The sequence below is a fragment of the Schistocerca gregaria genome, chromosome 3 (assembly GCF_023897955.1).
Source record: "Schistocerca gregaria isolate iqSchGreg1 chromosome 3, iqSchGreg1.2, whole genome shotgun sequence".
Taxonomy (NCBI): Eukaryota; Metazoa; Arthropoda; class Insecta; order Orthoptera; family Acrididae; genus Schistocerca; species Schistocerca gregaria.
In genome coordinates this window covers 653,256,476-653,400,654 of record NC_064922.1, presented here as the reverse complement: position 1 = coordinate 653,400,654, position 144,179 = coordinate 653,256,476, and the positions used below count along the sequence as shown (strand labels likewise).

General features: G+C 40.4%; 1 protein-coding gene across 1 annotated transcript; it reads left to right on the top strand.

The window, feature by feature from the left end:
• Positions 1–22,893: 22,893 nt before the first annotated feature.
• Positions 22,894–142,289, top strand: LOC126356111 (UV-stimulated scaffold protein A-like). Its single transcript, XM_050006812.1, has 12 exons — positions 22,894–23,665; positions 51,113–51,223; positions 51,422–51,641; positions 51,895–52,015; positions 71,945–72,229; positions 90,988–91,116; positions 91,200–91,483; positions 93,465–93,778; positions 100,173–100,365; positions 104,754–104,900; positions 141,286–141,434; positions 142,137–142,289. The coding sequence occupies exons 1-12, from the start codon at positions 23,544–23,546 to the stop codon at positions 142,237–142,239; spliced, it is 2,178 nt and encodes a 725-aa protein (XP_049862769.1). The 5' UTR covers positions 22,894–23,543; the 3' UTR covers positions 142,240–142,289.
• Positions 142,290–144,179: the final 1,890 nt, after the last annotated feature.

The following is a 144,179-nucleotide window of genomic DNA, read 5'->3' as shown; positions in this document are numbered from 1 at the left end:
CCAGAAGGTGTTGCCCCTCTACCAACATTCTTTATCCATCACAAACAAGCGAAGTCAGTCAATCATTATGTGGTAACCTACAGTGTACCAGTGGGAGGATGGGGTGGAAAACACACCGTCGATGTACTGTAATAGTAAGCAACACAGTTGTTAGTGCCAACAATTGTAGCAATTTTACAGAAATTTCATCACCGACCAATGAAATAACAGCATTCTTCCCAGCTTCAGTATCATCACTAAACAGCCTCCCTCCTCTACTTTGCAAGTATTATTCCGAATATAGTTAGACGACTGTGCAATACATCCATTCATTGTTAATTATCGAACGCATACATCATCAAATTATACCAGACAACGATCTACATATTTCTAGCTCCTCGAGCACGGTGCTTAATTTACGATCTTCCTCTATGCAGACAGGAGTCACAAGGCATTCTCGCATACTTAGGATAAAGTTAGAAACTGAAAGACCCCCTCGCACTGTCTTTGATCAACCCACCCTGCAGCACCATTACTGATTTAATCTGCAGCTGACAAGAAGTAGACTGCTACATTCCGTGTCTCGTGAACGAATGGAGCTTGCTGCACACATCCAATTGCACAAGATTTCTCCACATGCGTGCATACCGAGGAGGTTAGCACCCGTTACCTGTGTGTTGTAGTAGTTTTGAAAGTGTTGTGATGTAATGGCAGAGAGTTAAGAAGAACAAGGAACGGGTGGTTTTTATGCATGATGGAGCTCCAAGCAGATAGAGTTCAAAGCATTTTACATAAATCAACTACGCTATCAATTCTAAAGTATTGTTCTAGTGTCTGGGATCAGTAGTGGGAAGGTATTGGTAAGAGAGGACATAAAGACATGCACTATTAAGACTATACAATTCTGCACTTAAAACTAGCTATAATGTTTGATCGTTCTAGGTGCGCAGTACGGAACCGTGCGACTGCTACGGTCGCAGGTTCGAGTCTTGCCTCGGGCATGGATGTGTGTGATGTCCTTAGGTTAGTTAGGTTTAAGTAGTTCTAAGTTCTAGGGGACTGATGATCACAGCAGTTGAGTTCCATAGTGCTCAGAGCCATTTGAACCATTTTGTTTGATCGCTTCAGTTTCCGGCCTATTAGCCATATGAATGTAACGCTGTTAATATTCCAAAAGTACATGACGTACACCCTTCTTGCAGGTGTCTCTCCGATAAATTAAGGTAACAAACTGTAAAATGAAAAACCTACTTCCTTAAAATATAAATTCTGTGTGATACAGGTACAATGTAGCTTTCCAGAGGTGTATAGCGTCCACTGTTCACATCCAACCACGATTCAGAAATTATACTATGCTCACAACAGTCTTTTATAAAATGATCGTTAGTAATGGAGAATACCTCTTACGAGGAACAGATAAACGCATAGCAGAGGCGTTTGACATGTGAAAGTACACATCACGCCGCCACTAACTCTGTAAACAGGACATCTGTCAAGCAGATGTATACACGGTGATTGCAGAGGCTTACAAACACCTGCTAAGTTAGAGTCACCTTAGTTATGAAATTGAAGTCTCGATTTTATACCCAAGTTGCGATAGGGGAATGGAGTACGTCACATAAATCGACGTTCGTTCGTGTAGAGGAATGTGTCGAAACAGGATGGCCACGTTTCACCAGACATGAGATGGGAGGCCTCTGATGACCGAACGTTTGCTGTTACCAATCGCAAGTAGACAATACTCCAAGTCACAAACAGAATACACGGTTGTTTATATGACTATGTCACACGACTGATCCTGACAGAACAACGGAAAAAATGGCCAAACAACCTGCAGCAACATCTCCCTCCCTCTCCAGATTCCATCATCAGTTTGCCATTAAATCGTATCTCGTTACAGCTCCATCTCAACCGATCGCTCCATCCACTCTCTGTCATCCTTTAACAGAAAAATTTGGGAATTTTGTAGTAAGGTCTTATGGGACCAAACTGCTGAGGTCATCGGTCCCTAAGCTTACATACTATTTAATCTAAGTTAAACTAACTTACGCTAAGGACGACACACGCACCCATCCCCGAGATAGGACTCGCACCTCCGACGGGGGAGCGGCGCGGACCGTGACAAGACGCCCAAGACCGCACAAGCTACACTGCGCGGCATCCTTTAACGCAGATGCATGTAAGTTTAGAGGCAGATGTTTCTGTGGTTTCCCGGAAGCGTCAAATGCAGTAGTCAACTGGCGTGTATTACTGTTAACTGAACAGAAATGCAACAGAATGCTGCCTCGACGGAAAAAAGTACTGTTTCCCTGTTCCCGGTGCTTCCACGTCAATGTTTTCTCGGATTCCTCTTGCTGTCGCATACTTGTTCCCATGTACAAGAATTGTTCTGCACCAACCAGAAGACACGCAAGTATTTCCTCAATTTCCCCGCTTTTCGGTGTATTTTTCCTCAACTTATACATATTTTCCGTCATTTTTCGTAATTCAATTTTAATGTCATCTCTACCAATGCGATCATGACATGACACTTCGTTCCATGATCTAAAATTTCTTGAAAATGTAGTACAGCTGCCAACACCTAGGGCAAATGCATTATTTTTCTGATCGGTCGAATCCTTTCCTGCGCTTAGGCTATCAAGTGATAACAAAAATCGTCGTATCTCATAAGCGGTTCAAGATATCGATACGACGTTTTTGTGGAAATAAAAGCACGCAGAAAAAACTATATTATCATATGATTAACACACTATACGTTTTTGCAAACACGTGAGCAAAGCGAAAACAATACCCCGTATAAATTGAACCATGAAATTTTGTCTGTATTTTCAAAGCCAAACAAAAGGAGAGAAACTGGCAAATGGGGTACCAAAGTTACCAACGTGACGTCTACTTTTGCACGAAAATATTTAACTGCTTGAAAGTAATCAGGGTAATTGAGGAAACCTTAATTACTGAGTCGAGGAAAAATTGAAATATTCCACGTAAAGCTGCTGCCAAGCTATGTAAATGAAACGTCGTAAAGTTCATCTGTTCGAGGCCTAGCTATTTTGCATATAAAGAGATGCATTGGTGAAGTGTTTAAATGTGAAAAAGGCTTTCTTCGAATCAAGTACCAAAGATAGGATTTTCGAGAAAAGAAGACATTAGGAAGGCAAATGAGGTGTCAGTACGATCATGCTTTCTCAATAAAACTTCAAAATAAAAAAAATGAAAGAAATCGGCCTAATCTTTTGTGAAATGGTTTGTGTAAAAGAAATAAATAGTTCAGAGAAACATTTTAAGTGCCTTTGAATGGTGCTCGAAATGCCTCTACTTACGAATACGAATGAACTGTGATGGTAGTAGACAATGAAAAGTAATGAACTATCTCAGCGAAGTGTATATGCAGAGTGATGATTCGTTGAACAGCGTTGTCAAATAGATTACAAAAAACTGTACCAACGCCGTTCGAGGGAGCTATATAATCGAACAGTATGGAAGAAAATCTATAGATTCTTGATATCTAAAGTGAAGCAGAAATTATAGTCTCTGTGAAATATTTGCGCTTTGTTTTTGTTCTAAAAAAGTGAACAGCTCTCACTGACATATTTTTTTATCACTTACTTCCTGCTGTCTCCCTTGGCTACATCTAAAGCAGAAGGTGAAAGCATTGGTCGATGCGCAACTTAGATTAATTACACGTAATTCAAAACTTGATATACTTGGTTGAACAATACTATTATTCCTGCCCTGAAGTTGTTTCTTGATGTATTTTACAGGGTTGCAACCAGGGAGCGAAAAAGACCTTGGTGTTACTTTTCAGTGACACTGTTGATCGGCTGCCGTTGCTGCAACCTGAAATGCATAGTCCATGGTCAATAAAAGGAACCTACCTTTTTCCAAAATATGGTTTTCGAAGACCCATTCATTTACAGAAACATTATTGTACATATTGTACAGTTAGCAGATGGCAGTTATAAGAGTCGAGGGACATGAAAGGGAAGCAGCGGTTGGGAAGGGAGTGAGACAGGGTTGTAGCCTGTCCCCGATGTTATTCAATCTGTATATTAAGCAAGCAGTAATGGAAACAAAAGAAAAATTCTGAGTAGGTATTAAAATCCATGGAGAAGAAATAAAAACTTTGAGGTTCACCGATGACATTGTAATTCTGTCAGAGACAGCAAAGCACTTGTAAGAGCAGTTGAACGCAATGGACAGTTTCTTGAAAGGAGGTTATAAGTTGAACATCAACAAAAGCAAAACAAGGATAATGGAACGTAGTCGAATTAAGTCGGGTGATGCTGGGGGAATTAGATTAGGAAATGAGACACTTAAAGTAGTAAAGGAGTTTTGCTATTTGGGGAGCAAAATAACTGATGATGGTCGAAGTAGAGAGGATATAAAACGTAGACTGGCGATGGCAAGGAAAGCGTTTCTGAAGAAGAGAAATTTGTTAACATCGAGTATAGATTTAAGTGTCAGGAAGTCATTTCTGAAAGTATTTGTATGAAGTGTAGCCATGTATGGAAGTGGAACATGGACGATAAATAGTTTGGACAAGAAGAGAATAGAAGCTTTTGAAATGTGGTGCTACAGAAGAATGCTGAAGATTAGATGGGTAGATCACATAACTAATGAAGAGGTATTGAACAGAATTGGGGAGAAGAGGAGTTTGTGGCACAACTCGACAAGAAGAAGGGACTGGTTGGTAGGACATGATCCGAGGCATCAAGGGATCACAAATTTAGCATTGGAAGGCAGCGTGGAGCGTAAAAATCGTAGAGGGAGACAAGAGATGAATAAACTAAGCAGATTCAGAAGGATGTAGGTAGCAGTAAGTACTGGGAGATGAAGAAACTTGCACAGGATAGAGTAGCATGGAGAGCTGCATCACACCAGTCTCAGGACTAAAGACAACAACAACAACAACATGTTATAGACCTCCTAGCAACAAACGGAGCTGAACTTATCGAATCAGTTAAAGTAGAGGAAGGTAACAGTGATTATAAGGTAGTGATAGTATGAATATGGGTTTTAAAAGGAATGTTAAGAAACGTAGGAAGATATATTTGGTTAGCAAGAGTGACAGGATGGAAACCTGCAGTGTATTTGAGTAGTCAACATCAAATATTCAGCGACGTGGACGAAGGTGAGGAGCACAAATGGAAAACATTCAAAAGCATCGTTCAATATGCCTTAGAGAGGTGTGCTCTGAACATGGTCTCAACGTTTGGAATAGAGCCACCGTGGTTTAACAGCCATGTTAGAAAACTGCTATGTAAAAAAAGAGAACTTCAGCACATATTCAAGAGAAGTCAAAACCTAGCTGACAAACAAAAACTGAATGCAGCAAAAATGATCGTGTGGAGAGGAATGAAAGACTTTTCAATGGCTTTCAAAATGAAATTTTGTCAACCGATCTCGGTACAAGTCCTAAGAGTTTTGGTCTTCTGCAAAACCAGTAAGCGGGTCGAAATCTGTGATCATATCGGCACCGAAACGGAAGATAACAGAAAGAAGGTTGAAATAATGAATTCGATCTTCCGAAATTGCTTCACCACGGAAGTCGTTACACGGTTCTTCCTTTCAACCATTGCACGATCACGAAATAGAAAAGCAACTACACTCGTTTAGTGGTTGAAATGCATCAGGACCAAGGTGATATACCTGTAAGATTTTACATAGCATTTGCGAAAGAACTTGTTTCCTTCTGGCAGCAGTTTATCATAGATTAGTCGAGCAATGAAGGGTAGGTATGTATGTATATACTAAACTGGGGACCTAGAAACGACGGAGAGGCTTCGTCGCCGCCGGGGCAGATGAAAAACCACCTTAAAAGCCACCCACAGGGTAGCAGGCGCACCGAACCTCGACACTAATCTGCCGGGCGAATTGGAGCCGGGGACTGACACGCCTTCCCGTTCGGGAAGCACTGCGTTAGACTGCACAGCTAGCCAGCCGGGCACCAGTGAAGGGTAGCTAGCGACTGGAAGAAAGCACAAGTCATTCCCGTTTCCAAGAAGGACTGTAGGCTAGATGCACGTAATTATAGGACTATATCGCTGACGTCTATCTGTTGTAGAATTATGGATCAAGTTTGAAGCTAAAAAATTATGACGTTTTTGGAAAAATCTCGTCTTTAAAAATCAACATGGATTCCGCAAACAGAGAACTTGCGAAACTCAGCTCGCTATGTTCCTCCATGAGATCCATAGCGATGTAGACAACGGCATTCTGGCTAATTCCGTTTTCCTTGACTTCAATAAAGCATTTGACACCATACCGCTCTGCAGATTAGTGAAAGAAATGTACGCTCATCAAGTACTGGGCCAGAGTTGCGAGTGGATTCAAGACTTCCTTGCAGATAGAACTCAACACGCCATCCTTAACGGATCGTCAGATGTAAAGTCAATTTGCCAAGTGTCCCAAGGAAGTGTGACAGGACCGTTAATGTTTACTGTAAATGTAAATGACCTAGTGGAAAGCGTTGGAAGCTTTTTAAGACTGTTCGTAGATGATGTGGGTCTGTATAAGAAATTACCAACGCTAGAAAACAGTACCAGTTTGTGGATGACCTGCAGAGGACTGATGAGGTGTATACTGTAGCAGCTGACCTTGAATGTGAACATATGAAACATACGAGTATTGCGAATACATAGAAAAAAGAAGCCCAATATTGTATAACTACCCTATGGACGATGAACTGATGGAAATAATATCTACCGTAAAATATCTAGAAGTAACTATTTAGAGCGATGTTAAGTGGAATTACCACATAAAACGAACAGTAGGGAAAGTAGATGCCAGACTGAGATTCATAGGAAGAATCTTAAGGAAATCCACGAAGTAAGCTGCTTATAAGGCATTTGTTCGGCCTCTTATTGAATACTGTTGATTAATATTGGGTCCTTAGCAGATAAGACTAATATGAAGAGCTGGAAGGGATCCAACGACGAAAGGTGCGTTTCATCACGTGATCGTTTAGTCCACAGTTATTGGAACACATGGTATGAGTCATGTGCCGGTGGGATGTGAGCTGTAATCTCACTGGTGAACCCTCCCACCATGCCTAACTGAACTGAAGCTTATAGGCACATGACGCACACATTTATAACTGATACGCAAGTATGAGTGTATCGAGATTTTCCAGGTTATAGTATATTATTATTGTTAAGCTTTATGTTAGTCATACTACTTTTTGTATGATCTTTTTCAAATGTTGTTAATGACTTCGTAGCCTTTGCAGTATCTTCAGATGACCACTTAGTACACTGTTATTTCATAACCACTTTTTATTGACAGTCAGAAAAAGAGCCATGAACCACTTCTCGAACATGTTTTAATTTCATGTAACTCAGCGCCGCATCGAGATAGAGAGACGATCCTGTAAATATGCGTTCTTTTGCCCCAGGTATTTTGTTTCTGGTGCCATAATTTCTAACTGTCAGCATTAAGCACGCATTATCGCGTTTACAGCAGTGTTTGTTTTCACGGTTAATGTTTTGCCTAGTAGTAATTTCTTCGTTAGGTGGTTATGTATTCACTTATTAAATATCTTCTACTTCTTTATGGTAGCTTCGTTTTTGTGTCCAAATATTTCTTTCATTATTAGGCCCATTACTAAGCCCTAAATCAGCACCAGGAGGATGCTAGATTTAGAGTTAGAACAGCACGAGTTTTCAACTTACGTTTAGAAGGAATATTCAGCTGTTCACTTTCCAAATCCCTTTCATAATCTGAATCAGTAAAATATACTGGGCAGACACAACCATTTTCAACAGAAAGCGAATCTGCACATTTACTAGCATTTATCCATTTTCGTTTCGTCTCACTGTTTTTAGCGAATATATGAAACTTAGTTCCAAATTAGTTGCCTGCTGTGGTTAGTACAACTGTTAATCACACACCAAACCATTATTTTTCACTTAAAGCTTACTGTAAAAAAAATCCCCTAGTACACTGATAATTTCGACATTACTCTTAATTCAATCGCTGGTCACTAATAAAATTTCATACTGCCGTAAACAACCTTCTTTCCACCCGTAAACGCAATTACAGCACAATACGTTATCACAACCGAGGGCTACTGAATAATGGTTGGGTGCATTCTATCGACAGCGCCGCGTCTTGCTACTGCACATGCGCCTTGTGACCATTACATTTTGTTCTATTAACCGTCATTTAGTCGGCGCGACAGCATTACAGAGATGCTCAACGAACTCCAGTGGTAGACGTTACAAGAGAGACGTTGTGCGCCACAGAGAGGTTTGCTGCTGAAATTTCGAGAGAACACTTTCCGGGAAGACTCGGACGACTTAGTACTTTCTCCCACATGCATTTCGCGACATGATGACGATGAGAAAATTCTAGAAATTAGAGCTAATACAGAGGCTTACTGATGTAAATATGTAGTCGCCATTCGCAATTGGAGTAGGGTAGGGGGTATCAGTTAGTGGAACCCAAAGTACCCTCCTCCAAAAACCGTTTAGTGGCTTGCGGCGTATGATGTAGATGTCAATTATACTGATACATCTCATTACTGTAATCATATTATTCAAATATAAAGGAAAGATTTTGAATTGGAAAACATGAAGATTGCCTCAGAACAATTACTTTTATTCATGTAATCGAAATGACATGGTTTAATGATTGAAAAGGCAGAAAGAGGTGGCTTATCAAAGTGTTATAATAGTTACCTTGAAGCAAATAATAAGTATTTCAAAGATTGTAATCATAACAAAGAATCAAGTTATTTGATGTATCTTGATGCAACTGATTTATATGGTTGGGCTGTATCACAGGCTCTAACTTCCTCTGACTTCAAATGGCAAGAAAGTTTAAATATTGATGTAACAAAGCTACCTGATGATCCACATATTATATATACATTTGAAGCATCGAGCATCTAAAAGAGCTACACGAAAAAAATAAGGATGTAACATTAGCAACATAGAATTATCACAAACTACTATTCACAGCAAGGTGTCAGTTGAGCAATTTAGTATACTCATGAGATGCTACTAATTCTATCGCAGGTGACACATAGTTATAAAAACCTCCCCATAAGAACACACAAATGAAAAGAAAACAAGGTTGTACAATGGATAACAGCTTATGTAATTAAATTACAAGGGGTAGCCCAATTAAGCTCAAAAGTATGGGTTCCACACCTCACACAGACATACTGATAATGGGATGCATCAAACTATGGAAGGAAAGTAAACATCGCCATTACAGTCTGATTTATTAGTAAAAAAAGTAAAAATGTGTTATCCATTGACTCAAGAATATAGTCATTTATTAAGAGAACAAGGGACTGAAACATGTATGACAGCCTTGAAACAGTTGGGTGGCTACATGATAGAAACAACATAAAACTGTCACGAATATGATCAATGTTGTGGAGTAAGTTCATGAATTAAAGAAAGATCTTGGCAAACCATGAACAACCACCTGTACTCACGTCTAAATGTGTGGTGGGTGCAGGTACATGCAGGTACATGGCTGTGAAAAATAGAGTAGCAAAACGAAAACCTGATGCAAGATAAATGACTTTCTGCTGGCCTCGTGTTCTATGATGTTCCAGAATCAAGTGTGTTCTTACTCTCTTCTACAAAATTTAGCTGGTTCTCCCAGCATCAGAATGTCTCCACCCAATTTACTTCGAGCCAATCTCAGATTTCCTTACAAAATTTTGAACAAACATTCCAGCTGCCCTCCTCTGGGCCTAATAGCTGGTCTAACACTCAGAGCATCATATTTTCTCCCATCCTTTAGGTTTTTATCTTTTCTAAAATAGATTCTTTTCACTTCATGCACAATGAAGCCTTATGATGTCCCGGATACCCTCGCCAGTCGCTCCTGTTGTGCTCACTTGCAGAGCATTGTTCCCTGAAATTACCTGCCTGAGACTCTGTCTTTCAGCAGAAACATCTTTACAACTCACATGGTTCCCCCTAGTGACTCTTCCCTTTCACCAACTAGCTAAAAGCTTGAAGATATACCAAATTAAAATGGCAATAACTGGCAGTTATTATTACTGCTTTTAGTTCTCATGCATCAGTGATTCGATTTGCTAGTCAGTTATGCATGGCAGTAATGGAAAAAAGTTGCCACATAACATAACATCACTCCTTCTCTGTATCCAAAATGTATGCTAATATAATTGTGTTGAGACTAATCTGTACTACAGGCACATCAAACACTTATTGTTGAGGTACAGGTACAATTTTTCATTTTATTTTGCATAATCATCGACTGATGTGCTTCACACCAAATGTTATGGGTGGAAATGGTTGACCTGGAGCCAAGGTGGCAAACAATGAAATTCACATACACACTTAACCACACTCATTTATGTTTGCTGGTGTACAGATAAATTTATTTGGATTACTTTTAAGTAAGAGGAGCATTGGCTAAGAAAATTCCACACACTTACTAAATCTTTTTATAATATTCATAAGAGAAGGCAGTGCCTTGAATCCTCACACAGATGTGGATCGCTTGTTGCTCAAATACACTCATACTTAGAGTCAACTGGACAGTTACTTTTTACACATTCACACATATGTTATTACAATTGCAAATCAGTTACCCTTTTGGAAAATTATCCTAACGACATGGTTCATGACAAATACACTGAACATTTAGCTACTTATAAATACACTGACCTATATAAGCACATATAGATGAAATTCAAAAGGTGGAAGATAAGTCTGTACAATAGTTGTAACATTATGTGACCAGATGGAAGTATAAATTTGTAAATTGTTATATGTGTTTAATCATACAGTCATGGCTTCATTTGAATATGTATCTACTTAGACAACAATGTTGAATTTGAGGACACCAGAAAAATACTCATGTAACTTGGTGAACAGTTTCAGGGTCAAAATTGTGAGTCAGTATCAAAGTTGTTACATTAAACTGAACAAGATATGACATATTAGATCATGCATAACTGACTGTCATAAAAATACAACACTGCTAATGGTGCATGCCAATATCATTATGTTAATTATATCTGAATTGGCCTACAGGACATTCACTGAAAAAAAGGAACAGTTATTGAGAAAAGCATACATTTTACATATCACAGCAATAACTATGTCCCTGTAAAAGCAGGAATAAAAACATGAAAGAAAATTAATACACTTTACTGTTCTCAGACAAACAGAACGTTCATGACATGAATTGTTTAGATCAATAGTTCAACACATGAAATGACATATTTGCAGAATTATTAATATTCCCAGAAGTTTTACAGTTCTTCTTGCAGGTGTGCAGCGCCATTCATGAGCTAAAAGTAAAAAAGTGTTGCTTCGATTCACTTGTGGCACACCTCGATTTTAGTCAACAGGCTGGCTAGCATAAATGTTCATGTCCATAGCCTTCTCGCTATCAACAATTGGACCAGTCTCACCTCTACTACTTTCAGTGATTGTCAGCATGAAGCTCATAACTCCCAGGTCTAACTAATGACCAGTGTCCCAATAGTTTAGTGAGTAACATGAAAAGTCTGTATGCTCAATTCACAAAAAATTGTTATTGAGGTGAATGGCATTGTGATGTTCAACCTCACACATAAGCGATGTCATATGCTAATTCATTGGGGTTATATTTGTATTACTTGTTTCATGGGCTATGTGTACAGCCTGGTAGGAGTACAAAGGAAGTGTTACAAGTGATGAATAATGTTCATTGGTGCAACATGTATTTTTGTGAGCAACAATAATAAATTCCGTTCCAGTTTTAGTGCAGACCCCACACAGGTTCACTGATGTCCCAGGTCTACTCAAAGCCTCCCTAGTACTTAATTTTGTGGACATGGATAAGTTGACCTCCGAACCACAGCTTCTTGTCGTTGTCAGCCATCAACATGGCTGTTCAAAATGGGGTTAGCAGATAGTAATCTCTGTTGTGATGTTGGCAAATGATTGACTGTGAGTCACCTAGCAGTAGGAATTGGTCATTTTTATAACTACATTCGAATCTTTTACTTTCCTGGAATTCTGAATGCAAGTTGGTCATTCTAATTCTCAGATCATTCCTCTGGAACAACAAGATATACGAGAATAACACGTGATAGACAATGCAAAGGAACACAGAACACTCTATTATGATATTCAATACAACAACTTTATATTTTGTAAATTTGTTTCCATACCTGAGTTCACAACCTTCCCTCTATTTTGAAGTTTTACTATTCATTACTAATCTGTTTCCTCCATGGGCTGTACTTCTCTTTTTCTGTGATATTCAGTATTATAATGAAGGATTTCCTCCAGATGAAAGTCGCATCCGCTATGAACAGTACAATCAAAACACAGAAGAGTCCTGAACACACTGAATTTTGTATATATGCACTTTTTCCTGAATTATCACATCTACCATCTTGATAATAACAGTTCCTAGCTTGGCATGACTTCACATCTGGGTAACTCTCCTAATCACTAACCATTCTTAATAGTTTCCTCGTTTCTAGTAACTTCATTAGTATATGGAGAGATCTTGTGACTAGGAAATCATTCTGACCTATGGTTATGACACAGAGAGCCTCTGCTATAGGCCACATTTACATAACATTTCTTGTTTATGGCACTACCTTGTGTCCGACAAATCACGAAAAAGAAAGAAACAAATCTTCCTTGCACAGTGCGACCTCTCAACTGTTACTTATAACACAAATTTCGACTGGTGGAGTGCTTCCTCACATCTGTATTTCACATTTCTCAGTGCAGTGCAACCTTGGCACAGTCACTTTGTCGAACTTTTTGATGTGCAAAAATTGTAACTTTCTTCAGTACATCACCCGATCTTGTGTTTTAATTAGATGTTAGACTGTCTATAATTCCACAAAGGCAAAGTATGCAGAACCTCGCTTCATCACCAATCTACTTCATCAAACCCCACATTCCTTGTACAGAAACCTTTATACAGCACATGCAGCTTGTACATCTAATACCCAAGCTAATACATTCAATACATGTATTATGATATCACTCCCAACTAACAAATATTCCAAATGTCTCATAAATTTATCACCAACTTGTCGCTTCCATCATACATTTGTCTGCTTCAGATACTCTAAACACTTAGTAATTCGTGTGTGGAAGGTCACATCTTCTCCTTCACATCTCGAGTCCTAATTTCCCCAATAGTCTGTGAAATACACATACGTCATACACGCCTATGCCAGCTAATATGATTTCTCTTATCACTCGATACGGCTGTTTCACAAATGGGGGTGGATAATATCCCTTGCGATAAACGATTCGTAAACGGTGTCGTTCCTCAAAATCATACTTTTTAAATACTTTCCTAGACTGTTACATTCGTTGTTTAGGTACTTTAGTAGCAATGGTAGGTCCCTTATCCCTGCTCTTCCTGCAGCCAGTATTCTTCCAAGTACTCCTAACGAAATTCATGATAAATACAGCATGCATTTGACCTAATTCTCATAGCTGTAGCTGATTCTCCATTAAGCTGTTCACATATGTAACTCATTTTTTGAGCATGCTACTATGATGATGGCAATATGCTGTCAAAGTGGCTGATCCAAATTTTTACGTAAAGGTTACCGGACTGCTCTGAAAAATAACTTATTTTCTATATGTTTATATATTATTTGCATACAGTTTCCTCTTTGATATTTTCTTTGTTGCAGTCATTTGTCTTGAGTGTCTGTGTAGTGCAATGACTACCATCATTTTTATCATGGCTCTCGCATGTATTTTCTACCTAGTCCTTCTTATGTTTCTGTCAAATTTGATAGCATATAATCCAGAATACATGCCACATCTTTCTACTTCTTGCGACTACTCGATCAACTTCAGATTTAGTCTGATTTCATCTATTATATTCAACAGAATCTCAGTTTCACTCATTGTGATGTGCACTTCACTTGCAGATCTGTGTCAGTGCTGTGGTGCTCTTCTATTACCGAGTCTACCTTCTGCATCTATTCACGTAGCCTTCTAAATAGTCTCTCTTCAACCTGACAGCGTCACCCCTTACTTTCCTTTTAGAGGTCAATGACAAATCCTTCATGTTGCTTCCCATGTTCCTCCAAAACTTCCTGCGTTTTCTTAAACTGTTCCATGGTTTGTATTTCCAATTTGGTGTTATGTTTTTCCTTTCTAGTAGAGTTCTCTGCACTTCCATTTCCCTCAACACTTCATCATTCTTGGTGTTTTGTGTCTTGTGTTGAATCGCCAGGTTTAACTATAGTTCTTCATTCTTCTGGTGGATTTCCACAAGGTAGGGAGCTTGTTACCCAGTTGCCACTCATAGCATGACTCATTCAGCTTTTGGTTTTAGTCCTCCACTACTGAACACTTCAACCTTCTTTTCACCTATCAAATATTGCGTCACACTTACACTACCCTGATATGAGAGATGAATGAACAACAATACCCCATATCTAATGATGACAACGACGCAAACGATGCACAGGACCATAAACTGAAAAATGTCCTTGAAAAATTCAGTGTCTAATGCTGGTATTGGCATCTTGTACACGCAATACAGGTTACCACAAAATTTACTTACCAATAATTTACATATTTGCATCTATGTCTACATATAAAGTCCACAAACCACCATATGGTGTTTGACGGAGAATATCTTGTACCATTACTACTCACTTACTCGTCTGCTCCACTCGGAAATAGAGCTAGGGCAAAAAGTCTCTATATGAGTCTGAGCTTCTTGTCTCTTATCTTCATGGTTTGTATGCAAAATATACGTTGATGGCAGCAGAATCGTTCTGAAATTGGCCTCAAATGCCTGTTCTCTAAATTTTCGCACTAGTGTTCCATGAAAAGAGCGTCGCCTTCCCTCCAGGATTCCCATCTCAGTTACAGAAGCATCTCTGTAACATTTGCATATTGTTTGAACCTAATGGTAACAAATCTAGCAGTCTCTCTCTGCATTACTTCGATGTCTTCCTTCAATTTGACTCGGTGGAGACCCAAACAATCGGACAGTACTCAAGAATAGATCGCACTAACGATCTATGATGCTACGATGTATTGCTATAATACACTCCTGGAAATTGAAATAAGAACACCGTGAATTCATTGTCCCAGGAAGGGGAAACTTTATTGACACATTCCTGGGGTCAGATACATCACATGATCACACTGACAGAACCACAGGCACATAGACACAGGCAACAGAGCATGCACAATGTTGGCACTAGTACAGTGTATATCCACCTTTCGCAGCAATGCAGGCTGCTATTCTCCCATGGAGACGATCGTAGAGATGCTGGATGTAGTCCTGTGGAACGGCTTGCCATGCCATTTCCACCTGGCGCTTCAGTTGGACCAGCGTTCGTGCTGGACGTGCAGACCGCGTGAGACGACACTTCATCCAGTCCCAAACATGCCCAATGGGGGTCAGATCCGGAGATCTTGCTGGCCAGGGTAGTTGACTTACACCTTCTAGAGCACGTTGGGTGGCACGGGATACATGCGGACGTGCATTGTCCTGTTGGAACACCAAGTTCCCTTGCCGGTCTAGGAATGGTAGAACGATGGGTTCGATGACGGTTTGGATGTGCCGTGCACTATTCAGTATCCCCTCGACGATCACCAGAGGTGTACGGCCAGTGTAGGAGATCGCTCCCCGCACCATGATGCCGGGTGTTGGCCCTGTGTGCCTCGGTCGTATGCAGTCCTGATTGTGGCGCTCACCTGCACGGCGCCAAACACGCATACGACCATCATTGGCACCAAGGCAGAAGCGACTCTCATCACTGAAGACGACACGTCTCCATTCGTCCCTCCATTCACACCTGTCGCGTCACCACTGGAGGCGGGCTGCACGATGTTGAGGCGTGAGCGGAAGACGGCCTAACAGTGGGGGGGACCGTAGACCAACTTAATGGAGACGGTTGGGAATGGTCCTCGCCGATACCCCAGGAGCAACAGTGTCCCTAATTTGCTGGGAAGTGGCGGTGCGGTCCCCTACGGCACTGCGTAGGATCCTACAGTCTTGGCGTGCATCCGTGCATCGCTGCGGTCCGGTCCCAGGTCGACGGGCACGTGCACCTTCCGCCGACCACTGGCGACAACATCGATGTACTGTGGAGACCTCGCGCCCCACATGTTGAGCAATTCGGCGGTACATCCACCCGGCCTCCCGCATGGCCACTATAGGCCCTTGCTCAAAGTCCGTCAACTGTACATACGGTTCACGTCCACGCTGTCGCGGCATGCTACCAGTGTTAAAGACTGCGATGGAGCTCCGTATGCCACGGCAAACTGGCTGACACTGACGGCGGCGGTGCACAAATGCTGCTCAGCTAGCGCCATTCGACGGCCAACACCGCAGTTCCTGGTGTGTCCGCTGTGCCGTTCGTGTGATCATTGCTTGCACAGCCCTCCCGCAGTGTCCGGAGCAAGTATGGTGGGTCTGACACACCGGTGTCAATGTGTTCTTTTTTCCATTTCCAGGAGTGTATAATGGGACTGATGCTGTCTCAGAGGAAGTATGCATGTGCACAAGATAAACGACCAATAACTGTGAAGCGTGAAGTCTTTTCAGTAGAATGTGGCATCTCTGGGATCTGTAGGCAAATCAATGTGCTCATGGCTTTTGTTTGTGTTAGAGCATTTTTTTTTGGCAGAAAAATGACAAATGCAATAACAAAGCGACGAACTGACACGAAGTTTCACGTGGAACTTGGAAAGACTGCTACTGAAACATATCTTTTACTAAAAGAAGTTATGGCAAAGCAGTTTATTACTTACAGAAGTTTTTTACTAGTTCGAGTGTTTCCTAAATGGCATAGAAGACATTGAAGGCGACTCACTCTCGAGACGAGCTTCAGCATCAAAAACGGATGAAAATATTGTAAAAGTAGGTAATCTGATTCGATTTGACAGTCAATTGAGTATTTGATAGATTGCTGAAACTGTAGGAAATGACGAAGAATGTGTAAGGCAAGTTTCGCTTAAACAATGCTAATTAAATTCATTGTTCTATATAATTTACTGTTATCGAACAAACAAGTTTTATAATCATGAAATATATACAGTAGAATTAAACAAGATACCTTTAAGTAAATTATAGTTTACTATGGGTGGATTGGAATCACTTTTGGTACGTTAATTGTACTTCTCTTGCTAGAAGTAGAATTAATCGACTCTATATTCATATTTTACTGTATTTAATGTACTTTGGATACATCAGTATGTCGTATTATGTAGGCATTATCATCAATATGTCATCATAATTAATATGTTATATTTTACTTAGGATTCATCTATATGTTAATAACCCCACATCTTCATTAACATGTCACTGCCATCAATGTAACTATTGTAGGTAACATCATTTTCAGTATATTAATTAGGCATAATAGGTATGTTAGTTTCATTCAACAATATGTTGATTCTATGGGTGTCTAATTATTATTGCCAGTCAGTATATTAATTAGGCATAATAGGTATCTTAGATTCATTCAACTATATGTTGATTATCTGGGTTTCTAATTATTATTGTCAGTCTAATCATTTTGATCTCCAATCAGATGCCAGTGCATCAAAATCAGGTTGCACCTAAAGTGGTCGTTCTTGTCAGGTGCTACTGTTTTGAAAAGCAAATGCACTGATATATTTCGATGATTAATTCCTATAAATTTCCCAGAATCGTATAGAAAATGGCTCACTTTGGATGTTGGCATAGAATAAACAATACACACCTACTGCTGGCTTAGCTGTTCTTCAAATATCTACGAGTAAACGATAATGTCATCCAGATGACAGAAATATGTAGTCCATTTACATAAGATGTCGAAGTATGTTGTCCATCATACTTATGAAAGTGGCTGGAGCATTACAGTCTCCATACAACATGACTTTAAACTCATAGTGGACATAAGGAGTTATGAAGCCTTTTCCCCTTGATACTCATCAGCCTCAATTTGCCAGTAACCTGTTTCCTATTCCATAGTTGAGAAATACTTTGCTCATTTCAAGGAGTGTTATCAGTGCATCGCACTGGATGGACATCTTTCTTCATGACTTTGTCCAATCGATGCAAAACGCCAAATTCCGCCCTTCTTCGTCACAAGAACTACAGGAGAGGACCAAAAACTCTGAAAGTTCAATAATGTTATCTTGCAGCATTTTTTCCAGTTCCTCTCGAATTATCCATTGTTCAGCAGCTGGCACTCTATGAGCCCTGGCTAATTGGTGGATGATCCCATTGTTGATACAGCGTTTTATCATGGGCCACTTGGTCTCTCTTTTCTCCACTCTGGATTTGAAAGCATCTGAATGATGATGTAGAATGGCTATCACTCGCCAATTTTGTTACTCAGTCAGTCCACGTTCTGTTGGCAGTAATGATAGTAGCTTCCTCTCCTGCAATGTGTGTAGTTGTAGTGGAGCTAGAGTCTTCATTGATGTCAATAAACTGCCCTTTCTGGAATGGTTTCACTGTACCTACACACAGACTTTAAGTAATGACATGTAGTTGGTTACAGCAGATTCTTCTTGACGACCTACAGCGCGTATGATCGTCATTGCCATATAGATTTCTTTTGTAAATCTGACTAGCTTTTACAGTCTAGAAAAGCTTCACAATTGAACTGAGCATCTTGACTGATGATGGAACTCATTTTGATGATGATGGCTGAGTAACATCTTCAATGGCAAACGACTGGACAGAGCAGTCTTTGTGTTTGTTATATGTGCTTGTTGGAATAGTTTTGTCGGTCTGGAATTCTGATTTTCCACAGTCTATGATTGCTTGCAATGCCTGCAAGAAGTCCAATCCGAGATTAAGATTGTGATTACATTCTGTTAAAATGACAAATTCCAAGGGCTGTGTTCCATCATCCATAGTAATTCTTACAATATATATTACTGTCAGCTGGATGTATTTCCCATTTGAATCTTTAGGCACAATCGCTTTCACATCGTGGAACATAGTCTTCTTTAGCTGATAATGATCTGTCATTACAGAAAAGAAAGCCCATGAGTTAACCAGCATTCAGACAGGTTTTCCTTCAACGATACCCTCAATAAAATTTCTTGAAACCTTGGTGACTGCCCAAGGAGGATTTGCCCCTGTGCTGGTCTCACTACCATAGATGGTCATCTCATTTAGTCTTCCTGAAGTCAGCAGCCAGACAGGCGATGTACCTTTGTGTAATGATGGGGAACAGTTGTGACCTGTTGGAGAGCGACCTGGTCCAGGGTATGGTGAGGACCTTCGTCCTGCTAAGTCGACTGTAATAGTCTGTAGTTGAGTAGCATGAATAGAAGTGTTGTCATGGCTGACGATTGGCGGTGTAGTAGTCGTCGAACGATCGCCTTCTTTCCGTGCATTAGGGTACATCATGCCCAGGTCGTTCATAATGGAATCAAACTACCATATTGTTCTCCATCTTCTGAATGTCTGTTCTTCAACAAGGCATTACACTTAGTTTAAGAATTGGTTGCATGTTCATGGGATGGGTGCTAGGTTGTCATTTGGTGGCTCTAGCATTCATTCAGAGTCTGTTCTTCCTGACTTATTAGTTGGTGAAGGACATTGGTGTTAGAGACCAATTTATCTTTTCTTGAACATTCTCTAGTCCCTCTTGACATATCAGGTTGAAATTCATGGCTACTGTCTCCTGCTTCCTGAGCCTGACACTCCTGGTTGCCATAAAGTGCTGTATCACTTCTCTCACTACCTTGTGTATGAAGAAGATGAGGTCATGGGGTCTTCCATAAATGCCATAGAGACGATTTCGGCATTCGATCATTCAAATTTCATCGATTCTTTTCTGTGCTGGAACTGCTTGATGAATTCCTTGATTTTTTGACGTCCTTTACCCAAACAGATTGATACGTTTTCCGAACCTCATTTGATCAAATGCGAGATTTTGTCAACTTTTGTCATATCTGGATTCACAATGTGACATAGGTACAAAATTTTCTGTATGTTTATCAACAGCATCACCAAGTTACATGAAATGTATAAAAAGAAGCCCAATATAGAATTTTAGATACAAAACTATATAAAGATTACAGTATATCAAGTATAAAAATAAGAAATACATATCATTATTTTAAACTAAGCTAAACATTTTCTGTGCAGAAATGGGCGATGTCAATTGCATTTGGCTTCGCTGCCATGAGGTTCTCTATGTGAATTTAGTGGGGCACAGTGGACAGGTGTACATATGAAGTGTGGTTTCTAGTACTCTGCATTCACAGAAGTTGGAGTCTATGTTATGGCGCTCATATGTAGTCTGTTTAGTGCTTTCCAGCTACTGCAGTTTTCATCGCATCATGGTGATAGTTCCGCTTTCGGCTCTATCAGGTCTTGATTTGAGTTCTTCCTTCAAAGATTCACTCTTGCCTTAGGTTCTTTGTAATCTTCTGTCGATCTCAGGACACTTTGCCTTGATTTTAATTGCATATGAGCTGGTTGGAGACTATATAGGAGATGCCATTGCAGCTCTGCTGATTTCAATCGTTCTTTAAATGCTGCTGTCTCTCTACATAGGAAGGGCTGATGCTAGTTAGGTGCTGGATATTGTCCAGAGTGTGAGCTTCAGGCATCCAGTGATGATTATTCTGCTCGTGTTGTTGAGGACGACATCAACTTGCTTTACATGAGCAGGCACAAATATTCACTGACAGAGTTACAGAGGGCGACTGCTCAGGTTTTGTGGACTATATGTTTGGCTCCCCATTTAGAGCTTATTAGCTTGTTAATGATGTTATTTCTTCTGCTAACTTTTAGTTTGGTGTTAAGGTAGCCTTTTTATGTTAGGGCCTTGTCTAGTGCTATGCCCATGAATTTGGGTTTGGGGAATGCTGTAATAGCTTCGCCTCCCATTCGATGTGTAGTTTTCTGTCAGTCTGCTTGTACCAAAGGTGGTAGGCACATGTTCGTGTTTTCTCTGGCTTTGGCTTCAACTGATTGTTTTGATAATGCAGATCTAGCTGTACTAGGGCCTTAATAAGACATTGTTCCACCTCCTTGAACCTTTTCCCTCGTGCTGTAATTGCCCTGTCATCTGTATGGATGTAGCTATTTGTACCTACAGGGAGGGGCCTATAATCGGTGTAGATGTTGAAGAGCAGTGAGGCTAACACAGTTCCCTGTGGCAGGCCAAACCTGTGGTTTCTCTATCTGCTTCATTTTACCTGTAACTCCACTAGGCACCTCCGACTGTGGAGCAGGTTTCTAATGATGTTTTTAAGATTAATATCTTTAGTTGTAGCATATACTTTCTACATCAGGAATTGGAGATTGATGGTGTCGTATGCAGACATAAGGTCATGAAAATGACATTCATTACAAAGCCCCCTTCGAAACCACCTTCAGTTTGCTGAGTTAGATAGAGCGCTTGTGCAGTAAAACTTTTTTCAGGATGGAATCCAGCCTGCTATCGCATAAGGATAGATTCCATGTTCAGTGTGAGGCAGTTTTATATCAGTCTTCCGAAAATTTTACATGTATGTGATAACAAGGAGACTGGGCAATAGCTCTTTCGGTTGTTGGCTTCTTTACCCAGTTTAAGAAAAGCTATGATATTGGCTTTTTGCCAGATGTTAGGAATTTTTCACTGTTGTAGGCAGGTGTTAAGGATGTCCATTAACTGCTGATTAGCTTTCAGGGTGAAATGTTTGGTCTGCTCAGTCAGGATGTCATCTAGTTCAGCACCCCTCTGTGGTTTGAATTTCTTTATAATATTATTCAGCTCTTATATGGTGAAAGGGGAGGACACTTGGTCGTTTCAATGCTCTCTATTCGGTTAATATTGGTTCCATTTCTAGGGGGCATTTAATCTGGCTTGCCATTCTTTATGAGTTGCGATTCGGTCTGCCGATACATTGACATTGGCTCTTGAGTGAGTTGGATCACTATTTAGGTGTTTCAATAGTCTCCATATTTCATAGTCTCCATTTTGCTTATATCGATTTCCTCCATTAGTTTGATCCAGTTCTCTCTTGGGCTCTATTATACAAGTGATCAGTTGATTCCCTGCCTCTATTGTGCCTTCTCCCTGGGGACTGATCTTGAAGAGAGTTAGGTAGTTTTGCAGTTGACGTTTCATTGTTGTTGTCAGACCTTCGATATGGTGTTGCAGCCTCTGGGATGGACAGTCGTGAGTATTTTTTAAGCAATTTCCACAAATCTGTCGTATGAGCTTGGGTTGGTTATAAGTGCATCCAAAGTATTATCTAGTAATTTCTGAAACCTGAACTAGTCAGCATGTTCAAAGTCGTATTCGCATCTGCAGGAGATTGCTATTGGGTCTGGTTACAACAGTAACTTGACGCGTAACTGAGCAGTGTTGGATGTTTGGGATAGGTTGACATGCTCACTTCACAAATTGGTGGTTTATCTGGTTACTCACAAATATCAGATCTTGGTTATAACCTCTGTGCTGCCCCCTAGCACTGTTGAAGGGGGCTGATAATTTATTATCAAGAACTGTGAATGTAGAGTCCAGCGATTTATGCAGACACTGAATATATAGAATGCTGTATTTATCCAAAAATCCAATATTCCAGAATATACAAACATTATAAACATGTTTTACGAACCTCCCAGAAATGATAAATTCTAAATAACAAATAAATGCAGGTGGTTGGGCTTGATCTGGCGAGCCACAGCATGTCAACGACGTTAGCCACTAAGAAACATTGCGTCCACCACATGCCTGAAAGCGACAAACAATTTAGGTTTTACACTAACAGAACACAAATTAGTGAGACAATTTTCGTCAAATAACGTGTTTAGGTGAAAAGTCACCTCCACTGCAGTGTAAAAGTGTTGTTTGTGACAATTTTCTATGTATGGAAAAATAATGGGTAGGGTAAAAAATTAGATGTCTGTATTTTCTTATAAATATTGTTTGACGTATAAGAAAGTGCAAATGACGATGTTTTGAAATGTTTCACTTCTCGGCAGTTGATCGTGCAAAACTGATGAAGAGCATCATTTCTATGGTCTATCAATAAACTATATCATTGCTAGTTCCATAACTGTGATATATTCTGACGTTTTGTTGACATATTTCTAGTGTGAATACGCTACTTTAGGCTTTGACGGTGACGGGATCGACCTCAAGATATGTTATGGTTTTTTTTCACGTAGCAAATGACAACAGTATATTTCCTGGCTATCAAAACATCAACTGATTCGTTGTTTGTTATGTATCTATAAAGGACATTCTTGTTAATTCCATGCTCAATAGTGGGCGAAACTGATCGTTGGTTCTTAGTCATTCTATGTTGTTTATGGCTGTTTCGCATTTTGAGAAGGTGACGAATAATTGCAGTTTCATTCCACCATAGAGTCAAGTTTTCTGTATTTGAGATGTGTATAAAAACGGTCAACTACAACATTGCCGTTGCATATGTGCACGAAATTACCGGATGAAATACTGAGTACACCCTCAAGAGTGCTCGATTTTTCAGATCAGTGTGATTTGGTTTGATTACATCACAGATAAGAAAAATCGAGTGGAACCTGCGTAAAAGAAAACCATGACCAAGCAGTCAGATAGTTAGAAGTAAAAGCGCTTAACATTAATAGTTGTTAACAAAATTATATGTGCAATGGCCGAACGCTTGGACAGCGATATGTGTGGACAGTTGGCCGAGAATGTTGAAATATTAACCCACAGTGGTCAGAAAACATTAGACGAATCAAGGCTTAAGAAAATTAAACAGATATGCAAGTGAGTATTGTCAAGTTTTATGTCAATCATTTGTTTATTTAAGATTAGGGAATGTATGGCGACAATATCACCAGGCGTGTTATTAAGAGGTAACAATATTAGGTCTTCGCACACAAAATGTAAAGAATGGGCTACACATTCGTGCTATTTTGACGTGCGCCCTCATAGTGTGTTCAAATGTAGTAGCTGCTTAAGATTTATTTTTGCATCGATGCACAGCAAAAGACTTGTAGTTAGACGTAACACTTTTTCCGTACAAGGCTGTAATAATCCATGTTCCAGCTGTGTGAATTAGTTTTTGACCTCTTGTTAGAAGTGCGGTTTACGTCTTGCATAGAGATAGTTTTTCTTCAGCTGATTTTATAGGTTTCTTGTAGCTTTCTTTTTTCTGTTTTATAACAGGTAGCTTCATGTTAGGCACTGTGTGGGAGTGAATATAATAGGACAAATTGTTTCGACTTTGCATATTATACCACTCAATATTTCGGGGATGGAGGGAGCTTTTTTGATGCACCAAGAGCGTTATTAAGTTTCACATGCTCTCGGCAATACATTATTCCGAGCATATCTGGGTGTTCAGTTGCCTGTGGCAGGGTTAAAGTTCCTTGAAGTTTGTAGTTTCTCAACTAGGTTTGGGAAGTCTTCTGTAATTGTAGTATTTATGTGTTTCAACAACCACTTTTTTAACTGTGGTGGGATATTTAGTGTTTGAGAGAATAGGAGTCTTTGCAAACCTCAGCATCAAGATTGTTGGCACACCATTGAGTTTGATAACTTGCTGATAGTGAGCAATCTCGGTGACGCCTGGAAATTGCTTATATTTCCAGACTTGCTTCTTGGGACAGTACTGGGCACACTCACCAAAATAACATTGATTGGAGAGAGTTGACCACTTGTGTGTTGGGCGTACAATACATGATGGGTTATGAGGACAAGAAAGACTGGTATCCAGCACTGTCCACAAAAACTACAGACTGTTGTAACATAATTCAAAGGTGCTCTGATAGAATGACTTATTTTTCATCATCAAGGGAAATGAATTGGCAACGTGTAGAAAATGTGGGTTAGCTGGAAGTGTCAGAATCCTCGTTTCTGGTTTGGATGACGTGCTTTGGCAACTGGTCTTTTGTGAAGAAGCAAAAGTGGTGTGTAAAGTAATATACACCATAGTATTTGCTATATATTTCCCATATATCTTTTAAAAAATTAATTTTTTTACTTTATTTATTTTGTTTTGATCATTCATCACAATAGCACTTGGACGTGTCAGATACATTACGCCTACATGTATATTGTACACACGTACTGCTGAGCCAGAATATTATGACCCCTGATTAATAGTGTGTTGGACCTCCTTTGGAACATAATAAATCAGTGATTTGGTATGACATGGATTCAACAAGTTTTTGGTAGTATTCTGGAGGTATGTGATGCCATATGTCATTTAATTCCAATAAATCACGGTATATTGACATAGGCCTACAGTCCAATCTTGATGATCTCATGCCCATTGCAAACTTAATTGATATTTTCATTGGGTCAACAAGGGCATACATAGGGGATTGTCTACTTCAGAACCTCATGTTTCACTGTGTGCACTGAATTGTGTGAATTCTGATTGTGCCTGCATTGAGCATTGTACCTTGGTATCAGATCAATGCCTCTCTTGCTACAGAGTGGGCCAGCTGACTTCTGCATGCTGTGATGAGTTGTGAAGATCCATCACTTTACCATGTACTTCTGATTTCATCAATGTTTAACCTGTTTAGAGAAATGGTCACAGCAGTATCATGTGAAGAGGTGTCCATCTTCACTGTTTCAAAGATATTCTAAAGTGCTCGGCCATAATAGTTTACCCTTTTCCGAAAGTCGTGTATGTCATTGAATTTCGTTGTTTGCGACCATATTGTCACTAGACTGCTTCTCTATTCGTCTCTACTCCTCTTATATATTTTACTTAGTGTGTCACCTGCCACTATGTGACATTCACACTTGTAGTAGGCAGTTGCTATAATGTTTTGGCTCATTGGTATATACAAAACTTGTACAAACTTGTATTGGATTAGTTGAGGATGGGACAGAAAGTCAGCTGTGGTCTTTTCATTGACAGCTTTCCAGAGTCCACCTAAGCCATTTCAGGGATCCATTGAAAACCCAAGTTGGGATAGCTAAATGGGAGTTTGAAGCTCACTCCCCTGAATGAGACTCCAGTCACAGAACACTACACCACCTTGCTCTGTATTTTATTTGGAGATCAAACGTTCAATTTAACTACAAACATTAGAGTCTACAGTTAGCGTACCTCATGCAAGGAGAAGAAGTAATGTTACTGAGATACGCAACTTTGTTGCAAAAAAGATAAACACATGAACACATAGCGACATTACTTCCTTTTCAGAGTGAGATTTTCACTCTGCAGCAGAGTGTGCGCTTATATGAAACTTCCTGGCAGATTAAAACTGTGTGCCAGACTGAGACTCGAGTTCGAGTCTCGGTCCGACACACAGTTTTAATCTGCCAGGAAGTTTCATTACTTCCTTTGCAGCTATTCTTGTGACTGATTCCCTTAACTGAAATGGTGTGTTGGAACTTCGTTGGAAAAAGATTAAATGGAAAACCAATGGCAGAAATCGACTTACAGTGTAGAAACAATTCTGAAGTAGAGGTGGTTTTTAGCTTTAATCTAAAAGTTCTCCAGCCTCTTGTATGTGTTGGCTGAGATTTATGAAGTATGATGCCAATGTAGCTCCCATGCCTGTGAGCATGGGTTGTTCTTGCTCGCTCTACGTGGAGGGACCCACAGTTGGGTGTATTTTGCCTGTGGAGCTATTCCAAAGGTACACAGTTCATTACATACACAGGGTAGCATTGCTACAAATACCAGATATACTGAAAAGTAATGCTCACAGATAACAGTGAATATATTTGTAGGAGCGATCAGTAAAACCAGAGACGAGAACAAGGGCCAAAAGCAGTTGGCTAGGAATTTCCATCAAATGGAGGCATTTTTGTCTGTGTCTATACTCACATTTTCAAAGACAGACAGAAAGGAGCAATCTTATATGAAGAAAAGCTCTGTGCCTGTCTAAATATCGTACATCATCTACGCCAGAAATGAGGCCTGACATACAACTAAGGAACTCCGTTTCTGAGAGAGCTCTTTCCACCAACTTGGCTCATCATCAAGACTTGACGAAGATAAAACATGCTGCTAAAATGCTGACCAAAATTTTGTGGAATATGAAAGGATCATTGTTTTTGAGAATAAAAATCTCTTTGCACGAGGAAAAAATTCTTTGCCCAAGGGAATCCCAAGGAGATTGAATTAAGAAATTGCATTTCCTGCGCAGTGTGAGCTGTAAGCTGCACAGATGATGATCCGATGATGTGGATTAATATGGGCTGTATTGTGCCAAATAATTCACTTCTTGCCAAACTTATTCATCACTAAATTACAGAAACTGCCTGTAGATTATGTTTGTTGCTGAACAAGTGCACTGGATGCATTTATCAGTTAAGAACAGTAGCTGGTTATGGAATATGAATTGTACTGAAGAGAAATAGACATCTTAACTTGTCATATTGTAATTCCTTAAGACATAAAATGCTGTGGGGCTTTGAACACCTATTCTTGGGGGTGAACTACTGAGCACTGTTTTTGTGCAGGGCACCTATAACACAGTTGCTTTCAGCTGTAGACCTTCTTTTACTCACCTGATTGTATACCTTGTGTAAAGGTGATACCAGTAGGCATTCAAGTGACCACTTCCCAATATGGATTTATTTAGCTGAAAACTCAGTGCCTAAAAGAACATTGTAGTGATGGATGTTCAGTAAAGCAAATTGGGTGCTACATAGACAGCTGGTCATTTTGGGACACCACATCAGTGTGTGGAACATGGTGAATCATGTTACCAATGTGATAGCCACAACCTCAAAATAATTGTGTCACTTTAAAAGATATTCAGTATAAGAATAAGTTGACGACAGTCAGCAACTCTAAACAATCACTGGAAAAATTTACAGTCTTTCTTGTTGGAAGAGCAAAAACATATACAGTAAATGGAGAAAGTAGGAGATGGGTGGGATAGGAGTTAATGAATTCAGTTTGTTTTTGCATGATAGGTTGGTAACCTGTCAGTTTTGCCTAGCTATTGGGATGTTACTTTCACGTAACCAATGAAAGGGAAGAAAATGTATTTCTAGCGCTGAAACAGTAACCATTCTTTTCTTTGCTGCTGTCAAAAATATTTTACTGTTTTTCAGCCTGAATTTGACACGAATTATGAGATCATGGTATGGCTGGGACCTAATAGCAGAGCTTAAAAAAATTGCTCTGAGTGAAATGTATCACAGTTAAATTTTAAATCATCATTGTCACAAATATTTGACCTTTTTTCCAAGTACGTAATGGATTATGAGGTTATGGTTAAGTTGGAGTGTTACACTTTGGTTGTGACTTAGTGAAACAAATGAACAAGAAAGCTAAAAAGGCTGGTGATGGTGACAAATTGATTTGTCGCTTAGTGCGAGGTTTAGGTTGGATTGGAATGTGATAGTTTTTTTCTGAGTGGTGAAGCCAACGACTGTGAAAGCTAAAAGAAAACTGCCTCTGATGACAGATTGAGCTGTAGCTTTGCTCGAGGCCTGGGTTATTATGGAATGCAACAGTTTTATTAATGAATTATCAGGTTTGGTTAGATTGACACCTAATAGCACAGCTAAAATTAAATTAATAATCTTCGATCTCAAAATATTTGCTGGTTTCCTCTGAATGTATTACAATTTCAGAGGTTGTGATAAATTGACATGATAATATTCCTTCAAACATATCATCTGTGTGCTGCTCTCTCATTGACTGTGTAGACCCAGCAGCAGATGCACCATCTTTCCTTTCCATTATACCTCACAGCGAACGCCAACATCATTAGAGCATGAAACACTTAAGTACACCACTGGCACTGATCTAGACTTTTCCTCTTATTTCACCCGCTATAGTATGAAGGATATTTAGCTAAGATAGGGGTGCTGTTTGTTAACTTGTGTTAATTAAGTGGTCCAGGAAACTTCTAGCAATATGCAGGAGCCCACATTCTAGAATCATAAAGAGAATGTGGGGAGAGAATAATTTCTTTTTCAGTTTCAGAGATCTGGAGGCAATTTGTCCAAGGTATACATTGAACCTGCTCTGTTAGTCAATTAGTTGGTAGTTTCATGTTCCATGGATCATTCGTATGATAAATTGTAATGATGTAAAATGAGTCATTTTACAGTCATATCACAAGTAAAAGTATAAATATGGCCAAATGCTGAAAATGCATAAGTTTTATTATTATTATTATTATTATTATTATTATTAATATTAATATTATTGTTAAATATACAGATGTGAATTAGTAATTCCTACCTACCTCAAATTCTTCTACAGAATAAAAGATGTTGTCAAGGAAAAACTTTGAGTTTGTTTCCAAATTTTGCTTTGTTGTTTGTCAGACCTTTTATATTACTTGGTAAATTATCAAAAAAATTTATTGCGGCATTGTGCACCTCCCTTCGTGCTAAAGACAACTTTGATGTGGGGTAATGAATGTCATTTTTTCTTCTGGTGTTGCAATTATGTAGATCATTGTGCCTTTTGAACTACAGTGGATTATTTACAACAGACTTCACGAAGGAATTTTTTTAAGTTACACTGTGAAGCAGGAATTGGAATGCCCAACTCCTTAAACAGTTGTCTACAAGATGATCGTGGGTGAGTGCCACATATTCTTACAGCATGTTTTCAAGCAACAAATACTCCTTTGTTAAAATGAGTTACCACAGAACATTATTCCATATGACATTATGAAATGAAAATATGCAAAATATGTCAACTTACCAGTTTGTGTCTCCTTAAGATTTGCAATAATTTGCAGTGCAAAAGTTGTCCAACTAAGTTGGTTTTGGAGTTCCAAAATAATCTTTTTCCAGTTTAAATACCTGTCACTATGTTCACCTAAGAATTTTGATTTTCTGCCTGTTTTATTATTTTCTCACTAAATGTTAACACTTATCATTGGTTTAGTACCCTTACCTTTGCAGAAATAAATAGGTTGTGATTTTTTAAAATTGAAGGTGAGAAAATTCTGAGAAAACTGCTCAATAATGCTTTTAAGAACCTTGTTTACCATTTCTTCTGTTGCTGTATGTATGCCTGGATTGATTACAACACTATTGTCATCTGCAAAAAGTGCTAATTCTGCTTGTTGTAGGTTAGACTGAAGAGCTTTTACATAAATAGGAACTCTGTTGGTCCTACACATTGTGTGTTTAAAGTTTCCTGCTCACCTTATCTTATGGTCACATGACAAGTGTGGTTGTCACAGCTTCTGTTATTGCTTGAAGTGTTATGAGTATCTTTTAATTGCTCTCTGAAGTATGTCATATTGTGGGGAATGAAATGGTGTGTATTGTTGCTCACATATGTATTGGTTCATTTAAGGTGGCTTGTGAAATGTTTTATGAACAGTTCATGAAATGCAGTATTTCTGCAAGAAGTAGTAGCCTTTTCAGAAGTCAACAAAATGACAATCCAGTGGCAACGTCTCTAAGCACAACCGTAAACCTGCAGTTTGATCTCCGGAAGCAGTTGCAATCATTTTGGTGGAAGTTACTGCTAGCCCTAAAAAATTTAATGGAATTTCAAACTGAGAAGTGTTAAATGTATATTGTTATTCTGTACGTTAGACCTTACACCTAAAAGACCTTACACTGTCTCAAATCTTCAGGCATTACTTCTTAGTGAAAGTACTGCTAGCAGTTGCATAAGAAGATTGTGGATGGCGAACTTGGTCCAACATACTATGTTATGAGTTATGAAGTATGCTTTCACGTTTTTGATATCTTGAATAACCACTCTAATTGCTATCAGACCAATCACCAGTGACAATCACATATTGTTCATCAAATTCTTCTTCATAGTAAGAAAATATTTTGGCATTGGTTGCATGGTTTCTGGTACTTGGTTTGTCGGCCGTTTGTTCTTTGAAACCACTGTCAGTGCACGTTATGGGAGTGATCCACAACAATGAAGGTGAGAGGGCAGACAACAGATTTGTAAGAGACAGGAGTGGAAAATTGACCTAGGAGCGGAATCTGCTGTTTATTGTAGCTAACTAACTTCCATGAGACCTATGTGAGGGGAGGGAGCCCAAGTCCACATGGTTGTACGTTTACTAAAGTCACTGCAACTCTTGTGACCACTTGCTCTCCCAAGTCGGTTAACAATGTGTTCGGGGAGACAGCTACTGTAGATGGTTTATGTCCATTGGCACCACTGTGTACACCATGTTTAAAGAGGAGCAACACACTGATGCAATTTGGCCTTCTTTTAACACTTGTTGTAAATAGCCCAACACTTAGGGCATGCAGCATGCCTGTTGGATAAAGCAGTTAGGGGTGAGACAGAAGTGGGGGCATGCGTCTGCTGCTGGGATGTGGCCTGTTGTGCTGTGGCCGTAACTGGTGCTGCCCCATGTGACACTGAGTAGAAGCTTGTACTGGTGCAATCATCCTGAACACTTGCAGCGTGCCTAACAGGGGTTGACTGAGCAACTTCAGATGCTTCCTCCCACGCCGAAATCTGATCGACTGCGGCCTACGACACTTCAAAGGACTGTGCTAAATTGAGTACATCCATAAGCATCAGATTCTCAGATTGAAGTGCTTTCTCGTGGACTACCGTATCCAGGGCCAGACAAATAATAAAAGTCAAACACCATGTGGTCAGCATAAGATTCGTAATTGGTTCTAGAGACAAATTTACGATGACAGCTCAACCCATGAAACTCTGCAGCCCAGGCTTTGTATGATTGATGTGGACATTTCTGACAAAAGTAAAATTCTACACGTGTTGCAATGACATGCTTCCTGTTGCAGTAATAAGTTGAGAGAAGCTTGCACATGTCATCAAATAATAAGCCGACTGGATCTTGTAAAGGCACTAGTTGGCACAAAGATTGATAAATGTGCTGCAAAAGCATTAAGCAGGTTTGCATCGCCCACACGAAAAACCTGGAAATGCTGGCATAACCATGTCTTGTAGGAGCCTCAATCTTCAGATAATTCATCATATGCCAGAAAGGGGCGACAGTTGCGCTGATGGGAGAGTAAGCTGGTGTGAACACACAGAGGCCACCTGACTGTGATCAGAGGTGAGAGCCTGCTGCTGGTCTGCGAAAACTTGCTGCCGGTAAATGATATGTTGGAGTACTTCTTCCATCAAGATGTTTATCAGGTGATTTGCACTGACACTAACAGACAGAGAAAACATAACCTTCACTCGTTGACAGGTTTGCTATAGCAGGAACAAACATAGTACTCTATACAGCAACAAATAAAATACCGGTTGTGCATAGCACTGAACACATTGGCTGGGCAACAATAATAAGGGGTACAGCATAGGCTGAGCACTTGTTTGTGATTGCTTAAATAATACTGTTTCCTTTCCGGCTCACCAGGGGGCCAATTCAGTAATCCTGTGAACTGTATACATGTGCTATCAGTGAAATGGTGCACACTACGAGTAGGAAAGGTACATCAACTTGAGTCTTCCTGGACATTTGTGATCTGTGTAAAAAAACCTCTGTTCTGCAACACATTTATGCATTGTTTGTTCTTATAGCAGTGTGGGAAATATTAAATCATCTGATGGTTATTTTCACACCATTATGGCATATGGAATCATATTTTGGGGAGATCAGCCCGTAACTACAAAAGTGCTATATGCTCAGACAAGAGACATAAGAATCATGATTGAGTCCACTCTAGAGTCACTTGTAGATATGTGTTTAAGGGACTTGAAATCCTCACATCCACTGCCGAATATATATTCCCGCTAATGAGTTTCACAAGGGAAAGAAGGCCGCTTTTTAAACCTAATAGTTTGTATCATAGTCATGATACTGGAAGAAGAGAGGTTACTGGCCGCTTCTCTTTTCTCTTTATTGATGGTGACAAATAGCTGATTCTGAAAGAATACGAGATTTCACGCATGCAACCATCGTCTGTCTTGATAATATTGGTTGCGTCATGTTATGCATGAAAGTATTAGTAGCAATGGGCAGTTAAGAACAGCAAAAAATAATAATCGTTCATTGCATAGGTAAATAAAATTCTTTAAAGTTGTTAATATGTTGTGATGCTATTTGCAAGTATGTCGCATTGCCAATGCTATTAAATTGCAGTGCATTTTAAGCACTATGCTTTGCACGGCATAAACTTTTGCACTATAAGGCGGTTGTTTGTGTTGTTGCCCCGGATGATAATTACATGAAATATTTGTAAACGGTGGATCCTTGAGGTATGGCAATACACAAACAACAAGAAATAAGTTTAAACAGTTTTATTAACAAATGCGGGCTATAAAACACGCATGCTATGCACACCCATCATCACCGTATCTGACATCCTAGTTATGGTCGTATTGAAAGGCTTCATGCTGAGCTAAGAAAAGACACTTATTCGCAACCGAGGCCACGTGTGCTGTGGACGGTGACTGGTGGTTTACTCCTGCGGTGCACTGCGGCCGGACACACGTGTAGTGACCAAGCAAATTGTTAGCATTCCAGACAGGTTGGCTGGCGAGCGCATGTTACATACAGTACGGCTGCGTGCAACCTGTAGACCCTTACAGTGCTGTGGGAGAAGCCACCAGTACTACATATCTACGTAACTAAAGAAATTTATGGGAAACATATACTGGCCTTTGACTGAAAATATCATGTTATGCTTTCACATGGGTCATTAATTCATTAGCTTATCAGATAGATTTATTTGTTCAGAGATTATTTTACAACTTTATTTCATAGCAAGACTAACCAAATTGTAGCAGTACATGTTCTCATCAAAGAAACTATTTCAGTTAATACTGTGTCCATCAAAAAACCATCGGTATAGCTTTCTCTCTTAAATAATATAAATAGAGCTTCTTTATTTACCAGGTGAAGTCCGTAATATTATAAATTAAGTTGTTCTAGCGTAATGGTGCTAGTGTCCGCTAACCAACAGTGCTTTAATGGCAAAGCTCTAGACATACTCTTATCATTCAGTTCTGTATCACAGGAGGAAGTGAACATAAAGGAAACCATAAAAACTTGAAATTAACAGTTGATATATTATTTGAATGCATCAAATACACTTACAAGATACATAAAGCTTCAACAAGATGATAAGACTGTCTCTCTCTCTCTCTCTCTCTCTCTCTCTGTCTCCCTCTCTCTCTCTAAGCACAGCAGCTGAATCAGAATGAAAAAAAGTTAACATAAAGTAGAAGGTTTATAAGAATCTCTGTACACATTACTTTCAACAATGTTCTGTCACTGTCCCACGCCTTTGTTTAGCATAACACTTTACAACTGTACTTCATTCAATATTTATCGAATTACCAGGGCATGGCCCAATTACCATCAGAAAAGTTCAGCTAACAATTTCTGGCATTGATTGCTGATGACTTTTCATAGTGTCAGACACTGGTAATTGTTTGTAAGATCATACTATGACATTGTACTAGCACGAGGGTGGTTAGAAAAGTTCTTGGAATCATCACGACAGGTTAACACTATCACAACAAGTTGTTCACGTTGTATTCATTGGACTGTTACCTGTAAAGATGTGCCACATCAGTGCTCTTGGAATAGAGCTGTGGTGGTGACGTTGCTCTGTTGTTGTTCCTGCATAGTGGTTTGCGAAGATGGAAAATAATCGAGATTCGAGCACCGATAAAGTACTTTGTAAAGGAAAGGTATGAAAGCAAAGGACATTCCTGCTGATTTCCGGAATATACTGGGGGACTCTACTCCTTCATATTCATCTGTTACCAAATGGACAAATGAATTTACATTTGGTCAGGTGAGCTTAGATGATGATCCACATGGTGGTCAGACAGAATCTGCCACTAATCCAGAAATTGTTGCAAAAGTGCACAGAATGGTCATGGAGGATCACTCATTGAAAGTGCGTGAAATTTCTCATGCTTGCCAGATGCCATCTAAAAGGTACATAATATTGTAACTGAAGAATTAGAAATGGAAAAAATGTCTGCAAGAAGGGTGCCATGACTCTTGAGGCTGGATCAAAAATGCATGAGGATGGACGTATCGGAACAATGTTTGGCCCATTTTAGGAGAAACGAACAAAATGTTTTGCACCAGTTTGTGGCCACAGATGAAACTTGGGTGCACTACTATATCCAGAGACAAAACAACAGCCAAAGCAGTGGAAACATGCTGATTCTCCACCACCATAGAAAGCAAAGACAATTCCTTTGATGGGAAAGGTCATGGCATCAGTGTTCTTGGATGCGAAGGGGATTCTGTTTGTAGATTATCTCCCCACTGGGCAAACAATTACTGTAGAATGCTGTGCTAACCTCTTGGACAAATTGCAACAAAGAATATGCGAAAATAGGCCGGGTTTAGCAAGGAAGGAGGTCATTTTCCATTAAGATAATGTGCACCCGCACATGTGCTGTTGCCATGGCACAATTACATGAACTAAGGTATGAAATGTTGACACAGCTGCCTTATTCATCTGATATGGCTCTGTCAGACTTTCATCTCTTCCCAAAACTCAAAATTTTTTTGGGCGGACAAAGATTCACTTCAAGCGAAGAATTGATAGCCAGAGTTGACAACTATTTTGCAGGCCTGGAGGAAACTCAATTTTGAGAAGAGATCAAGGCACTGGAACATCGTTGGACCAAGTGCATTAATCTATTAGGAGACTGCATTGAAAAATAAGTTTCAGTGATGTATTAACTTTTTTTCTATTCTGTTCCGAGAACTTTTCAAACCACTCTCGTAGTCACATTATACAGAATAATAATTCACTAAGTTTGTAAATGAACAAGTATTATTATTATTATTATTATTATTATTATTATTATTCATCAATACTTGCAGTCTGGTACATGTTACATTTGCTAGGGACGAAAGTTATTAAGCTTTCCCATTTGGCATGGCCTGAGGGAAAAAACCCCAGCAGTCAATAACCTGGACAGAAGAGTTCAGACTGTTAGTATCTGTGTTTCGCTTGTTTTTAATTTCACAAAGTTGACATTACAATACATGAATGGTCAGTTATTGTTGTGCTAATTGCATCCTTTAGGTAAAATAATAATTCATGTTGTGTACGATACACATTAATATCAGTGGTTACTTGACATACTACTTCAGTACATTACAATTGGAAACAAATGAAATCAATCATATTCTTTACATAATACATAGATAAATGCATACATATATGGAGACAATAGATTTGGACAACTACCCTTTTGTGTTTTGAACATCACCGAACATCTAATACATTGAAATAGTTTCACAGTTTGTATTCATGGTTAAGCTGCTACAGCGCTTGCTATGTAAACAGCATGCTGCAATGCCTCCTCCTCAAGCACAATGGTCACATGCCCATGATGGCGTACGTAGTCGCAGTGGTGAGTTTGGCAGGTGAAGCTACATATGGTGGAGGACTGACTGGCTGTATTTGTACATGAAGGCTGCAATGCGGTAGTCAGCTATGTCCTTCACTTCGCCTGGATCGAGTACATGCAAATAACATTGGCAGTATCAGCATTCTACTTAAATGCAAATGGTTGATAGCTGTAAGAAACGTGGCACATAATCACTTTAGTACACTATGAGGACGTTCACCGTTTGTGTCATTTCATCTCATTGTCCATGGTTGTCTTTTGATAATCTTGCCAGTTCATTCCACTTTCATGTAATGTTGCTACACAATGTTCATACATTTTACCAAGTGGCCATAGATGTAATTTATGGATGCCAAGCAGAAAACTGTATTTGGTCCATCACACATCACATCCTTTCCCACGGGCATATTTTTTATGCTTGCATCACGATTCACTGTGCAACAAAATGACCAGAATCCGTTATGTCAATTCATTCGCTCACTGGAACAGTCTGACACAAGAGTCGCACCGCATCAGCTAATTTCCGCCCATGGATGCATCACCTATGGGAAATAACCACAGTTTTCACAAACTTGTGTTACTAGGGCTATTGCTCAGAGCAGCACTTAGAAGCTTGTGCAACAGAAGTAGTATTTAATAATAAGTCCTTTATAATAGTAAGTATATACAGATCTCCTACAGGAAATTTTAACCTCTTCATAAAAAATCTGGGAGCTCTGCTGTCCTATCTCATAGCAAAAAACAAGGACATAGTGGTTGCTGGGGATTTTAATGTGGATTTATTGAAAAGCTCTGTCAGTGGACAATTATTGCAGTCAGTAACACTATTATTCAATTTAGTTCGTACTTGAACTTTGCTACTGTTGTTGTTGTTATTGTCTTCAGTCCTAAGACTGGTTTGATGCAGCTCTCCATGCTACTCTATCCTGTGCAAGCTTCTTCATCTCCCAGTACCTACTGCAACCTACATCCTTCTGAATCTGCTTAGTGTACTCATCTCTCGGTCTCCCTCTACGATTTTTACCCTCCACGCTGCCCTCCAATGCTAAATTTGTGATCCCTTGATGCCTCAAAACATGTCCTACCAACCGATCCCTTCTTCTAGTCAAGTTGTGCCACAAACTTCTCTTCTCCTCAATCCTATTCAATACCTCCTCATTAGTTACGTGATCTAACCACCTTATCTTCAGTATTCTTCTGTAGCACCACATTTCGAAAGCTTCTATTCTCTTCTTGTCCAAACTAGTTATCGTCCATGTTTCACTTCCATACATGGCTACACTCCAAACAAATACTTTCAGAAACGACTTCCTGATACATAAATCTATATTCGATGTTAACAAATTTCTCTTCTTCAGAAACGCTTTCCTTGCCATTGCCAATCTACATTTTATATCCTCTCTACTTCGACCATCATCAGTTATTTTACTTCCTAAATAGCAAAACTCCTTTACTACTTGAAGTGTCTCATTTCCTAATCTAATTCCCTCAGCATCACCCGATTTAATTTAACTACATTCCATTATCCTCGTTTTGCTTTTGTTGATGTACATCTTATATCCTCCTTTCAAGACACTGTCCATTCCGTTCAACTGCTCTTCCAAGTCGTTTGCCGTCTCTGACAGAATTACAATGTCATCGGCGAACCTCAAAGTTTTTACTTCGTCTCCATGAATTTTAATAAGGGTATGTAAATGCTCTGAGAGTGCTATTGATAATATCTTTGTAGACAAATCTAGGGAAAAAAAGTCATAAAACCTATAGTAAATGGGCTATCTGATTGTGACATGCAGCATCTTATGTTAAATGTTGAAACTTGTCAGGATAAAAAAAAAAAAAAAAAACTATTAAATCTGAAGTCAAAAATTGAGAAATTCAGGAAATTGCTCAAAGACATGGACTGGATAGTTATTTACAATACATCTGACTCAAATGGAAGATACAAAGCATTCATTACTAAAGTTGCCTCCACTTTTGGGAATTGTTTTCCCCTAAAGCTAATTCTCACACAAGTCAAAAAATAAACTGTGGATTACACAAGGAATAAAGATATCATGTGGGACAAAAATGAGACTCTATCTACTGTCTAGGAACAGCCATGAGGTTACAATTGTAATGCATTACAAAGAACACTGCAAAATATTGAAGCAAGTAATGGGGCCAAAAAAGAAGAGGGACAGATAGCTCTAAAAATAAATGAAACTTTGTTAACAAGTACACTTAGTGTTGCAAACCTCTTAAACAACTACTTCATTTCTGTTACTGACAGCTTGGGTTATCAGGTTCAGTGAACAGTGCAGTGGAGTATCTGAGACCACCCCTTAAAAATAACTTCGGTAAAATGGAAATGACACACCTCCCAAAGAAGTAGAATCCATCATAAAATCCTTAAAATCTAAGTATTCCAGAGGGTATGACAACATATCAACAAAGTTATCAGAGAGTGCTCATGAGAGTTAAGTTCTATCTTAAGTTATTTGTGTAATCAATCTCTTTTCAGCGGAACATTTCCAGACTGGCTAAAATATGCTGCAGTTAAGCCTCTTTACAAGAAGGGGTATAAAGAGATACCATCAAACTATCGACCAATTTCACTTTTGCCAGCTTTCTCAAAAATATTTGAAAAGGTTGTGTTGAAGCATCTCCTTAAGCATCTGACTGCAAATAATATATTGTCCAAGTCACAATTTGGACTTCTGATATGGAGAAAGATAATTACACGTACAGTGAGAATGTACTTAATTCATTAGATAATAGATAATTACACGTACAGTGAGAATGTACTTAATTCATTAGATAATAAATTACAGGCTACCGTCATTTTCTGTGACCTGTGAAAAGCCTCTGACTTTGTGAACCACAGCATTCTCCTAAGTAAATTATAGTATTATGGTATCACCAGCAATGCTGCGAAATGGTTTGAGTCTTACCTATCTGACTGGGAATTAATTACATGTGGTGTTTCTCAAGGTTCCATTTTGGATCCATTGGCTTTTCTTGCGTATATTAACGAGAATATCAAGATCTCAGATGGAAACCCAGTACTGAGCAAAGAAGGGGAAGCAGAATGGTGGAAGGAGTATATAGAGGGTCTATACAAGGGTGATGTACTTGAGGCCAGTATTATAGAAATGGTAGAGAATATAGATGAAGATGAAATAGGAGATATGATACTGCTTGAAGAGTTTGACAGAGCACTGAAAGACCTGAGTCCAACAAGGCCCTGGGGGTAGACAACATTCCATTAGAACTTATGACAGCCTTGGGAGAGCCAGGCCTAACAAAACTCTACCATCTAGTGTCTATGAGACAGGCGAAATACCCTCAGACTTCAAGAAAAATATAATAATTCCAATCCCAAAGGAAGCAGTTGTTGACAGATGTGAAAATTAGCAAACTATCAGTTTAATAAATCAAAGCTGCAAAATACTAACACGAATTCTTTACAGACAAATGGAAAAACTGGTAGAAGCCGACCTCGGGGAAGATCAGTTTGGATTCCATAGAAACACTGGAACACGCAAGGCAATACTGACTTTACGACTTATCTTAGAAGCTAGATTAAGGAAAGACAAACCTACGTTTCTAGCATTTGTGGACTTAGAGAAAGCTTTTGACAATGTTGACTGGTATACTCTCTTTCAAATTCTAAAGGTGGCAGGGTTAAAATACAAGGAGTGAAAGGCTATTTACAAATTGTACAGAAACCAGATGGCAGTTATAAGAGTTGAGGAGCATGAAAGGGAAGCAGTAGTTGGGAAGGGAGTGAGACAGGGTTGTAGCGTATCCCCGATGTTATTCAATCTGTATATTGAGCAAGCAGTAAAAGAAACAAAAGAAAAATTCGGAGTAGGTATTAAAATCCATGGAAAAGAGATAAAAACTTTGAGGTTCGCCGACGACATTGATAATTGTGTCAGAGACAGCAAAGGACCTGGAAGAACAGTTGAACGGAATGGACAGTTTCTTGAAAGGAAGATACGATAAACATGAACAAAAGCAAAACGAGGATAATGGAATGTAGTTGAATTGAACCGGGTGATGCTGAGGCAATTAGATTAGAAAATGAGACACTTAAAGCAGTAAAGGAGTCTTGTTACTTGGGGAGCAAAATAACTGATGATGGTTGAAGTAGAGAGGATATAAATTGTAGACTGGCAATGGCAAGGAAAGCGTTTCTGAAGAAGGGAAATTAGTTAACATCAAGTATAAATTTAGGTGTCAGGAGGTGTTGTTGTTATGGGGGAAGAGACCAAACAGTGAGGTCATCAGTCTCATTGGATTAGGGAAGGATGGGAAAGGAAATCGTCTGTGCTCTTTCAAAGGAACCATCCCAGCATTTGCCTGGAGCAATTTAGGGAAGTCACGGAAAACCTAAATCAGGATGGCCGGACGTGGGATTGAACTGTCGTCCTCCCAAATGCGAGTCCAGTGTGATACCACTGCGGTCAAAAAGTAGTTTTTGAAAGTATTTGTATGGAGTGTAGCCATGTATGGAAGTGAAACACGGACGATAAATAGTTTAGACAAGAAGAGAATAAAAGCTTTCGAAATGTGGTGCTACAGAAGAATGCTGAAGATTAGATGGATAGATGACATAACTAATGAGGAGGTATTGAATAGAATTGGAGAGAAGAGAAATTTGTGTCACAACTTGACTAGAAGAAGGGATCGGCTGATAGGGCATATTCTGAGGCATCAAGGGATCACCAATTTAGTATTGGAGGGCAGTGTGAAGGGTAAAACTCATAGAGGGAGACCAAGAGATGAATACACTAAACGGATTCAGAAGGATGTAGTTTACAGTAGGTACTGGGAGATGATGAAGGTTGCACAGGATAGAGTAGCATGGAGAGCTGCATCAAACCAATGTCTGGACTGAAGACCACAACAACAAAAGTAATGACTTCTCATCTGTTACATTGCTAGATGCGAAGTTTGTTTTGTTTACAGTTGAGACAAACATTGCAATAAGTACAGATTTAAAAATAGTTGCTAGTCAAATTTTCACGGACATTAATAGGTGGTTTAAAGCTAATTCTTTGTCATTAAACATTGAGAAGACCCACTATATGCTGTTCAGAACCTATAAGAGATTTCCTTCCAGCATAACGTATGAAGACATGCAGGTCGAAGAGGTTGACAGTGTTAAATTTCTGGGATTACAACTCGATAATAAATTCAGTTGGGAAGGGCATACCACAGAATTGCTTAAGTGCCTAAACAAGTCTGTATTTGCCGTGAGAACGATGTCAGATGTAGGAGATATAAATATAAAAGAAACTTCCATACTATGGTTACTTTCATTCTATTATGTCGTATGGGATCATATTCTGGGGCAACTCATCAAACCGAGCAAAACTTTTTAGGGTGCTAAAGTGTGTGATAAGAATCATTTGTGGTGTAAATTCAAGAACGTCTTGTAGAAACCTGTTCAAGGAACGTTGTATTCTAACCACTGCTTCTCAGTATATTTATTCCTTATTAAATTTGTTGCAAGTAATACATCTCTATTTCCAACCAATAGCACAGTACACAGTAGTAATACTAGGAATAAGAAGAATCTACATAAAGACCCAAATCACTTACCTTGGTCCAAAAAGGTGTCCAATATTCAGGAACACACATTTTTAATAAATTGAAGGCTACTATTAAAAACTTGCTTTCCGATAAAGCATGGTTTAAACAGAGTTTGAAAGACTTTTTGGTAGGCAACTCCTTCTACTGCATAGATGAATATCTTGACAGAGACTGTTAAGTCAGCTTAAGTAAAAATACCTGTTAGATTTCAGTTTTGACAACACTTGGTCACAACAGTCAAGATTAGGTATTTTGCGTATGATAAATTTATTAATAGTGCTTAACAATGTTTCATTCTGACAGTGTTAATTCTATAAATATTAATTGTCCCAGTTTACTGCATTGTATTAACTTATTTTCAACTATCTCCTGACAAATGATCAGGGTAGTAAGTATTATATTCAAATGTGTTATGTTTTTATGTCATACTTTCTGACATGTTCCACACCCATGAGAATCATCTCATTTTTTGGGTCTGTGGAACGAAAACTGAATCTGATCAAATCTGGTTTGTTTGACACACGCTGGGACTCTGGATTCACTATTTCAAACAGTGCATTTTAACGTAGCATCGCATTTATCTTCACATTTTCAGTTGAATTGTGTTTTTCTTTCACCTGTGAACATTACGGTGTCTTACAAGTTGGGCTTCTTAGCCTGTTTGCTTGCTCACTTCACTCCTGTTGACTTGGAATTACTCATGCATAGCTTTGGCCTGATTTCACAAAGACTGTATCTCTGTAGCATATGTTCAATTTGTTGATTGAATTACTCAGGGCACCAGTGTTTTTTCCATATTTTGTAAATGCCACAAATACTGACTCCTGCTTTTGGGCTTACATTCACTTAACTTTATTCAAATTAGAAAAAAATGCTTCATGCAGTTACAGAGCTATTCGCTCATAATAAGTTGTACTTCAACAGTCCACAGTGCATTTCCATTTATACTAAAACACATTCGGACAGTACAGTCTGTACTTGGGTATATTATTATACAAATTTTGGGTCCAATGGATAAATATTAATTCTGCTACAACTACTAGGTTTGAGGATAGCAAACATTACTTTATTATTACTACAGATGTCAAATAAGCTTAATGTACAACAGCTCGTTTCTTAGGTCTTTATCAGAATTTTCCAAATGGTCAAATGAGACTTAATCTTGAGTACATTAATACTCTCACTACTACTAATTATTAATGATTACTAGGTACTACTACGGAATAACTAGGATAGTAAGTACCAAAAATCATGAGACATGAGAACTAAAAGAAACCATACATCTGTGTATAAAAGACAAACAACATTATTCAATATACTTCTTCAAATCCTTAGGAGGATATAACCCTTTGATGTTCATTGTTATGGGATAAGCTAGTCTGTAGCTGCCCCCCCCCCCCCCCACCCTCCCCCTGTTATCCTTGTTACCTGGTAAGGCCCAGCATGAAGCAATTGCCATTTCTTATTTTGGCCGTATATGCTCAACAATTTTGGGTGAGTCCTCAACAAGACTGGTTCATTCACCTATGGCATAGGTTTGAACTTAAGTCCATTTTTTAAAAATCATATTTGGCTTTTCCAGTGTCAGCCTCCTTGGTGAGGTGGACTAATGTATTATTTATTTTTGTACTTACATCTGGTTCCAGTTGAGGTAACTTTGGAATTGGGTTGGCCCGGCTGCCTCTCTCGTGGGGTACAACCACTTGAAGTGTGTAGTAAACTATTAAACGCTTCTTCAAACGGCTGAACATAATTGGCCCATTTTGTATGTTGCCTGTGGGTATACATTCTGATGAGTCTATTAAGCTACTTGAACACCCTTTCAACTGGGCTACTTTATGGATGGAATTGAGGGATCAATACCTGAGTTATCTCTTGTGCTTGTACAAATTGCTTCCATTTTGTGGTGACAAAATATGATGTGTTATCAGACAGCAAGCCTTTGGTTTTCCAATATTTGCTATACAGTCATTATTCTCCTGATAATCAGTGTGGAAGTGGTGGTTTTACTTGTAAATAATTTTAAGTATTTGGAGAACACCACATAGACTGCTGTTAAGTACTTTACACCCCAGTGAGCGGTCGGGAGTGGCCCACAGATGTCTGTTGATGATGTTAATTCTAATGGTTTTATTTTATTGGAATTAATGGCTGGAGTTCAGTTTTCGTGGATACATTAGTATGTTTGGCTTTATGACATGTAACACACATCCTTACCAAATTACATACCCTCCTTTTGAGGTTAGAGTAATAATAGTAATTGGAAATTTTCCTGGTGCACTTTTAAATTCTAAAGTGCCCTCATGTGTTGTTGGTGCACCATATCAGATTGTCTAATGACTATGATACTACACAAATACATGTTGTCATCTGGTACTTTTTTTTATGGAATAGTATACCATTTTCTATATTATAATTGTCGGTCAAATCATCACATGGCTCACTTATTAACTTCAGAGGTGAACTTTGTACAAGTGACAACACACGCTCCCCACTCCTCCCCCCTCTCCCCCCAGGGGACTTGCAACTCTTTTGTGAATAAATGCTTGCCATACAGGGGGCCTCTGCCCTTGCAGTACTCCTTTCTTTTCTGCCCTGTATGTCTATCCTCCTACTATTCTTTTTCCCCTCCCTTGGGAACCGTGTGTTGTGTACAGTTGGGAAATCGAAATGTGTGACACAGTCAGAAGACTTGGTTTGATTTTGTTTTCTTTCCCTCATTTCTTGTTCTGATTTCTCCTGTCCTTCCTCTGCTTTGGCATTTAAGGCTCCCCTTTTTGCCTTTCTTCCAGCCTGTGGGTGCTTGAAGGCCATCTCATGCGTTCGATAGATAAAGAGCGACTGAGTAAAGCATAACTCCTAGCACGTAGGTCGACAGATTGGGCTTGCGTGGTGAACGCCAGTCGTATGGAGGGGTGATTGTCTGAACTGGTATCTTCCCAACTACTGATTGTTCCCTGTGTGTGGAGTTTGGTAGGTATGACCTGAGTTGTGAACAATCACCTACAGCGGGTGTACTACCATCTGTGTGGGGCGGGGGACGGGGGGGGGGGGGGGGGGGGGCGCCCAGAAGGAAGGATCATGCCATCATCGCAGATGCTGGCAGTCATGAGGGATTCGCCCACAGCGAGTTCAATAGCTCCACTAAGGCAACCTCTGTTTAATAAACAGAAATGGAATGAGCTCAAAGAAATGATTAGTCTTCCAGTTGCACCCCACTACCTCATAGTATCACATACAGGAGGAGACCAGAACTTTCCTACTGTGAACCTGTTCGTCATCCTGGAAGGTATGGGTACAATTGGAGGCTGACTGAAATCCAGCATTTGCTTACACAATGGACCTTTGCTTTTTGATACAGACAGTGCCTTTCAAGCCCAAAAACTGCTTTAAGCAACACTCCTCCATGGATGCCCTGTTCTTGTAGATGCTCATCAAACACTGACTTCTTCACATGGTGTCATTTACACTCGTCTGCTTGATAGTATGACTGAGGAAGACAAGCAACATTATCTCCCTTATCAGGGCACAACCACAGTCTGTTGGGGTTTTGAAGAGAGTTGATGCAAATTTACTTCCTACCCACACCCTTTTCTTAATGTTTGATCGACTGAAGCTACTGTCGATAACAGAGGCAGGCTATGAAGCTATCAATGTCAGACCCTTCATATCAAACCGAATGCATTGCTACCAATGTCAGTGCTATAACCATACTTGCGTGTCCTGTAAAAACACCGCCAGATGTGTAATTGTGACAGGGATGTGCACGAGGGAGATTGCCCACCTCCTCCTCACAGCATCTGCTGCACTGGCAATACATAGCACTATCTGGCAGTTACAGTACCGTTGTTGCTATGTCACGACCTATAAAAGATACGGCCAAGGAGACCTGCGATCTCCAGTTCAGTGCTGCGGTGACATCCACATATCCGCCCACTACAGTTGCTAATAACACCAAAAACCATTCACCCACACTGACAATGGAAATTTAAAAAGGAATACTCCAGGGATGACCTCTTACACACCTCTAGTCAGCAAACTTCTGGGTCTACACCTGACAAATGCAAAGGTGCTAAGAAGTCGACCAGAGACAAACGTTCTTCCCCTTCTCCAACTCGGAGATCCTCTACAACAGTGACACCGCAGTCCAGCTGCCCTCCATTTCATCAGTGTTGATCACCGACTGATTCTCCACCGTGGAGTCAGCTGATTGACCCAGGGAGGTTACTGGCACCTTTGAAGAAAAAATGGAACAGGATCCTCCAACCTCAGTACCCTGTTGTAGCATTAAGCCTAAATCTGGCACTCAGCAGCCATCAGGCATCATAGTAATTGCCTCTTATAAGAGGAATATCTCCTGTCATATAATGTGGCTTTTCTCCAATGAAACATTCATGGCATCAGATCAATGGGGCAAACTTACAGCGGCTAATTGGATCGCAATGCCCAGTTGTCTTATGCCTCCAAGAAATGAAATTATGCCCTCAAGACCACTTTGATCTTTTATATTTCTCTCCAGTACCTTTCAACCTTCCTTCCAAGGAAGGAACTCCAGCTCAGAGGCAGTTATGATGCTCATTCAGAACAGCATCCATAGTTAAACCACTTCATTGAATACCCATCTACAAGCTGTTGCTGTCCATCTTTCCCTCCCCAGTTATACCTTTTTGCTTTGTAATATCTACAGGCAGCATGTCATCTCATCTCACCAGGGCAGACATACTGCAGCCTACCGCTCAGCTCCCTCAACCCTAATTGCTACTTGGAACTTCAGTGCACACTTTCCTATTTGGGGCTCTCTGAGGAGCTGCCCGAGATGCTCTCTCCTGGCAGATATTCTCTACTAGCTTGCTCTCATTTCTGTCAACACTGGTGAACCCACATTCTTTTAGATTCTACACGTAATGTTCTTGCACCTGGATCTCTCATTCTTTAATGTGCAGTTTGCCCACCATCTAGAGTGGTTCGTCCTCTCTGACATATGCTCTTGCGACCATTTCCTGTACATAGTTTGCCTACTAACTCATGTCCTGTGTGTGTGTGTGTGTGTGTGTGTGTGTGTGTGTGTGTGTGTGTGTGTGTGTGTGAGAGAGAGAGAGAGAGAGAGAGAGAGAGAGAGAGAGAGAAGACCAACTGGCTTTATAAAGCTGATTGGAGGCCTTACTGTTGCAGAATATTCCTCGAACCTCTACCCTGCTGTAACATGTCTCAGTCTGCTGGTGGACTGAGGAATTCCGTGCTGTGGTTCTTGTGCAGAGATGTGCTCTCTGTCTCTTTCAATGCCATCCCACAAAGGAGAACTGTGTTCATTATAAACAGTTACGTGTAAAGTGCCATCGCATTATCGGAGATAGCAAAAAAGCTAGTTAGAGCTTCTTTTAACAGTTTTACTACCTCTTCTATTGTTAGGGTTAACCTACATCAGATTTCTGGAAACAAGGTCTGCTCCCAATTAATGGTGTGAGTGTAGCGAATGATGCCATTGTGGGCCCTATTGATATTTCCAACACCGTGCAGAGATCTCGAACCTCTCCCATTACCATCCGGCCTTCCTACTTCAGAAACAAGTGAAGGAGGCACAGGAGATAACTTTTCCCTCTCAGAATCGAGAATGCTACAGTACTGTTTTTACTTTGAGAGAGCACGAAATGCTTCTGACCTCGTCACGATAATCCTCTCCAGGACCAGATAATAGACATGTAGATGTTGCGGCATCTCTCTCTTGACACCAAGCACTTTCTCTTTCGTATGTATAATTGCATCTGGACAGACGGCATTTCCCTGACATTAGTGTGAAGCCCCTGTATTGCCCATACCCAAGCCTGGTAAGGACAAACATCTTCCATTCAGCTACCAATCAATTTCCCTTGCCAGCAGTGTCTACAAGGTGATGGAACGCATGATCAATGATTGGCTGGTGTGGTGGCTTGAGTCTTGGAATTTGCTAACAAATGCACAATGTGGATTTTGGAAGCACTGCTCTGTGGTTGATCATCTCATCACCCTGTCAATCCATATTATGAACAATTTTCTGTGGAAATGCCAGATTGTAGCTGTATTTTTCGATTTGGAAAAGGCTTACGATACGTGCTTGAGGACGGACATCCTTGATACAATGCTCACATGAGGCTTCCGAGGTTGCCTCCCCCATTTTATTCAGGAGTTTTAAAAAGACCTGGTTTTCAAGATACACGTGGGTTCCACTTTGTCGAACACTTTTATTCGGGAGAATGAGGTGCCTCAGGGCTCTATGCTGAGCATAGCCCTATTTGCCTTAGCAATTAACCCTATCGTGGACTGTCTGCTGCCAGGCATCTCAGGTGTTCTTTTTGTTGATATCTACTGCAGTTCTCAGTGAACCTGTTTACTTGAGCAATGACTTTAGCAATGTCTTCACCATCTGTACTCATGGAGCATCAACAATGGCTTCCACTTTTCACCAGAAAAACTTGGTCTGAATTCCTGCTGGCGGTATAAGGAGTTTCTTCCACCGCCCTTGCATCTTGGTGCTGTTGCTCTTCCATTTGTTGAAACCATGAAATTCGTGGGTCTCACACACGATAGGAAACTCTGGTGGTCCTCCCACATATCTTATCTGGCAGCACGCTCTACCCAGTTTTAAATGGTACAGGATGGGGAAAAGATCGGAAAATCTTCCTCATCTTATACTAGTACCTCGCCTAATCAAAAATGGACTGTTTGGTGTCTTGTTAACTAATCTGCACGACTGTTTGCTTTATGCCATCTCAACACAATTCACCAATGTGGCACACACTTGGCCATTGGAGCTTTTTACACTAGGTCAGTTATGAGTCTCTATGCAGATGCTGCTAAACTACCACCGTTGTATCGGCGGATGTTCTCCTCTGCAGATACGCAGTATCCTTTTTTTGATGAGTCCGTTAACCGCCAATACAGCGTAAGTGTAACTCCCTTGTTGCCTCCCGGAGTTTGCTTTTGTATACTGCATCAGAAGCTCAACCAATGTGTGAAAGCCATTCACTGCCTTGGCTTCATGTAGAGGTCTGCGTTCATCTTGGACTTGGTTCACTTCCCAAGGACGCTGTTCTAGGTTCAACTTACCTGTAAGTTTCTTGAACTTTGCACGCAGCTAGGAGACAGCACCTTTGTTTACACCGATGGCTCTAACATCAGCCGTGGTATTGGATGCGCCTTTGTCATTGGCAACAAACAATTTAATTACTGGCTTCTAGAACAGTGCTTGATTTCTATTGCAGAGCTTTTGCCCCCTATCAGGCCACCCAGTGCATCTGACACACAGGCTCCTCAGTTGTGTCTTACATTCTGATACACTTTTTGCCCTCCAGAGCCACTGTCTGATATATATGTTGCACCCCATAGTATAATGAATCCAAGAATGCCTCCATTCACTTGCTAGTGATGGAGCTAGTGTGATGTTCATGTAGGTCCCTGCTCACCTCGGGGTATTGGGGAATGAAGCTGCTGATGCTGATGCTATGTTCGCAGTCCGACTACCTAGGCTTTTTGGCTATTATGTCCCATCAGATGATCTTTGTGTTTTGCTGCACATAGAAACATTGTGCCAGGGTCCAATATCACTACCTTCTCTGGATCAGCTTTGGAGTAAGAATGGGCTGCCATTCCTCCAGATATTCTGACACCTCATTTGAAGTGCCCCCACCAGATTTCAAGCCATCATAAAGGCTTAAGGTAGACACATCCTATATTAATACCCAACAGCTCACCAAATAAGTGTCCACATTTGTTTGATCAGGTAATGTGGTAGTGTACACTATGTGATCAAAAGAACCCAGACACCTGGCTGAAAAATGACTTAAAAGTTCGTGGCACCTTCCATCGGTAACGCTGGAATTCAGTATGGTGTTGGCCCACCCATAGCCTCAATTACAGCTTCCACTCTCGCAGGCATACATTCAATCAGGGGCTGGAAGGTTTCTTGGAGAATGGCAGCCTAGTAGAGGTGGTGATGTCGGTCCATGAGGCCTGGCACGAATTCGGCATTCCAAAACATCCCAAAGGTGTTTTATAGGATTCAGGTCAGGACTGTGTGCAGGCAAGTCCATTACAGGGATGTTATTGTCATGTAACCACTCCACCACAGGCCGTGCATTATTAACAGGTGTTCGATTGTGTTGAATGATGCAGTCGCCATCCCCAAATTGCTCTTCAACCGTGGGAAGCAAGAAGGTGCTTAAAACATCAGTGTAGGCCTGTGCTGTGGTAGTGTCTTGCAAAACAACAAGGAGTGCAAGCCTCCTCCGTGAAAAGCACGACCACACCATAACACCACCGCCTCTGAATTTTACTGTTGGCACCACACTTGCTGGTAGATGACATTCACTGGGCATTCGCCATACCCACACCCTGCCATCGGATCACCACATTGTGTACCACGATTCGTCATTCCACATAATGTTTTTCCACTGTTCAGTCATCCAATGTCTATGCTCCTTACAGCAAGTGTGGCATCGTTTGGCATTTACCGGCGTGATGTGTGGCTTATGAGCAGCTGCTGAACCATAAAATCCAAGTTTTCTCACCTCCTGCCTAACTGTCATAGTACTTGCAATGGCTCCTGATGCAGTTTGGAATTCCTGTGTGATGGTCTGGACAGATGTCTGCCTATTACACATTACGGCCCTCTTCAACTGTCAGTGGTCTCTGTTAGTCAATGGACGAGTTGGCCTGTACACGTTTTTGCTGTACATGTCCCTTTGCATTTCCACTTCACTATCACATCGGAAACAGTGGACCTAGAGATATTTTAGGAGTGTGGAAATCTCATGTACAGACGTATGATCCAAGTGACACCCAATCACCTGACCATGTTCGAAGTTCATGAGTTCCACAGAGCGCCCCATTCTGCACTCTCATGATGCCTAATGACTACTGAGGACACTGATATGGAGTACCTGGCAAAAGGTGGCAAGTATGTTTTTGGGGGTGTCTAGATACTTTTGATCACATAGTGTATTTTGACTTATGAGCTTCTGAGGAGGGGGTGGGGGGAAGAGGACAGAAAACAAAAATCTAGTTCTCTAGTGTGGAACATGGCAAAAAATGACTTAACTGACGCAGAGCTTATGGATATAAAAATGAGAAGAAAGTAGATGATGAACTTTCTACTTTTTGTAGTGTCTTTGGTGGAGTAAAGGTAGTAAATGAAAATACCCCCCCCCTCCTCTCTCTCTCTCTCTCTCTCTCTCTCTCTCTCTCTCTCTCTCTCTCTCTCTCTCTCTCTCTCTCTCTCTCCCTCTCCCCCCCCCCCTCCCCCCTCCCCCTCCCCCTCCCTCTCTCGTGATACACTGTATCAGCCACTACAAGTCATTGTTTTGGGTATACTGTCATCTTTGAAATGACTACATTCTTTATTTGCTTTTTCTGTTATTCAGGTTGTCAAATGGCTATGTGAAACATACATATCATTTACTGTTGTGCCAGCTTGAGAAGCAGCATTCAGAGGTTCGGTTTAGTGCATTCCAAATTTGTGATGTACTTTTCAGGTAAGCAACTCTGTTTATTGTGCCCTATGTCTGCATGTATGTCTGTCCATGTATATTTTCCTCTCTCTCAAATAATATTGAGAAGCATACCTCACTGTTGCAGAATCTGTCTAAAGTCGATGACTCAGTAGTTATATTTATTGTTATGTGATATTTTAAAGTGAAAATTGTCATCATATTTTTATCCCCTTCTTTAAGGAGGTCTCACTGCTTTCGGGAACTGCTTGTGTCAGAAATGCAGCGTGTCTTGGAGCTTGCTGCAGAAACAAATCCTGACAAGCCTTTGCCAATGCCAAAAACTGTAGCCAAAGATTTAAAGCTTTTTGCATTGAGAACAATTCAACAGTGGAACAAGGAATTTGGGAGTGGGTACAAGAAGTTGGAGCTTGGATTCAGTTTCTTAAAAAATTGTAAGAAGGTAAATTAGTGTTCCATTTAATAGCTAAAAGTATAGCGAACCCACCCTCATGATACTGCATGGTTCTTTTGTTATAAATTTGTTATCTGGAGGATACATTCGTGTTTTTATGTTTGGGTGACAACAAATTTATGGTTTGCTGTAGTAGAATGAAGGTGTCTTTAATTTAGAAGACTGGAATAGATCTTGCCAGGATCATACACTATTAAAATGATATATTTTCTGGAAATAAGTATGTATTTGTGTATTTCAGGTTGATTTTGATACATTGGAGGCTCAAAGCAATGCAGAAAGATTGCGGCAAGAAGAAGAAGAACGCCGAAAAAATGTTCAAAGTAACAAAAAACTGAAAGCTGTTGCTCAGGAATACTCTGGTTTGTATAACGTAATTTCTGTAACATTGTGAAAGCAAGGGGAGAGAATTGGACACTCCTGCAGGAGATTTGTTTTGATATTGCCATGTGATGCATATGGGAGTCATATTGTTATTAGCTTTTCTCCCTTTATGTTAAGGATGTCGTATTATTGGGCACAGTTAGTATGGGAATGAAATAGTTCTCTGATATGAACCACTTTATGAGATGTGTTTGGAACATATTAATGTTCATAGGTTCATTGGGTTCCATACTGTGCTAATCCCAGTAGCGCTGATAGAAACACTTAAAATTCTCTGATCAACCAGAACATTATGACCACCTACCTAATAACCAGTATTTCCACCTTTCGCACAGATAACAGCGGCAACGCATCGTGGCTTGGAAGAGGTGAGGTCTTGGTAGGCTGAAGGGAGGCGGCGCCACATCTGCACACCCAAGTCACCTAATTCCTGCAAACTGGGGGAGGGGAGCCACAAGCTCTGAAGCCACATTCAGACAAGTCGCAATTGTGTTTGATCGGGTTCAGATCTGGCAAGTTGGGGATGGGGGGGGGGGGGGGCAGCACATCAATTGCACCTCACCACTTCTTGAACCACTCCATCATACTCCTGGCCTTGTGAGATGGCACATTATCTTGTTGAAAAATGCTACTGCCACTGGGAAACATGGAAACGTGATCGTCATGAAGGGGTGTATGTGGTCTGCAACTCAAGCTAGAGTGGGTTCTTGATTCATTTATTAGGAAGTACCAGAAATTGGTTATATGTGGTGACTTCAGTATTAATTTTGTATATGATTGTGCAAGGAAAAGGATATTGGTAGATTTCCTAAATTCATATGATCTGATGCAGATAGTGTTTTTTCCAACTAGGTTGCAGGGGAACAGTAACACACCAATAGACAATATTTTTATTCATTCTTCTTTACTAGATGGGCATTCTGTTAGTAAAAGGGTGAATAGCCTTTCAGACCATGGTGCACTAATTTTGAGAGGGGTAGGACGTGAAACAGGCCGACTTGGAGCAGGAGAGGCACCACAGGACATTTTAATTTACACTGTCTATACTTTTACGAATAAATTCATAAAACTTTGTTAGCGTGGCCAGGAAGGATTCAGGATTCACACTAATAGCAGAGGAAGTTCAAAAACATAACAAAACAATTTTTTTACATGTGAAATTTTATCTTTTTGCACTTGGTATTAGCTGCCTTTGTTACTGTAGGTACACTTTTCTTCATAAGTAAGAGAGATTCTTCGATGAATTTTACACAGCATACAAACCCTACTTACAGGTGTATGGAACTCTAGAATATCCCAAATCGGTTAAAAACTGTGGTAAAAATTGAGATAATGAACTATAAAATAAGAGTTTTCTCTAAACACGAAGTTTAAAATGCAACATCCCATTCATTTTTCTATAGAGTAAATAAATTCTAGAGTTTCCTACACGTGTAAGTATGGTTTGTAAGCTGTGCAAAATTCATCGAAGAATCTCTTACCTATGAAGAAAAGTGAACCTATAGCAACAAATGCAGCCAACAGTAAGTGAAAAAAATCATGAAATTTCACATTTAAAAAATATTATTTTTCGTGTTTTTGAACTTCCACTGCTATGAGTGTTGATCCTGAATCCTGAATCCTTCCTGGTCATGCTGACGAAGTTTTATGAATTTATTTGTAAAAGTATTCACAGTGCAAATTACAATGTGCTGTGGTGCCTCTCATTCTCGAAGTCGGCTTGTTTGATGTCCTACTCTCCTTAACACTAAAGGGCTTTTGTACTCAAACAAAAGTCACATATAATTACAAACTATGTCGGAAAGTTAATCCAACAGCAATTGAGAGTTTTTTAAACCTCATCAAGGAACAAGAGTGGCAGGATGTTTATAGTGCTGATAACATAGATGACAAATATAATGCTTTCCTTGATAGATTTCTCATGCTCTTTGAGAGTTCTTTCCATTAGAACGTTGTAAATGGGGCACTAGCAGTAAAAGTCAACCTGGCTGGCTGACTAGTGGGATAAGGATATCATGTAGAAAAAAGCGGGAATTATATCAAAACGCTAGAAGTAGTCACAATCAAGTTACAGTAGCCCATTACAAACAGCACTGTAAGGTGTTTAAAAAGGTTATTAGGAAGGCAAAGAGTAGGTGGTATGCAAATAGAATAGCTAATCCACAGGATAAAATTAAAACCTATGGTTAGTTGTGAAGGAAGTGTCTGGTCAGCAGCACAAGGTCGACAATGTAAAGTCAGTTCATAGTAAAAATATTTCTGTTTCTGGTAAATCAGATTATGTACAGTATTTAACAATTATTTTCTGAGCATTGCTGGTGAATTAAATAAAAATTTAGCTTCAATAGGGGATAATGTAACTCTCTTGGCAATTGTATTTCTGAGATTGATGTCTGAAATACTCCTGTGTGATACAGACAAGGGGGAGATTGAGTCAATAATTAAATCACTGAAAACTAAGGACTCTTTATGGATATGATGAAGCACCTAGCCGTTTATGGATATGATGAAGCACCTAGCCGAATATTAAAGTACTGTGCTGTACATGTTAGCCTTGTATTTAGCCATATTTTTACTTTTTCCTGTAGGAATGGTCAGTTTCCTGAGTGATTAAAGTGCTCAGTAGTAAAGTCGCTTTATAAAGAGGGAGAAAGGGATCATGTAGACTATATTAGACATATTTCTATGCCATCAGAGTTTGTTAAGGCTATTGAAAAGGCTGAGTATGTAAGGATAACTGATCACTTTGTATCACATGATTTACTCTCAAATGTAGAGTTCAGCTTAAGAAGTCGTTTAACAACTGAAAATGCTATATTCTCTTTTCTCTGTTAGGAACTGGTTGGGTTAAAGAAAGGTTTCAAACGCTAGGCATATTTTTTGATTTAACTAAGGTGCTTGATTGTGTTGATCACAAAATATTGCTCCAGGAGTTGAACCATTATGGAGTACAAGAAGTAGCTAACAATTGGTTAACCTCTTACTTTAACAACAGACAGCAAAAGGTCCTTTTTTACAATGTTGAGAATGGCTTCAATGTGGGATCAGAGTGGGATACGATCAAATGAGGCGTGCCTCAGGGATCACTGTTGGGGCCACTCATGTTCCTTATTTATATAAAGTACTCTAGTATTACGGGTAACTATAAAATATTTCTGTTTGCTGATGACACTACCTTGGTTATAAAGGATGTTGTGTGCAACAATGGCTCAGTTTCAAATACCACAGTTCATGGCTTGTAGAAAATAAAGTATTGCTAAAGCACAGTAAGACTCGGTTTTTACAATTTATAACACACAATTCAACAAAACATGAAATTTTTAATTTCACAGAATGGCCATATGATTAGTGAAACTGAACAGTTCAAATTTCTAGGTGTTCAGATAGACAGTAAACTGTCATGGAACGCCCACATTGAGGATCCTGTTCAGAGACTTAATGCTGCCATTTTACAACTCGAATGTTTTCTGAAGTGAGTGACACGAAAAGTAGTCTACTTTGCTTATTTTCATTCGCTTATGTCCTATGGTATTATATCTTTGGGTAACTCTTCCCATTCTAAAAGGCTACTTTTGGCTCCGAAACTGATGGTTTGGGCAATAAATGGTGTAAGTTCACGAACCTCTTGTCGACCCCTGTTTACCAGTCTGGGTATTTTGACATTGGCCTCTCAATGTATGTATTCCTTACTGTCATTTCTTGGTAACGATGTTAGTTTATTCCCAAGAATAAGCAGCTTTCACTCAGTTAATACTTGGCAGAAATCAAACCTGCATTTGGACTGGACTTCCTTAACTTTTGTGATGAAAGGTGTGCTGTATACTGCTGCATCCATTTTCAATAAGCTACCACTAGAATTCAAAAATCTTAGCAGAAATCCACACACTTTCAAATCGAAACTGAAGAGTTTCCTCAAGGGGCACTCCTTCTATTCTGTTGAGGAGTTTCTTGAAAAAAAAAAAAAAAAAAAAAAAAAATAAGCTGATTCTTGTTGTATTGTTGATTGTGTTTTACTTAAACTTATGGATTGACTTTTCTTTGGGTTCATAAACATTTTATTTTTATCTGTTATTACTTTATGTTGTAATTTCATGTACTGACACATTCCATGACCTTTGAGATTTGCTTTGCAATTTGGTCCTACGGAACTTGACATTGAATAAAAATAAATTGCACACCTCCATTCTGCACAAGGGAGCTGGTCCTATGGAACTTGACATGTAAATAAAAATTAATTGCCTCCATTCTGCACACGGGCAGCAAGCTCACTGACACTACATACCCTGTGCATGTGTCTGACTAGCAGTCATGCCTCGTCAGGTGGCACTGCTATCACATGGACGGGTTTATATCAATAGTAGATCAGTGATCATAATGTTCTGGCTGATCAGTGTATAATATACCACTAGCAGCTTACTTCTCCAGGGAGAAAAAAGGAGTTGGTTGGAGGAGGTTATAAATGGTGGACGTGACAGGTCACTGATAATACTAAGGTTTTTTAAAAACAGTCTCGAGCAGCTGGTTCAATAACCTAGATGCAATGGAATCTTATCGACAGTGTCAGTATAGAGACAGAAATTAGTGATCATGGTGTCACCTTAGCGAAGGAGGTTACTAGAAGTAAATCCATCAATTAAACTAGGAGAGTATTTATGCTGGGAAGAATAGACAGATAGTTGTTAGTATCCTCCTTGTCCAATAATGGACATAATTTATAGTTCCAGTATGATAGACTTTGAGGAATTACAGGCAAAGTTTAAAGATATTTAAATCGCGCTTTGAACAAGTATGCGCCAAGAGCTTTAATGACAAAATTTCAGAAAATGATGAGAAAACAGAGATTGTTGCACTGTCAGTCAGGAAAAAAATATTGCTGAAATATCAAAATATCAATAGCCAGAAGTTTGTAGAAATTTATCCATCTGTCAAAAGATCAGTGAGAGAAGCGTACAATAACTTCCACCATCTAACCTTAGCGAAAGATCTTGCCAGAAACATGAGCAAGTTCTGGTGCTGGGTAAAATCACTAAGCAAGTCAAAGGCTTCTATGCAGTTGCTAGTCAACTGGTTTGGTGTGGCAGTAGAGGATTACAAAAGGAAAGATATAGTTTTAATTTTAGAGTTTAAGAAATCATTCATGCTGGGCGATCATAAAGTTGTGGTCAATTGACTGTTGCACAGACTCTCATATGGAGGGCAGAGTAACTAGGATCCCTGGTGTAGAGAATCAACTGAAAGAGTTGTAAACAAATAAGCCGTTAGGTCCAGATGGAATCCCAGTTTAGTTTGACAGAGAGCGCTATATGGCAGTGGCCCCCATTTATCATGAATCTCTCACATGGCGTGAAGTCCTACGTTCAACTGCAGAATAATTGAGCGTTTCCTAAATTCACATACAATAAAATTCCTTGAGACAGAAAAGCTTCTTTTTACAAATGCACAGTGATATAGAAGGTTTCATGCTTACAAAACTCGGCTTGCTGTTTTCTCACATGATACCCAGTGAACATTGGTTGAAGAGCAACAGGCAGATTTCATTTTCGTAGATTCGAAGATAACATGTGAACATTTCACCACTGCAGACTGTTAACCAAAGTTCGAACACATGTAATAAGTTCCCAGATACATGAGTGGCTCAAATACTTTTTAAGTAATAGAAATGAGTACTTTGTCCTCAACATCGAATGTGCATCAAAGACAAGGGTATTGTCTGGAGTGTCCAAAGGAAGTGTAATAGGACTGCTCTTGTTCTGTATATACATAAATCACCTGACAGAAGACTGAGTGAGCAGCTATCTTTGACTATTTGCTAATGACACTGTGGTATAAGGGATAATATCATTGCAGAATAACAGTAGAAGGATATGGGATGTCTTGGAATTTCTCCACTAAGTGGCAGCTTGCTCTATGTTGAAAATTGTAAGTTAATTCAGATGAATGGGGAAAACAATCCTGCAATATCCACCATGTTATTACTGCTGTGCTGATTAAAATAGTCAAGTCGATTGAATAACTAAGTGTAATGTTACAAACTGATATAAAATGGAACAAACATGTAACAATGGTAGTAGGTGATAGGGTAGGTGAACGGTCAACTTCATTTTATTGGGTGAATTTCAGTAAAGTGTTGCTCATCTATAAAGGAGACTATGTAAGAGCATTAGTGTAACCCATTCTTGAATTCTGCTAGAATGTTTATGATCTCTATAAGGTTGGATTGAAGGTAGTCATCAAAGCAGTTCAGAAACAAGGTGCATGATTGGATCGACATGTGAGTATAATGGAGATGCTTCATGAACTCAAATGGTAATTCCTGGAGGGAATAAGACAGTCTTTTCGCAAAACGCCATTGAGAAAATTTAGAGAACTAACATTTGCTACTAACTGCAGAACGATTGTACTGCTTCCAATGTACAATCAACAGCAGACAGCAAACAAAGTGGGTCATGCTTAATTCCATCGTGTAGGCTGCACCTGAATGTATGCAATCAACATAGCATAACTGTGTTGCACATCGTCGCAACCATCCATTGTACAGTCGTTGTAAGATACACAATGGGTACCGCTAGAGACTACTAGAGAACACCAGTCCTTATGACAGTCTGTCTAGATGTAAACTAACACCACGATACAGTCCTTAACATTTGTAAATTAAACTTAATTACAACAAGTGACATTTCAAACTTTATGGGACAACTAATTTTGTCACATAAATCGTTCAGTAACCCTTAGGCACAATTAAATATTTGAGACAGTATATGGATTTATAAGGTTGTATGGCAATTGGAAACAAGTTCTTTGCTGTCTAAAAGGTTTACTCAACACATACTGAAAGTCATTCAACGGGGAGTGGATTCACATCTACTTTATTTAATACTAAGCAGTTAAAAGAAAACATGTTAACGGCAGCAAGCACTCTACGGAAATCCCAACATTAACAGCGAATCACAAGTAATATCATTGTTCACATTACTCATCAACAGTTACTTGTACACAAAGTTGTACTTTAAATGACATGACCAACGTCTTCGTTCTGGATCCGAATGCAAACCCAGAACATAAAGCCATTGTTAACCAAGGAAAGTTTTGTGCCTTATCGAGACTCGACCACTAGGCAGAAAGAGAAGTCAAATATTGACATTTGCACCAGCATCAGTTATCAATTCTCAACTTGAACGTAAATGACGATAATGTTTGTACGAAACCAGAAACACTAACATGACAATTACCTTTTTGATAGTTGTTGTTGTTGTGGTCTTCAGTCCTGAGACTGGTTTGATGCAGCTCTCCATGCTACTCTATCCTGTGCAAGCTTCTTCATCTCCCAGTACTTACTGCAACCTACATCCTTCTGCATCTGTTTAGTGTACTCATCTCTTGGTCTCCCTCTACGATTTTTACCCTCCACGCTGCCCTCCAGTACTAAATTGGTGATCCCTTGATGCGTCAGAACATGTCCTACCAATCGATACCGTCTTCTAGTCAAGTTGTCCCACAAACGTCTCTTCTCCCCAATCCTATTCAGTACCTCCTCATTAGTTATGTGATCTACCCATCTAATCTTCAGCATTCTTCTGTAGCACCACATTTCGAAAGCTTCTATTCTCTTCTTGTCCAAACTAGTTATCGTCCATGTTTAACTTCCATACATGGCTACGCTCCACACAAATACTTTCGGAAACGACTTCCTGACACTTAAATCTATACTCGATGTTAACAAATTTCTCTTCTTCAGAAACGCTTTCCTTGCGATTGCCAGTCTAGATTTGATATTCTCTCTACATCGACCATCATCAGTTATTTTGCTCCCCAAATGGCAAAACTCCTTTACTACTTTAAGTGCCTCATTTCCTAATCTAATTCCCTCAACGATACCCGACTTAATTTGACTTCATTCCATTACCCTCATTTTGCTTTTGTTGATGTTCATCTTATATCCTCCCTTCAAGACACCATCCATTCCGTTCAACTGCTTTTCCAAGTCCTTTGCTGTCTCTGACAGAATTACAGTGTCATCGGCGAACCTTAAAGTTTTAATTTCTTCTCCATGGAATTTAATACCTAGTCAAAATTTTCTTTTGTTTCCTTGACTGCTTGCTCAATATACAGATTGAACAACATCAGAGATAGGCTACAACCCTGTCTCACTCCCTTCCCAACTACTGCTTCCCTTTCGTACGCCTCGACTCTTTTAACTGCCATCTGGTTTCTGTACAATTTGTAAATAGCCTTTCGCTCCCTGTATTTTACCCCTGCCACCTTTAGAATTTGAAAGAGAGTATTCCAGTCAACATTGTCAAAAGCTTTCTCTAAGTCTACAAATGCTAGAAATGTAGGTTTGCCTTTCCTTGCCTCACGTGTTCCAATGTTTCTACGGAATCCAAACTGATCTTCCCCGAGGTCGCTTCTACCAGTTTTTCCATTCGCCTGTAAAGAATTCGCGTTAGTATTTTGCATCCGTGACTTATTAAACTGATAGTTCGGTAATTGCCACGTCTGTAGGCAGCTGTTTTCTTTGGGATTGAAATTATTATATTCTTCTTGAAGTCTCAGGGTATTTCACCTGTATCATACATCTTGCTCGCCAGATGGTAGAGTTTTGTCAGTACTGGCTCTCCCAAGGTTGTCAGTAGTTCTAATGGAATGTTGTCTACTCCTGGGGCCTTGTTTCGACTCAGGTCTTTCAGTGCTCTGTCAAACTCTTCACGCAGTATTGTATCTCCCATTTCATCTTCCTCTACATCCTCTTCCATTTCCATAATATTGTCTTCAAGTACATTACCCTTGTATAGACCGTCTATATACTCCTTCCACCTTTCTGCTTTCCCTTCTTTGCTTAGAACTGGGTTTCCATCTGAGCTCTTGATGTTCATACAAGTGGTTCTCTTATCTCCAAAGATCTCTTTAATTTTCCTGTAGGCAGTATCCATCTTACCCCTAGTGAGATAAGCCTCATAAGCCTCTACATCCTTACATTTGTCCTCTAGCCATCCCTGCTTAGCCATTTTGTACTTCCTGTCAATCTCATTTTGATGCGTTTGTATACATTTTTGCCTGCTTCATTTACTGCATTTTTATATTTTCTCCTTTCATCAATTAAATTCAATATTTCTTCTGTTACCCAAGGATTTCTACTAGCCCTCATCTTTTTACCTACTAGATCCTCAGATGCCTTCACTAATTCATTTCTCAAAGCTACCCATTATTCTTCTACTGTATTTCTTTCCCCCATTGCTGTCAATTGTTCTCTTATGCTCTCCCTGAAACTCAGTACAACCTCTTGCTTAGTCAGTTTATCCAGGCCCCATCTCCTTAAATTCCCACCTTTTTGCAGTTTCTTCAGTTTTAATCTACAGTTCATAACCAACAGATTGTGGTCAGAGTCCACATCTGCCCCTGGAAATGTCTTACAATTTAAAACATGGTTCCTAAATCTCTGTCTTACCATTATATAATCTATATGATACCTTTTAGTACCTCCAGGGTTCTTCCATGTATACAACCTTCTTTTATGATTCTTGAACCAAGTGTTAGCTATGATTAAGTTGTGCTCTGTGCAAAATTCTATCAGGCGGCTTCCTCTTTCATTTCTTAGCCCCAATCCATATTCACCTACTACGTTTCCATCTCTCCCTCTTCCTACTACCGAATTCCAGTCACCCATGACTATTAAATTTTCGTCTCTCTTCACTATCTGAATAATTTCTTTTATTTAATCATACATTTCTTTAATTTCTTCATCATCTGCAGAGCTAGTTGGCATATAAACTTATACTACTGTAGTAGGTGTGGGCTTTGTGTCTATCTTGGCCACAATAATGCGTTCACTATGCTGTTTGCAGTAGCTTACTCACAGTTCTATTTTTTTATTCATTATTAAACCTACTCCTGCATTACCCCTATTTGACTTTGTATTTATAACCCTGTAGTCACATGACCAGAAATCTTGTTCCTCCTGCCATGAACTTCACTAATCCCCACTAAATCTAATTTTAACCTATCCATTTCCCTTTTTAAATTTTCTAACCTACCTGCCCGATTAAGGGATCTGACATTCCATGCTCCGACCCGTAGAATGCCAATTTTCTTTCTCCTGATAAAGACTTCCTCCTGAGTAGTCCCTGCGCGGAGATCCGAATTGGGGACTATTTTACCTCTGAAATATTTTACCCAAGGGGACACCATCATCATTTAATCATACAGTAAAGCTGCATGCCCTCGGGAAAAATTACGGCTGTAGTTTCCCCTTGATTTCAGCCGTTCGCAGTACCAGCACAGCAAGGTCGTTTTCGTTAGTGTTACAAGGCCAGATCAGTCAATCATCCAGACTGTTGACCCTGCAACTACTGAAAAGGCTGCTGCCCCTCTTCAGGAACCACACATTTATCTGGCCTCTCAACAGATACCCCTCTGTTGTACTTGCACCTACGGTGCGGCTATCTGTATTGCTGAGGCACGCAAGCCTCCCCACCAACGACAAGGTCCATTGTTCTTTGGGGGGGGGACCTTTTTGATAATTAACCTCAAAAGACATGTATTGTTGCATTGTCAAGGAACAAAGGATGCACATGTTTAAAATTGAAATGCCATCATGTGATGCTGATGACAAGGATGTGAACCCAAGCACCTAATTGTATTGTTGAATAAGTACGTAAAATCAGAATGTAGATATCACAGTCACTAGTAGTGAGGTTGGAACCTTAAATGATGACTGAAGTTGTGTTGCCTGACCGGGATTCGAACCCGACACCTACCACCGTCGTAGTCTAACCAGGAACAGATGAGAAATGTCCAATGTTGGTCCAACATTAGTGAAATGTGCGCATGTTTAACTAGAAATAAGGCAACGAAAACGTCTATGCTGACTGAGAGTCGAATGCCGCACACATGGTTATGAAGACACGTTAATAATCAAATTCTTATTCAGTAGTAGCTAGGAGTAGCATGTTTAGTTGCAAACCGTAAGGCCTTTCTCATCCCTAGTAATATGTTGCCTAATATCTGCGATACCATGGTGTTAATTTACAAGTGGATTGACTGCCATAAAGAGCAGATGTTCCCTAGTAGTCGTGTATCATTGAGATGTAAATGAAGTGCCTCAGCAGAAAGTAATTTCCTTCGTGCAGCATGTATTGTTTCTGAGACACTGAGTACATGTTATAAGTACACAAACAGTGTATTATATACTACGTATACACTATTATTATTTGGAGAAGATGTTGCCAAACCTGTTTACTTTTACATTCCGCTAAGTTGTCGTGGTTGAATACACTTTTTCTTAAGGCTATATCTAGTGCAGAGCACTTACAAGAAAGAATAGTTTCCTGCGTCATGCTATTGCTAGCTAGGTGAAATATAAATGAATGTATTTTCGAACGTATTGTTTGTCAAATATTCGAATGATTCATCAACTGTAGGTGTACGTTCACATGTTATAGCATAATAGCTGTTCCTGCGTTGCATCTACATCTACATACATACATACATACATACTCTGCAATCCACCATACGGTGCGTGGTGGAGGGTACCTCGTACCACAACTAGCATCTTCTTTCTCTGTTCCACTCCCAAACAGAACGAGGGAAAAATGACTGCCTGTATGCCTCTGTACAATCCCTAATCTCTCTTATCTTATCTTTGTGGTCTTTCCGCGAAATAGTAAGTTGGCGGCAGTAAAATTGTACTGCAGTCACCTCAAATGCTCGTTCTCTAAATTTCCTCAGTAGCGATTCACGAAAAGAACGCCTCCTTTCCTCCAGAGCCTCCCACCCGAGTTCCTGAAGCATTTCCGTAAGACTCATGTGATGATCAGACCTACCAATAACAAATCTAGCAGCCCACCTCTGAATTGCTTCTATGTCCTCCCTCAATCCGACCTGATAGGGACACCAAACGCTCAAGCAGTTCTCAAGAATAGGTCATATTAGTGTTTTATAAGTGGTCTCCTTTACAGATGAACCACATCTTCCCAAAATTCTACCAATGAACCGAAGACGACTATCCGCCTTACGTGCTTGTCCCACTTCATATCACTCTGCAATGTTACGCCCAAATATTTAATCGACGTGACTGTGTCAAGTGCTACACTACTAATGGAGTATTCAAACATTACGGTATTCTTTTTCCTATTCATCTGCATTAATTTACATTTATCTATATTTAGAGTTAGCTGCCATTCTTTACACCAATCACAAATACTGTCCAAGTCATCTCGTATCCTCCTACAGTCACTCAACGATGACACCTTCCTGTACACCACAGCATCATCAGCAAGCAACCACACATTGCTATCTACCCTATCCAAAAGATCATTTATGTAGATAGAAAACAACAGCGGACCTACCACACTTCCCTGGGGCACTCCAGATGATATCCTCACCCTCGATGAACACTCACCATCGAGGACAACGTACTGTGTTCTATTACTTAAGAAGTCTTCTAGCCACTCACATATTTGGGAACCAATCCCATATGCTTGTACCTTAGTTAACTGTCTGCAGTGGGGCACCGAGTCAAACGCTTTCCGGAAGTCAAGGAATATGGCATCCGTCTGATATCCTTCATCGATGGTTCACAAGATATCATGTGAAAAAAAGTGCGAGTTGCGTTTCGGAGATGCATGCTTTCTAAAGCCATGCTGATGCATGGACAGGAACTTCTCTGTCTCAAGTAGTTTATACTACAGACTTGGGTAGGTTAGGTGTAATTTTTGATCCTTCAGGGGGTGATCGTGGCCTTGTGGCCCGGGTCTGTACTAGCCGCGGCTCGCGAGCTACGGGCCAGCCAGGCTGGCCGAGGTGAGACAGAAGCGAGCAAGCTGGCGGTGGCATTGGTGGGCCAACAGCCCGGGATGAGCCAGAACGACTGCGCCGCATGCCTCTGCCTCTGCCGCTCCGTTTGACGTAAATATGTTTACCTCCTCTCCTGGCATCAGTATAAGAGTGGCAAGCAGAAATACACATCAGGCTGTCTGCCGTAATGGCTCACTGGGAGAGGTCTACTTGAGATAGAGTCGTCACTCTCATTGAAGAAGGAGGATGTTCCATCAGAGAAGCTGGAAGATGGTAAGACGTACCACATACCCACTGCAACGAGATGGTGGAGGATCTGCCTTGAAAGAGGCACCACCAACAGGGCTCCTGGCCCAGACAGGAAGAGAGTGAGCTCACAGTTGGAAGACAGGGACCTAGTGTCTAGAAGCGGAGAAAATCCCTTTCTGAACACGAAGCAGTTGCGGCGGGAGACCAACTTCCCTGGCTCCAGTGACACGATTCGCCAAAGGCTGAGAGATGCTGGACTGTGTGCACGACGATCCGCCATGAAACAAGAGCTCAGCGAAGACAACATTTTATACCGGCTAGCATTTGCAGAACTCCGTCTGAGGAAGTTGTGGGACAACATCATTTTCACTGATGAGAAGGTGTTTTCCTCCAGTAACGACGGTCCACAAATCATTTACAGGTCACAAGGGACTTGGCATCGACGTGAATATGTAATGATGACGGGAAGAAGTGGCCAGCTATCTGTTACCTGCTGGGGTTGGATTTGTGCGAGAGGGGCGGGAACCGATAGAGGTACTCAGGGTACCCTCCGCCACACACCGTCAGGTGGCTTGCGGAGTATGGATGTAGATGTAGATGTAGAATTCTTCACAGGACAGAAAGAACTCTGGACAGCATGCGGTATGCCCACATATTGGAAAATGTGATGCTTCCGTCAGTGTGAATGCTGTACTCGGAAGGGAACGTCACATTGCAAGAGGACCATTCTCCCATTCACAAGTCTGTATTTGTTCAGCAGCAGCTCTCAATGATTGGCGTCAGCATCATGGACTGGCCGCCACGGGCAGCTAATATGAAGCCCATGGAAAACATGGGCTGAGGTCACCAGAACATTAACAGAGAACTGACCACAAAACCAACCAACTACTGCGGACGCTCTTTGGGACTGCATCCGGGAAGCCTTGGAGGAAGTTGCTTTTTCAGGCTGTTACATCCGACGGCCTATACATTCTATGCCAAGGTGCATGATAGAAGTACAAAATAATGAAGGATTCTGGAGAAAATATTAGGGCCCTTAAAATGTTTTGTCATGTCTTGTTTTTCGTCATTTTTCCTCATTGGGAGCTAGTGGAAGATTGCGTGGCAACAGGAAAGATACAATATGGGTTAGTTTTCCTTTGAGTTGCCTTTTCAATTCAATTGGGTTTCTTTTGAATATACAGTTTGTTGAATATTCTATTTTGATTTCTTTTATACCCTGTCTAGATACTTACAAACTAATCAGCGTAGATGGACTCTGTCACAGTAGTTTTTGTTATTTCAAATACATCTCTCTCTTCCCTTCCCTCCATGAATACAACCTCTGTCGTCCACACAATACACAAACAATTTCATATTATGTTTACTCGTTGTTAATATCTCCTCTATTCTCTCTCTCTCTCTCTCTCTCTCTCTCTCTCTCTCTCTCTCTCTCTCTCTTTTTCTCTCTCTCTGACACTATCGCTGCAAGTGCCCATTTGTTCCATTCCCCCAAAACTTTATAAACAAATCTAGTGGTTTCCATTGACGCTACATTTTCTCTTTTAATTGCTGCTGTCTTTACTCTCTATCATTCGTCTCAACTCCTATGAAACCATATTCTTCTATCTCCCCTTCCCTATAACCCATTCTTCGTTCTTAAAACAGTCCTTCCTTATCTCTTAGTCCTAAGATAAAACGAACTGTGGCACACATCTAAGTAAGCAATACTTTGCAAGCATTTCACACTTATATTTTGCATTTCTGCACTTCTATCCATTCCCAGATCTCGCCCTCCTTCCTGTTACCTGTCCCTTGGCATCTGTATCTAAATCTAAATGAATACTCTGCAATTCATAATTATGTGCTTGGCAGGGGGTTCTGTGGTCTGGTGGATTAATCTTGTATTGATGTGTAAAACGTGTAGGTTCTTATCTCACGTCAGGCGTAGATTTTTAACACACACAAGTAACTCTCCTTCACCCCTAGTAACGCCAAGTGCAGAACGCCAGTAAGTTCTGTAGTTCAATATCCACAGTAAAGGTAACATCCCCTCGCTGCCGACTGGGGCAGAGCGGCATTTGTTTGAGCTGTAACAGATGGAGAAACCCGAGAAGGCAGAGACTCTGTGACATGCAAGCCGTCGTAAACTAGAAAATGTATCTCATCTAATGAACCAATGACCATGCCACTTCACAAGGCTTTTCCTTTATTTGAAACTAAGACGTTGAAAACTGTGGTGCTGGACTGGGATTTGAATTCGATTTCACTGTGTTCCCCCAAGATTGCAAACTCTTCTAGGCCTCCTCGAAAGGCACCTATCTGGTTTCGAATCCTGATCAGCACAAAATATTCATTATTTCATTTCAAGCCCTAGCATGTGCACTCCGAACTACTAGTGAAAAATAGTTGCATTTTCAACGTCTCTTCATGCGTTGTCAGCTGTAACATATTCTTTTCAACTCACAGCCACATGATGAGCTTTTTATCACAACATTACAAGATCAAACATTTCCTTACATCTTTTCAAGTTCAGACATTCCTCTCCATCCTACTAGCGAAAATGGATTTGGATTTGACATTGTGTTCACTAACGACGATATGTTGTGGATTCAGCTTCTAGCCAGCAGAGTATTTTCCATCACATCATTGAAAGTACAAACATGCCACTCCTTGCTATTATTGGAAAAGAACTTCGTAGTTTAAGTGTCTTCATGACCACGTGTGCGGGGTTTGAATTTCATTCAGCACAGAACTTTTCGTCGCTTGATGTCTAGCTAAACATGCGCACATCTCGCTACTGGTGAACTAACAACAGCTATTTATTGTCTGTTTCTGGCTAGAAAACGATGGCGCTAGATGCTGGGTTCGAATCCCAGTCAGGCAAAAACAATTCTATCGTCATTTAAGGTTCCAACATCTCGCTGTTGGTGAAAACATTTGATATTTAACTTATGATTTTACGTACTTCGTTAACAATCCGATTAGGTACTGGGTTCGCATCCCTGTCACAAGCTTTTAATGATGGCATTTCAGTTTTAAACATGAGCATACCTTGTTCCTTGTGAATGACACCATATTAAACATCATTGGGGGTAGTTCCCAGGAAGGTAACTGTTATGACAGGATTCCCAGTTCAGTACAAACATTTTCATAATTTATTGTCAGGATCTGAATTGGTAACTGATACTGGTGCAAACGTCTATACTTCACGTCTGTTTATGCCTAGTGATTGGGTCTCAATACGGCACAAACAAAGCTCAGCTTAGTTAGCAATGGCTATAGGTGCTGGGTTTGAATCCAGGTCAAGAATGACGACGTTGGTCATGTCATTTAAAGTTCAAATTTGTGTACACGTAGCTGTTGATGTGTTATGAGAACAATGATATTACTGGTGATTCGCTGTTAATGTTGAGATTTCCGTAGATTGCTTGTTGCTGTTAATCACATTTTTTTACTGGTTCGTCCAATATCCAGTTTCCAGAGTCACTTGCCTTTCAGCGATGTTCAGCACGTGGATGGAAAACCTTTTCGAGAGCGAAAAACTTTTTTCCGATTGCCCTACAACTTTGTAACTCCATATATTGTCTCAAGTATTTAATTTTGACTAAGGATTGCTGTACGATATATGTAAACTAATCCGCTTTCGCAGAACTTTTGGAATGTCACTTGTTGTAATTAATGTTAGTTTATGAGTGTTATGGGGTGTCTCATCGCTAAGAACGTGTTTTCTAATATGTTTTGTATGACAATATTAGTTGATGCTTAGACTGACTGCCATAAAGACCTTTGGTCTCTAGTAGTCTCTTGCGGTACCCATTATGTGTAGTCAAACGACTGTACCCCATGGGGTTTTGGTGTTTAGAGCACCTGCAACACTGCTACGTTATGTTGATTGTATTCGGCAGTGACCTACTTTTTTTTGTCAAGTGTACATTTTGTGTAAGGAATTTGAAGACAACACAACCTTCTTAATTATTTGTAGTATATATTCTAATCTGTCTTCCGGTACATTACTTGCTCCCTCTATCTCCCTGGAAGCTATTACCTGCAGTCTTATCAGACATCTAATTAGTGTCTTCTAAATATTGCTTTCCTTGTTGCTTCTTGGAGAGGAGGGTCTTAAGAAACTGAATAATATAATAAAATTCTATTGAATATCGTATTAAAAAAGTGGCAGGTTAGCATAATGGAGGAGTTGAGAAGAGGGACGGAAAGAGAAGATTTCTTGAAAAGCAAGTTCCCATCTACAGATTTTGGGAAAACTGGTGCTGGGTGGGAGGAACAAATGACTACTGTGATGTAGCAGACTCCAGTTTCCAAGATTCGTGCTGTACAGCACACTAAGCAACTATATACTGAACATCCCCAAGACAGAGAGGTCTTCTGCATCCATTTGTCGTTTTGACTGATAATGGTCATCCCTATTTTAAAGTCATGCAATAAACTCATGCCAGGTGGTTAACAACATTATTAATAATAAAATGTTCATGGGTTTCTTGCCTGTCAGTTCCCCTTGTGTTTACTTATCTTCAAAACAGTCCCCTCGAGTGTATATCCTCTGAAATGTTGCGTGTATTCTGCGAATTGACACAGCAAGTAATCTGAGAAAGATTTATTGCATTGACATGCAGTGAAAATCTTCGTTTGCATAAAATAAGTGCTTGAGTTATTTCTTTGCTGTTATTATTGTGTCACAGCATGGAGCAAGTACTACAATGGGGAAAGTTATAGGGTTATGGACCGCGGGCCCCGTGTTGCAGTGGTGGGGTAGGAGTGAATACAGTTTGGAAAGTATGTTGTGGGTCTCAAGAACGAAAGTGACAGTGCGTGGTCTGCAAAGCTTTATGTGGGCAGGTAATCTGACTTAATAACCTGACAGAATAGGTGTTATACATATATACATATGTCATTAGTACTTATTCATCCCACAACATAAGCTTCTCATTTTACTCCCCTCACCACCTCTGTAATGCAGCAGGATGTCAACTACTATGATAAGCATCAAAATGATGATATCCCTTAGAATTATGTTTGCAGCAAAGTGAGAAATGTGGTAATCATCAATACCATTTGGATGCTCTGCAGGCATAAAGTTCAGTTTTACAAATAAAACAAAATTATGGAAAAAATCCAGTCAGTTGACAATTACAATTTACAGGTTGTCTGAACAGTTCTGCATTTGTGCAGCAACACCATTAGCACCTGTTGTTTTGTTGTGGAATGTCATGTGACATTACATCAGAACAAAAGAACAGTAACACTTTAAATGTTCAGTCTGAGGACAAGTCAGAAACATATGGTAGGCTTGCTTAGAAGAAGCAAGTGTGTATGAAACTGTATCTGGTGAAATGACAAAACATTTTGTTGATGTTACAGTTACTGTTAGCCATAAGCCAGCAGTTTTGATGAGGGTAATAATTACTGAAGGAGCAAACTTATGGTTACATTGGAAAACCCTAAGTCCCATATATGTCATATTTCTTTGCTGGGGCTTGGATCAGAACAAAACAAAGATTGCATGGATGTTGGCATAGCTTTGCTCTCAATTGAAAGTTGTTGGAAATACTTATTCTTAATTGAAAGGGTTGGCAGAAGAAACTGTTAACCAAAAAGTGTGTGTTTTGGGGTAATGCATTTTATATGTTCAGTTAAATTTATCAAAAGCTAGCAGATAGATTCAATTATACAAAAGAATTTATAGTAGTACATACATAGGTACTTGTTACCAGCATGTGGAGAATTCGAGAATATGACAGACAGCGTTATTGGGCTAGTTGTTACCAAATTGGGGGTATGCAGTTTCTTCTGCTGACCACTTCCATTGTTCAAGATAAACATTAATGTTACTTTAAAATACTAATGAAATGTTAGTAGAGAGTTGTTGTACTATTGTCTCTCAAGTTTTGTGAAGAAGTTTCTGGAAATAATAGCAAACTGAGCATTTGTCACTATTTGATGGATTGACACTGGAAGTAATTTGTATGTTCCATGCTAATCATCCTTGTGGAATAGTTGAACTCGAGAATCACAGGTTAGCTGCTGGCTTACACCAACTGTACTCTTACTTCTTGGTGATACTCGTACAAAGGGGATGAAGATTGTTGTCACCAAGCACTTAAGTGAGCAACTTTTTGCTCAACTTGAATCATACTAGTTGTACCATTAAGGTATACGTTCTTGTGTGGGTGGACCATAACTATTCTTACATCTAGCAACACCATTATATGTGATAAAAATGAAACGTTTCAATGGTTTGAGTGGGCCATCAGGATCTTTTAACACACAACTTGGAAATAGGGGTTATATGGAAAGCTCTTCAGTATAATATGAAACAGGTAAGCACTTGTTTTGTGTCAAAATGTGCTTGTTTCAGTAAAGCATAAATTACAGATATCTGAGAAAGTTTCCTTTTGTACACCTACAAAGTTCTAGAAATGCGTATTGTAGGTCAACAAGCTTCTGAGTTCATCAGTGTGTTGCCACATGGCCTTTGGGACTGTGGACGTAAAGGAAGACTGTAGAATGAGAGTGTCTAGATGCACAAAATATAATTAAAAAGATAAACAAAAGAAAGTAAGGATGGAATTGCAACAATGTAGAAAAGATGGATTGCCACTCACCACAAAGAGGAGATGCTGAGTCACAGAAGGTGCAATGAAAAAGGCTGCTAAAATATTGTGCTTGTGGACGAAGTCCTTCTTCCGAAGTAGAAACCCCCCCCCACACACACACACACACGTTCAGCCAAGTATAATTCACATAACACTATCTCTAGTGCTGGAGTCCAGGATGCAATTTAGTGATTTGTCAGGTATTACGTGAAGTTACTGTTAATTTGCACTTTGGGGGTTTTCATCAACTTAATAATTTTATTTGTGTTTCAGATATGAAGACTGATATCTCTGATACAATAACAGCTTTAGACAACTGCATCTCATTGATTTTACCTGAACCAGAAAATTTTTTTATAAATGAAGACAAGGAAACTGATTCTAGCTTTGCATTGGCACCACAAGAAAGCATCAAGACCACTGATTTGAAGAAACCTATGTTAGACAAAAACATCATGCTACAAAACTATACAGATGAGGAAGGTTGCTATAACAATGAACACAGAGCTCATGGTCTACTTAGTGGAAACTACAAAATAGAAGTTGAATTAAAACCAGGTATTGTATTCTTTAAAAAAATTAAATCTTAGAACAGTTTCTTTACTCTCAGTGTCTGTCTCCTATCCAAACCTCATTCTTTGGAACACTCACAAACAGCATTTCCATTTATAGGTTGTAAGCTTGTTACTTCTCTTAATTGAGAAGAAGAACTCTATAATCTTGCTAAAACAAAAGAACACAGTTATGTTTACTTGTAATAATGTAATAAAAATACCTTTGACATTATGATTACTAATATGCCCAATAAGTAGAATCATATTATTTCGTAGTATTTGAATTGTCAGTTAATTGCTCTTGAAAGCCATATGGCAGACACATTCATTGGAAGACTACAAAGGAAAAGTTAGTAATCCATAAGAGATAACCTAACAATACTCATTTGACTCATTCTTGAGTAGTCTCGGATCTTTACTATGTAGATATAGAGAATATACAAAGACATGTACCTGGTTTCATCACAAGTTTCTTTAAAACATGTAAGAGTATCTCACCAACTTGACTGGAAAACACTATAAGAGAGATCTGTGTCATGGAGGACTTACTTTTAACCACTCAGTTTGAGAACCTGAGTGTGTATATGCAAGCCGTGAACAACTGCATTGATGGTAACCTGACAAAATACAAGCATTTCAGCCAAGCGTCAGGATATCTGTTCTTGATGTATAGTTAAAATCTATTGTTAGAAGTGAAAAAGTCTAAAAAATTCAGCAATTACAAACAGTCCCCAGGAAAGAAAAAATGTGACAAGTGGTAAGTAAAAAAATTTAGAGGGCTACTAAATATTTGAATGCACAATGCTTTTTCTGTTTATCAAGTCAACGCATTTGTTGTTTATCAGGTCAGTGAAATGACAAGGCCTGTGTCTCTTTACATAACTATTAAACCTTCCAGGAAGTGATTGCAGCTTAGGATTGTTTTAGAGATTTCCTCAAAATATGCTAAACCGAAAGTCCATCTTAAGTGATATGTATGTTTTAATATAATAAAGGTCTTTTGTTAATAAGGCTTAAAATTTAATTATTTTTCAACAAATAATTCCTGCACCAGTGAAATTTAAATAAAATACTGCCTTCTGCAACTACCTGGTCATATTAACAATCACTTATAGGGCATATGCAAAGGTGCAGGCTACTGGCTTAAAGGATTAAATTTTTGAGGAGTCACATTCTGTGAAGAATCAGGTAACATATTACTTTCCCTCACAAAATGACCATAACAAGGAAATTTGGAGAAATTCATAGTGATGGGTACTGACAATCAATTTGCGCCATTGTTCGGGAATGGACTAGAAAGAGCAAATACATTGAATCTTAAAATCTTCCTTTTTTTTTTTTTTTTTTTTTTTTTTCAAAAATATGTAGAACATTAATACTATCCTAAATATGAGGTGTGTTCAAAAGGGAACTGAACTTTGGAAATAGCACGCCAACCAGCAGAGAAGACGCACTGCGGCTACTGAGCACACCTAGTGGCAGGTTTGGTCTACAAACTGCTTTCCATTTGCCTCATGTTGCTCTCACAAGTAGTAAGCGAACCACAGCCAATAAAGTAAGCATGTGCACAGCCTGCTTTTCGAATTAGTGCAATGAAGGAGCTTTAAGAATGTGTGTGTGTATGTGTGTGTGTGTGGGGGGGGGGGGGGGGGGGGGCACGCGTGTGCCAGAGAGAGAGAGAGAGAGAGAGAGAGAGAGAGAGAGAGAGAGAGAGAGAGAGAGAGAGATTCTGCTACATACTTACAGAGATGTTTCAAATGCTTAGCCAAGTATATGGGGAGGGGACTGTAAGAGTCGCATGCAGTGCTGCAAGTGGTTTAAACATTTTCATTGGGGGATAATGTTGGTCTTCGATGATTCCAACTCTGGACGTACCTCAACATCAACAGATGATAGCCATGTGGGTAGTGTTCATGCTGTGATTCACGGAAATTGTCATTTGAACTTTTTGGGAAGTTTCTGAGGAGGGGGGCATCAGTATAGGTTCATGCCATCAAATTTTGAGTAAAAACTTGAGATACATCATGTCAGTATGTCAGTGCAAAATTCGTACCACATTTGTTGACTGAAGACCAGAAACAGACCCGTGTTGAAATGTGCAAGGAACTGCTGTCTGCTGTTAATGGCAATGAAAACTTCTGTAAGAACATCATAACAAGTGATGTGGTGATATGAATTGGGTGTACGGCTATGATGCTGAAATAAAGGTGCAGTCATTGCAGTGGGCGGGCAAGGGGTACTTTGTTCAGAAAAAGCATGCATGAGTCGATCAAAGATCAAAGTGATGTTGGTTGTGTTTTTTGACTACAAAGGCATTGTCCATAATGAATTTGAGCCATGTGGTCAGGTGGTAAACAAGGAAGTCTTCCAGGGAATCCAAGTGTGCATGAGGGATATTGTGCGCAGGAAGAGACCTGAACTGTGGGAAAACCAGAGTTGAATGATGCATCATGACAATGTGCCAGCTCATGCGTCACTCCTTGTCTACAGCTATCTAGCAAAACACCACATTCCTGTTGTGCCCCATCCACCATACTCTAAAGCATTGTCAGCTGCTACTACCATAGGTGTGTGGCTGCATACTGTTAGTGCCATCTAGTAATGATGCCTCGAATTGCAACTTCACAGATGACTGTCAGTGTTAGTCGAATTGCTTGAAACGCTGTTTGTGCTATGTGGTTCTGCTGCTTTGAAGTCTTGTTTGTGAGTGACTTGCTTGTATGTATTTTCATGAACTTATCACAAGATCATTTTGATTGTAATTAGTTAAATCGATGTATATCTTTATTTGAACCACTTGGATTGTCAATGAATGGTCCTATTTTTGCTTACACTGTAAGTGCTGATTTATAAGAAGTTTTTAAATATTATTTTGTGTTAGTGTTGGTGTTTCTTTGCATAGCAAAATCTCTTTTATTGCACTGATAAGCAGAATTTCTTTGTAAATTGTCATTTAAATTAATCATAAATTGTTAATAAAGTGTTTAAATCTTTTTCCCAAATGGTGTTTTTAAGTTCCTGAAACTTTAGTAATTTCTCTTGAAACTACAGTGTCAGACAGTTGCTTCCCGTGAGCACCATATGTTGGTGCCATCACTTCAGATTATTACTGCTGAACTTTTTGTCCTGATTATTTTTGTATTCTTCTTTTCACATACATTGCTTCTTGTGTACAATGACCAGTTGTCACAATCCTTAAGTATACTTTTTGGTATGTCTTACAATTTGTCATGAATAAGTTTTGTAATTCCATTCCATTCATGGCTTGGATCTCTCTTTCCGTTGCAGAATTCTTGTTATAAGATGACTATTAGGTGCTTGGGTTCCTTAGAGTAAAATTAGAACAACAGGTTTTGCAGAACTCATGTCGTCCTTATTCTTCAGTATGTCACTATACATATATTGCACAAGCCTATTTCAGTAAGTAAACATAGACTTGATTGTAACATTTTGGTTTATTACCCTACTCTGATACAATAAAACTTTCCAAGATAAAGCCTCTCAAACGATTGATACTGTGTAATATTCAGTTGAATTTTTTTCCGTACATGATTGTTAATTTTAATCCAAGGAAGGCTGCTGCTTGAAGTGTTCTTCGGAGTGATGAACAACATTGAGGTCTCTGTGCTGACATCAGAGCATTGGTTGCTGCACCTACAACACTATGCAAAATCCAGTGAATACCTGAAACAGGAATTATAAAATTCAAGTAGAAACATAACATATTACATATTAATAATATTAATAAATAAATCATTAATGTACAAAATCAAAATATTGTTTAATGCTGTCTAGGGTCATTTCAATAAGACAGCATAGTACATTCACTCATTCGAATCAGCGCCAAGAGTACAGAAATTTTGAATTGAAAAAAATATTTATGAGGCCCTCCCAAACTAACTCTTACAAATATCTTCACCCTTGTAGAGGAATTTTGTGGGTTTTGGTAAACTTCTCTTATTTTATTTCATTCTACTAAATAATACAGTATTATACCCAGAGAGACTTCATTCGTATTGACCGTACTGTGTACATGAGAATTAATTCCCTAATAATCAAATGGAAGAAGCAATTAAAAGTGGACTTGCTTGGGAAAAAGTGAAAGATTATTTAACTCCCAGACATGAGGTTTAATTTTGCATTTTGGAATTGTAAATTCAGGCAGTCTGTAGTGCAGATTTCATTTTTTCTGAACAGCAAGCTACATAGCTGATTGAGGTATCAGTGTCCATCGGTGACACATCAGGGGGGTCGCAAGTTGCATACTACGATTCTGTCTTCTTTTATAATTTACTTCTTCAGTTAGTCTTGATAGGACGGGTAGGATGTGTGACGCATTGTATAGAGAGTGAGGGGTAAATGGTAACTCTTTCGCGTTGCTTGAGGTGGAGGGCCAATGTGGAGACCAAATTTCTCGCTTTGCCAATTCATCTTGTGAGTGGACAGAAGGCCGCTCCCTCCGCAGAGTGCGAGCAGGCACACAAGGGGAGGGGTTTACTACACTTGTGCTCATAAATTAAGGGTAATTGCAGAATGTGGTGCCACATGACGTGGCACTACACAAATCTGATGCTAATAGCATAGGCACATAGAGAACACATACGACACAGATCTGTAAGTCCACAGTAATCTGTTGAGAATAAGTTGAGAAAACCATCCCGAAACACATGTGCTACAAAATGCCACTGTTTCCTGTGCATGTACCCTGACATCTATATGGGATATGATCACCATACACACGTACACAGGCCGCACAGTGGTTTGGCATACTCTGGATCAGGTGGTCGAACAGCTACTGCCGTATAGCCTCCCATTTTTGCACCAGTGCCTATCGGAGCTCCTGAAGTGTCGTAGGGGTTTGAAGACGTGCAGCAATAAGACGACTGAGAGCATCCCACATGTGCTCGATGGGGTTTAGGTCTGGAGAACAGGCAGGCCACTCCATTCGCCTGTTATCTTCTGTTTCGAGGTACTCCTCCATGATGGCAGCTCGTTGGGGCCGTGTGTTATCATCCGTCAGAAGGAAGGTGGGACCTGGTGCACCCCTGAAAAGGCAGACATTCGGTGCAAAATAACTTCCCGATACGCCTAACAGTTCTCTGTCAAAGGCAAGCAGGGGTGTACAGCACCAGTCATAATCCCACCCCACACTATTAAACCACGACCTCCATAAAGGTCCCTTTCAAGGGCATTAAGGGGTTGGTATCTGGTTCCTGGATCACACGAGATGAAAACCCGGTGAGAATCACTGTTCGGACTATAGCTGGACTCATCCGTGAACATAACCTGGGACCACTGTTCCAGTGTTCTTGACACCAGGCTTTATGGGCTCTCCTGCGGCCAGGGATCAGTGGAATGCACCTTGCAGGTCTCCGGGTGAGTAAAACATGTCTGTTCAGTCGTCTGTAGACTGTGTGTCTGGAGACAACTGTTCCAGTGACTGCGCTAAGGTCTTGAGCAAGGCTACCTCCAGTACTCTGTGGCTGTCTGCAGGTACATGGTGAGATATCGATCTTCTTGTGGTGTTGTACACTATGGATGTCCTGTCCTGTAGTGCATGGACATGTTTCCTGTCTACTAGAACCGTTGCCATAATCTTGAGATAATACTTTGTGACACATGGAGAGTGCATGCTATGACGTGCTATGTTTGAACAGCCTCCAGTCACCCTACCTATTCTACCCCTCATAACGCCATCAACATGTGTTCTTTGAGCCATTTTCAACACACAGTTACCATTAGCATGTCTGAAAACATCTGCACACTTACTCACTGCATCATACTCTGACGTGCATCAACATACCTCTGCGTATGTAGACTGCTGCCAGTGCTACTGTGCGATGACTGTAGGTCAGATGCACCGCATGGTAATACCCCGAGGTGATTTAAACCCTCAAACCACCCACCAGAGTGCTGTTTCAGCATGTATCAGCATTATCCTTAATTTATTAGCGTGAGTGTAGTTATCAGGAGCTCCAGCACTAGATGCATTATGGAACTGCTTTGGCAGACAGCGTTGAAAAAAAAGCCAGTGTGCACTCAATATGTCTGCCAGAGGTCCTCATTCGAATTATGGAGGCAGCCTTCTCTGTGGCTTTCGAGCATGCAGGGTGCAGTCATCGATCAGTTGTGGCTCATGTTGGCACCAATGATACCAGTAGCTCGGATTCTGAGGCCATCCTCAGTTTGTACAAGTGGCTGGTGTACATGGTCAAGACTACTACAAGGTGCAAGAAGAGCTTGCATTTTGCAGTATTGTTCCCAGAGTTAATCGGGGTCCTTTGGTTTGGATCTGAGTGGAGGGTCTCAACCAAAGGCTTCATCAACTCTGTGACAGGCTTGGCTCCAGATTTCTATACCTCCGTAATCAGTTTGAGATTTATATAACTCCCCTTGATAGCTCAGAGGTGCACTATAGGAAGAAAGCAGCTATTCAGGTAGCAGTGTATTTGTGGAGTGCACATAGGGATTTTTAGACTAGACGGTAGTTCGAGGTACTCTGATGAACACTTGCCAGACAATAAGCAGCAAGGAAAGTCAGACTGCATTAAGAGTAAAGACACTTTTCCTGTCAAAGTTGCATCATAAACTGTCAAAGTATTCATAACAAAGTTCCTGAATTTACTGCCCTCCAGGAAAACCGTTGCTCTCGAGTTATTCTTAGGACCGAGAGCTGGCTGAAACCCAAAATGGAAAGCTCAGAGATACCATATTTACTTGAATCTAAGCCGCACTCGAATCCAAGCTGCACCTGAAAAATGAGACTCGAGATCATGGAAAAAAATTTCCCGAATCTAAGCAGCACCTGAAATTTGAGACTCAAAATTCAAGGGGAGAGAAAAGTTTTAGGCCACACCTCCAAATCGAAACAAAGTTGCTCCATTGTAATATGACACACAATTTAGGTCGAATGAATGACGATACAGCTACAGTAGCTTGGATAGAGTCGTAAGCTTAGCAGTTAAGCTTTACCAGGTAGCCATTCTTTGCGTCAGGTGCTCTGTCCGTATTTATACGAGTACCCTTCCTTTTTCACGTGCTTCATCAGGTTTGAATTGATTGCTTATTTTTCTTTGATCTGATAAGCTCTGTCCTCTTTGTTATAGGTGTTTACGTCACTCTAAGCTGAAAATGCATTACTGTACTGTGTCATGCACTGTTTGTCACAATCTGATAATGAGTGTTTCCGGCCTGTTGCCGCTCGCGGCTTGGCTTGCTTTTGTGCGTGCTACCGCACTTAAAAAAAGAGGAATCGTCTCATTAGCGAAACAATGGCACGAGACTGCTATTTGTTATTACTTACACTGCTGCTTTCTTTGGTATAATGATCAACGAGAACCAAATAATATACTGCGTATGATAGAAGTTCTGAATGAGAGTTTAGCGAAAAATTTTCTCCGTTTGAAAATCTTTGCAGGCACCTCTTTAGTACATAATGTTCTGCACATAAATTAGAGCTATCTTGGATTTAAAAATCTAGTCCATTGCTGTGCTTCATTTCTGACTGTATCACTATTAGGCATAAGAATAATACGAATATAAACATGACATGATATGTATATTCTTCCGCGTTTTCTGTTGTCTCACTCTAGTTTCGTAGTTTATTAGGCAGACACGATTTAAGTGAGACAGCAGCAAACACAAAACAATACATGGCAAAATGTTTATATCCATATTATTCTTATGGTGAAGGGAATACTGCATGTGATTCACAGTTCATAAAAGTTCCTAATAGCAACCATCTCTTCTCATAGGTAAGAAAAAATTCAGAACGTAGAGTTGACCATATTGACAAACATCCCAAACAGGCTTGCCAGTCTGATTTTCATAGTACATTGAAATGCTGCTACATTCGAAGATCAACAATACGGAATTTGTATTTACTTCATTGGATAATGTATGGAAATGCAGTGGTCGAAACTCGGGGCAGAGAAATAAGCTCGTCTTCCACCTTCTTTTTTAAATTATTTACTGACGCAGAGGTTTTGGCGCCAGTATTTATCTTTGTGCCTGCAAAGCATGCCGGTGTAGTGCTACATATATTTGACGGCAGAAGTTAGTTGTGGCGGCACCTACCAACATTTTTCAGAACTTCCGCTTACTTTGCGCTCGATTCTAAGCTGCAGGCGTTTTTTTGTATTACAAAAAACTGGAAAAAGTGCAGCTTAGATTCGAGTAAATACGGTATTTAGCGAGTTGTGGAGCATATATCAGAAAGTCAGATTAGAGGCCATAGCAGGGGGAGTGTTCATTGCAGTTGACAAAATAATATCTGTTGAGGTTGAAGTGGAGTGCAACAGTGAAGTTGTCTGGTCACGTATAACAGGTGTAGGTGAAACTGAATTAATTGTTGGATGTTTTTACTGGCGGCTCGATTCTTCCGTAACAGTTATAGTCATTAGGGATTCGTTTGGGGGGGGATACAGACACACATTTGTGCGAAATACTTATGAACATGTTTTCTGCAAACTGTCTTGAGCAGTTAGCTCGGCAGTCCACATGTAATGGAAGTATCTTAGAACTTGTAGCTACTATAGAAACAAGAGTTAGTGATCATGATGGCATTGTAGCAACTTTGGTTATGAAGGTTAGTAATTCAGTGAAGGTTAGTAATTCAGTGAAGGTTAGTAATTCAGTGAAGATGGCTAGGAGAACGTTTCTGTTAGATAGAGCAAATAAGCAGTTTTTAGCATCTCACTTAAAGAGTGAATTGACATCACTTAGTTCCAGTAATATGAATGTAGAGGGATTATGAGGAAAGTTCAAGCAGATTTTAAATTGTGCATGGTAAGTGGATAAAGGATAGGAAAGATCCACCATGGTTTAATAACAAAATTCAGAAGATGTTGAGAAAGCAGATGTTGTTGCATTCTCTGCTCAAAAGGAAATGCTGAAATGACAACAAGTAAAGATTAGTAGAGACTCCTGCATTTGTGAAAAGATGTATGCATGAAGCAAACAAGAATTACGACTGTTGTATCGTAGCAAAAGATCTGGGAGAGAACCTTAGAAAATTCAGGTGCAATGCAAAAGCAGTCCTTTGTTGACTAGTTGGTGTGGCCATTGTAGACTGCAAAACAAAAGTTGAAGTTTTAAATTTCACATTCAAGAAATCATTCATGCAGGAGAGTTGTACAAACATGCACCATCATTTGACCATCTGACAGACTCCTTTATGGATGACGTAGTAAAAACATAAATAAATGTAACTTATTGCACATACATAGAAAAAGAATCCCTACTGTAAGCTACACTATTGATGACAAGCATTTGGAGACAGCGTCTGCTGTAAAATATTTAGGCGTAACTATCCAGAATGACCTTAAGTGAAATGACCACATAAAACAGATAGTGGGAAAAGCATATACCAGACTCGGATTCATCGGAAGAATTTTAAAGAAATGTAAATCAGCCATGAAAGAAGTGGCTTAGAAGGCACTTGTTCGCCTGATCCTTGAGTATTATTCATACATCTGGGATCCCTATCAGATAGGAGTGAGAGAGGAGATAGAGAAGATCCAACGTAGAGTAGTGCATTGCATCATGGGATCGTTTAGCTGGTGAGAGAGTATCACGGAGATACTAAAAAAACACCATTGGCTGACATTACTAGAGGGATGTTGTGTATGACAAAGAGATTTAGTATTGAAATTTTGGGACAGCATTTTTCAGGAGAAGTCGGACAACATATTACCTCCCCCATCATATATCTCGCGCATTGACAACAAGGAGAAATTTCGATAAATTGGAGCCAATACAGAGGCTTACCGAAAATCATTCTTTCCATACACTATTTGCGACTGGAACAGGGTTGGAGCGATCAGATATTGGTACCGAAATGACCCTTCACCACAAACCATTAGGTGGCTTGTGGAGTATGACATAGATGTAGATGAATATTTGCAGTACTCTATGGGGGCTACGGAACTTTACTCAAAACCTGTTTGATGCTTTGTTTCAAGATGTAATCACTCTGTAACCACATTTTTTAATTATTTCAGTTGGTATTGAGACCCTTTATTAATAACTACCTTTCAAATGCGTCATAGTTAAACATACCTCAGCTTGCCAAAAGATCTTCCCAGCTTTTCAAATGGTCTTTATAGGCAGGTTTCTTGTACTAAAAGGTCATACATTTGTGATGAAGGCATCATATCATCCTGTGATGGCAAGTACCAGGTAAAATTGCCTCTCATCCTGAAGTACAATACAGCATACCAGACGAGCACCCACTGATCAAAAAGTGATGTAGTTACATAGGGCCACATTTGCCATAATAATTCACTTTACCATTTCCATTTCAACTGTAATGGTATGACGGTTGGTTTGTCACTTGATTCCGAAAACTAAATATACTTTTGATTAATCTGCATGACTGAGACAGGTATTAATTAAAAATAGTTTCATATGATATTAGTATGCACATTGATCAGCATGCATGTGGCTGCATGGTATCTTTTAATCAGCGGAAAAAGCTCCTCCGCATAGAATATGCATGACACCATTTGTATTACTCTATATTATGATATTTTGTCATTAATTAGTTCCACACAGTTTGAGAACTTTCAACGCATTCTAACATCGTCAACAATACATAATTAGTTATTGGTTGTTGGTTCATGAAGGAACTGAGATGGGGTGTATCCCACTGAGTTTAACATGTCCTTTGGATAATGGTACAGATTGTAGAGTTACGAACAAAGTACTGTATTCACACGAATCTATTTCACCATAGAATGTAACATGCATTCCAATTTTAAAAATTAAAATCACAAAAAGCAGTTTGCTGGTGTATCACTTGTACGTTAAATTTGTTTTATACAACAATGGATGTTTACATGAACTATCAAAACAACAATAATTTTTAAGTGACCCATTGCTAAATGACACAGTTGTTATTAAAAAGAGTCTAACTTGATTACCTACATGACATGCAAACAAACATATAGTAAATTACTGGTGTTACTCATCATTATTCACTAATGTCATCATTACTGATATCCTTGGAGGAGTCTACGTCAGAGACAGATTCTTTTCCTCTTTCCTCATCATCCTCAGGGACGTTCCAGAGTGCGTCATCTTCACTGCTGCTCAGAATATTTGAAATATAGCTTTCTTGAATGATTTTACAGTCATTGGTGCTTCAGTGCTCTTCCAGGCAGACGAAATCTAGTTTTCAATCATGTGTGATGCAACACGCTTAATTTTTCCTGTATGCATATGTTAACGGTTTGGTTTGCGAAAGCATTTTTCGTGCTATTCCTGAATGTAACATTTTAAATTTTTATTTATACTAACGTGCAGATGTTGTAACACTCAAGTCATTCCACTAGGAATAATAACTTGGTCACTGGCTAGGCTGTGGATCTTCTTTTTTATGTCATCAGTGAGATGACCCTGAAATTCATCAAGACAAAACATTGGTGGTAGTTTTGAAAGCCCTCCAAGATGGAGTTCCCATACGTTTCGGAGACAGTCCAGCATTCAAGTTTCAATTATCCACCCATTCTTTTGATTTCAAACAATTATGTCATCGGAGAACAGCTTCTCATTTTTAGCAGTATTGGGGCTTGTTTTCTACTTGAAGATAAGAAAGGGGGAAGTTGGCACCCATCTGCTGTGTTTGCCAGTATGACTGTTATGCACTGTTGTTCACACCCTGACATTTTGAATGTAACTGCTTTTGTTCCCTTCTCCTCAATGATATTATGTGGATCAAACCAAATTGACATCTTGTCAGCATTGTCTATCTGCCACAACAGAACATTCTTCTCTTCGCGAAGTTTGATGAGATACCGCTGAAATCTTGAAATTTTTCTCACAAGCCTTTGGAAGCTTTTGGCATACTGTTGTACGGCATTGTAGAGATAAGCGATCAGCCCATCCATGTCAAGCCATAAATTCTTGTGTCGATAAAATAAGAACTGAACCCACCACTTTTACTTTTCCTTATCATGTCACTCGTCACATGTTGCCCTTCTTCCTCCTCTCATGCACAAATTCCAGTACTTTTACTTCAATCTCAGGATGTCTTCTTGCGAGGGACAGTGAATTTCTTTTTAGCAGTGGTACTAGCAAATAATGACAATTTCTGTTTCTTCAATAAGTGAACGCTACTCTCAGCTACATTGAAACCTTGCCATGCTCTCTTTTTACCACAATTTTTAGCATAAATAATTGCTTTATGCATGAATGTAGCATCACACAATCTTCTTTACTGCTTGCCTTCCATTTTGTGACTACCTAATGCAAACACACCTACACAGCAATGAGCTAACAATAACATAACAAAGTTGAGAATCACAACAGTGTATTGTGACAGAAGGAATAATACCTAAATTCCAGTGTTACCGTGAAAGACGGATTCAAGTTTGTACTTGAATGTAATAGGTCTTTGAATCAAATTCACACCACAATTTTGAATACCCCATATGATAAAAAAAAAAGTTCCCATTAGATTTGCGTAAATACAGTAATTCAACACAATTGGTAGCTTATAATGAACTGATTACATTACAAGTTGGCAATGGCAATTTTGAGAGAGTTTTCCTAGTAGTACTGTACTATGACCCAAGAAAACAAATAATTCGATCAAGTGCAGGGCTTGCTATTCCTTGACAATTTTTAATTTCCACACTTCCTTCATTACAAAACTGGAAATTCCTTGCAACCCTCAGGATATATCCCATCAACCAATCCCTTCTTGTATATTACGTGTACCATAATTTGCTATAGTCTGTAGTTTTATTAAGGACAGAAAATGAAATGGACGAAAATACTAGAAACTGGAATGAAAATCTCAAAAGAATGAATGGAGAGGATTACCGATTACTTCTCCAGGCAAGATGATTTTGGCCATTTGTGATTAATAGTCAAGTAAGACTGGGGAAGCAATGGGTACCATAACAGGCAAAACAAAAAGAGGCTTATATATTCACCCAAATGCCATACTTGCAACAGTCCTTAACATAAAGTCTCCAGACTAACTGGATGAATTTAAAAACTACCGCTGTTACATATTCCAACTCACTGTTCCGAGCTATACTGGTATGTATGTGAGAGATGCCTGTTACTAAGTGCTTTTCCTTACCCCTCCCTCCCCTCCCCCTCCCTTCCCTTCCCTCTCCCTCCCCCTCCCTTCCATCTCCCTCTCCTCCCTCCCCCTCCCTTCCCTCTCCCTGGCCTCCCATCCTACCCTCCTCTTCCTCCTCCTCCTCTTCCCTCTGCTCCTCCCCGTCTCATCCCTCCCTCCCTCCCTCCCCCCCCCCCCCCCCCCCCCCCCTCTCTCTCTCTCTCTCTCTCTCTCTCTCTCTCTCTCTCTCTCTCTCTCTCTCTCTCTCTCTCTCTCTCTCTCTCACACACACACACACACACACACACACACACACACACACACTCCCCACAAACAACTAGTGTCACCACACAACCAAAGATGATCACTAACAGAGTTTTAAGTAGTGATAACAGTTATCAACAGATCAACAAGTTGCATAATCTTGTTCCTCTGAGGTTAACGGTAAATATCAGAGGGTGACGACTCAGGACAGAAACTAGTAGAGGTTCATGCTAATGACATGCAAGAACAGAGGATGATCTGGAGCTGCATATGCTAATGATGTGCAATCTCAAAGGATAATCTAGAGCATCAGTTAATAGCCATACTGTTCACAAATGCTGCATTTGACTGAGGAGGTGAGAGAAGAGCAAAATTGCATAGTTGTTGAAATAGTTGTTAAATTATTTAGCAGCTGCTTGGCCAAGTTGGCTGTAGCTATAGTATGGTAGTGCCCATCAACATAGATAAACAGCTGATTAATTGTTATGACCACATAAGCATCTACATTTGTACTCTACAAACCACCCTGAAGTGCATGGCAGGGGGTATGTCACAATTTACCAATTGTAAGGGTCTTTTCCTGTTCCTCTTATGTGTGAAGTGTGGGAAGAATTACTGTTTAAATGTCTCTGTGCATGATGTAATTAATCTGATGTTGACCTCATGATCCCAGTGGAAGTGATACTCAGGGGGCTATAGTACATTCCTAGTCGTCATTTGAAGCCGGCCCTTGAAACTTTGTAAGTAAGCTTTCTTAGGATAGTTTTCATATGTCTTAAAGAGTCTGCCAGTTCAGTTCTTAAGTATCATTCTCTCCCATGAATGAAACAAACTTGTGATCATTTGTGCTGCGCTTCTCTGTATATGTTCAGTATCCTCCCGTTAGTCCTATTTTGTTCCCACTCACTCGAGCAGTGTTCTAGGATGGGTCATACAAGTGATTTATTAGCAGCCTCCTTTGTAAACTAATTTCGTTTCCCAAGTATTCTACCAAGAAAATGAAGTTTACCACCTACCTTACCCATGACTGAGGCTATGTGATAATTCCACTCCATATTCCTGGAAAGTGTTATACCAGGTACTTCATTTTAGATAACTCCATCATCAGCAGAAAATCTGAGGTTGTTATTAATATTGCCCACAAGGTCATGAATGTACAACATAAACAGCACAGGTTGTGGGGTGTTGCTGATTCTTTACTGTTACTGTGTATGCATGCGCACTTTCGCACGTGTGCCTGTGCTTTGCATCTGTGCGTGTGCTTGTGGGTGTTTGATCTTTATGTACACGCTTTATTATGGTTCTTGTTGGTGTAGCTCCATCTGTTGAGGGTTTAAATTTTCTTGCATGTCGGTGTCAGGTGGTATTTTTTTTTTTTTTTTCAAAATGATGGGGCGTGCTCCTGTTGAAATTTCAGCAGTTGTCGAAGACATGGCCTGGTTGTATGCACATGTATAAATTATCCCTTTACCATATATGACAATATTATGGAAAGGGGACAATGCTGCGTACCCTACAGAGATGATGCTGAGTTGCAGACAGGTACAACTATACCGCTATGCATTTAAGCTTTTGGCTGAAAGGCTTTCTTCTGAAGTAGAAAACACACACACACACACACACACACACACACACACACACACACACACACACACACACTCCCCACAAACAACTAGTGTCACCACACAACCAAAGATGATCACTAACAGAGTTTTAAGTAGTGATAACAGTTATCAACAGATCAACAAGTTGCATAATCTTGTTCCTCTGAGGTTAACGGTAAATATCAGAGGGTGACGACTCAGGACAGAAACTAGTAGAGGTTCATGCTAATGACATGCAAGAACAGAGGATGATCTGGAGCTGCATATGCTAATGATGTGCAATCTCAAAGGATAATCTAGAGCATCAGTTAATAGCCATACTGTTCACAAATGCTGCATTTGACTGAGGAGGTGAGAGAAGAGCAAAATTGCATAGTTGTTGAAATAGTTGTTAAATTATTTAGCAGCTGCTTGGCCAAGTTGGCTGTAGCTATAGTATGGTAGTGCCCATCAACATAGATAAACAGCTGATTAATTGTTATGACCACATAAGCATCTACATTTGTACTCTACAAACCACCCTGAAGTGCATGGCAGGGGGTATGTCACAATTTACCAATTGTAAGGGTCTTTTCCTGTTCCTCTTATGTGTGAAGTGTGGGAAGAATTACTGTTTAAATGTCTCTGTGCATGATGTAATTAATCTGATGTTGACCTCATGATCCCAGTGGAAGTGATACTCAGGGGGCTATAGTACATTCCTAGTCGTCATTTGAAGCCGGCCCTTGAAACTTTGTAAGTAAGCTTTCTTAGGATAGTTTTCATATGTCTTAAAGAGTCTGCCAGTTCAGTTCTTAAGTATCATTCTCTCCCATGAATGAAACAAACTTGTGATCATTTGTGCTGCGCTTCTCTGTATATGTTCAGTATCCTCCCGTTAGTCCTATTTTGTTCCCACTCACTCGAGCAGTGTTCTAGGATGGGTCATACAAGTGATTTATTAGCAGCCTCCTTTGTAAACTAATTTCGTTTCCCAAGTATTCTACCAAGAAAATGAAGTTTACCACCTACCTTACCCATGACTGAGGCTATGTGATAATTCCACTCCATATTCCTGGAAAGTGTTATACCAGGTACTTCATTTTAGATAACTCCATCATCAGCAGAAAATCTGAGGTTGTTATTAATATTGCCCACAAGGTCATGAATGTACAACATAAACAGCACAGGTTGTGGGGTGTTGCTGATTCTTTACTGTTACTGTGTATGCATGCGCACTTTCGCACGTGTGCCTGTGCTTTGCATCTGTGCGTGTGCTTGTGGGTGTTTGATCTTTATGTACACGCTTTATTATGGTTCTTGTTGGTGTAGCTCCATCTGTTGAGGGTTTAAATTTTCTTGCATGTCGGTGTCAGGTGGTATTTTTTTTTTTTTTTTTTCAAAATGATGGGGCGTGCTCCTGTTGAAATTTCAGCAGTTGTCGAAGACATGGCCTGGTTGTATGCACATGTATAAATTATCCCTTTACCATATATGACAATATTATGGAAAGGGGACAATGCTGCGTACCCTACAGAGATGATGCTGAGTTGCAGACAGGTACAACTATACCGCTATGCATTTAAGCTTTTGGCTGAAAGGCTTTCTTCTGAAGTAGAAAACACACACACACACACACACACACACACACACACACACACACACACACACACACAAGCGTAACTCGCACATGTATTACCACCGTCGCTGGCCACTGAAGCCATTACCTCAGTGATCAGACAATGGTCGTGTGTGTGTGTGTGTGTGTGTGTGTGTGTGTGTGTGTGTGTGTGTGTGTGTGTGAGTGAACGCGTGAACTCGTGCGTTTGTGCATGTGGTGTGTTTTCTACTTAACTAATAATCAGCTTGCCAAGTGCTCCCGCAATTGATATAAATCACTCCATGTTCGTTTGCCCACCCTCACTATATATCTGCCTTCCAGGCAAGACAGCATGTCCCTACAAAGCGGGCAACACATTAAGGGAAGTAAAGCCTGAGACACAGCTGTAGTTGGCTGACAACTGTCCCTTACCAGTCAACTCACTTAAATGTAAATAAGAATATTATTTTTAAGCATAGACCATGTCATCCACCTCCCCTCACAACTTGCCCTCCTGTGCTCTATCCCATTCCACCTCTCAACCTCTGCCCACACACCACCTCATACTCTCACTGCTACCTGTTACTTTAGCTCACCCAATGTCATGTGCCTCTTTCTCTCACTGAGAATTTTAGCCTCTGTCTCCCCCTCCCTCTCTCTCCCTGCCTTTCCCCTCCCCCTCCCCTTCTCCCTCCCTCCCTCTCTCCCCTCCCCTTCTCCCTCCCCCTCCCTCTCTCCCCTCCCCTTCTCCCTCCCTCTCCCTCCCTCCCCATCCCCCTCCACTTCTCCCTCCACTTCCCCCTCCCCATCCCCCTCCCTCTCTCTCCCTCCCCCTCCCTCCCCCTCCCTCTCCCTCCCTCCCTCCCTCCCTCCCTCCCTCCCTCCCTCCCTCCCTCCCTCCCTTCTCCCTCTCCCTCCCTCCCTCTCCCTCTCCCTCCCTCCCACTCCCTCTCCCTCCCACCCCCTCTCCTTCCCTCCCTTCCCCCTCTCCCTCCCTCCCACACCCTCTCCCTTACCCCTCTCCCTCCCTCCCACACCCTCTCCTTCCCTTCCCCCTCTCCCTCTCTCCCACACCCTCTCCCTCCCTTCTCCCTCTCCCTCCCTCCCACACCCTCTCCCTCCCTTCCCCCTCTCCCTCCCGTCTTTCTGGCCCTTCCCCCTGTTTCTCGACCCCTCACTCCTCTTCCTCGTCCCCTCACTCCTCTTCCTCGTCCCCTCACTGCTCCTCCTCGTCCCCTACTGCTCCTCCTCGTCCCCTACTGCTCCTCCTCGTCCCCTCACTCCTCTTCATCATCCCCTCACTCCTCTTCCTCGTCCCCTCACTCCTCTTCCTCGTCCCCTCACTCCTCTTCCTCGTCCCCTCCCACCTCTTCCTCGTCCCCTCCCCCGTCTTCCTCGTCCCCCTCCCCTATATTTCTCACCCCCTCCCCCCTCTTCCTCTTTCAGGTATTGTTAACAAGAGATCTTTATTGCACGGTCGTGTTGGACATGATATGCCTTTGACATTCTCTGGTCCTTGACGTGATTTACCCAACCAGTTATAGAAGAGCTTATTGTTTAATATAGACTCTGAATGACATGGAATTTTCGCTTGCACGAGACATTACCAAAGGTGACAGGAACTAATTAAAACTAGCAGATGAAATCCAATGATCAACTGAGGGTTGAGCACCAGGTGCTTGAATTTGTATTCTGACAGGCACTTAAGTGCTAACCAAAAAGTTGATATAAAACTTATTTCTGTTCCATTACTTAAACCCAGACTTAGTTGCTATAAATGGGTAATTTCCTAAGCAAAATATTTCACTGTGTACATACTTCTTGATAATGCCGCAGATCCTTACCAGAATTAGGAAGCTATATGGTTTCCAGTGTTGAAAAGAATTCAAGTAATTTGTCATTTAAAGCAAAATTATTAATTTTTTATATGCTGACAAAGGGATCTTCCGTTATGGAAAATTTTGTGTTTGCCCTCAGTCTGCTGTTGATTTACATTACATTACAGTAGACAAGTGTTTTCCACTATATTTGTTTGCATTTTATCATTCTGTAAGAATATTATCAGTGGCTGTCACCAGAATAACTGGTGCTCCGTAGAGAACATCTATTGTATCAAGAAAAATATATAACATGGTTGTTAAACACCAGTTAATTTCCTTGTACAAGTGGTTGATTAGATGTAATTGTGATTTGATAACTTTTTATTTTAGTGTTTTATTTAGACTATTATATTTATACTTCAGATATTGTAATCAATGAAACTCCAGAGAATGCAGCAATTTTTGAGAATGCAAAAGGATTCTGGCAGCTTATTAATAACAGATACTTGCCTGCTGTTAAAAACTGGATAAAAGTCATCACTAAATACTCAGGTATGACTGTAACAGTTAAGCAAAAGGTTCTTACTTATTAAGTTTTTACTTCTGTGTGTACTGATGACATTAACTTTTGGCAGGAAGTACTCAGCAGTTAAAGGAAATTATAGATCTTAAGCAGCGTTTAGAAGCTGTACTTAATAAATGGTCAGAACTTAAAACAAATTTGAAATATGTGAGTGATACTGATGAAAGTGATTCTGATCTTGAGGAAGTTGAAGAGAAAGAAGGCTATGAAGAAACTGTAAAGGATCAGACACTAAGTGAATTAAATTTTGAATCCAAAAATGATGTAAAAAATACTGTTACAATATCTAAAAGGAAGGCTGGTGACTGGAATATATTACAAGAGGACTATGAGGAGGTACTTGTCTCTTTTGTGACTTAGTTTTGTAATGGATAATTGAAATGTAATTGTGTTATATGTTACTGATGAAATTATTTTCAACAACCAGTTATTGTTTAGGCTTGAAATTTACTTTATTTCTTTAGATTGTCTTTGTATGTTACCGACTTCCATCTTCATAAAATGTATGTTTGCCTAGTTTAACAGAATACAGTAACTATAAAAGCAAACATCAGGTCTTTCAAAACCAGTTGAGTGAAGCAAATTATGTTTCAAAACCTAAATAATGTCTGGTCATTAGAAATTCTCATGATTATTTACACACATCAAAAGAAGTTTTGCATCACCTCGGTTCCAAAAGTTCCATAATCCATACAGAAAACTGGAATAGAGAGTAACATAAACATCATTTCCGCCCTTTTTATTGCCCATGGAAACCACACATTGCATGTTGTACTACCATATAGCGAGACCTTCAGAGGTGGTGGTCTAGATTGCTGTACACATCGATACCTCTAATACCCAATAGCACGTCCTCTTGCATTGATGCATGCCTGTATTCATCAGGACATACTACCCACAAGTTCATCAAGGCACTGTTGGTCCAGATTGTCCCACTCCTCAACGGCGATTTGGTGTAGATCCCCCAGAGTGGTTGGTGGGTCAAGTTGTCCATAAACAGCCATTTTCAAGCTATCCTAGGCATGTTCAATAGGGTTCAAGTCTGGAGAACATGCTGGCCACTCCAGTTGAGCGATGTCATTATCCTAAAGGAAGTCATTCACAAGATGGTCAAGATGGGGGCTCGAATTGTCATCCATGAAGACAAATGCCTCGCCAATATGCTGGCGATATGGTTGCACTATCGGTCAGAGGATGGCATTCACATATCGTACAGGCGTTATGGTGCATTCCAGGATGACCAGCGGCGTACATCGGTCCCACATAATGCTATCCTAAAACACCAGGGAACCTCCACCTAGCTGCACTTGCTGGACAGTGTGTCTAAGGCATTCAGCCTGACCAGGTTGCCTCCAAACAAGACTCCGCCAATTTTCTGGTTCAGTGCATTTGCGACACTCATCAGTGAAGAGAACATGATACCAATCCTGAGCTGCATGTTGTTGGGCCCATCTGTACTGCGCTGCATGGTTTCGTGGTTGCAAAGATGGACCTCACCATGGACGTTGGGAGTGAAATTGTGCATCATGCAGCCTATTTTACTCAGGTTTAGTCGTAACACAATGTCCTGTGGCTGCACAAAAAGTATTATTCATCATAGTAGCATTGCTATCAGGGTTCTTCCAAGCCTTAATCCGTAGGTAGTGCTCATCCACTGCAGTAGTAGCCCTTGGTGGGCAGCCTGAGCGAGGCAGGTCATCGACAGTTCCCCTCTCCCTGTATCTCCTCCATGTCTGAACATCACTTTGGTTCACTCAGAGATGTCTGGACATTTCCTTGTTGAGAGGCCTTCCTTGCACAAAGTAACAATGGGACCACTATCGAACCACAGTATTGATCGTCTAGGCATGGTTGAGCTACAGACAACACGAGCCATGTACCTCCTTCCTGGTGGAATGACTGGAACAGATCAGCTGTCGGACCCCCTATGTCTAATAGATGCTGCTAGTGCATGGTTGTTTACATCTTTGGGGGTTTAGTGACTTCTCTGAACAGTCAGAGGGACTGTATCTGTGATACAAAATCGTCAGTCAACGTCTATCTTCAGTTCTTCGAACTGGCATAATGCAAAACTTTTTTTGATGTGTATTTTGTGATACGGAATGTGTCTGATTGTGGCTAGAGTGGAATGAAATAAAGAGAGAATTATCCAGCTGTGTTAACTTCAGATATATTTTGGAAATACTCATTGTGTTTTCAGTATTAAAATGGGAGAATTTGTGATAATTTGAGTTGTTAAAAAGGAGACAATGTGGATGCCTGCCAGATTTAGTGCTCTCAGCTTAGTATTATTATTGAACTGTGAACATTATTCTAGGATCCTACCACAGCAAAATCAACCCTAGTTACATTAAATAAAGCCACTGGAAATACCATGCTGGCTGGCAAGCCTCAAGCAATTAAGAAGAATAAAAGTGGCACTATTCAAGATGCTGAACCTAGCACTTCAACGTCAAAAGATAATGCACAGTCTGTAACTTCATATGACGTTACACAACCATCAACATCGGGTGGTGCCACAGAAAGCCAGTCTCGGAAGCAGCGGCTGTTAGAAGTTGCTCCGAAGCTTCCTTTTGATGTTGACTTGTATCACTGGGAGGATGAGAATGTTGCAGTGCCAACCATGTTCTGGTGATTGTTCTAGCGTATAACTTTTGTAGTACTTAATGTGAAGTCTGCCAGTACTGAAGTTAACAAAACTATTAATAGCAAAGAACATTGTGTACTTTTTTGTTATATATATATGCTGCACACATAATCCTTTTTGTGTAATTAAAAATCAAATTTCAAACAGAAATGAAAATTATTAACCAACTGAAAACAAACAAATGATCAAAGAACATCTTACAGAACTACAGGTATTTGTAATTGAAGTTACGTGCAAAGAAGACTATGCACTTTTCTGTTATTTACTTTAAAGTAGTTGTCTTAACCATGTAATGTTTTCTACTTAAAGTTCTTAAATGTATTTCTCTTTAATATTATGTCCATTGACGAGGGTCCACTGCCCATAGTCTAGTATGCAGCTCATAAATTAGTTGTTCATGTTGCTGCTTCTAGATTGTGGTATCCTGGGTTCAATTTCTGACTGGCTTGGATAATTTCTTAGCTCAGAGACTGGGTGTTTGTGTTATCCTAATCATTTCGTCATTTTCATTGAAACTCAGGTCACTCAGTTGGCATCAAATAGAAAGACTTGCCTCAGGTGACAAAATAATCCCAGACGGGGTTGTCCGGCCAATAATGCCATAGGAATATTTCATTTCCATTGACAGGGAGAAAGTCTAGAGCCACTCCCACTAGAATTTGTACACCATTAATCAGATTACATCTGCATCTAAATGATTAAATCTGTAATTCACAATTAAAAGCTTGGCAGAGGGCTCATCAGAGCACCTTCGAGCTATTTCTGTACCATTCCACTCTCAAATAGTGTCATGGAAAAATGAACAGTTAAATCTTTCCATGCTAGCTCTGATTTCTCTTACTTTAAGTTCACCAAGAAAAAAAGTAGTCACCCGATTGTGCACCCACAGAAGAATCATCAAGCCTTTACAGATGGTGCAGCAATTGAGTCATGTACGGTAGTGAGCAGTGAAACGTGTATGTTTCAAGTGAATATTCATTTTTCAAGTGGATGTTGCACATAAACTTGGCTGAATGAAAGGATATGACACAGTGACGAAAAAGTGCAATCTTGTAGGCCACACCAGTGGCCATATGGTGTGTTAAGTTGCTGGATTTTTTGGTGTTTTTCTGTGGGCTGTTCAGTGTGCCTACAAGCGGTAGTGTAACACATATGGCCACAAAACATGACATCAGAATTGTAGTTGGAAAAAGATGCTGACTGAGAGCAACTGGAGATGCATTTCACAGCTTGTGAATCAAAATCACTTCCAAACCTGGAAGGAACTGCTGCTGGCAGTGAGTAAAGATCATCCCAAACTCCACATGAGCACATAAAGATGACAGCAATAAAATCCATTGGGCTGCATGAATGTGTGATTGGTTTTCTTAACCCAATTACATCTGGATTGGCTTGCAAAAATCACCTGACTCCAACCCCATAGAAAATTGGTGGGAAATGTTGGAACAGCAGGTAAAACTCTGGCATCAGTATCCTCACAGTTTGGTGGAAGTGCGCGATGAAGTTCTCAAGGTGTGGCCTAACTTGGATGTGATGTATCTGCACAACCTTTTGCACTCATTTCGTAAACAATTCAATGTGGTCAACAAGTGCAGGGGCAGAATTACACGGTATTAAATGACGCTTGTGTTGATTCCTCAAGGGATGAATAATTTTTTTGCAGGTAACTTCTTATGATAATTTCTCCATATGTAGGTCAGTGCCAAGAAGATATTTTCCCCTTCAGAGGACAAAGTTGGTTACTGAAATTTGATGAGGAGAAATTGCTGTTTTAACGATTTCCACCCCAATTCACATGTCGTATCCATGGAATACAAAATGAGCTGCCCTTCTTTGAACTTTTTCTATCTCATGTGGATCTCACATTGCACAGCAGTACTCCAGACAAGGACAGACACGCATAGTGTAGCCAGTCTCTTTAGTAGACCTGTTGCTTTTTCTAAGCTTTCTGCCAATAAATCCCAGTCTTCAGTTTGCTTTCCCCCCAACGTTACCTGTGTATCATTCCTGTTGAAGGTATTCATGACTTCAATCCCAAAATAGTTAGTTAAATTCACAGTTTCTGGATGTGTGTGATTTATTGTGTGTAGAGTCAGTTGCCACTTTTTCATACCATATAAATAAGCTGTTTAAATCATTTTGCAATTGGTTTGGATCATCTGATGACTTTTTTGAGATTGGTTTGATGCAGCTCTTCATGCTATTCTATCTGTGCAAGCCTCTTTGTGCGAATAACTACTCCAACCCCTACAGTTCCCTCCAGTACTGAACTGGTGATCCCTTGACGTCTCAGAATGTGTCTTGTCAACCAATCCCTTCTTCTAGTCAGTTTGTGCCACAAATTTCTTTTCTCCACAATTCTGCTCATTATCTTCTGATTAGTTTACATGATTGACCCATCTAATCTTCAGCATTCTTCTGTAACACCACTTTTCAAAAGCTTCTTATTTAAACTGTTCAACCCATGTTTCACTTCCATACTTGGCTATACACTCGATACAGATACTTTCAGGAAAGACTTCCTAACACTGCAATTTATATTCAAGGTTTATAAATTTCTCTTCTTCAGAAATGCTTCTCTTGCCATTACCAGTCTGCATTTTATATCCTTTCTACTTCGGCCATCATCAGTTATTGCTACCAAAAAATCGCAAAACTTATCTACTGTTTGAAGTGTCTCATTTCCTAATCTAATTCCCTGAGCATCACGTGATTTAATTTGACTACATTAACCAGTATCTGTGTTTTGCTTTTGTCGATGTTCTTCTTATATCCCCTCAGACAATGTCCATTCTGTTCATCTGCTCATCCAAGTCCTTTCCTGTCTCTGACAGGATTATAATGTCATTAGCAAACCTCAATTTTTTTATTTCTTCTCCCTTAACTTTAATTCCTACTCCAAATTTTTCTTAGATTTCCTTTTCTGCTTGTTCAGTGCAAAGATTGAATAACTTTGAAGTAGGTTACAATCCTGTCTCACTCCCTCCTCAACCATTGCTTCCTTTTCATGCCCCTCGACTCTTCGAACTGCTGTCTAGCTTCTGTACAGTTCTGCGTGAGACTGTTCCAGTCAACTTTGTGAAAAGCTTTCTCTAAGTCTAAAAATGCTATAAACATACATTTACCTTCCCTTTATCTATCTTCTAAGAGAAGTTGTAGGGTCAGTATTGCCTCGCACGTTCTTACATTTCTCCAGAATCCAAATTGATCTTCCCTGAGGTTTGCTTTTACCAGCTTTTCCATTCTTCTGTAAAGAAGCCATGTATTTTGCAACCATGTCTTAGTTTACCAATAGTTCAGTAATATTCTCACCTGTCAGCACCTGCTTCCTTTGTATTTGAAGTTGTTATATTCTTTGTGAAGTCTGAGGGTATATCACCTGTTTCATACATCTTGCACACCAGATGTAAGAGTTTTGCCATGGCTGGCTCTCACGAGATGACTTTAGAAGATAGTAAATGACAGCATCACCTGCAAACAATCGAGAAGGGCTGCTCAGATCATCTCCTAAACCACTTATATAAATCAGGGACAGCAGATGGCCTATAACACTTCCTTGGGGAACACCAGATATTACTTCTGTTTTACTTGATCACTTTCTGTTGCTTACTGCAAAATTGTGACCTTTTGATGAATCCAGTCGCATATCTGAGATATTACTCTGCAAGTACGCAGTTTGATTGGAATTCACTGGCGATGAATGGTGTCAAAAGCTTTCTGGAAATCTAAAAATATGAAATCAGTTTGACATCCTGTGTTGAAGCACACATTCATGAAAATGAAGAGCTCCTTGTGTTTCAGAAGAATGATATTTTCTGGATGCATGTTTGCTATGTCAATAAATCGTTATCTTTGAGGTAATTCATGATGTTCGAACACATTGTATGTTCCTAAATCCTACTGCAAATCAACATAAGTGATAAGGGTGTGTAATTCAGCGGACTACTTCTATTGTGTTTCTTGACTATTGATGTGACCTGTGCAACTTTCCAGTCTTTGGGTATGGACCTTTGAAAGTGAGTGGTTGTGTGTTATATCAGATACTCTGAAATAAATCTAATTGATGTACAATCTTTACTGGAATAATTGCCTTTATTAAGTGACTTAAGCAATTTTTTTACACCAAGGATATGTACTTCTGGGCTGTGTCTTGCCACTGGTGTACTTTATACATGATCAGAATCTCTCTGGCTTTTCTGCCAGATTTTGAGACAGAGTTTAATTGTGGAAACTATTAAAAGCATCTCACATTGAAATAAGTACTAAATTTTGTCTTCTGTAAAACTTGGCCAACCTTGAGGATTTTCCGTTCTTTTAAATTTGGCATGCTTTTTCCATTGCTTCTGCAACAGTGTAATGACCTGTTTTGTGTACCATGGGGGATCAATACCATCTCTTATTAATTTATTTGTTATAAGTAATTCTATTGCTGTCGGCACTATTCCTTTGAATTCAGGCTAATGTGGTCCACGCTGTATTGTTGGTTCGGAAGGAATGGAGATTGTCTTTTAGGAAGGCATCAAGCAGAATTTTTATCTACTTTTTGTAAATAGATATATTTTGCATTTATTGTTAGTGTGTTTGTATATTCAATCTCATTACAATGACCTTGTGGTCACTAATCCATACAATAAAGATGCTCCCTATTTGCTCAAGATTATTTGTTGCAAAGAGATCAAGTATGTTTTTTGCAGCCATTTACTCTTCAAATGGGCTCCTGAACTAATTGCACAAAATGATTTTCTAAAAACACATTTAGGACGATTTCAGACAACGTTTTTTGTCTGCCACCGCCTTTAAACATGTATTTTTGCCAACATATGGAGGATAGATTGAAGCTACCACAAAGTACACTATGTGATCAAAAGTATCTGGACTTCTGCTGAAATGGGGCAAGCGACTGCATCTGGTGCAGGATGTTGATCAGGCACAGACATCACCTAAAACCTGTTCGTCAGACAAACCGTGGAGCCCTCTGATCAGCCCTCCGGGAAGTCTTTCGCTGCCTGCCGCGTCTTCGGACGACCTTCCACTCGATTATGGGTGAGGGGTCAGCCTCAGTGTAGGCAGTACCCAGTATGGCCACAATAGTGGACCAAACGGGGGACATGTGGGATGTGCTGGACATCCTTTGGATCCCTATGTGTGACGCCCCTCATAGTGATGCTGATTGGCAACAACTGCATGCAGATTGGCCAAAACGAGCACCTTATGGAGGGTTTCTAAATCAGCTTGCATATGAACACTGCAGTCTTGGTTCCTATGCACACTAAAGACTATGGAAACATCAGTTATTGAAATAAAAGAACTGTGCCTGATAAGTACACAAATGTGCATGAAATTAAGGAGTTTAAAGAGCACAGAGGAAATTCAAAATAAGTTACTTATGAGATGCTGTGTCAACTCACAAATTAAGTGGTGTATTTTGATGTGCTGCTGCAGTAACGAAAGGTACCACTCAGCTTGAGAAAGCTGATTAAAAAAAGTGGGATTGCAATACTCATCAGAATTCCTGGAGTTAAATTTTCCATAGTTTCTCTAGTCACTTCAGGCAAATGCTACAATGGTTTTAAAAGGAGGCCATGACTACTTCCATCTCCCCTCATTCTTGATCTCATTCGGTCTTTAATGACATCAGTGCAACTTTAAATTTGAACTGTGTTCCTCTTCCAGTCATCATCTTTTATCGGAGTGGACGGTTTTGTAATTAGTGTATGCTCCATTATTAGCTTTGAGGAGTTGTTGCGGATGCGCAACAACCAGCAAGGTACATTCCTCTTATATAAAGCCACTGTGTGGCTTATTGAATGCATTGCCTTGTACACTGTGAATGGACTCTGGAACCAGATTGAGCATAGACAATGATTCTTACTATCTGTTCACATGGCATTCCCCTAGAACACATTGTAAACCCATTCATATTGTGGAAAGAAACAGATACGGTAGTGTCAGCTCTTTTGCCTTGTGTAGTGTCATTAATAGCATGTACACCATTGTGTGCGCTGTGACTGCCTGGTTTACACAGATGATGTTTCCTGTCACTGTAAAACAGAACAACCCTTCCCCATAGCTAATTTTCCCTGCATGTACTTCAGAGACATTATCTCTGTATTTGTGGAGCCTCACAACAAGTAAGCCTGATGTGCCAAATTTTGTTCATTATGTAATTGCTATGTCACTCCATATATAATTATTCATTTTGATTGTGTTTATCATATAGTTCACTTAATAATTACTGTAATTATAAATTAATGTCATGTGTACAAATAATCCACTAAAAAAGATATACTGGACAAAATAAAAATAAATAAACAAACAAATTAATATGTTCAGAGTGTGTTAGTGAGTATGAATTAATTAGAAACATTTTTTGTTTAGTGTGAAACCAGACGGAGCAAGATTTTGGTCAGCAACTTCAACTGATGAACTCGAAGAGATACCAGTGCCAGATGGTGCTGCCACCTTACGTACACGTGTAATAGAGTTCACAGGAAAGTATGAACCTGTGAAATGGGCTTGCAGAGCGCCCCTTCCCAGTGGAAAGCTCTGTCCAAGAAGAGATAGATACAAGGTTAATTTTGTCAATAAATTATAATTTAACCCCACTTTGACACAGCTGTGTGTGTGTGTGTGTGTGTGTGTGTGTGTGTGTGTGTGTGTGTGTGTGTGTTTTGTCTACAGTCTTTTTGTTGTGCCTATCTGTGACTGAGCATCTCTACTATATAGTGAGTAGCAACTATCCGCTTCATAATATTGTTACATTCCATCCAGGACTTTCCATTGTTTGACCATACTCTTTGCCAGATATATTGTCTCCATCTCATTGCCCACAGATATGAGGGATGACCTATTCAAGATCATGCCTTCTTTTCTCTCCAGCAATGTAGCATTCCATCATTCATTCGGACTATGCACTATTCTATTTCATCCTTATACCACTTCTCCTCCTCCTCCTCCTTCTGTATCTCATGTAGATAAGCCAGATGTAAGATATATCCTGTACCCATATCTGATTTAGTGATATGATGGCGTGTGAAAGTAGCTGTGCAAGGTATCAACTGTGCTGCATCTACTGTGCTTCTGTTTATGTGAGTTATTTGTTCTAGAGTCTTGAAACATATTCTGAGCTTAAACATGAGGTATCTCAAACACAATGATCTCGTGCATGCCAACAAGCACAGATTTCAAAAACATAGATCATGTGAAACCCAGCTCACATTTTCCTTACATGAAAATTTCTCAATTCATGAAAAACCTATGACTCAGTACTGTATCTTCACTTATTATGAAAAGTACAGTTGTTTACGGTATTAACTGAAATTTGGGATAGGATTGTGAACTTTTTTCATAGGAAGGATGCAGCTAATTGTGTCTGATGCAGAGGCTTTGGCATATGTAGACATAACTTCAGGTGTATCCCAGGGAAGTGTAGTGGTCCCCTACTATTCCTGTTGTATGTTAATGACTTTGTGGACAGTATTGATAGTAACTGCAGACTTTTTGAAGTGAAGTGAAGTGCAGTGCAGTGCAGTGCAGTCTAAAAGAAGCTACACAAATATTCAATCAGATCTTGATAAAAGATTTCAAAGCAATGCAAAAATTGGCAACTTGCTTTAAATGTTCAGAAATGTTAAATTGTGCACATCACAGATCAAAAACAATATGGTATCTTATGACTACAGTACCAGTGAGTCACAGTTGGATTCGCTCAACTAATACAAATAGCAGCATGTAACACTTTATAGGGCATGAAATGGAAGTGATCACGTAGGCTACCTCATGAGTAAAGTATGTGGTAATCTTCAGTTTATTAACAGAACAGTGGGTAAACACAATTAGTCTACAAAGGAGATTGCTTATTACAAATCACTAATGCGATTCATCCTAGGATATTGCTCAAGTGTGTACAATCCCTACTAAATAGGACTAACAGGGGATATTTATTGTATACAAAGAAGGGCAACATGAATGGTCACAGGCATGTGTGATCTGTGGGAGAGTGTTACAGAGATGTTGAAAGAACTGGTCAGCACTTAAAGATAAACATAAACTATCGCAAGAAAACCTACTTACAAAGATTCAAGAACTGGCTATAAATGAGGAGTCTAGGAATATACACATCTCCCTGCAATTGTGAGGACAAGATTAGATTAATCACAGTCTGCACAGAAGCACTTAAAACTTTCTTCCTATGCTCCAGGCATAAATGGATTACGACAAAACTTTATAACTGGTACAGCAGTGTAGGAAAATATAGGTTACTAATTACCACAAAAATAACAGACTAAGTTGCAGACAGGCACAATTAAAAGACACTTAAACATAAGCTTTCGGCCACAGCCTTCATCATTCACACAAGCAAGCACATCTCACACACACGACTGCAGTCTTATGCATGAGGTGTGCTTGCTTGGTGAACGAACAGTGTGTTTATCTTTTTACAGCAAAGGCTGATGTGTAAGTATCTTTTAATTGTGCCTGTCTGGAACTTAGTGTGTTATCTTTACAGTAAGTAGCAACCTATCTTTTCCTACCTTGTTGATATTCCTGCCTTGAGTTTCCATTGTTTTTTAACTTTTCTAATGTGATGTAGCCTCTGCCATGTGCTTCATGGTGGTTTGCAGAATGTATGTATAGGTGTTGATGTGTCCATGACAATTAAGCAGCTGTCTATCTACATTGAAGGCCATCACCATACTGTGGCAACAGCAAACTTTGCTATGCAGTTGCTAAATGCACTGCACCTCGAAGATTTTAACAGCTGGTTCAACACCTATGCCATTTGGTTCTTCTCACACCACCTCCTCCAGGTGCAGCATGTATGAGCAGTATGGTTGAAAAATGTTATTACACGTCCCTAGCATGAACCTCTGCTGGTCCCTGTGTTCAGTCACCACATTCTGACTGTTACCCTTACACTTTGTCAATCCTGTTCCTCTTCTGCCCCAATATTTTACACTCTCCCCGTCCCTCATATCTCCCCCCCCCCCCCCCCCCAGCCCCCTTTCACTCCCATGCACACCTCAGTCTTGTACCAAAATTTATCCACACTTCCTCACTGCCACTGAACTCAATGTTTTCTCTTCTCCCTCTTGCCCCCCTACCTACTTCTTGCATCCATATAGTTATAGCTACATCTAGATGTACATGTATACTCCACAAGCCACTTAAGATGCATGGCGGAGTGTACATTGCATCACTACTAGTCATTTCCTTCCCTGTTTCACACTCAAGAGTGGGAGGAAAAAGACTATCTATAGGCCTCTGTATGAGCCGTAATTTCTTTTATATTAGCTTCACAGTCCTTACGTTAAGTGTACATTTGTGGCAGTAGAACTGCTGTGCAGTCAGCTTCAAATGCCAGTTCTCTGAATTTACTCAGTGGTGTTCCTCGAAAAGAACGTCACTTTCCCTCCCTATTGTCTGACTTGTTTATATTCCCAACATCCATTTATTACGACAGCAGCACATCAACAGGCAGTGTTGCCTTGGAAAAGAATATTTGCATGTGCCTTTGTACTAAAACTAGTCGAACAGAAGGTCAGGAGATATTACCTGATATTTAAATGTGCCACCCACAATTATGTGTGCATGAGTTCTTAGTTGTCCATATCTTTATACACTATTGCCAGCATCGAATCTCCATTCTTCTGATATAATAGAGTAAGGAGAACCTCCACATTTACCTTCAAGTTCTAGTTCCCCTCCTCCCTCACATGTTAGAGAGACAGCTATTTCAAAATCATCAGTTATTATAGTTTTGAATGAGCATTGTCATTTATTGCAGGTATATGAAACCATTATTTTCTAATTGGTCAAGAATAATAAATACTATATACACGTAGCATATTAAACTTCCTTATAAATAAAATTTCTTTGGTATGTCTGTTCTGTGACTTATTTTAAACTGCTGAACATCCTCAATTGAATTGGACTGTGTAGAACACTTCATACAAGTGAGGAGAATACTTTCATTAAGAGAATTTAAATGGTTACAGTTATAATGTAAAGATCTGTGACACGTATTTGACAAAATGAAATTATTTTGACAGCTATAAAATTATTTTATCAGCTATTATCTGTTACACTGTCTCCCAGTAGCCGTTTTAAAGTGTGAATGTCCACACTTGGATCATCTCTTTACTAATCAAATATGCTGTAAAAAGTTTTGCAAATTTCTTCATTTCTGCAAAACATGAGACCTTCTGTCCATTGAATAGACAAGAAAGGAAGTTAGTTTTGTATGATATTCAAACTGTTACACAGACATGATTAAAATTTCCAGCCTACTTTTGCTGTAGTACGGAGTGCTGATTGTGGTGTGTGCAGGCGAGTGCTATCTTCAAGAACAACACTTTTTTCTCACCAAACTCTATTCACCATAATGATCATATACTTAACTTTATTTTTAAGCCTGTCCTCCGAGTCTTCCCAATCAAAACGAAAAAAAAAAAAGACTGAAATGTTTACCACTAGAGATATTGCAAACATCTTGAGTGGCAGTAGTTGGGTCAATTAAACTATGTCAGTATTCAAAATCCCCTGAATAAGATCATGATTCGTTTGTGTGTCCCATACTGTGTTAGCACTGATGAGTAAATTTCGCATAACTTTACGCCATCAAAAGCCAAAAAAACTTCACTATGGCTGTTCTACTAAAGTGTAATTTGTAGAGAATTTGTCGCTGTTGAATGAATGATAGCAATTGATGGTTGTACCAGTCTGTGATACTTTGGTCCATACATTCTAGTTATTTTTTCTGTTTTATTTATAAAATGACATTTGCTAATCAATACATGGAGCTCTTAGCATTTGTTACCATTTACTTACGTCCATTCATTTGTAAATTTATTGCTCATTTGACTTTATTCATTTCTGAGTACTAATACCACTATTCCTGCAGTTGTTAATTTCAGTTGTACCAATAATTGATTAATCCAACAATGTCATTCATTTCAGTGTCCATTCCATGGACCAATAGTGCCTCGGGATGAAAAGGGTCAGCGCACAGATGGTCAGCCTGATGAAAAATCAGAAGCTAATACTGATGACACTAATAAGAATGTTCCTGATTGGCAAGACCCGCAGCTTCTTGAAGACATTAAGGTAAATTGCTAGCACAGTGCAGTCCATGTTTTAAGAGGAGGCAGAGGAGGAATCATATTAGAAAAATGTAGATCAATTCAAGTATAGCAGAGAAACCTGTTTTGACAATCATTTCAATTGTTTGTGCGAGAAGTTAAATGCATTGAAGTGAAATGTGTGCAGTTGTCAGCTGTGGATTTTTGGGCAACAATTGGCTTATGTTTCCATAAACCAATCAAGGTATTTCATGGATCTCCATAGACAAAAGTGAAATGTAGATCTCAAGCAACAAACATAACATCATTAACCCTTGGTTATTAGTTATTGTATGAAGACTTAAGGTCTGCTCAAGTAAACTTGCATGTTCCTTGCCTCTGTCCCACAACTTCTAGACTCTTATTTCTGTGAACTCTGTATATTTTAAAGCTGCTTCCATTGGGAATAATCACAAAAACTTCAGAAGACAAATTTTAAACAACATTTTGTTTTGTTTAGGACCTATGACTCATATCTGAAGAGTTTCAGTGCAATGCATATCAATGACCCACCCTAGGAGGCTCATATCTCTTATTGTGAGAATGTGCTTGGCTACCAAGAGGCACCAACTTCTGCAGCACTATTTCTGTGTTACAAGTCTGTACATGTACTATCCCTTTCCCCCCTCTGCCTTTCAGTCAGATGGTCTTTTTGGTGTAGACCCTACTTGGACATGGTACACAATTTAGGAACCTGGTGGTCCCATTTCACTTCCAGCACTTTCTACCCTGCCTCCTCGATAAATACATTGTCCCCATTGTTGGGTTGACATGCCACCACTTTTTCAAATTTTTCAGAGCAGATTGTGCTGGGAAGGTCGCCCAATATGGAGTCCCTCCTTTGTGCCTTTCCACATTAGCACCCTTCCTTTCCAGTAAGCTATTACACCCAAAACCCAACACGGTAGTCATTCCATTGTGGGAGGGTCATCAAGTACCTGCACGATAGTAGTCACCTGACACCGCAGGGATCACACTGTTGGTGCTTGAGCTGATACCTCCCAGTGTATGCCAAGGAGTATGTGCCTGTCATGACTGGGGCATGGAGGCTCTGAGAAACAGATTTCTGGCCAGGTGTCCATTGCTGAGGCTGGGTGGCACGCATGGGGATAGCTCCTGTTAGGAATGGATGGCACCTTGGCAGATGACTTGAGGATCAAGCTTTCTCCCGCTGGCCATCACATGGCCCCAGCAGTCTCTTCAGAAGGAAAAATTTCATTCAACAGAGAAGCATGGAACTTCAAAAAGTTTCCTTCACAGGCTACGCTATCAATTTTGATTAAAACAGTATCCCCGGCCCAGTCATGGGTGTTGCTTGCTTGTGTCAAACTGGGCTACATTCTGATGACTTTCACTCCCCATAATAGTCTAAACATGGTTCAAGGCATTATTTTACATCGTGACCTCCTCCTGCAGTCTGATGTTGAGTTACACGCTAACTTGGAGCAAAGGGTTGTACACTTCGTCCATCGTGTCCTTTGGGGGCCAAAGCACAATAACGTTGCTACTTTAGTCTTCATCTGGGCCTATTGGGGCAATTTGCTGCCTTGAAAAGTCAAAATGATGGCATACTGATGCAACATGAAAACATGTGACCCCCCATTCCCCCAAGCAGTACTACAAAATGTATTAAATTCTGGCACACATGTTGGCGTTGCAACACCAGCCCAGTCTGTAGGAATTGGTGACAAATGTTGCATGTGAATGTTCCTAGTGCTCCTCTCCCCATCTGCATCAACTGTGGAGAGCGTCATTCTCCCTTGGTGGAATCTGGAAATCGCTGAGGGTATTCGAGACCGTAGGCAGTCACTCCAATGACATAAGCAGTATCCATCATTCGAGCACTTGATTGCCTTTAAACGGCTCCGTGCCCAGTTCCAATACTCAATAAAATGAAGGAAGCAAGAATGCTGGGAATGGTATGGTTCAGCCATTGGATCATATACGCCACTTTCGCAGGTTTGGGCGAATATCAGACTCCTCTAAGGGTACCAGTCCACTGCTGGCGTACTCGGTATTTCCTTGAACTATGCTGTTTTCACTGACCCAGACGCTATAGCCGAACATCTTCCTTTGCATTATGCTCAAGCCTTTGCATCTGAGAAGTATCAACCTGTCTTTCACGTCCTTAAACAGCAGAGTGAGCAACTGCACTTATCTTACACTACAGGCCACCTTGAGCCTATAATACTCCATTTAGTGAGTGGAAATTATTTAGTGCCCTAGACCTTTGCCCTGATACAGCCCCAGGACCAGACTGCATCCACAACCAAATGCTCAAACACTTTTCGTGGATAGTCAGTGTCATCTCCTTACCATCTTTAACTGCATATGGAGTGAGAGCGAAGGTGAGCTCCCATCTCAATGGCGGGAGAGCATCTTCATCCCAGTACTGAAAATGGGAAGCTTTCCTCAGAGATGCCCAGTTCGCCTCACCAATGTTCTCTGTAAGTTGCTCAAATGCATGGTGAGCTGGAAGCTGTGTTGACTCCTTGAGTCTCGAGGCCTTCTGGATCAGTAACAGGGTGGTTTTCACCAATGCCTTTCCACTGCTGATAATTTTGTTTGTCTGAAGTCTGCCATCCACACAGCTTTTGACTGACGTTAATACCTTCTTGCCATTTTCTTTGACATGCAGGCTTGTGACATCACATGATGACACAACATCCTTGCTGCTTTATGTGAGTGAGGTTTTGGACCCACTTCCGATTTTTGCCCAGAACTTCTTTTTACACCATACTTTCCATGTTCAAGTTAGTGCTTCCCACAGTTTCCCCCCACCCTCCCAATATTTTGTTCCCCAGCACTCTATATTAAGTGTCCCCCTCTTTCTAGTGGCCCTCAATGGTCGATCAGCAGCTGTGGGGTTTTCAGTATTACCCTCCTTGTCTGTCAATGATTTCTGGTTTTTCTGTTGCTCCTCTAGTGTGAATGTTGCTGACTGCAGCTTGCCATTCAAAATGTGCAATCATTGGTCCTTATGCATGGCTTTCAGTTTTATGCTACTGAGACTCATGTTGTGCTCTTCTGTCACTGTCGTACTGTTCATCCACAACCAAAACTTTATCTCAATAACGAGTTATTCAGTGTGGTGGAGACTTATCACTTTTTGGGACTGGTCCTCGATGCCTGGCTGACTTGGCTTCCCCATCTTCGTCAGCTTAAGTAAAGGTGCTGTCTGCACCGTAATAGACTTCACTGCCTCAATAACACGAGCTGGAATGCAGACTGCACTACCCTTCTGCAGCTTTACAAAGCCCTGATCCATGTCCTGTCTACAACATGGGAGTCTGCCATATGGTTGGTGTCACCTTCACCATTGCAATCCGCGGAGCCAATAAATCACTGTGTGGTCCGACTTGCAACAGGAGCCTTTAGAACTAGCAGTGTGAACAGCTTACTTATGCTGGCTGGGGTCCCTCCACTTTGGATCAGGTGCCAACAACAGCTACTCAGTTATGCTATACTTGTTCACATCTCTCCTAAGCATTCAAACTACCATGTCCTTTTCCATAGTAGGGAGGTCCACCTCCCACAACAGAGAACTAGAACTGGAGTCTCAATTGCTCTCCTCTGAACTCCAATTCCGCCACTGTCTCCTCTTGTCAGGTAGCAATCGCATACACCCCCATGGCAAGTACCCTGACGTCAGATCTGTCTAGATTTATCCTTTAGACTGAAAGATTCAGTTGACCCCCCATGGTGTTTTGCCACCTGTTCCTGCTTATCCGTGATGTATGTCCATGTTCAGAAGTGATATACACTTACGGCTTGACGATCAGTGGATGAACCGGTTTTGTGTAAACACATGCAAGGTGCAGTGAACTACACTCTTTGCCACGTGGACATAGTGCCTTCACTGCTGAATTGGCGGCCATCAAACAAGCTCTTTCTTGCACTGGCAAGGTGCTTCTAATCTGCAGCGACTCCCTGAGCAACCTTCAGGCTATAGATCACTGCTACAATGTCACCTATTAAGTCACGACTATCCAGGATCTTCTCTGTAACCTCCATCAAGCTGAATGGCCAGTTGTCTTTTGTTTGGACTCCTGGACATGTTGGGATTTCAGGGAATGAACATGCCAAATGCTTGGCATGGTTTCCTACTGAGTTTGGAAATAGGGGTCCAAGAACTGGACCTACAGTCAACTCTATGCCATCGGTAATTGGATGTCTGGAATTCAGAATGATTCGTCCTGGACTCCCCTAACAAACTGAGGGCAGTAAAGCAGACCATGACCATGTGGCAATCCTCCCTTCATGCTTCCCACTGGGAATCCAATGTCCTTTGTCGGCCATGTGTTGGCCACACTTGGCTGACCTATGGCCACATTCTCAGACCTGAGGACACACCTTACTACCAATGTAGTGCCCGCCTGACGGTGGTCCACATCCTAGTAGACTGCACAAATTTCGCTACGTTGCAGTGATATCTTAAACTTCTTGACACACTACCTCTGGTGTTAGTGGATGGTGCCAAAGTGGTTGACATGATTTTACATTTCACCTACAAAGGTGGTTTCTGTTCATCTCTGTGAGGTGGGACACTTTGGCCGCATGGACTGCCTTAAGGTTTTGAGAAGCATCCCTTGCCTGCTCTGGCCAAGGGCCCCATGGTAGCCCTTGTTCAGTGGTCAGGCCCTTTGCGCTCTTTTATTCTCCTTTTTCTTTTATGTTTATCATTTTTAATTTTTCATCTTTCCTAAACTTACATATCTTGTCTGTGTTGCTCATTTTTTGGGGGCACTGGACAGTGAGGTAGTACTGGTGGGGTGCAGAGGGTGCGCCTCCCACCACACTCTGGGGACCTCCAGCTGCATTCTGGGCAGAGCAGCTCGACCACCTTATCCCTCTAACTCGCTTCCCACTTCTCCTTGATTTTAGCTCTGTCTTATTGTATCTTGCTTACAATTGGGCTTCCCAGGATTTATCTTTTATACCCTTCTGGTTCAATACATATAGAATGAAGGGACTGATGATCTCAAGTTTGGTCCCTTTAACTACAACAACAAACCATATCAGTTAACACATACCACTGTTAATCATTTTACTTGTTACTTGGTGCAGCAATTACTTTGACAGTATCATTATGTCATAAATAATTATTCTTCTTAACCTGTTGCTTTTATGCATTACAAAATATTATTTTACCAGAAAATTGGCCTTTTTTTATACTGAAGCTTTCACCTGTAATTAATGAACTATTTTGTCTGTTTATACTTCTTGAAAATATAATGCTTCTAAAATTCAATAGGTTTCCGCCCTAAGACAGGTGTTCAAAAATAAACTGAACTTTTGAAATAGTGCACCATCCAGCAGAGACATTGCATGTTGTGGTTACTCAGCACACCTAGCTGCAGGTTGAGACAACGAACTGCCATTTGCCTCGTATTGCTCAGACAATTAGCAGGTGAACCACAGCCCCTGAAGTAAGCACGTGTACAGCCTACTCATCAGAATAGTGCAATGAAGGAGCTTGAAGAACAGAGAGAGAGAGAGAGAGAGAGAGAGAGAGAGAGTGTGTGTGCGCGCGCGCGCGCGTGCGTGTGTGCTTGCTATAAACTTGGCAAAACTTTCGCAGAGACATTTTCAATGCTTAGCCAACATACGGGAAGGACTGTATGAGTCGCACGCAGTTCTATGAGTAGTTTAAACATTTTCAACAGGGTAGAATCAGCAGATGATGGCCATTTGGATAGCGTTCGTGTTGTGATTCACAGAAATCATTGTTTAACTGTTCGGGAAGTTGCTGAGAGGAGGCATCAGCGTAGGATCATGCCATCAAATTTTCAGTTAAAACTAGTCTATTGTAACAGGCACTACAGTGCTAAAACCAATTGATTGGTATGCAGTGTAAGGAGGGTAGTTTTGATGAAGGTCCACCCTTTTACCATCAGAAAGTGATTAGAAAGAATATCTGGTACTATTAAATCTGTGGAACGACTTACACTGTAGAAACCCTTTCATTAAGACTGTAAGGAGCCAAACTTCTCTAAGAGCAAAACACTTTCAGTAGTTACTCCATTATCCCTAAATTTTAGAAAACCTTCAACTTCTTTAATCCCGTAAGTGGGTGTTGTACATCCACAAATCTTTGCGCCTCAGTGAGTAGCTTTCCTTATCACAGACTGGTGCAGTCGTACCATGTACCTAGCTCACTTGTGAAAACATTTGTTTGTCAATTTTTATATGGATGATAATCAAATAGAATCTTTTAAAGAAGCAAATGATGTAGAATTCTGCGCTCCTCACAATGTCTCAGTTCGTTTTATAAGTGAAATACATTAAGGCAGGGTGTTAAACAAAATAGTTTCACATTCACCAATCATTTTCTGCTACTAATCTCTCATATCAGCATGGACACACTGTTAAGTGGCGACTAGCCAACTATTTGCCCTTGCAGATTTAATTACACCCAGAATGTTGAGCAATCCTCAAAAGAAAGCAGCAGAAATAGGTGATCACCAACTGTGCTCTACCAAACCATTTACATTTCAATACCAGATTCTTCTCGCCATTTAAGAAGTGTGTCCTTTCCATGATGGTGTGAGCTCTGCTATTGGTGACAGATGTGCAGCTCTGCAATTTTTGCAGCTCTGCGATTTTTCCAGTGCTAACCAGCTGCAGAGACCGTTTGTAATCTTTTTGGTAGGGAAGTCAAAATGTCACCACATTGTTAAAAGAGAGTGAAATATATTTCTGGCATAAACTTGTGAAGACTGTATAAATTGTACCAACAATTCCACTATAGCATGGGAGACCATCTGCAGGATTTCTAGTAGAGGGGAAGGTGACCAGTTAAAGGCCCAGTAAGAAGTAGTTGTCTTCAGAGAGACATAATGCATATGATGGTGGAATGTTTCTCTGGGATGATAGGTACCACCAACCTGGATGCATCCCTCTGTCACCACCAAGCTATCTATGAGAAGAGGAATTGCAACTTCTTTTTGGACAGCAAGGGAATTGGTTTTGGTATTGTTCACAGCACCACACACGGCCACTAAAAAATTTGTCCTGCCCTGATCACTACCATTTGGGAGACAAAATTACCCTAGATGTTAAAGGAGAAAGACCATAGTGTTAGTCACTAGTTACAAAAGAAAGATATTGGAGTGGACATTGAATCATTATCTTGTCAGTGTTCTCAAGTATAGGCACCTTCTAAGTGGTTTTTTGGTTGGGTTCTATCATTGATAACCTGATTCAGGTGGAAGCAGATATACACCAGGCTTTCCTACTCAAACCATTACAGGTTGGTGTTTTTTTTCCGTCTTCATAAGGACTATAATAATACTTTGGGGCATAGTATTTTTGAAAAACTACATCAGTCCATTTTTGGGAAGTCCAACATATTATATGGTGCTTCCTTACTTAGTGTGTCAGATACCAAGTCAGGGAAGCCGTTTCCACAAAGTCACCATTTTCATCTTACCATTATGTCCATGGTAAGAATGCCAGTATATTGTTCCCTACTTGGGGATGATTTCACTCTTTCTCAAACCTTCTAATAACAAAATGTCATTTCTCAGCTTTTCATGGAGTGATTGATTAATGGTGTGCTTCTAGGTGTTCTACCTGGCTGTTTCTATTTTATGCACAATATTTTGATGGCTGAACCAGCAGTATTGTTAAGGTGCTGTGAGTTTTGCTGTATGTGTACTTGTTGCCTGGGCTAGTTTGAGTCTAGGAAGCGAGTGCACATAACATCAAAACATACAGCACTTGTAGAATAAAGCTGGGATGGTCGTTGAAATATTGTACATAAAATGGAAACAACTTGTCAGAACACCTGGAAGCACACTATTACCATACCAGTTGCAAGTGATGTTAAATAGGCTTGGGGGAGAGAACTGCAAATAAAGCTTTACATTCTTAGCAGGGAAAACATTGTTCATTGACATCCACCTTTCGCAGTTGAGAGACTTTGTGGTGATGAAAATGTAGTAAATTCTTGATTCAGTAACATATTAAATTCCTTTCATCATTCTTCATAGTTATTTTTGTCTTGTAGTTTGAATTTCAGTTTGACTCAGGTTCGTACCTAACTCTAGGATCAGCACATGAGAGGGTTCACGGGTGGAAAATTCATAAAAGAAAATAATATTCATGATGTAGTTTTGAACAAAATACTTATTCTTCTTTATATTATAAATGAGTTCCATTAGATTATGTATTTCATCTGTTTATTACAAAATTATAGAAAAATGTGCTTTGTGTGGATATCAGGATTGAACTGAAACAAACTAAATGCTACAGCTTTGGGATTTTCATTTATATACCCTCTTCCATGATAATTTTTGTTGTATTCTCAAAAGGGACTCCTTTAACATTGGTGCGGTGTTTAGAGCTCCGTAATGTACTTGTTGTGATTGAAAGCAACTACTGGTGAACTTGCAACTCCACACATTGCTGGAGGAATGCTTCAAACACGTAAAAGTTCAGTTCAAACAAATATTTGCATCAACAAATAATATAATATTAAAAAATGTGGATCTTTGCACTATTTGAAACCTTCCCTTTAACCTCCCATAAAGAAACTAAATGGTTGCTCATTTATATACGATGCCAAGAGTACACTAATTTTTGCACTTGAAGTGAAAATCCTAAATGTAATTATGCAAAAATTTGGTACCCTCACATATGCTGTCCTATAGAAATAAGTGAGCATGTTCGTATTTCTTAAGTAATCTTAATTCAGGCATCAAATATTACATTAGAGAAATTATCTTCTCCGTTAATTTATTTTAACATAATCTTTTTTGTATTTATTTATTTCAGTAATTAATTATCCAGCCACTTAAAATATTCAACTGTTACACTTTCCTTTTTAAAAGTTACAAGTTCCATTTATGTCAAGTAAGAATGTAGTTCCCCCTTGCTTTTGTCAAGTAATCCTATAGGTTACAACAAAACAGTTCCGCTAATTGAACCAACTTTTTTACTGTCGAAGTATTCCCTTAAATCGGAATCTTTGGTGTAATACACTACTGGCCATTAAAATTGCTAGACCACGGAGATGATGTGCGAAATTAAACCGACAAGAAGAAGATGCTGTAATATGCAAATGAATAGCTTTCCACAGCATTCACACAAGATTGGTGCCGATGGCGACACCTACAACGTGCTGACATGAGCAAAGTTTCCAACCGATTTCTCATACACAAACAGCAGTTGACTGACGTTGTCTGGTGAAACATTGTTGTGATGCCTCGTGTAAGAAGGAGAAATGCGTATCATCATGTTACCGACTTTGATATAGGTCGGATTGTAGCCTGTTGCGATTGCGGCTTATCGTATCACGACATTGCTGCTCGCGTTGGTCGAGATCCAGCAGAATATGGAATTGGTGGGTTCAGGAGGGTAATAAGGAATGCCGTACTGGGTCCTAATGGCCTCATATCACTAGCAGTCGAGATGACAGGCATCTTATCCGCATGGCTGTAACGGATCGTGCAGCCACTTCTTGGCCCCTGAGTCAACAGTTCGGGACATTGCAAGACAACAACCATCTGCACAAGCAGTTCGGCGACGTTTGCAGCAGCATGGAATATCAGCTCAGAGACCATGACTGCAGTTACCCTTGACGCTGCATCACAGTCAGGAGCACCTGCAATGGTGTACTCAACGATGAACCTGGGTGCACGAATGGCAAAACTTCATTTTTTTTGGATGAATCCAGGTTGTGTTTACAGCATCATGATGGTCGCATCCGTGTTTCGTGACATCGCGGTGAACGCACATTGGAAGCGTGTGTTCGCCATCACCATACTGGCGTATCACTAGGCGTGATGGTATGGGGTGCCATTGGTTACACGTCTCGGTCACCTCATGTTTGCATTGACGGCACTTTGAACAGTGGACGTTACATTTCAGATGTGTTATGACCCATGGCTCTGCCCTTCATTCGATCCCTGCAAAACCCTACATTTCAGCAGGATAATGCACGACTGCATGTTGCAGGTCCTGTACGGGCCTTTCTGGATACAGAAAATGTTCGACTGCTGCCTTGGCTAGCACATTCTCCAGATCTCTCACCAATTGAAAAAATCTGGTCAATGATGGCCAAGCAACTGCCTTGTCACAATACACCAGTCACTACTCTTGATGAACTGTGGTATCTTGTTGAAGCTGCATGGGCAGCTGTACCTGTACACGGCATCCAAGCTCCGTTTGACTCAATGCCCAGGCGTATCAAGGCCATTATTACGGGCAGAGGTGGTTGTTCTGGGTACTGATTTCTCAAGATCTATGCACCCAAATTGCGTGAAAATGTAACACATATCAGTTCCAGTAAAACATATTTCTCCAATGAATACCTGTTTATCATCTACATTTCTTCTTGGCGTAGCAATTTTAATGGCCAGTAGTGTACAATATTTATTGTTATCCTTATTTGATCTTTGAAATGTAAAGAATGCCAATACAACTAGATCCTACTTCAAAGTATGTGCCACATATCACTGCAACAATCTATTACTTATACATGGTGGTCAGAAACAGTGTGTAAAGTTTGTACGGGTGTTGCTGGGGGAGGTGAAAGGGGGGGGGGGGGGGTGGAGGTTTAATGCTGAGAAAAAATTTGATACATTGCACAATTGCAGTTCTGTGTTATTTAGCATTTGGGTCAGTCAGTCAGGTCTTCGCATTCACAAGTTCAAGTACTTCTTGGCGTAGCAATTTTAATGGCCAGTAGTGTACAATATTTATTGTTATCCTTATTTGATCTTTGAAATGTAAAGAATGCCAATACAACTAGATCCTACTTCAAAGTATGTGCCACATATCACTGCAACAATCTATTACTTATACATGGTGGTCAGAAACAGTGTGTAAAGTTTGTACGGGTGTTGCTGGGGGAGGTGAAAGGGGGGGGGGGTGGAGGTTTAATGCTGAGAAAAAATTTGATACATTGCACAATTGCAGTTCTGTGTTATTTAGCATTTGGGTCAGTCAGTCAGGTCTTCGCATTCACAAGTTCAAGTACTTGTCAGAGACAGTGTTGCCAAATGTGTTCCCTTGGTTTCCTCAAACCAAAGAAATGTAGTGTATGCTCACCTAACTTAAATTTATCACTTCTGGAGAAAGGTAGCTCATGGTCCCACAGATGTCTGTGCATTACTGCTCTTTAGCACGTACAAGTGCTTAAATTTGTGCATGCACTGACCTGATTGGTTAACTTCAATGCTAAATAACTCGTAAATGATGCAACTCTCCCTTCCCCCCCCCCCCCCCCCCCCCCCTCCCCGTATGGGTGTTCTTGCCCGATGGAGTAAAAGTTGGAAATCTGTGATTTAGTCCTCTATCATTAGATCCTCTAATTCTTTTCTTGTCACACATTTTGCACATTCAAAATTTAAATATTTATAATTCTTTTTCTGTATATCTTTTATTTCTTTTAGTATTTGATGTGAATCCCTTATCTGCTGCACATTTTGACGAGTTCCCCTCATTGCTTGAGGTTCCTATATTAGCTTATAATTTTTTCTAACTGTGGTTCCAATTAATTTATAATTACAGAAGCCATAGGAACATTCATATTTGTTACTCTTTCCAAACTACCATTTGTGTCTAATAGTTTCTATTCTAATATACCTACTCTATTCAGAAAATTATCCAGTACAGTTTAATTATACAGAAATGTTCTACATGTACATCTACACCTACATAGATACTCCACAGTATACTGTGTGGCGTTTGACAGAGGGTACCCTTTACCACTACAAGTCATTTCCTTTCATGTTCCATCCGCAAATAGAGCAAGGAAAAAATGTTTGTCTATATGCCTCCATATGAGCCCTAATTTTTCACACTTTCTCTTTATAGTCCTTACACGCAATGTATTTTGGAGGCAGTGGAATCGCTCTGCAGTCAGTTCCAAATGCCTGTCTTCTAAATTTTATCAATAGTGTTCTTCAAGAAGAATGTTGCGTTCCTTCCAGGGTTTCCCATTTGAGTTCCTGAAGCATATCCGTAACACTTGAAAGTTGTTCGAACCCACCAGTAATAAATCTAGGAGCCACATCTGAATTGCTCCAACATCTTCCTTTGTACTCAAGAATAGGTCATGCTATTGTCGTATGTGCAAGTACCTTTACAGATGGACCACACTTTCCTAGAATTCTCCCAATAAACCAGAGTTGACCACCCACCTTCCCTACCACAATCCCCACATTCTTGTTCCATTTCATATTGCTTTGCAACATTATGCCCAAACATTTAAATGAGGTGACGGTGTCAAGCAGCCATTTCATATTGCTTTGCAACATTATGCCCAAACATTTAAATGAGGTGACTGTGTCAAGCAGGACACTACTAATGCTGTATCTGAACATTTCAGGTTTGTTTTTCCTACTCATCTGCATTAACTCCCATGCTTCTTCATGTAGAGCTAGCTGCCATTCCTCACACCAACTACAAATTTTGCGTAAGCCATTTTATTTCCTCCTCAGTCACTCAGTTTTGGCACCTTACCACACACCACAGCGTCATCAGCAAACAACTGCAGAGTGCTGCTCACACTGTGTGCCAAATCATTTATGTATATTGAGAAGAATAGCAGTCCTATCACACTTCCATGGAGGCACTCCTGATGACACCCGTGTGTCTGATGAACACTTGCTGTGAAGGACAACATACTGGGTTTTATGTCGTTGAGCCACTCACATATCAATGAACCTATTCCGTATACTTGTACTTTCTTCAATTGCCTTCAATGGGGTACTGTGTCAAACGTCTTCCAGAAATCTAGAAATATGGAATCTGCCTATTTGCCCTTCATGCATAGTATAAGGTGTATCACATGAGAAAAGGGCAAGCGTAGTTTTATACAAGCGATGCTTTCTAAAACCATGCTGATTCATGAATATAAGATTCGCAGTCTCAGCAAAATGTATTGTATCAGAACTGAAAGTGTAGTCAAGTATTCTGCAGCAAACCAATGTTAAAGCTGCTGGTCTGTAATTTTGCTGGTCCATTCTTTGCCCATCTTATATGCAGGAGTAACCTGCACTTTTTTCCAGTCGCTTGGGACCTTGTGCTGGATGAGAGATTCACAATAAATGCAAGCTAGGAAACAGAATTGAGATCCAATCCAGACCTGGTGACTTACTTGTTTTCAAAACTTTCAGTTGTTTATCTTCACAAGGGATGCTTATTATTATGTCAAATGTACAGCAGTCTGTTCGATGATCAAATGATGGTATATGTTTGTATTATTCTCCTGCATGAACGATTTCTTGAACGTGAAATTTAAGACTTCAGCTTTCATTTTGCTGTCTTCAAGTGCTACGCCAGATTGATAAACAAGTGACTGGATGGAAGCCTTAGACCCGCTTGCCATTCCCCCCCCCCCCCCCCTCCCCCCACCTAATCTTTTACTAAAATGTTATGGTGGTAATGGTATGCTTCACACATAGATCTTTTCACAAACATACAAATCTGTTCTAACCATTGCTTGTTCATTTGCATCTTCTCTTTTGATCTAAGAGTACAACAGCATCTGCTTCCTCAGCTGTTTCCAATCTCATTATTAAACATGGCGGGTCTTTTTTGTCCTTAATCCACTTACTAGGCACATAATTCTCCAGACCATGCTTTACAGTCTGTTTAAAATTTGCCCATAATTTCTCTGTGCCAATCATACTGGAAGTAAGCAATGTCAGTTCACTGTCTAAGGGAGATGCTAACAACTGCTTAACACTCTCGTAGCCTTCTTAACTGATTCATTGACTTTTGTAACCATAGTTGCTGTAACAACATCACGGACGTTAATCCATGTTTCTATACTGAAGTTAATAAGATCTAGTCTATTTTTAGCTACAAGGTGTGAGATATAGTGCTGTTCATAGACTTTCTTTGAATGCTACTAGAGCTGTCACAACAGAATCGAGCAGCCGGCAAAAACATCCAACAATTAATTTGGTTTCACCTAGATCTGTTATACCCGACCAGATAACTTCACTACCACACTCAACTTTGACCTCAATAGAGAGAACATTTGAGCATAAGAACTTCCCTAGAGGCAGTAAATTCGGAAACCTTGTTACAAATACTTTGGCAACTTACTGGTAAGTTTTTAACAGTGAAAGTGTCGTTTCTCTGAACGTGGTCTGACTTCACTTGCCTCTTAGCAAGTGGCATGTATTCATCATAGTATCTCAAACTACTGTATAACCTAAAAAACCATCATGTGCACTCCACATGTACTCTGCTATCTGAGTAGCTGCTTCCTTTATGTAGTGCACCCCTGACCTATCAAGGGGAGTCCTACAAATCCCCAACTGAGAGTAGAGGCCCAGAAATCTGCAGCCAAACCCCCCAGAGTCAACAAATCATTTGGTTGAGAGCCTCCTCTTGGCTCCAAACTGAAGGACCCCGATCAACTTGGGAAACAATGCTACAAATTGCAAGCTCTGCTTGCAACCCACACATGAGGCCAACAGCCTCCACTATTTGTGCCACCTGCCTGCGTTAAGTTAGGATGTCCTCAGAACCCATGCAACAGGTGTCGTCAGTACCAATGAGAGCCACAACTTGCAAACAACTGCATCCTACGAGCTAGATGGATTCAGGGAAGGCCACCTCCACATCTCTGATATCCAAGCCTCTCCACCCCCACCCCCCCCACCCCCCTCGACAGACATACTGAGCACACATTGGCTTTCTTTCCAACCCAGAACGATTGCTGCCTAAGGGGCTGTATAATGCGCCTAACGTTGGAGCTCTCGATAAGTAGAAAAACCATCCCCTCGTGTGGCAGTTTGGACCCTGCTTAAGGATAGACCACCTGGCTACTCGCAGGCTAAATGGGCAAAGCCAGATGGCCAGTCTCCATGTTGGCCCTCTGCCTCAAGCCACATGAACGTGTTATCATCTGCCACTCACTTTGCTGTGAGGCCGGCTACACTCCTGATGTGTCACCAATGGATACTGATGCCTCAGTGAGCTGTGTAGCTGACTGTTAAGAAGAAATGAAAACTTTTCTACAGACTGCCTGATTTTACACTTGAAAAATGTAAGTTTACACCTGTTAAACAGAAAATCAGAAACAAAATTTAAGAAATATGTTAAGAGGAAAACAGAGAAAAAGATACATACTTAACTTGCCGCTCTGTAGATGTGTATCAGCTGAGAGCTGGAGCCTCACTGCTGAACTCATGTCTTCAAAGCAAAACAAATGAGCAACTACTATGTTATGGACTGCATGAATTTACACTTACAGAAACATGAGGTTAATACTCTGAAACAGGAAAAACACAAAATTTAAGAAATATTCTATGAGAAAAACACAAGAAAAGATAAACACACAACTTGCCACTCTGTAGATGCATATCAACTGAGAGCTGGAGCCTCTGCTTAATTTGTTTACTTTCCAACCTTTCTTCCACCAGCTTTAGATGAGTTCTGAATTGTTCTGCATTTTAAAATCCTAATTCCATTCTCTTTTGTAGTATGTCCAGCCTTCCATTTAATTGAGAAATTAAGTCTAGTTTTGTTTCATTCATTTGAGAAATTTGTTTATCATTTCGGCTTTAATTTCTATTAATTGCTGTGCAATTTTGTGCTCAATTGTTTCTATTTTCCACTGTAAGAGCCATTGTGCCAATCTCTTAACAAGTACAAATGTAAAAAGTCTCAAAGATTAGTTATAACAACACATTTAGTTTCCTTTTGTTTTTTATTTGTCATTAATGAAGTTAATTTGCTCAACAATTTTTCTTTCTGATCAAAAATTGTTTAACAGACTTCATTTTGCCATTTGCCAAAGTTAATTGAGATGTCATATTGTATCTTAAAAGAATAGACTCCAACAGATTTTAATAAAGTGGAATCTGCCAGGAAGTCTGTTGCCAAGCAGCAACTGTCTCTGCCACTAACTGCCATTGCTGTCTGACTATCTCATAGTATAGCATGTTGTTTACTGCATGACAACTGCATGCTGTGCTACCTGGCTGCATTGGGTGCAATCAGTTTATTGCAGATTGCAGGCTTTCAGTCATCGCTAAATTTGAGAAAGCATGGCTACTGCATACGCTGCTATTGCTTCTTCAAATGTTTTGAGCTAATCATATTGCACTTTCTGCGTACATTCAGTGAATGTATAATGCATGTGAATCTTCAGAATTTGATTTTCACATGCAGTGTTTCCTTAAATTCCTCTTTAGAATGATGTACAAAGGCTCAAAATCGTATTTGTAATTATTATTTGTTGCTACATACCATTTGATTATTATAGTGATGTACTAGTCATCTTTTTCATTTCCATGACAACAACTTGTTGATCTACATTGTCAAGAAAAATACTTGTTTTTAGATAATAACAAATATTTAAAGATAATTTTAAGTTCCAATATACAGTGCTTAATAACATTTAGAGCCAATAAATATGGTTTTATATCACATTTAAATATTGTTTGTTCTTCTGCGGTGTAAACTGGTCTGTGCACGATAGTGCACAATACCAGTATGTTCCAAAAAGCCGTGTGCAAAAACACAGTTTTTCAGGGAGTCATATCTCAAGCTCTGTTGATCACAGAGATGGAAAGGATCAAGTGTTTTGTATAGCTCTTGGCTTAGCAACAGTTTGTATACCTATTGGAAGAATGGGTATACTGTAGCTATCCTATGTTGAACAGTTCCTCCATCCCAAGCAAATTGAGCAAATCAGTTAGTTCTTTTGAACTAGGTGTGATCTGGGCTGGTCCCTAGGCAACTTATAAAAGTACCATTTGTTCATGGGTGCTTCCTCAGAAAACCCCAAAAGATCATCATTTTTGCGTACGAAAACTACCAGTTGTGGGGTTGGTGACTTCTATAATTTTTATTCATGGCAGATCACCAAATTTTTTACCATATGTTCTAAAGTTGATATTTTTGGGGGACTTCAATTTTTTTCCAGTATTGTTGTACATTACCAAGATCTGGTAGTTCAAAATTGCTGTACTTGTGCATAAAATCACAGAAACTGGTTTTTAGCTGTTTTTGTGCTGTGCACCACAATTATCTAATTAACTAACCGTAGCAAATGGCACAATTTGAGTGGTACATTCTTTAGACATTCATCTATAAGCGGCATTTTCCTCTTTTTGAAAATCTGTGTCTATTATCATGATATACACAGAAACCCATGATTATGGACACGAAAAGTACCAATTGTGTTTCTATTCATGGCAGATCATTGAAATTTTTATCATGTGTTCTTAAGATAATGATCTTGGAGGAGTAGTTTGAACTGACATACTGGACACGTGGCAAGGGTTCTAAGATCATCCTAAGGTTTCCAAAGTCATCAGACTAGGTTTTTAGTCAGCATTTTTCAACAAATAAAACTTTTTGATGCTCTGCAAAAAATTACATAAAACTGGGAAGACTGAAAATTCAGTAAAATATTTCTGAAAACATTTTTACTCGTAATAAAAGTCGTAAGCTGGATGTTTATGATGAACTGTAATTGATGAGCAAAGTATTCCAAAAAAATGTAAAGCAAACAAAATTGTAGTAGTAACTTTATATTATGCGTACATATTTGTTGTTGATTTGTATCAAATTATATTTATAAATGTGTCAATTTATTATGGTGTCTACTAATCTGCCCTTCTCTACCCCATGTAGCACCTTTAAAGAGTCCGTGATGCTAAATTAATATTTATAGTTCTCACTTTCATTTGTGTGGTTTCTGAATCCGGTGGAAAAACGTCTACCTGTTTGCCTCACAAAGAAATTTTCAGATTCACCAAAACTGATTTCATAAATCGCTGGTGGTGTAAATGGCTTTGTTTTGTGGTTTGTATGTCTGATTATTATCCCTACTTTGTTGTTCGTGTGGAACCTGATTTGTACTTCAATTTAACAAAAATTACTGGGTGTTCTGTCTGAGATGCCACTATAATAAAGTAAAGCAATAAATTTCATTTTTTCTGGTTGTGCTTCCATTTTTAATGTTATTAATTTATCTATATTGTTGCTTTTGTAATGTATGTTGGTAGTAAACATTCTAGGTACCTTATCAGCATTGTAGCCTTTATTTATTGCTATATGTTTTAGCATACACAACTCTTCAGTAATTTTGTTCTGTTCTAATGAGAGGTTAATCATTCTGCCAGTCATACAGGGAAACAGAGGATTTCTTATGCGTTTCCGGGTAGCACAAACTCCTGTGGATTTTGTTGATAGTGCAGGTTGATTTCTAAATATTCTAAATTTGTGGGCACCTTTGTCATTCTTTATAATCATATTGACTAGTATTGCTGACTACTTGTTCCTTGATGGGCAGTTGTACATATTACATTGTTATATCTGCATAACAAACTGATATGTAAAAACCTTTTAAAAAAATCTTGTCAGTATCTGGCTAATCTTATCAGTATATGGTCCCGGCAGCCAGAGACTGTGGTCGTGTGTGTGTGTGTGTGTGTGTGTGTGTGTGTGTGTGTGTGTGTGTGTGTGTGTGTGTGTGTTTAGACGAAAGCCTTCTGGCTAAAAGCTTGCATGTTTAGTAGTCTTTTTGTTGTGCCTGTCTGTGACTCAACATCACTATGTGGTGAGTTGCAATCTTCCCTTTTCATAATATGAGGTCTGTTCAAAAAATTCCGGAACGTTCATAATTTGTACCAGTGGTGTGTTGGAGTGAAATGTGGTTGGAATCCCTGCACATGCCTGTGTTTAATGTGTAAACGCCATAAGTTACATTGTTGTATGTCCATTAGCTATTGTCCAGTGCTGTATTGAATAAAGTTGTGTTGCACAGTTTGTGAATTATGAGATGGCAGAGTTAGAGGAGCAATGTGTCTGCATTACATTTAGCATGAAACTCAAGGAAACCTTTATATACAAGCCAAATGATGCGGGAAGCATACTGTGATGAGTGCTCTAGCCGTACTCCGTGTGACAAATGGTTGACACAGTTTAAAAATGGTCGAAGGGAAGTTAAAGATGACCCTCGTTCAGTACACCCTTCAACATCTACCAATGACACTCATGTCATAAATGTCAACAAAGTTGTGCATGCCAATCAAAGGCTGACTGTCCGAGAAATTGCAGATGAATGTAACATACCAGTTGGATCATATCACGAAATCCTGACACAGTGTCTTAGAATGCATCATCTTGCCACCAAGTTTGTGCCTCAGCTCATGAATCAAGACCAGAAAGACCTTCGTGTCACAGTCTGTGAAGAGTTTTTTGAATCACGCAAGTGAGAATAAAGTGTTCCTTAGGAGAATCATAACTGGTGATGAGACGTGGGTCTATGGTTATGTTGTTGAGACCAAAGTTCAATCTTCACAATGGGTAGAGAAAGGTACTCCATGATCAAAAAGAACTCAAAAGATCAGGTCAGATGTCAGAGCCATGCTGACAGTTTTCTTTGATTTTGAAACATTAGTTCTATCTGGGCCTGTTGTGCCGCCTGTGAGAAAATATGAGTATGAAACAGCCTGAAATGAGGGGAGACGTTTCATGGCTCTTGTATCATGGTAACCCACCTGGACATTCATTCCTGTTGGTGCGTGGCAATTGCACAAAAAATGAAATTGCTGTGCTGCCTCATCCTCCATACTCTCCAGACCTGGCCCCTGCGGACTCTTCTTCTTCTTCTTCTTCTTCTTCTTCTTCTTCTTTTTCTTCCCGAAGTTGAAAACCCCATTGAAAGGATGAAGTTGTGCAATGATGGACAAGATAAAACGAAATTGATCAAGCGATCCAGCAAGAGGCACACCAAGACTACTTCCGGAAGTGGAAATGGCATTGGGAGCGGTGTATCAGTTGTGGAGGAGAGTATTTCGGAGGAGACCACGCACAATAAGTAAAAGATAAGTGCAGAAAACTTTTGTGGACAGAGTTTCTGAATTTTTTGAACAGACCTCATATTGTCATTATTCCGCCCTGGATTCCCCATTGTTTAAAATCTTGTAAATACAGCATATGAATGTACCTATTGTTAATCTCACTGTAAATTGTTCTCATTATGTTGTATTATGTTTTGTATATGCTTGAAAATATCTTAATGCCAAAATTGCAATCACAAAATAAATTTCTAACAGCTGAAAGCTAGGTGAAAACCTTTTTAAATAATTTCTCTTGTGTTGCATTTTTCAGCTCAGACTTCTTGCACTCCATATTCATGTGTAACTCCAAGGTCATGACATCACATGACTGGGTTTGTGGGTGACAGATTCTTAGAAGAAAATATTCTTGATGATTCAGTTTTGAATCTGAGTTAATAATCATTCTTCCTTGTATTACCAATGAGTTCGACTGGATTATGTAATTATATCTGTGTGTTACACAATCATATACAAATGAGATTTCTGTGTGGATATCAGGACTGAACTGAAACAAAGTAAATGCTATGGGATTTTCATTTAAACACACTCTTCCAAGGTAATTCTCTTTCTTATATGCTCAGTCTCCACACAGTGTTGGGAGCTCCATGACACATTTGTTGTGATGTGCAGATGTCTGCTGATGAACTCCAAATGCTGCCCAAGGAGTACCTCAAGCAGATAATTATACAACTGTACAACTGTATACAATTGTACTAATGTATAGCATATTAATAAATGTGGACCTGTGCACTGTTCGAAACATTCACTTCCTGTAAAAACCACATGATTACTCATTTATATTTGACTAGAAGGGTTTAACAGTAAACCTCTCACTTTAAATTTAATTATGCAAAAATTCAGTACCCTCACACAATGCATGTTTAATCCACCAGAGTTGAAAATAAAGGATACCATCATGTTATTACAGCATAAGGCAAGGTTCTTCCCATGTGTTTCTAACAATCTTAAAAAATCTAAAACTATTTGCCTTAAGCCAGTTGATGACGAAGGCCTTAGCCACAAGCTCTCCACTGCAAGTAAAATAAGATTTAGAAGGTTTTTGTGTGGGCCCAGCTGATTATGGGTGCAATGCACAGATAAGTGAGACAAACATTTGAAGATCACTGGTGCTATTACATGAGCTGACCAGGCTGACTGCAAGATCAGCTCCACCCATAATTTCCACTGTGCTGAGGCTGGTAAGCCACGTGTCAGCTTGGTTGCAACTTCTAATGGTGCATTGTGCATATAAGTTGGTCTTACCCCAGTCACCAGTATTCCATCTGGTTGGCTTCTGCCCATGTAAATCACATTTGCAAGTCACACAGTCAAAACAATTTGAAATCTGCATAAAAATAAACCATCAGTCACTCATTGTGGACTAAACTGCAGTTCTTAACCAGGGCTGGAACCAGCTGCTTCCTTTCCAGAATAAGTCTTTCGCTCTGCAGTACTGTCTGTGCAGTGACTCCATCTTCCTTAACCTCCATTTAAGTGTCAATCCATGTGCAATCAGTCAATGATATAGTTCTTGACATCTCAGATTTTCACAATTTTTTGTATATTGATAGCAGTAGTTAACATAAAAAAATGGAAAAATGAGTGTTTTGCTCTTCCATTTTTGAGTGATCAGTTTTTAAAGTTTCTGAAACTGTGTCATTTTCAGTAATTTTTTTGAACCCTTAAAATCACAATATCAACACCACCAGTGCAACTTTCCCACTCGAGTTGTTTGCTAATTTTAATCTTAGTAATTCATCTCCACAGAAATACAATGTCAATAGAAGTGAATGTTTTTATTATTTCTTTTCATTGGTGGAAACTCAACATTTTGATTGGTGTTTGCATTACTGCTTGTGATACATGGAAATCGGCGAGTGGAAGGATTTCACTTGCAACAGAGACCGAAATGTTGGTAGTGTTACATATTGAAAATGCAGTCACAAACCCAGAAAAAATGTATTGACTAGTTTCTCTTTGTTTGGAGAAACATTTTCGCTAGAAGTTTCTTTTTCTCCTTTAAATGCTCCCCCATCCCAATGCTCACACCCCACTGGTGAGGATTTTTAGTATGTTGTTCATAATGCTCTTCATTGACTGAGCTTTCCTGCTCAGTTCCTAGGTCACTCTAACGGAACTTTCCTACCATATTTATTTCAACACGTAGTCTCTCCTCAGAAAGGGCAATCGGACTACCAAAGAAGGCTAATAAAACTGGTTACAAAGGTTATTAGAATCTTAAGAAAGTCTAGGAAACTAGAATATCAAAAGGGAGAAATTTAAAGGATGCAGGAAAATATTTTAGGAACCAGTGAGATGCACTGGACTGTTCTACACTCATCTGTAGACTGAAAGAGGAGATATTTCGAGTGAGAATAATAGGGCTATTGTAAAACAGGAGTAGGCAAATAATGAATAAGAAAATTAGTGCTAAAGTGTTACCTGCAGTAAACAAAAAGGACATTGATGGTGAAATTGATTGGATATCAAAGAGACATTGTGATCATATAAGTATACATGTGAATCACTGATGTGAATGACATTGTATTAAAGTTATGTGTCATAATGTTAATAAACATGTAAAATATGCCAAATAGCAGGAGACTGAAATGTAGTCATTGGTTGAAGGTAGGCAATAAGAGAAAATTCTGTCTTGACAAGCAAAATGAGAACAGTAAAAAGATTTATGTATTGTAGACAAGTTTGTTGTCAAAAGTTATCCCTTTGAGTTCCCCTTGTGAAGATAGTGTGCATACACAATGCTAGGGGATCAAGGAATATAACTGATTTCCTATATTTTGTTAAAACAGAGAAGGAATCGAGTCAAGAACTGCAATAATTATTCAAGAGTTGACAGATACAGTAACCGTAAACTAGTTATTATGAAATGGCAGTTAAAATTTGAGCAATTAACAATAAAGCTCCTGGTACGCTTGAGACTAGGCAGGTTCAATGAACCAAAAACTCAAGACTGCTTTGTAAAATGCAACAAAGTAAATAGTTATACTTCAAGGAATTATGTGCCATATCTCACAGAAAGCAGCACAGTTTTAGCAATTCTGTACAGTCTCCTTCCATTAACTGCTGGCAACCAACAGAATTTACTTAAACATGTAAGACAATCTGTAACATGCCAATCAGGTTCGTAACAATAGGTTAATGTATGTTACTGTTTCACTGATAACACAGTACAAATCATATTAAAATGACAAATGTCATTGTAAAAAATTGTACGTAACATCGTCACAAAAATATGTCAGCTCTACTGCATCTTTTGTCAGGCTTAGTCTGCCTCTCTAGCTGTGCAACAGCTGACACAAAATTGTGAAGTGTTTTAAGTACAATCTTTCACAATGATACTTGTCTTTTTGAGCAGTATGGATGGTGTGATTCCTGAAGTTTTCCCGGCGTACTGAGTATTCGATGAGATTTCGGGATTGCAGCCGGATCACGTTGACTTCTTGCCACGATATTTCGGCTGGCAATCGTCCAGCCATCTTCAGGTGAGTGTGCGTCACTGGAGACTGCAAGTTCCGGGAGTCAGCTTTATAGCAAAAAATTGGCGCGAAAACGCATGCGCATTGGCCACCGTCACAGGAGCGTCCTCTGTCGAAGTCCGCGCCCTCTGGAGCTACTGTTCTATCTTTGGAGCGCAGGCACATGCGTAAAGGTGAAAACTACATGTCCGCCCTCTGTCGGAATGCGCGCCCGCGTCGCTAAAAACAGACGTCAGTTGTCGCTAGACGTGTCATTTAGAATAAACCGTCTTCTCTCAGAGGAAATTAGAGAGATCACCGGGTCCCAATCCTTGTCCAGTTGAAAACCGCCGTCACGATTTATAAGATTTTGCGCTAGGCGTATCTCCACAGATTCTTTAATAACGGAATCCCAAAAAGTTTTCGCTGGGGCCAAGATTTTCGTGGCCGAAAATTCCATAGCGTGTCCTGTGGTAATACAATGCTCAGCTACGGCCGACTTACTGGGCTGCAAAAGGCGAGTGTGGCGTTCGTGTTCAACGCACCTTTCATGTACTGTGCGCGTCGTCTGACCGATGTAAGCTTTGCCACACTGGCAAGGAATTTTATAGATTCCGGCCTTCCGCAGACCCAGATCGTCCTTTACCGAACCGAGAAGGGCACTAATCTTCGCCGGTGGCCGGAAGATTACTTTTACTTGATGTTTCCTTAGGATCCTGCCTATTTTAGATGAAAGGTTGCCGGCGTATGGAAGGAACGCCCTGGACCTGAAAAGCTCCTTATCTTCTTGATGTGAGTGGTCACGTTTCTTCCTTTTTAGCGCTGCTCTAATCTGATGTGGAGAGTAACCATTACCTCTGAACACCGACTCTAAATGTTCCAGCTCCTTTGTAAGGCTGTCTCCATCAGAAACAACATGAGCCCGGTGCACCAACGTTCTAAGGACACCAGTAGTTTGTGAAGGATGATGACAACTCGACGCTTGCAGGTAGAGGTCCGTATGTGTGGGCTTACGGTAGACAGAATGCCCTAATGACCCGTCCACTCTCTTGGTAACCAAGACGTCCAAAAACGGCAAGCAACCATCCTTCTCTATTTCCATCGTGAACTGGATGTTATTGTGGATTGCATTCAGATGCTGCAAGAACCGTGACAGTTCTTCTTCACCATGGGGCCACACTACAAAAGTGTCATCTACGTACCGCCAGAATACACTCGGTTTAAGTTCTGCCGAATCTAGTGCCCTTTCCTCAAAGTCTTCCATAAAAAAGTTTGCTACCAAAGGCGAGAGAGGACTTCCCATGGCAACACCGTCAGTCTGCTCAAAATACTCGTTATTAAATAAAAAGTAGGTTGAGGAAAGGACGTGATGGAAAAGTGCTGTTATGTCGGCCGTGAACTTATTGCTGATGAGAGACAAGGAGTCCATAAGAGGAACCTTAGTGAAAAGTGAGATGACGTCGAAGCTGACTAGTAAGTCAGTTTCACTGAGCCGAAGTGACTTTAGTCTACTAATAAAGTCAGCCGAATTGCGAACATGATGCGCACACTTCCCCACAAAAGGTCTCAGTAGAGAGGCGAGATGTGTCGCCAAATCATACGTGGGGGCGTCGATATTACTGACGATCGGCCGTAAAGGAACCTCTTTCTTATGGATCTTCGGAAGACCGTATAACCTGGGTGGCACAGAACTGTGAGGTCTTAGTCTTTTCGCCACTTCTTGCGGAATAGAAGAAGAATTCAGCAGTGCTGATGTTTTCCTTTCCACTTTCGCTGTGGGGTCTTTGCCAATCTTCCGATACATTGGTTCATTCAGCAAGTTGTAAATCTTCTGATTATAGACCTCACGTGGCAAAAGCACTGTAGCGTTTCCCTTATCCGCTGGTAAGATCACTGTATGAGGATCTTCTCGTAGCTTTCGTAATGCGGCCCTTTCCATGGCAGAAATGTTGCTCTTCTGACGTGGAGCTTTCGTGAGTGCACGGCAGGTTTCACGTCTAATTTCTTCTGCAGCATCACTAGGAAGAGGTCTTACAGCTTCCTCAACAGCACTAATAAAATCAGTTAAAGGCAGGGTCCTCGGCGTAGGAGCGAAGTTCAGGCCTTTCCCAAGCACAGACAGTGTTACGTTGTCCAAAACTTTATCCGTTAAATTGACCACGGAGCGTCGTAAAGCATCTTCTTGCGGTAACGTTGCTGACAGCCGGGTGAACTTCGAAACCTGTCTTGATGTAGATTCTTTATGAACCCAGTCCGATTTAGCCCAGGTCACGCCATCGACCCATGCCCAGGAAAGTGATGGCAGGCTGGATGCAATCTCCATATGCAGATGAAACAGCTGTTTCGATATGGCGTCCAGTTCACGCCGAGTAAACCGGATCCTCTCCTTCACTAATGCCAAGCTCGCCTTTCGTGTAATGAATTTTGCAGCGGCGGTCTGGATAAAATGCCTCACTCTGGCAAACTTCGGTATAAGGCCATTGTCCCGACACTTCAGTAAAAAACACAGAGAACTTAACAGTCTCGCTCGCTTATTGCGTAGCTTGTCCAACCTCTGGATTTGTAATGCCATCGCCTCCCCGAAGAGGTATCTGATGTGATTCTTGAAGTTTTCCCGGCGTACTGAGTATTCGATGAGATTTCGGGATTGCAGCCGGATCACGTTGACTTCTTGCCACGATATTTCGGCTGGCAATCGTCCAGCCATCTTCAGGTGAGTGTGCGTCACTGGAGACTGCAAGTTCCGGGAGTCAGCTTTATAGCAAAAAATTGGCGCGAAAACGCATGCGCATTGGCCACCGTCACAGGAGCGTCCTCTGTCGAAGTCCGCGCCCTCTGGAGCTACTGTTCTATCTTTGGAGCGCAGGCACATGCGTAAAGGTGAAAACTACATGTCCGCCCTCTGTCGGAATGCGCGCCCGCGTCGCTAAAAACAGACGTCAGTTGTCGCTAGACGTGTCATTTAGAATAAACCGTCTTCTCTCAGAGGAAATTAGAGAGATCACCGGGTCCCAAGCCTTGTCCAGTTGAAAACCGCCGTCACGATTTATAAGATTTTGCGCTAGGCGTATCTCCACAGATTCTTTAATAACGGAATCCCAAAAAGTTTTCGCTGGGGCCAAGATTTTCGTGGCCGAAAATTCCATAGCGTGTCCTGTGGTAATACAATGCTCAGCTACGGCCGACTTACTGGGCTGCAAAAGGCGAGTGTGGCGTTCGTGTTCAACGCACCTTTCATGTACTGTGCGCGTCGTCTGACCGATGTAAGCTTTGCCACACTGGCAAGGAATTTTATAGATTCCGGCCTTCCGCAGACCCAGATCGTCCTTTACCGAACCGAGAAGGGCACTAATCTTCGCCGGTGGCCGGAAGATTACTTTTACTTGATGTTTCCTTAGGATCCTGCCTATTTTAGATGAAAGGTTGCCGGCGTATGGAAGGAACGCCCTGGACCTGAAAAGCTCCTTATCTTCTTGATGTGAGTGGTCACGTTTCTTCCTTTTTAGCGCTGCTCTAATCTGATGTGGAGAGTAACCATTACCTCTGAACACCGACTCTAAATGTTCCAGCTCCTTTGTAAGGCTGTCTCCATCAGAAACAACATGAGCCCGGTGCACCAACGTTCTAAGGACACCAGTAGTTTGTGAAGGATGATGACAACTCGACGCTTGCAGGTAGAGGTCCGTATGTGTGGGCTTACGGTAGACAGAATGCCCTAATGACCCGTCCACTCTCTTGGTAACCAAGACGTCCAAAAACGGCAAGCAACCATCCTTCTCTATTTCCATCGTGAACTGGATGTTATTGTGGATTGCATTCAGATGCTGCAAGAACCGTGACAGTTCTTCTTCACCATGGGGCCACACTACAAAAGTGTCATCTACGTACCGCCAGAATACACTCGGTTTAAGTTCTGCCGAATCTAGTGCCCTTTCCTCAAAGTCTTCCATAAAAAAGTTTGCTACCAAAGGCGAGAGAGGACTTCCCATGGCAACACCGTCAGTCTGCTCAAAATACTCGTTATTAAATAAAAAGTAGGTTGAGGAAAGGACGTGATGGAAAAGTGCTGTTATGTCGGCCGTGAACTTATTGCTGATGAGAGACAAGGAGTCCATAAGAGGAACCTTAGTGAAAAGTGAGATGACGTCGAAGCTGACTAGTAAGTCAGTTTCACTGAGCCGAAGTGACTTTAGTCTACTAATAAAGTCAGCCGAATTGCGAACATGATGCGCACACTTCCCCACAAAAGGTCTCAGTAGAGAGGCGAGATGTGTCGCCAAATCATACGTGGGGGCGTCGATATTACTGACGATCGGCCGTAAAGGAACCTCTTTCTTATGGATCTTCGGAAGACCGTATAACCTGGGTGGCACAGAACTGTGAGGTCTTAGTCTTTTCGCCACTTCTTGCGGAATAGAAGAAGAATTCAGCAGTGCTGATGTTTTCCTTTCCACTTTCGCTGTGGGGTCTTTGCCAATCTTCCGATACATTGGTTCATTCAGCAAGTTGTAAATCTTCTGATTATAGACCTCACGTGGCAAAAGCACTGTAGCGTTTCCCTTATCCGCTGGTAAGATCACTGTATGAGGATCTTCTCGTAGCTTTCGTAATGCGGCCCTTTCCATGGCAGAAATGTTGCTCTTCTGACGTGGAGCTTTCGTGAGTGCACGGCAGGTTTCACGTCTAATTTCTTCTGCAGCATCACTAGGAAGAGGTCTTACAGCTTCCTCAACAGCACTAATAAAATCAGTTAAAGGCAGGGTCCTCGGCGTAGGAGCGAAGTTCAGGCCTTTCCCAAGCACAGACAGTGTTACGTTGTCCAAAACTTTATCCGTTAAATTGACCACGGAGCGTCGTAAAGCATCTTCTTGCGGTAACGTTGCTGACAGCCGGGTGAACTTCGAAACCTGTCTTGATGTAGATTCTTTATGAACCCAGTCCGATTTAGCCCAGGTCACGCCATCGACCCATGCCCAGGAAAGTGATGGCAGGCTGGATGCAATCTCCATATGCAGATGAAACAGCTGTTTCGATATGGCGTCCAGTTCACGCCGAGTAAACCGGATCCTCTCCTTCACTAATGCCAAGCTCGCCTTTCGTGTAATGAATTTTGCAGCGGCGGTCTGGATAAAATGCCTCACTCTGGCAAACTTCGGTATAAGGCCATTGTCCCGACACTTCAGTAAAAAACACAGAGAACTTAACAGTCTCGCTCGCTTATTGCGTAGCTTGTCCAACCTCTGGATTTGTAATGCCATCGCCTCCCCGAAGAGGTATCTGATGTGATTCTTGAAGTTTTCCCGGCGTACTGAGTATTCGATGAGATTTCGGGATTGCAGCCGGATCACGTTGACTTCTTGCCACGATATTTCGGCTGGCAATCGTCCAGCCATCTTCAGGTGAGTGTGCGTCACTGGAGACTGCAAGTTCCGGGAGTCAGCTTTATAGCAAAAAATTGGCGCGAAAACGCATGCGCATTGGCCACCGTCACAGGAGCGTCCTCTGTCGAAGTCCGCGCCCTCTGGAGCTACTGTTCTATCTTTGGAGCGCAGGCACATGCGTAAAGGTGAAAACTACATGTCCGCCCTCTGTCGGAATGCGCGCCCGCGTCGCTAAAAACAGACGTCAGTTGTCGCTAGACGTGTCATTTAGAATAAACCGTCTTCTCTCAGAGGAAATTAGAGAGATCACCGGGTCCCAAGCCTTGTCCAGTTGAAAACCGCCGTCACGATTTATAAGATTTTGCGCTAGGCGTATCTCCACAGATTCTTTAATAACGGAATCCCAAAAAGTTTTCGCTGGGGCCAAGATTTTCGTGGCCGAAAATTCCATAGCGTGTCCTGTGGTAATACAATGCTCAGCTACGGCCGACTTACTGGGCTGCAAAAGGCGAGTGTGGCGTTCGTGTTCAACGCACCTTTCATGTACTGTGCGCGTCGTCTGACCGATGTAAGCTTTGCCACACTGGCAAGGAATTTTATAGATTCCGGCCTTCCGCAGACCCAGATCGTCCTTTACCGAACCGAGAAGGGCACTAATCTTCGCCGGTGGCCGGAAGATTACTTTTACTTGATGTTTCCTTAGGATCCTGCCTATTTTAGATGAAAGGTTGCCGGCGTATGGAAGGAACGCCCTGGACCTGAAAAGCTCCTTATCTTCTTGATGTGAGTGGTCACGTTTCTTCCTTTTTAGCGCTGCTCTAATCTGATGTGGAGAGTAACCATTACCTCTGAACACCGACTCTAAATGTTCCAGCTCCTTTGTAAGGCTGTCTCCATCAGAAACAACATGAGCCCGGTGCACCAACGTTCTAAGGACACCAGTAGTTTGTGAAGGATGATGACAACTCGACGCTTGCAGGTAGAGGTCCGTATGTGTGGGCTTACGGTAGACAGAATGCCCTAATGACCCGTCCACTCTCTTGGTAACCAAGACGTCCAAAAACGGCAAGCAACCATCCTTCTCTATTTCCATCGTGAACTGGATGTTATTGTGGATTGCATTCAGATGCTGCAAGAACCGTGACAGTTCTTCTTCACCATGGGGCCACACTACAAAAGTGTCATCTACGTACCGCCAGAATACACTCGGTTTAAGTTCTGCCGAATCTAGTGCCCTTTCCTCAAAGTCTTCCATAAAAAAGTTTGCTACCAAAGGCGAGAGAGGACTTCCCATGGCAACACCGTCAGTCTGCTCAAAATACTCGTTATTAAATAAAAAGTAGGTTGAGGAAAGGACGTGATGGAAAAGTGCTGTTATGTCGGCCGTGAACTTATTGCTGATGAGAGACAAGGAGTCCATAAGAGGAACCTTAGTGAAAAGTGAGATGACGTCGAAGCTGACTAGTAAGTCAGTTTCACTGAGCCGAAGTGACTTTAGTCTACTAATAAAGTCAGCCGAATTGCGAACATGATGCGCACACTTCCCCACAAAAGGTCTCAGTAGAGAGGCGAGATGTGTCGCCAAATCATACGTGGGGGCGTCGATATTACTGACGATCGGCCGTAAAGGAACCTCTTTCTTATGGATCTTCGGAAGACCGTATAACCTGGGTGGCACAGAACTGTGAGGTCTTAGTCTTTTCGCCACTTCTTGCGGAATAGAAGAAGAATTCAGCAGTGCTGATGTTTTCCTTTCCACTTTCGCTGTGGGGTCTTTGCCAATCTTCCGATACATTGGTTCATTCAGCAAGTTGTAAATCTTCTGATTATAGACCTCACGTGGCAAAAGCACTGTAGCGTTTCCCTTATCCGCTGGTAAGATCACTGTATGAGGATCTTCTCGTAGCTTTCGTAATGCGGCCCTTTCCATGGCAGAAATGTTGCTCTTCTGACGTGGAGCTTTCGTGAGTGCACGGCAGGTTTCACGTCTAATTTCTTCTGCAGCATCACTAGGAAGAGGTCTTACAGCTTCCTCAACAGCACTAATAAAATCAGTTAAAGGCAGGGTCCTCGGCGTAGGAGCGAAGTTCAGGCCTTTCCCAAGCACAGACAGTTGCTATAAAGCTGACTCCCGGAACTTGCAGTCTCCAGTGACGCACACTCACCTGAAGATGGCTGGACGATTGCCAGCCGAAATATCGTGGCAAGAAGTCAACGTGATCCGGCTGCAATCCCGAAATCTCATCGAATACTCAGTACGCCGGGAAAACTTCAAGAATCACATCAGATACCTCTTCGGGGAGGCGATGGCATTACAAATCCAGAGGTTGGACAAGCTACGCAATAAGCGAGCGAGACTGTTAAGTTCTCTGTGTTTTTTACTGAAGTGTCGGGACAATGGCCTTATACCGAAGTTTGCCAGAGTGAGGCATTTTATCCAGACCGCCGCTGCAAAATTCATTACACGAAAGGCGAGCTTGGCATTAGTGAAGGAGAGGATCCGGTTTACTCGGCGTGAACTGGACGCCATATCGAAACAGCTGTTTCATCTGCATATGGAGATTGCATCCAGCCTGCCATCACTTTCCTGGGCATGGGTCGATGGCGTGACCTGGGCTAAATCGGACTGGGTTCATAAAGAATCTACATCAAGACAGGTTTCGAAGTTCACCCGGCTGTCAGCAACGTTACCGCAAGAAGATGCTTTACGACGCTCCGTGGTCAATTTAACGGATAAAGTTTTGGACAACGTAACACTGTCTGTGCTTGGGAAAGGCCTGAACTTCGCTCCTACGCCGAGGACCCTTCCTTTAACTGATTTTATTAGTGCTGTTGAGGAAGCTGTAAGACCTCTTCCTAGTGATGCTGCAGAAGAAATTAGACGTGAAACCTGCCGTGCACTCACGAAAGCTCCACGTCAGAAGAGCAACATTTCTGCCATGGAAAGGGCCGCATTACGAAAGCTACGAGAAGATCCTCATACAGTGATCTTACCAGCGGATAAGGGAAACGCTACAGTGCTTTTGCCACGTGAGGTCTATAATCAGAAGATTTACAACTTGCTGAATGAACCAATGTATCGGAAGATTGGCAAAGACCCCACAGCGAAAGTGGAAAGGAAAACATCAGCACTGCTGAATTCTTCTTCTATTCCGCAAGAAGTGGCGAAAAGACTAAGACCTCACAGTTCTGTGCCACCCAGGTTATACGGTCTTCCGAAGATCCATAAGAAAGAGGTTCCTTTACGGCCGATCGTCAGTAATATCGACGCCCCCACGTATGATTTGGCGACACATCTCGCCTCTCTACTGAGACCTTTTGTGGGGAAGTGTGCGCATCATGTTCGCAATTCGGCTGACTTTATTAGTAGACTAAAGTCACTTCGGCTCAGTGAAACTGACTTACTAGTCAGCTTCGACGTCATCTCACTTTTCACTAAGGTTCCTCTTATGGACTCCTTGTCTCTCATCAGCAATAAGTTCACGGCCGACATAACAGCACTTTTCCATCACGTCCTTTCCTCAACCTACTTTTTATTTAATAACGAGTATTTTGAGCAGACTGACGGTGTTGCCATGGGAAGTCCTCTCTCGCCTTTGGTAGCAAACTTTTTTATGGAAGACTTTGAGGAAAGGGCACTAGATTCGGCAGAACTTAAACCGAGTGTATTCTGGCGGTACGTAGATGACACTTTTGTAGTGTGGCCCCATGGTGAAGAAGAACTGTCACGGTTCTTGCAGCATCTGAATGCAATCCACAATAACATCCAGTTCACGATGGAAATAGAGAAGGATGGTTGCTTGCCGTTTTTGGACGTCTTGGTTACCAAGAGAGTGGACGGGTCATTAGGGCATTCTGTCTACCGTAAGCCCACACATACGGACCTCTACCTGCAAGCGTCGAGTTGTCATCATCCTTCACAAACTACTGGTGTCCTTAGAACGTTGGTGCACCGGGCTCATGTTGTTTCTGATGGAGACAGCCTTACAAAGGAGCTGGAACATTTAGAGTCGGTGTTCAGAGGTAATGGTTACTCTCCACATCAGATTAGAGCAGCGCTAAAAAGGAAGAAACGTGACCACTCACATCAAGAAGATAAGGAGCTTTTCAGGTCCAGGGCGTTCCTTCCATACGCCGGCAACCTTTCATCTAAAATAGGCAGGATCCTAAGGAAACATCAAGTAAAAGTAATCTTCCGGCCACCGGCGAAGATTAGTGCCCTTCTCGGTTCGGTAAAGGACGATCTGGGTCTGCGGAAGGCCGGAATCTATAAAATTCCTTGCCAGTGTGGCAAAGCTTACATCGGTCAGACGACGCGCACAGTACATGAAAGGTGCGTTGAACACGAACGCCACACTCGCCTTTTGCAGCCCAGTAAGTCGGCCGTAGCTGAGCATTGTATTACCACAGGACACGCTATGGAATTTTCGGCCACGAAAATCTTGGCCCCAGCGAAAACTTTTTGGGATTCCGTTATTAAAGAATCTGTGGAGATACGCCTAGCGCAAAATCTTATAAATCGTGACGGCGGTTTTCAACTGGACAAGGCTTGGGACCCGGTGATCTCTCTAATTTCCTCTGAGAGAAGACGGTTTATTCTAAATGACACGTCTAGCGACAACTGACGTCTGTTTTTAGCGACGCGGGCGCGCATTCCGACAGAGGGCGGACATGTAGTTTTCACCTTTACGCATGTGCCTGCGCTCCAAAGATAGAACAGTAGCTCCAGAGGGCGCGGACTTCGACAGAGGACGCTCCTGTGACGGTGGCCAATGCGCATGCGTTTTCGCGCCAATTTTTTGCTATAAAGCTGACTCCCGGAACTTGCAGTCTCCAGTGACGCACACTCACCTGAAGATGGCTGGACGATTGCCAGCCGAAATATCGTGGCAAGAAGTCAACGTGATCCGGCTGCAATCCCGAAATCTCATCGAATAGAAGTATGGATGGTATTGTAAGTATTTTCTCTGGGATATGATTGTCTTATTATAGCTTGATAAAAATCAAATGAAACATTTGTTACATTTTTTGTATATATATGATTGTACCATAGCCATATGAGCATGACTGCTGATCACAGCCACATGGTTTGGTAATGTGGTTGGCATCTTCCCCATTTCTGCTACCATACATTAAGCAAACCTCATCCTCTCCACACTTCCTTATTGCTCTTTGTCTGCACAGAGCTACCTCTTGTGTGATGCACACTACAATAGTGTGGAAAACTGATGTAAAGACCATAAAATTGTTATAATAAATGCAACAAAAAAGTTAGTACTTTTTAAAAAGCAAAGAAGAGACAGCATTTGATACTCGCGAGATACTGGAACTGATAAAGAAATTAAAAAGTAAAAATGATTAAAGTAAACAAGCACAATACAGGTTACTCATTTATGAAATAAATTTGAAATGTAAAATAGATAAAAAGAATGGATAGAAAATAGATGTCACAATATAAATATAAAATTGAACCAGGGTAATGGAGATGCTGCACATATACTGAAAGCAGTCACCAGATGGAGCACAGTGCTTAGAAATGAAAAAGGTATTTAGGTCATGGGAGCAGAAAGTAAGGCAAGAAGATAAATGCAGTACTTGGAGAATCTTTATAACTGACCAGGAGAAATTAGGCCAATTGAAAATGAGAACACAGTTCAGAACGATGTCTGGGGAGATTCAATTGATATCTATGAATTAAGAAAGCTTTGCATTAATGCAGAAGGAACAAATGTCTAGGTAGTGATGCACTACTAGGAGAACTCTTTGGCATCAGGCCAAAGAGTTTATTGGGAACTAAAGACACTGGGAAATTTCACAGGGTAAGCTCTATAATATTATGACAAGCATGCAAGTATTATACTTCTGAAGAATGAAATTAATTACAGCTATAAAAGAGTGACCCTTTTTTGTACAAAGCAGACTGTAGTAGTCAACACTGTCAGAACGGTATGAATTGTCAAAACCAGGATGTTGATTGCTAACACTGATATTTCATTTGCACACTGAAATGGCTGTGAAGGAAGAACTGACTCGATGTGGAAGTTGTTAATCGTAGACAGAAAATCTGCATGATATGAAAACTTAGCAGTGATCACCAAAGTCACCAGGAATTGAGTTAGATACTTCAAGAAATATGCTGAAGAGCCAAAGAAACGTACACATGCCTAATATCGTGTAGGACCCCCGCGAGCTCTCAGAAGTGCCGTAACACAATGTAGCATGGACTCGACTAATGTCTGTAGTAGTACTGGGGGAAATTGACACAATGAATCCTGCAGGGCTGTCTATAAACCTGTAAGAGTATAAGGGGGTGGAGATGTGTTCTGAACAGCATGTTGCAAGGCATCCCAGATATGCTCAATAATGTTCATGTCTGGGGAGTTTGGTGGCCAGCGGAATTGTTTAAACTCAGGAGAGTGTTCCTGGAGCCACTCTGTAGCAATCCTGGACATGGTGAGGTGTCGCTTTCGAATGCACAATGGACATCAATGGGTGCAGGTGATCAAACAGGATGCTTAGGTACATGTCACCTTTCAGTGTAGTGTCTAGATGTATCGGGGGTCCCACATCACTCCAACTGCAAACACCTCACACCATTACAGAGCCTCCACAAGCTTTAACAGTCCCCTGCTGACATGCAGCCGCCATGGATTCATAAGGTTGTCTTTATACCCATACACATCCATCCGCTTGATAACATTTGAAACAAGACTCGTCCAACCAGCAACATGTTTCCAGTTATCAACAGTCCAATGTTGATGTTGATGTGCCCTGGCAAAGCATAAAGCTTTGTGCCCACTTCACCATCATGAACGATTCTCTTCAGTCACCCTTGGCCCTATTCTTGCAGGATCTTCTCCTGGCCGCAGTGATGTTGAAGATTTCACATTTCACCAGATTCCTGATATTCACAGTACACTCGTAAAATGTTTGTATGGGAAAATCTCCACTTCACCACTACCTTGGATATGCTGTGTCCCATCACTCATGCGCCGACTATAACACCATGTTCAAGCTCACCTAAATTTCGATAAATTGCCAACTGTGCCAGACACTTGTCGTCTTATATAGGCATTGCCACTTGCAGTGCCATATTCTGCCTGTTTACATATTTCTGTATTTGAATACGCATGCCTATACCAGTTTCTTTGGCACTTCAGTATTGGCTAATGGCTATGGCGTCCACATAAACAAAAATTAGATAATGGCATGTGAAGCAAATGGACATGGTATACGGCTAAATTTTAATCATTTATAAAAGACTCTTAAATTGGTAGGTGATATTTGCTGTATTTAACTGGAATAGATAAAAGACAATGCAGCAAGAATTGCACAAGACAATTGGTCTTTCTATAAAAGCAGCTTCTAAAATCAACACCTGCAGCAAGGAACTAAGTCATGCATTGTTTGTTATTTACAGAAATGATTGTTGTACTAGTTATTGATTATTGTATTGTTGTTGGCTTCAGCTGCCAGAGACTGTGGTCATGTGTGTGTGGGTTTTAGCATGTGTGTGGTGTCTATTTTCGACAAAGAACTTATTGGCCAAAACTTTATTGTGTGACATTCTTTTCGTTGTGCCTATCTGCAACTCAGCATTTCCACTATATGGTGAGTAGCAACTATCCTTTTCGTAATATTGTTGAGTATTGTATTATCTACACCAAATGTTCTTCTTTCAAATTTTTAAGGAAGCAACAGGGATTGATCTTAAAATGCCAGAGAAGCGAAAAAAACAGAGCACTAAAAAAGAAAGGAAAAAGAAATTTCCTGGCCTAACTGATATAAGTGAAAAACGCAAGTCTTCATATGAGCGCCTTTCAAGGAAGATTTTTAAGAAGTAAGTATATTTAGATGAACTTTTAAAATTACACTCTTGGAAATGTTTACAGTGGTTTTATTGTGACAATTCCAAATAAGAGCTTGCCTTAAGTATATTTTTTGCTGGAAGAAACATAAAAGTAAATGTGTTTAAAAACTGTGCTTCCCACTTAGTTGTAAAAGTATTAGAGAAAACATTGAGGAAGTCCTTGTAAGACATTTGCTCTCTAATATCCCCCATAGAACTTACCATATATTTCAGTGAACTTTATGTATACAGGTAATAATGAAAATGAATTAAAAGTGACACTAAAGGCCACATATATCTGCATTCTGTGCGCAAATGTAGCAACACATCCTTTTGTCAGTGACTACCCCAGACATTTAATGCAGGAAAATACACAAGGCATACAGGTTGATATTAATTGTAGGAAGGCCTTTAATGAATCATGCAGTTACCAGATCCCTCTTTTTACATTAACAAATTAAGCTTACACTACAATTCTTGCTTCTTTCCATTGAAGAAGAAGAAAGATGAGCATGTCATTATGCATGCAAAAGAAAATCATTAACCAAAGGTTACTTTCAAGATTATGAAGTGTAAAACGTACCTTATTATATATTTTCATCCAAACTCAAACATTTGTAATGATCAAACGTTATGCATGAAAGTAAAATTGGTCACAAAATTATTGAAAGTAATATTATGTTTATGTTGCAGGTCTTCAATGAAGAAAGTCGCGAAGGCCTTGGATCAGCTGGATCATAAACGTTTTCGTGACAAATATGGTGATCAGTTTCATTACATGTATGGCACTGCCTGAAAAAAAGATGGCATATTATTGAAGAAAATAAATAGTTTTAGAACTTCAAATTGTATTAATTTTATTATTTGTATTTTTGTATGTTTAAAGCACAGCTTGGATGTACCACTATCTATATATTGATACATTTTACTCTAAGCTATCCCTGATATTTTACGTGTTCCGTAAATCACTTTCTTGATAAACTTTAAGATATAAAATACACCAATTAAACAAAATTTGAGCCTTCTTGATAGATGTAAACATATTTATGTCATTACTTTTTGGCTGTTCACTAGTCCACTACTGCTGTTCACATCAAAAGTTACCACAACAAACTACACATACATATACAGGGTGATTCAAAAAGGAAGACCAGATTTCAATTGTTTAATCCAGACAAACCATGAAAGGTGGAAACATGTTGCTGGATGGAGGAAGTTTTATGTTAGCACAGACACTTTGCCATGCACACACCAGAGCACCATGTGTTGCTTGAGAAACATCAAAACGATAGTCCATTTCATTCCACACACAAATCAACCTTTCCCTGTTTATTGAATTGACAGCTTCAACATTTCTGTTTCTCGACTCTTGGGACAAAGACGGTCTTTTATGTTCCCACAGAACAAACTCACAAGGTGTGAGATCTGGTGACACGCTAGGCCAAAAGCGATGGACAAGATCTTAAGACTTTTATCCATTGTGGATGTGGAACACTGCGACTGTGGTGTGAAAAGGTTTTCAGAAATTACTGCAACCAGTCGCCTTTTATGTAGATGTATTTTATTTAACCATGACCGGTTTCGAGCTGCCTAGCAACTCATCATCAGATGGTATATACATTTAGTGCTTTTTTGTATCCATTGTGTGGGTGGTTGAGTATCTGTGGAGATAAATCTTTCTGCAGGTATATATATCTCTTTTAGGACGTATTTTTGAAACCATTGTGTCTTGTTTTTCACAATTTCACAAGTTAAAACTTTCACTAGATGTATATTACTTTTATGAGGCACTGTTGGAAACATATATCTTGTTTTTCGTAAACATCGCTGAACACACTTAGCCACAGATACGAATACAGGATTTACACAATATGTGACCGGTTTCGAGCTGCCTAGCAACTCATCATCAGATGGCATATACATTTAGTGCTTTTTTGTACCCATTGTGTGGGTGGTTGAGTATCTGTGGAGATAAATCTTTCTGCAGGTATATATATCTCTTTTAGGACGTATTTTTGAAACCATTGTGTCTTGTTTTTCACAATTTCACAAGTTAAAACTTTCACTAGATGTATATTACTTTTATGAGGCACTGTTGGAAACATATATCTTGTTTTTCGTAAACATCGCTGAACACACTTAGCCACAGATACGAATACAGGATTTACACATATTGTGTAAATCCTGTATTCGTATCTGTGGCTAAGTGTGTTCAGCGATGTTTACGAAAAACAAGATATATGTTTCCAACAGTGCCTCATAAAAGTAATATACATCTAGTGAAAGTTTTAACTTGTGAAATTGTGAAAAACAAGACACAATGGTTTCAAAAATACGTCCTAAAAGAGATATATATACCTGCAGAAAGATTTATCTCCACAGATACTCAACCACCCACACAATGGATACAAAAAAGCACTAAATGTATATACCATCTGATGATGAGTTGCTAGGCAGCTCGAAACCGGTCATGGTTAAATAAAATACATCTACATAAAAGGCGACTGGTTGCAGTAATTTCTGAAAACCTGGACAAGATCTTGTTGTTCACCTCTTCTAATCCTACGTTGTGGGATGGCGGTGTTAAAATAATGTTGCACCCCAAGGTGAAAGTGAAGTAGGGTGTTAACATGTGTAAAAATGAGCTCATTGGAATTTTTATGAAGCAATTTTGCCGAATGTTCTGATATGACATACCTGTCACAGTCTCCTCTACAAAAAACAAAGGTCCGTGAA

Bases quoted from the DNA above. Each gene is read 5' to 3' on its own strand.
- LOC126356111 (XM_050006812.1), top strand. From the start codon at position 23,544: ATGGCCGAACGCTTGGACAGCGATATGTGTGGACAGTTGGCCGAGAAT. The intron at 100,366-104,753 runs GTTAATTTTGTC...CATTCATTTCAG, and splicing joins CAAGAAGAGATAGATACAAG to TGTCCATTCCATGGACCAAT. The intron at 104,901-141,285 runs GTAAATTGCTAG...CAAATTTTTAAG, and splicing joins AGCTTCTTGAAGACATTAAG to GAAGCAACAGGGATTGATCT.